We start from the raw sequence: 144,179 nt of genomic DNA, 5'->3' as shown, positions 1-144,179 counted from the left end.
GGGACTGTTCACGTGTAGCAGCCTGCAGGGATAGGGCCACAAGTCCTGATCTGCATGCAGTTACATACAAATAACTTTACACTGATGAGTAGTTTCCTTTATTTTTAGTGCCTCTGAGGCAGAGAGAACTGTCCTCCTTACTTCATTTATGTTTTAAGCGCAAAGTTGCTCATGATCTTCTAGTGTTTGCATCCCGCAACCTACCCAATCAATAAAACAAACAATTAATTTATTTTATGCCGCTGTGTCTTTTTAAAGATTCCAGGCACTTGTGAGCATCTGGTTCAACAGCCCATTTTTTCTTAGTGTGCTCTACCTTTCTATCACCTTGGTTCCAAAGTCCACTTGCTAAACAGAGTCAGCAAGTCACCTTTTTCCATTACCATGTGACATTTAAGTTTTTTAAAAGCTTTCAGAAATATCTGTGCATGGAGAATAAGTACAGGCATTTTTTTCCTGATGAGATACTCCCCTTTACATTTTTTGATATAACATTTTTGACATAACATTTTTTTCCTTCCCAATGGTTCTTTTACTATTTTATCTGAAATAAAGTGTTAATCCTTTTCCCTCCAGCTTTTCCTCATGCCTTTGGGACATAGTAAGGTGCAGAAGTGCTGTGCAATACTGACACCTGCCAATATCTGTCTAGAGAGCACTAAGACCAAAGTTTCGTCATGAACTGAGTGTCCTGCAGGGAGGAAAACCCTCTTGATTTAAGCCATAGTTGGAGAATATGGGCAGAAAAGATGGTGGCTTCTGCCCTCTTCTTTTAAAAATGCTTTTTTTTTCAGTTGGGAAAAGAGTACAGAAATCCTCCAAAATAAAGAGAAATTTAGAGTTATCTAAGCAAAATACATATGAACCTAATCATTCCCTTGATATATTACTTTGCCTAATCATTAACTTAAAATGCCATATACGAATTTGTAATCCACAATAAATCATTTGGTAAGAATGATTTAAATGTACTGCTGCTGACTAATGCAAAACAGTCTAGTTTCCACACTCAGTTGGCTGCCAAACATTGTTTAAGAAAAAGGAGGGGTTGTGATTGAAGTTGACATAACTTATAGCAGATATAACTCTCCAGTATAGTGGTGGTTTGCAGATTATTGGGTTTAAGAGATAGGAAGAAGATGACATATTAAGTACCATGAAGATTGCCAGGCCTCTTTGTGCTTTAATTAGGATGCTTTGCAACTCTATGTTTAATTTTTTTTTCAAAGCCTCCTTGGAAATGTCTTTATGACCATCCTGTTTGCAGTGATACTGGAGAAGTGAGAACCACTTGAACTTCTGGTTAATTTACTGACAAAACAGCAAAATAAAGAGGCTCTTGATATGGTAGATCCACTAGGTTGCTCTTCTTACTATGATGATGGCAGAATTAGTGTTACAAAACAGTTAAGTCAAGCATGCTCTGTGCTAAGGTGCAGATGGAAACAAAAAGCAGTGATACAAGACAGCTCGAGTGGATGCACTATTGAGGAGAGAGGCTGAGACAGGCTAAGTGCCTTGGGCTTAAAGAGCAATGATGACGTTAAATGCAGTGAGCAGTAGTAAGCGGCGAGCTTGAGGAGTCAGCTCTTTTCATTTAGAGTTTGTTTTGAAAGAAAGAAGAAACCAAGGACATACAAATACTGATTTTAACATAGTCACGCATCACCATTCACGATCCTATTCATGGTCTTGTAACAGATGTATTACTTCTGTTGTCACAATAAAAATCCTTCAGAAAGTGATCCAGTCTTGGAGTGAATGGCATGTTGCATGTTTTGTCTTTCCTTAAGCTAAAGTTATATCTATAGGACTGGATGAGCTGTGAGGTTTATAAGGTCTTGTCACCTGACACAAAGTGTACCCTCCATCAGCAGCACAAGCAGGGGGAGAGGTAGGCAAATCCACCCACATCTACTCTGTAGCCGCTGCAATGTCATGCAGCGCAGCTGAAAATCACCTTCGACACTCCTAGTAGTCCAGCTGTAGCACCATGGGTGAATCATCTGAGGGTTTACTCAGCTTTGCAGACAGTCTGTACAGCCCTCCATGCAGCCCCCGCCGGGCAGTTACCAGCAGCTACCAACTACCAGTGCCAGTACCAGCTAGCTCTCCCCTCACTGGTGCTTCTGCCAAAAAGCAGAGCAAGCAGCAGAGGACCCCACCCCGTCTTTGTGGTGTTCACGTGTCCGGTCCGATCCGCTGGTGGATGTGGGTGCCAGTCCTGTTGCGGGGGGAAGCCAGGCACCTTTTCCTCTCTGCTGGGCACTGCACTGCCACCTGATCAGGAGCTGGGCAGTAAATGTCACCTGCAGAGCTCCTGCCTTGTGCACGTGTTATAGCGTGAACAGCGTGAACAGCAGTTCTTGTGCTGCTGCCTCTCTCCCTTCTACCCCCCACAGGTGACAACGTAGCAGAGCTCTGATCTTGGCTAGGCTAAAGCTGTCCACTGACACCTGACATCCTGATGTTGGAAATTGGGCATCGTCTCTGTACGGCACAGAATGGACACGCCAGCTCGCTCTGCAGCAGAAGAGCAGAGGGCCTGTCTGGCGCCCCGGGCACCAGCGCAGCTCCCCCCAGGCAGTCTGGGTCAGTCCTGCAACTGCCTCCCATGCCTTCCCTCCAGTCCCTTTAAATCTTTTTTCTCAACATCTCCTGTCTCCAAATGAAGCTATCCCTGTAGCATAGTTTCAAGGCTCCTCTGCTTGAAATTTGTGCCAGTTCTTTCCCAACGTTTCTTTTTGTCCTGTAGCTGGACCTGTCATGGGCTCTAGCAGTGTCCATGACTGCCATATGAGGGCCTGCTTCCATGCCCCCGTGCCACGCCAGTGCATCTGGCACCTGTGATGTTCCCAAGTGTTTGGCCTGTCACTGTGGTCTGTACCCCCATCGCTGAGGAAGAAAACCCAACCAAAATGGCACCCTGGGTTGCCAGTCTTCTTTGGCTACCTGAAAAAGTCTTGTCTACTTAGATTATAGCCTCATTAACACTGTGACTATGACAAAATTAATACATAAAAGAGTTGTATCTGCATGCATGCGCACACCACTATTTTGTCTAAACAGCGACATCTCCTGACACCGGAGCTGCAGCTGTGTTAGCAGGTTGCTGCATCAATGAAGTTGTTGTTGTTGTTACACGCAGTGAATGGCCTCCCGAGGGCCGCCTGTAATGAGAACAAGAACCACGTATGCTCCTGCGTTTCATTCTGTGCCAAGCATGCTGTCAGCACTTAACAGCTATTAATAATAACACAAGGAATTACAGAGCTTCATGGGACAGAATAAAGTCTGCTTAAAGGCAGTTCTTTGAGCGCTGTCCTACTTTGCTTGTATTCATACATCCAAACTGGGTCTATTTGAGATGATAAAGTTAAACTTACCAATGTAATGTAATACTGAGTTTGAAGCTTTGCCAGACATTAACTGCTAAGACTATTTCTATAAACAAAGTGCATTTTCTAAAGGAACATTCACTTCAGCTTTTAACTGCGATCTCCTGGGGAAAACGGTTGTTGGTGAAAATTCAAATATGCAGTTCTTTCATACATTAATTCCAAGTTGTTTATAAACGCATCAAAGATTTTTGTTTTGGATATTTCCTGAAAGCTATGTGATTAAAAACTGGTTTAAAAACTTCATTGTATTCTTCAGCTCCTATAGTTAGTTGGTAAAGTGGCAGGAAATACCTGATAAGAAGATAGTTGCTTTTCAGATGCATTGAGCCAGTCTGCTGTAACTGGGGGCAACTGCCATTACTTTAAATGGTTGAGGCCAGGAAACCATTGCTGAATTGTTCACGTAATGAACATATTAGAAGTTTTTATGGAAGCCTTAGAAATGTATCTGTGTGTGAAACATGAAAGGCAAACAGTAATTTTCCACTTTGGAAACAGACTGATTTCTTTCAGTTCACTGTGCCAGGTTAGGCAAAAATATTGATTGAAAGATAGGAGAGCAGGGTAACATCAAATTATGTTGTTGAGCGGCATTAAATTAGGATTGGATGGCTCTTTAATAAATGAAAGATGGGAAATTTATACACTAGATACAAATTTTGAAGCATTGTTATTATACAAGGGGTTGTAACTCCTATTATAACTGAATGCTTACAATAATTTAGACTTTGAGAAACAATGAATGATAACACTGATGTCTGAAAAATACCAATTGGATAAATTTTGTCTAATATGCCTATTCTTGTTTGCCACTCCTCAGCTGCTTTATACAGAAGTGAGCTAATAGGTTAAGATAAGATTTGTGTATTTTACACATGCCTGTGTATGCGTATCAACTACATGCTTACACACCCCAGGATACTCTAAATGAGCCCATGAACTGACTCTAATGACACACTCCATTTTCTGTCTTCATTGCCCATATTGTGCATGCATCTTGTCCAGTATAAGTCTCAGTGCAGCAGAGAAGTATATAAGCAGAGCTTGCGCTAAGGATCTTGTTCTCATCACTATGCCTTTGACAGTGAGGTCTTCAGGACTAGACTATTTCTTTTATACTTTCCAAGTTAATTTTCATACACTGTTGAAACGAAAGTAATAAATAATAGCCAAGCAAAAATGGTTAGAGTCAGTTCTGTTCGCTAGATGTACAAAAGCACATGATGAATCTGGCAATGATAAAAAATTTTGTTAGTTTCTGATTTATATTGCTCTGTGACAGTTTAATGCTGTTGCCTGTTATGAAAAATGGAAGGACCTAACGCTCCCAACACCAGTGTAAGCAACTGAGTGCCAGATAAAATGAGCCTGAATTCATTAAGTTTAAGTTAGACCTGCACCAACAATACTCAGGCTGATATTCATTTTGCTAGATCACAAGCCTGGCTCTGATTAAGAAGGCATGTTTATTCACATTAAGGTTTCATTATTTGTTTGGAAGCAGGGACATAGTTTTGCAGCTCATTTGGATTTTTTACTTAACAGATGGAGGAGAGCTTGTTTTTTGTGAAAATAAGGGAAAGGTAACATAAAATACTTGAACACGTAATGTAAAACCAAAACATCTTAGTAATGCTACCCTATGGGTCACCACCTCCTGTTCTGGATGGCTAAGTAAACATTAAACATTAGCACATTTGCTGCTTAATTTTGATTTACTATCAATATTAAGTGCAACATACAGAGCATGGGCTGAGAAGGTGGAGGCATTTAAAACAGATAACAGGTAGCATAATGAGAAAAAGGAGTTATTTTCTTTCCCAAGTTTTTACCTGCTTCTCTCTTTTCTCCCAAGTTGGGTCTTATTCTGTCTTCTTGGCTTTCTCTTACCTTCCAGTCAAAGTAGGCATATACCCTAACTAATTTGAACATGGAGCTTGAACAGTCTATGAAAGGGATTGTACAGTTGCCTACCACAGCAGGAATCCTGCAAATCTTTTCCACTTTGATGCTCTCAGTGCTGCAGTCTCTCATCAGTTGCTGCATTTAGTTCAGTTCTTACTGACACAGCCTTATGGCAGGTGATTTTAAGCAAGTCACTTTACCCTGTGAGTATGTGTATTGGCGTTTGTGTGTATGTATGTTTGTGCGTTCTTGTGCTCTGCCCATCTATCTGCCATTTTTTCTTAATATAATGGAACTGATTTGGAAATGGAGTTCTAGGGGGAAATCTCAGATGTGTTTATTTGGAAGAGCTAAAGAAATAATTTTTAATCATAACTTTGTTTAGAAAAGTGTTCACTTGCATCATTTGGTGAGGACAGGAGAGCTCTGTCCATTTTTTCCTCCCTATCAGTTATTTCTTATGCTTGTTCTTTTTCTCCATCATTCTTTCTCATTACAAGATTATAAGAATACAAGCCATCGTCCAGTGGCATTCTCATTATTCCCTGTTTCTCCGTCCACTCTTTTTTTGCGTGTTTATGCTTTTGCCCTGCCGCTTCCTTGAAGCTGGATGGAATTTGATGTTGCCACAGTCAAGGGAAGGCTCTGCAGATGAGATTTATACCGCAGCTTCCTCCCTTGGTTCTTTTCTAGCACCAAGCTCACCCGAAAATGGATAGGGTTTAAAGGCTGAAAAAATAAAAACACACAGGAAGCTTTAGACATTTCATAATACTGCCTTTATTCATTCTAGCAAGGACTCTATGATCGTGAGCCTTTAAAGATTTGTTATATACTATGTTTGCGCAAATAGAGGCCCCATTCAAGGATTTTAAAATACCAGAGCAAAGTCCATACTTGGTGTGAGTGGTCTGTAATGATAGACTATATGCATGTTTGCACAGCTTTTACAGATAAAACTGTACTCATTCTGTCTGTGAAGAATGCCATCTGGTCAAGAACAAGCCCCATGCAAAGGTGCTCTGTAGCCCCTGTGGTCTGCCTGTAAGTCTACCATCTTCCTGAGCAGGGCGGTCCACATCCAGCCAGTGTGGAGGGCAGGAGGAGGAAGGATCCGCATGTCTGCAACACAGCACAAAGGCATACAAGTCTCTGTAATAAAGCAGAGCGCTGGTACTTCACAAAAAGCTCAAGAAATGTCTGAACCTCTGATTTAGAGGGCAAAATCCAAGGATTGGGAATATGTAAGCCTTATTTGAGCAAATATGGTAAAAAAAATCTTCTTTTCCCCCTAATGCTTTGTCAGGATTAGTAAAACCACACTGTTCATGGATTACACATGTACAAATTTGGAGCTATGATTTTGTCTACTAGCTATGTGATTTCTCTATTTGTAATAAAGTGTTTGTCCTTGTCAGTCCCTTTCCATGGAAGATGTTGCAGGGAACTGCTTTTTTGTGGCAAAAATCGTATTGCACCTTTACAGTTCTGCAGAGATTAATTTCTGCCAAAGTCTTAATGGTTTGGGTTATTTCTCCCATCCCTTAAGATGGCATAAGCAGAGAGAGGACAACCGATTGTTTAAAGAATATATTTTGAAAAAGATAACAAAGCAGTTACCATGATGTATGTGCTGTGGCACCTGCTCTCTTGCTAATATTTCACTTACTATCTACATAAATATGGAGTGGTAACAAGTTCAATGATAAAAAATAAATGATGATAAATCAAAATGAGGAAGAGGTGCAAACTGCAGCCTTCTCAAGCAGATAGCCATTGCCAGTCCTCAGAGTGAGGCAGTGCTGTGTGACTGAATAGCCCTGGGCATCTGTTTGCCCCCTGCACTGGGCTAGTGCTGCAACTCAAGGTTGAGGCAGAGGAGAGGAAAGAAGGAAAAGCCAGAGAAACAGGGAGTGGGGGGATCTATGTATCATTAGGTATGTCTGTGGGAAGGAAGACCCCCATCCTGTAATGGTTTTCTCTATGTGTACTTCTAAGTCCCAGCATACTGCCTGTTTTCTGGTTCAAAACCATGCAGCTGGCCAAAGGGAAGGGAGAGACCACCTGAGAAGGCCTGGTCACAGCGAGGCTGGGTAGGTGTCCAGGGACATGGGCTGCAGGAGTACATACATATTTGATGTGTGGGAGGACAAAGTGCACTCAACCTGGTCAATGTTGCCTTGAAAGCTGCCGTGGCCGGTTGCTGGTTGGGCTTGGATTGCACAGCAATGCTCATCCAGCTCATCCGGATGGGCCTCAGGTGTCCTCGCTGTCCCTGGCAGTTAGCGGGCAGCAAAGGGAAGGGCTGGGGGAGCTTCCGGTGTGATAAATTGCCTGGTTGCTCTCTGCGTGGGGGAGAGCCAGCCCTCACCGCCTGGCGGTGCCCGATGCCCCGGCTGCCCCCGGCTGCCCCCAGCTGCCCTGTTCCCTTGGGGCAGAGGGATGCAAAGGGGTCTCCAGCATGCAGCATGGAGGCAAGGGAATACTACCTGAGCTGTGTACCCTTGTGGGGTATGTGTTAGTGACCAGGGGAGGTCACATGTGGTGTCCTGCGCCACTTCCTGGGGCACTGGCTGCCCAGGGCCACCCGCACTGAGATTCCCTGGGAGATGGACAGCCTGCACAACCCAGGGCACCACCAGCCCCTCAGCTGGGCTGTATAGCCCCACGCCAAAGTGAGGGAGAGGAGACAGAGGAAAGGGAAAAACAAGAAAGACACTCCAAACAGCAGATACCATTAGCATTGAAGTTACCATCAGTTTTTAATTTCATTTTAGTCTTACGGTTAAGAGTTTTAAATGCACAGTTTTTTTTTTTTTTTTTTTTTTTTTTTGCAGTCACCTGCTTGGACTGCATTATTCTTTAATATTTCCTTAGCTACGTTTTAAGGCTGACAAAGCCCTGTGTTTACCTTAAAGCTAAGCTCTTGATACTTACTATCCATTAAATTGTAAGGAAACAGAAAGCTGAAGCTAAGCAAAACATGAAAATATTGGGCAATCTACCTAAGGCTGTTAAATTAGCATGCCATGTTCCGTAAGTAGCAAGCACAGATTTTTACATAGAGATTGATGATTCACTTGCAAAAACAAACCAAAAAATCCACTATCTTTTAAATGAATCTGACACAAATCTGACACAACCAAGCAAAAAAGCGATAATCTCATCCTAGGATTTTTTAAAAGGTATGCAGCAGCTATGCTGCCACAGCATATCCCATGATATTTGCTAAATAGCATGGGTAGTTGCAATCAATTGCTCATTACAGTTGCCACACATGGCATAGATGCAGGCAAACATGGCATTACTGATTCCCCTTGACCCTGTGCTGTGATGACATAGGAGCAGTGAGGGCATGGAGGGCATTTGCTGATGGTTCACATGAACTAAAGAGCCATTTTTGTCTACTCCGTATGGAAATACTTGCCCATCACTTTGCAAATGTTGTTCAGGAAGCCACAAATCTGCTGCATCTCAAAATTAGATTCCAAGTAGTTTGGGAGGTGGTGACACCTCACCCTGAGACCTTTCAAAGGCATCAGTTTCTTGAGAGTAATGGCGATGTCCATCTGTACTGGGAGAGGCTCTCTCAGGAGCTGGTATCAAGCAGCTGAGGCAGTCCTCTTCTGTGGCTCCACATGGGTCTGTCCCACCACGGGGGACTCCTGCAGCTGCTGCAAGTCACCTCATGCCAGCAGGGCAATGGGTGTTTCTAAATCAGCATTTTAGTTTGGATCTGGCACTTTTGAAGAGAATTGCCCTACATCCCCCCACTTACCCTGCACTGCATCACATCACAGGTGGTTTTGAAGCATGTGAGCTGAATAATTTCTACTGGGTGAAAATAAACCAGTATACTCCAGGAGCACAACTAGTGCACTTCAATCAGTAATAGGCATTCAGTCCACAGGACTAAGTCTGATATAAACCTGTTCAACACACTGTGAATGTGGATGCTGCCCCCCCAACCGTCTTTCTCACTTTACAGACCCACTGCCACTGAAGAGCACTGCTTGGCTGATGCGGACACAGCCAGCACCATGGCACCCGGCTGTGCTGCATGCCTCTCCCGGAAACACCGGTGCGCGCTTGGGAACAGAGCAGCAGTAGTGACATGCAGCACGTCCTGCTGCCGTCTGTTCACTCTGACAGCTGAAGTGCAGCCACTAGCGATACTTGCATCATACGCAGATTATCTTGTGCGCTGTATACAAACAGCATGCCCCAGTCCTTCACAAATGACCGACCTGCGGACTCCCCCCTGCTTGCTCACGCAGAGCGCGGTCTGTCCCGCTAGATCGCAGGGTGAGGAGGAGGAGGAGGGTCCGTGCAAGGGCGCCCTGCAGCATCTCTCCCCCAAGCTGAGGTGTGCCCAGATGCTCACTCCTCCGGTCAGCGCTTGGGTATTCAGTTCTGGGTGATTTTACTGGAACTTTCACCATACGTGTTTTTTTCCCTAAACAAGCCAACTATTGGAGACATGTGAGAGCTCAGTGTACTTTTAATGGCATTTCTAGTATTCATAGTAAAGGAGAAAAGCTTGAAGATGTGCACTCTAATGGTTCAAAATCCAGACGACATAACCAAAATAAATTTAGCATTTTATTATTTATCAAATGTTGTGATCTTATAGCCAAAGTATTTTGAGAGCTTAGAAACCGCCATACTACAAAAATGACAAACACGCCTTACTGCAAGTGCCAAGTGCCTAGTACTTGCAACACTGAAGAGGAATAGAGTGTATTTCCGGCGCCCGTTACCCGTCCGAAAGCCCAGTGCGCCTGTCAGGGGACAAGGGGCGCACTCCCGGCCTCCGGCCGATGCGGGGGCACCCTCGGTGCGCTCCGCGGGGCCCTGCGCAGGCACGCTTCAAAACCCTCGCCTGCAGGCAGCACGCCAGCATGTGCCGGTTCTCCTTCCTTTCCACCCGCCAGGCCGGCAGAAATACACTGCCACCGCAAAGCCCCCGATCGTAACCCGGGGGGATACCAGAGAGCCCCGGCAGCGCCTTTAAACGCGGGCAGTTTCCGAAACAGCCTCTGGGTACCGGTACAGCAGCTCGGGGCGACGCCGCGGAGTGGGCGCTGGCGGCGCGGCCAGCTGCCGCCGTTCCCCCGGGCGCGACGAGCCCAAGCGGGTACGTTTTAAAGGCAAAACAGCAGGAAATAACACGCTCTGACGCATACTCTTTCGCGCGCGCTCACTCGCCCCCACGCCAGTGCTATTAACTACGAGCAGACGGACCCTCGAGGCCACCCTGCAGGCGGCGGGGCCTGAGCGCCCCCCGCTGCCGCCCCCGCAGCGGCCGTTACGGCGCCGCCCCGCCCCTCGGCGGCGGGGTGGGGGCCGCTTCCCGCCGCTTCCCGCCGCGCCGCAGCGGCGCCCTCTGGTGGCTGCGGCCGGCGCCCGCCCGGGCCCGGCCGAGGCGGCGGACGCGAGGCGCCGGGGCGGCGCGGCTCGGGAGCCCGGCGCTGAGGTACCGCGGGGGGGCCGGGGCGGGGGCGAGGCGGCGGGACGGGCCCCGGCCCCGGCGCAACGGCTCGGCAACGTGTGGCGGCGCCTGTGCCGCCAGGCAGCCCTGGTTACTTTTATTTATTTATTTATTTATTTACTCAGAGCCCAGTTTTCTAAATCCTGATTCAGTTTCCAAATAATGTTTTTAGGATTTCAGCAGCGCGCCAGGCTGCTCATCCCCCTTGGGGCACCAGTCTGCGCGGGCTGTCTGCCTGCGCGCGCGGGGACGTGCGCAGGAGCAGCGGGGGGGAGGGGAGGGGAGGGGTACAGCCAGCGGCACGAGGGTGTTGTGAGAAAGCCCACGGCAAAGCCAGCCGGGCCCCATTTATTCCCACAGGGCCTCAGATGCGACAGCGCTGCTGTGATGTTGAAGAGCAGACGATAGCCACAGGTTTTACCTGTTAAGAAATTAGCACCCTGCAGCTGCATTTGGCACGTGGCATTTAGTGGTTTGAAATAGCTCCCAGAGTGCCTGTGTTCAGAATTTTTACTATAATAAACAGACACTGCTCAGCTTTAAATCGATAGGCACATCCCTACCAAGTTTCAGAGGTTAACCAGATTTTGGTCAAAATTTTATAAATGGAGTCATTTAAGGAAACATCCCACAACCCAGTCAAAGATGCGTGGTTGAATAATCACATAAAACATTCCATCACTACGGCTAGAATTTAAGGTGCATCTCACTGAAATAACGCATCATTTTGCACATCTGCAATAGCACTGGCAGTTTGGGAGAAGGTAATTTTCTTTACATAGATTCTGACAGCTGTAGTTTAAATAGCAAGCAAACTGAGCAAAATTTCAAAGATGACCTTCCAGGTGCTCTGAGGATTTAAATCAGTATAGTCAATGGAGCTGTGCCAGTTTAGCTGGGTTGAAGATCTGGCTAAATATGTTTATTCTTTCATTCATCGTAGGACAAATAAATGGTCAGAGTGCTCGGAGTTGAATTAATGTGACAGTTATATTGCTGAGCATACAGTAACAAAAGCAAAAAAACCTAAAGATAAAAAAGTGTTAAAATAAAAGATGAAGGTGGAAGGAGGAAGGAAGAGGAGGAAAAAAGTTTTCACAGAATATTGCCATATTCTTAAAAACAATAATCAGCAATCAGAATGGCAAAGAAATGTCATCGGGCTGGAACTTTTCAAATAATTATAGAGCACTAAAGCATTCCTATAGAATCAGCATGGATTTAATCTGGTGGGTCAAGACCATTTTAATATATAATTATTTAAATTTATTTATTCAACTTTCTCTCTAAAAAGAAGCCCAAGGCTCTTTCAGTGAACTTAGTGTCTACAAAAGTAAACTTTAAAACCCATGTGTAATCTGCAGTGCAGCCTTCCGTATTTCTCACATTTACCCTGACAACATGATTTGACATCATAAAAATAAAGCCATGATTACCCCATGAAACATGCCTTTCCATGCATTTGCGAAAAAAGCAGCAAAAAAAGTCTGTGGTTTGTGACTGAAGGCATTTTCTTGTTGCAGGGGAGGGGGATTAGATAGAAATTTTGATCCTGCAATTGGATTCATCAGGCCTGACCTCTGTGCTCCTGCAGTGCTCGCTGCAGTCAGCAAACTACGTGCTAAGTGCAGGGATCTGTCCATGTGGAACTAACTGGGGATTTGGGACCTTCCAGTTTCCTGCTGCAGAGGATGAGTTCACCTCTGTGTAAAGTCTGGAAGAGGAGCAAGAGATTCCATAAGGGAGCCTTGCATTTAGTTTTAGACCTGCTGATCTCTCACTTAATCCCATGGAGATCATGCTGAACACAGAATACCTCCCTTTTTTCAGCTACACATGCTACCCACTGACACCAGGCCTACTGGTGCTGAATTCTTTATGCCCAATATTCCTCTAGTGAGAAAACCTTGCACTTGGTTAATACTCACTGTCTGGTAGATGCTGGTACAGTGGCTAATCCAGCTTTGAGTCAGCTTGAATGCCCTGTCCCAAATATGACCTCTGCTGGTGTCATTTCCGGCACTGGAGAGCACAGCACTTACTCTAGCAGCTTGCTGTCTCTTGTGCCCCTCCAAAAAGGCTTAATTTCTTGACACCCTCTAAATAAGCAGTACAGGGAGGTCAGTGTGCATCTGGAGCTTCACGCAACTGGTGCACAGTCTGAATGCATCTCTCCATCCAGAGCTATGTCTCCTGACCGCTAGTGAGGCTGTTTGGGCACTTAGTGTGTTCCAGCTGTGCAGCCAGGTAGGTCCTCTGTCCGCCTGCCTGCTCTGAGTACCTGGCTCCTCCAGCCCAAAGCACCTGAGCGTTCGCAGGCTGCGTCCAGGTGCGCTGGGCTCTGTGGCGTGTTAGCTCCCAGGGGCTTCTCTGGATGCGGTTTGTTTCTGAGTGCAGGAAGTCCTCAGATTAATGACAACTGGCTGGAACTAAAACAGTTGTGTTGGCAAATAAGAGAAAGTTCACACGTTCAGAAATTGATTGTTGCCTTTAGCTGTGCTATTCAAAGCCAGGAGACTGGCCTGAGTGCACACCAGCAGCACAGCTCCCTTGCTTTGGACTGTGACCATTGCCCCCTAGCAGCGTTTGGCTCGGGCCCTTCAAGGGAGATAGGCAGGAAATACCTGTGGGGCTCCTGCACAGAGTAAGTATTGTCTTGTGCAGCTGTGTCAGGGCACTTCTAGGCACACTCAAAAGCTGAACTTTAGGCATGTGTGGAAATACAAAATAAAAATGAAAAGACTTATGGCATTTTCATTGCCCTGGCATTTAGACCCCCCAAGCAAGGTTTTTCAGAACCACTACTCTGGATTGTAAGATTTTAGAGCTTATGCATATCCATCCTTTGTTGGGTCTAGCTGTAAATCCATTTGTGGATACAATGCCTGAAACCATACTGGTCTTGAAAGGAGAACTTGAGCATGAAAGTTCACTGAAGGATGCAGTTACCTGGATGCTCTAGGGGGACTTACAGCCCTGAGTTTTGTGCCTAGGCCCCACATGCAAAAAAGAAGGGCCCTCTGGAGGACTTGCACCACAGCTGTCACTCTGCAGTGAGGGTGCAGCAGACAGGAGTTGTGACTGTTAAAGCCCTCAAAACTGGTAGGACCACAGACTTCTGTGAAGGCTTCAGGAAGGTGCCATTTAGGGCATTAAGCTATTAAACATTAGGATTCTTGGTGGGAGACAGGGGTTTACATCCCATCAGGCAGAGAACAGAACTGAATTTATTGCACCTGCATTTTGGATGCATGCAGAATCTCGTACATGTCTGTGCAAAAATGGGCAGAGGGCACTATTTCTACCTAATCTCTGTTGTAGGATGCTCTGATTCAAGCAGGGAGCTCTGGGTGTGTGTACTTGACTGGGTCCTGCAGGTGAACCAAGCAGAAGAAGTCTAATCTCTGTACTGGGTTTACTCGTGAGTGAGCTAAACTGAGGAATTAGACAGGATTAAGATGTTGTAGGCACTTTGGCAGATCAAACCTTTGGGCACTTCTGAAGCTTCCCAAGCAATTAAGAGGCAAAATAGCTCAGGAATAAATCAAATGGTTTCTAATGATGAGGAGCAATCATGACCTTCTACAAACCCCTTGTGCATTCACAGCTCACACTGATTTCAATAGGTCTGAAATTCAGGCTTCTTGTTTAGGAATCCTAGTATGGATTTATGTACCTGAGTGTAATAGCTTTGCTATTAAACTGCATAGCAAAGGGCTAGCGAATTCTGAGGGAGAAAAAGAAGGGATTGGTTAAATGCAAGAAGGAGTTGGTTAAATATCTTCAGTGATACTGAACTCTGTATCAGGACCAAGATCTTGTTCACACTTGCTTAGCCTTCAAGTGTTTAGAAAAAAGATATCTGGGAATTAAAAAGCTGGCCTCTCTTAGAAGTGCAGTCTATTGTCTATGCTTATTTTATACTCTTCATGAAGACAGTGGGTATATTTCCTCATAATGGGGAGGTGACAGGTCATCACAGGTATAGTCTTCTAGCAGTTCTTCTGGCTCATCAGAACTGTCTTCTGACCTGAAAATAGAAAGAGGAGCAGAAAGAGAAGGTAACAAACACAAAGCATAGCAGTAACCTCATTGCTGTTTCCTGTCATCCTTATCCAGGCAAAGCACTTCCTGACTTCAGTGAGAGTTTTGCTTAAGCAAATGCTACAAGATGAAGTTTTACTGCAATCTAACCATTTGTTAGACAATGTAGATGAAACAGCCTTATATTGGAAGAAGATGCCATCTAGGACTTTCATAGCTAGAGAGGAGAAGTCAATGCCTGGCTTCAAAGCTTCAAAGGACAGGCTGACAGCAGGAGAACTAGAATTGACAGCAAGAGAACTAGAATTAGAAGTGGAACCTGAAGTTGTGGCTGAATTGCTGCAATCTCATGATAAAACTTTAATGGATGAGGAGTGGCTTCTTATGGATGAATATAGAAAGTGATTTCTTGAGATGGACTCTACCACTGGTGAAGATGCTGTGAACATTGTTGAAATGACAACAAAGGATTTAGAATATGACATAAACTTAGTTGATAAAGCAACAGCAGGGTTTGAGAGGATTGACTCCAATTTTGAAAGAAGTTCTGTTGTGGGTAAAATGCTATCAAATGGCATCGCATGCTGCAGAGAAATCCTTTGTGAAAGGAAGAGTCAGTCGATGCGGCAAACTTCATTGAAGAAATTGCCACAGCCACCCCAGCCTGCAGCAGCCGCCACCCTGACCTGATCAGTCAGCAGACATCGAGGCAAGACCCTCCATCAGCAAAAAGATTACGACTCGCTGAAGGCTCAGATGATAAACAGTAAATAAATAAGCAATAAAGTATTTTTTAATTAGGGTATGTACATTGTTTTTTTAGACATAATGCTCTTGTACACTTAATAGACTGCAGTATAGTGTAAACATAACTTTTATCTGCACTGGGAAATCAAAAAAATGCGTGTGACTCCCTTTATTGCGATATTTGCTTTATTGCGGTGGTCTGGAACTGAACCTGCAATATCTCCGAGGTATGCCTGTAATGTCAAGATGTGACCTGCATTTGCATACTGCCTGTGTATGTCACCCATGGTGCTGAGGACAATGGGTTAGCCAGCAATTTTTCAAATACACTTTGATAAAGGAACTAAATGAGTTATATTCTAGAAAGTATGTAATTAAAAATAACTATATAAATTATTTTATATCTGATTAAAGCAGTTTTACACTGCTCTGTAATATCAGTGATCTGTGTATACCCCAAAAGTAGGAAAAAAATAAAGGTTGGAAGGTTGCTGCAGTGGCAGAGGAGAGTACATAATTAGCAGGAAGAACATCTGGTACTGAACTGATCTTTTGTTGTCACAAAAACACTGTTTGTGCACTGGGTCTTGTACTGTGATTCTTTTTAGGTGAAATCCTCTATCCACACATATAACCTTCTGGTCAAGAGTCGTCAAAAGGTAGTAAGAAAGATAAGCATAAAAAAATCCAGAGACAGGAGCTTATGTAGTAATATCTTTGAAAATAACAAGAGACTTAGTACATTGAAAATTGAAAGGGATTCATAAGTGAGTTTAATTTGGATGAAAATGGTTCCCAGAAAAAGTATGTCTCCATAGTTTTTACTCTAGAAATACTACTAACAAAGCAAAAAAAAAGTCTGAAGAAGGATAACACCCCGCAGTAGCATATGTTTCCTTTGAAATCATACTTAGCACTTAAAAATATTCAGAATTCTCTGTCCAAGTATATTAAGGCATTTCAGAAGACGTACCTCTGAGTCCTCGTGTCCTCTGTGAGATAAGTAGCGTAGCTCTCGTCCTGTGTGAAAGCTGGGTTATCGAGAGGGTAGGCAGGGCAGAACTGAGGAGAGTCTGGGGTAGGAATTGGTGAGGCACCAGAGGAACCAGCACTGCAGCAGCTGAGCACAGGGTGAAGGTAGGTTGGATTCAGAGTAATGCCTTCCTGGGCTGGGTATGGTGGAGGAATATACTGTACCACTGTAGCACCGTGGAAAGTTATAGGCTGGTTAATTCCAGTGAAAACAAAGGACTGTCCACTTGCCGTCTGATCGATGTCTGATGTATTTTCGTCTCTTTCTTTACAGGATTTGCATGTAAGCATGTTGAATTTACAAACAGCAATCAGAATAAAAGTCACCCCAACAGAAAGCAGAATAGGCCCTAGTAACTGAGTCCATTCCAGGTGAGTAATGCCATCGTATTTTTTCCATCCCATCACAGTGAATGTGATCCCCACCAGCCCCAAAAACACACCTGAAAAGAGCAAAGTGGCACCAGCTTTATCACCATCTGACACCAGGACATCAGATCTGTTAGGCTGATAAGGAGTGACAGAAAATACATTCAGGGAGAAATCTTCTACACTGTTGTTGTTCTGCTCCATTACTGAATGTAACGTATCTTCTGCCTCAACAGAAAGAGTGTTTTAAGGGACTCTGCTGAGCATATAAAGTCGAAGGTTCAGGTTAATTATACAAGAACTTTGTGTGTGTATGGTTAACAGAGTCCATCATGTGAAAGAATAAACTTTGCTTAGAAGAATAAAGGTCTGGGAAGTGAGGCTTGAAGTGATCACTTAAGACTTCTTGAATTACCACCAGTGCTTCCGAAACAGCTTCACCCTTGCATGGTTATTGTCCCTTTGTTTATCCTCTTCTTTAATTTGGCACCCACAGATACTTCCTCACTGTGCCCATGCCAGATGGGAGAGAAAGGAAGCTGCAGACACCACAGCTTTTCCTGGGCCCCCTGCCAGCTGATGCATCCAACATATGGACAGCATACATTTAGTCAATAGCACTGCAATGACTCACTCACTCACTCTCTTTGGGCAACCACTCTGACAGCCCAGATCTGCAGAAAAATACATGGTCATCATGGTGAGCACTTCACAGTGTTCTGAAGTGTGACATTTATAGCCACATCTGGACCTGTATTGTAGCTCTTTCTGCAGTCCAGAACTTCTGTGATTGAAAAATATCAAAGTAAGCTTTCTGATATTTTGCCAAGAAGGGCTAGCGGGTTGAGTGGGAGAGTAAGCAGAAACAGGGTGGTGAGTGCTGAACAGCCTGACAGGTTACAGGAAAGAAGTTCTTTCAGGCAAGCCAAAGCTTTTCAGCTGTATGGAGGTAGCATAATTACTCTGCAATTTCCCCTTAATTGTGGTCATTTTTTGTTGTGGGATCTCCACCCCTTCCTTAGAGTTTAGACTGAGCAATGTCTGCCTTCCCTGAATGGTGTACAGTTGCAGGAATGAGAAAGTGTCTCCTGCAATGTTAAAACTGGTAAAGCAAGGAGTCTTGTCCTGTAAGGTAAGTTCTGTGTTCAGAAGTACCCAGAATATTTATTTTTTGTCACAATGAATTGTTCTGTTGAAATTACTTTCTGACAAAAGTGCATGGCTAATAGATTCCCCATTTTCCCTTAATTCCTGGGACTTCATGTTTGAAACTGGCACTGCAATAATAGTAGGATAAATGCAATATCCTGGCAACAGCTAGTTTGTAGTCTGCATAAACCAAACTGTTGGCAGAAGAGTATTTATTCCTACAGGTCTCCTTCTTCTCCTACTGAAGTAAATACCACAGACTTCAGCAGGATCAAGCCCTGAGCGAGGATACACTAGGACTGCTTATCCATATCTCATATAGTAAACAGACTGATTAATTGGATACTGAGATTTTCTGTTTCCCAAAAGTTTCAAACTAAAGTAATTGCTGTCAGAGTGTTCTGATAGAATGTCTTTGTGTAATTCCTTAAGGAGCAAAAATCTTCAACTACTCAATCTGCTTTGATTAGCATAGCAGGGGAGTACAAGCAATACAGAGATTATTTCTCAGGTGGTAGAATGTATAATGCTATTTTCTGCTACTAATAGCTCTGTGGAAGCAAGTTTATCCTGAGATTTCAAAAGTAAAAATAGCCCTAGATCTAGAAAACACACCTTTTTTTCAGACTGCTTATTCAAAATTAGTAAAGGTGCCTTTAGTCTATTCTGCATGCTTATAACTCAGTGTGATAACAGTTCAATTCTGCAGTTGACTGCTTACAGAACTTAGTGTTTTCAGAATTGATGCTGAATGCAATGCCTTTAGTCTATTCTGCATGCTTATCACACAGTGTGATAACAGTTCAATTCTGCAGTTGACTGCTTACAGAATTTAGTGTTTTCGGAATTGATGCTGAATGCAGTTGCAGATGTATCTTTCTCTTCTCATTTGTCAGCAGATGGACCTTGAGGAATATTAGTGCTGGACTCCTTAAAAAGATATCTGGGAAGTTGCCAAAGTCAGTATTACAGCTTTTCCTAAAACTCTTTTGTTACCGAGGGCGCCAACAAATTTTCCTACAAACTTACTCAAGATCAGGCCTTCCCTCAGAACCAGCTCTAGCCAAGGTGCTGTGCACCACTTGATCAAAGCATTAGGGTGCACAATGTGCTGATTTCATATTACTACAACTAAATGAAAAAGCTCTGAACTGTTAGATAAGCTCTCTTTATGGGTAATTATAGCCAAAACGAAGACACCTTTAACTTTATATTTGGTAAACTAAATGGAATGAACGTCTGTTATTGCTCTCTGCAAGTCAGTTTTTTCCATACCATGAATCATTCTTGTGTCTGTGCACTGAATCTTCCAAGTTTTCCAACATCCTTTTTAAAGCAGTATTATATCATTATAGCTGTCTCACTAATGGCATATACAGATGTAATATCACCTTCGTACTCTCATTGATTCAAGAACTGCACAACCACTATTTGCAGCAGCATTGTGTTGGAGCACTTCTTCAGCCCTACACAATGATCCCTAGATGCTTGCTGGAGTCAGTGTTTTCCAAGTTGTGTTGCATTATCTCGTGGCTTATGTTCTTTGTCTCTGGCCTAGGGCATATCTTACTGGTTGTCAAGCAAGTGCACTGTATAACTGGAGAGTACAAGGGATTTCTTCCAACACCGTTTGTCAATTAACTTTGAAAATGGAATGAAAAATATTTCTTAATATTTGGTGCAGTTGGATCTAAATTAAAATTTCACTTTTCCTTATAAACTGCCCCCCTTTGTCTTTAGGATGTAATATACTCTAACCCTTCCCATGTTTCTCCCATTACGTTACCGTACCAGTGCTGTATTCAGGTAGCTGTCAAGGTCTAAGAGATTACCAGATCACATTGATTTTTTTTAAGGCCAATACTTTGCTTTGCTGAGTAAATGGGTGTTCTGGAATTCACTTAAAGATACTGATTTACTAAATGAATCCCTTTCATCTGGAATAACTGCTAAACAAATTGAAGCAGTTTTGTAAAACCTAACAAATTGGACTGAGTTGGTGAGGTTTCTAAAATCTTTCTGATTTAGTTACAATATGATCATCATGTCATGCAGAAGATTGCTATCAGTTTTGTCATGCAGACAAACAGGAGACTACATCCCCACTATCTTCAAGGGGTTCCCTGGTTCATTTCAGGATCTTTTTTCAAAATGGGTGTTGTTTTCAGATACCGCTGCAGTTTTCTTTTGGTCTGCTTCAGGGACCTTGTACCTGAACCCAAGTCTTTCAGTCTGGCACTGCTTTGCTTTCTGTTCCTCAGCATAATTTTCCACCACTAATGCAGTCTTCCCCTGCAGTGCTTGCTGTTGGAAGCAGATTTTCTGTAGTGCTCTGCACTTCCTCAGTTCTCTAACCTGTTTCAAGAGTCATCCTAATATACACTGACAGGCCTTCACTTAATCCTTTTTTCCTCCTCTCCTTCTGCTATTAATTTTTACATAGTTGTTCACATTATAAGCCTGTCTTAGTAAGGCTATATTTTCTTACGTGCCTGTAATACAATCAGGGACCTAGTTACAGAGCATTAAAAAGATGCCATATAAAATAAAACTAAGTTAGATTAGGTATTGCACATTGATCAGCTTTTAAAAGAATAGGTTCAAATTATCACCCCTCCATAATGGGATATTCAGTTATAGGGAGACAGAGGAGCCAATGATTCTATTAAGAGGGACTTTTTCCTAGGGGAAGTATACTGTATTTGGCATCTGTAGTGAAAAATATGAATTATGTGTATTAGATTAGTACCTAAAGAACAACCATGAGTGGGCCCCATACCACAGCAATGCCAGCCTCAAAGAGTGAATATGCTGAAATGGGCAGGTTCAGCCAGCAGCCCAGAACCATATTCAACCTACAAGGTGTTTTTATCTGCTCCTAGGGAATGCTACCTTGTCAGCAGGCCAAGCAAATTGAAGATATTTCCATAAGTAGGCACGCAGATGCATGTGTGTGATAGAGGAAGGAGCACAGATCTAGATGAAGGCTGGCACATTAGCTGCAGAAACATGGAGGTATTGACAAAAGTATCTGCCTGGACACAGAAATGACCCATGAGCATATAGACCATGACCATCCCTGTTCTAAAATATATGATGGAAAAGGGATAGTGGGAGAGACGGAACAGAGCAATGAGTGCGGATAGCAACACCCCCTTTTCCCGTGGAAGACTTTAAGGAAACAGCAAAGGACATGGGATGTTATTTAGAAGTTTGACTAATGGGAAAGCAGGAATCAGAATTTCTCCTGTGCTTCAGGAATCTTTCAGATCTGCCTCCTAAGGACAGATCTACAAACCACAAAGGGCCAGGATGGGTGGGTGCAATGTAACAATGTATATGTGCAGCTGTCCTGATGGTGCAGCATCATTTTAGAGACCTGTGTAATTTCAGTGTTTCAGATGAGTTAGTTTTTATATTTTCTAAGTGGTGGTGATTCAGGAAGAAAGATTTATCTTAGGGAAGAGGCATCTATTTATATATTTGTGAATCCTTTTCATATCCAAATGATTGTAGTGTTCCAAATAGAAGCAGAGCAATGTCAGTGCAGTCAGCAATGAAGATATACCTTAACTTCACCTGCAGAGGATAAGCAGTCCTTACCTCCCACTTTGCCTGTTTAACTAAGTGTGAATCAGTAACCAACTTGATTTGCTCCCTAGCATTTGTATGTCAAGTTAAGCACTTTAGCTAGCCTTAGGGCAGAAAGGGCGTTATAGCACCATTAGTGTGATAGTAAAGTATGTCACTTCCTCAATAAAAATGCTATTCAGTATTATTTTAAGCTACTTTTATAGTTTTACAAGGTGTTGCTTCCTTTCTAATATGGACATTTCACTCCTACTCCCCCAGTCAAAAATTCCTCCCACTAATGCTGTTCATCGAGTGCTAGTTGTCAATGGTGGAGGCAGATCTGCCAGCCTCTTAATCACATTCTCTAACCTTGCTCAAATAGATTTTGACAACACAGTAAGCAAATACTGTTGCCCTGGCTGTGTTAGTTCTCTGTGTTAAGGTGGTTATGGAGATGTACCCAGCACATCCAGTGAGTTTTAAAGAAATGACCCTTCATGTGAAAAAGAAAAGATGCTTACACAGCTGTAAGTTGAACTATTTACTGAGTATCCTCTCAAAATGATATACAGAGAAATTCTGTGTTCAAGCCCCTTTTTTTTCCAGAGATAAGTAACACCTACCCCTCTCTGTAAATTCAGCTGACTGAAGAGTCAAGCCAAAAGCTTTAAAAAGCATGCTTTCCATGAAGGTTGTTTTTTTAGAAAAGAAGTGATCCATGCTGGAGATTCTGCAGTAGAAGGTGAAAACACAGTAACACTGAAGAAAAATAGGAAGATTATGTTTCACTTCCAGAGGACTCAGCTCAGAGTCAACATATTTTACTTGACTTGCCTGGTCTCTTGGGTTCATCTTGTGAACAACTGAATGAGCAAATTGCAGACAGCACAAAAGGTTAATAACATTACAGATAAGAATCAGACATGACTTTTTTTTTTTAAAGAAAAAAGATTACAGCATACTTTAAAATCAAATCTATCTCTGTTTTCATTAAACACTCATTGATTTTTTGGCTTTTCAACAAATGAGTGTTCATCAGTAATGTAAACAACAACAGAACAAAGCCCACATGGATCTTTGTCTGCATATGATTTTTAAGGTAAAATACTGCAGCTTCTGCACTCATATAACAGCACCGGAATCAGAGAAAAGCTCATTTCACAAGTGCAAGGCTTTGTATGCATGAAGCATGCAGGTGCCCTCTCAAGAAACCATGTTAGAAACACAAGCATTAAAAAAAGGGGGGGGGGGAGAAAAAACAAACCATAGCTTTGTTTCAGAACACATTTAAGGAACAGCAACCTTTAAAAAATAACTACTTACAAAAACTTGAGGGAAGGAAGAAGGGGCAGAAAGCATGCTGGCTCTTGTGGACCCCTGTCTTCAAATGTCATTCCATGGACATTTTCCATGACTGAGTCATGCCAGTCTAATCAGCTCCCACATATTAAATCCCTCTCCCTGTTGTGCTTGCTCATTATTCTGCATGCCTCAGCCCCTCAGCTCTGTTGCTGGCTAAATATACCCCCTCACCAGCTTGTCTGGTTTTGTGTGGCCCCACAAAGAGCTGCCCCAGCACAACTGAGGGAACAGTGCAGAGATGGAAGTAAATGGCCAAAGGCAGGAGCTCCTAAGCATCTCTCTAAAGAACTGTGCTGGTGGAAGGCATGTTCACAGATGACATGAGGTACAGAGGGGAACCTGAGTGCTTAATACAAAGCTTATTCTGCTGCAGTCAGGTTCCCCAAAATTCAGCATGGTAAAACACACGTCTTGCTGTAGTTGAGGTCCTAGAGCATGCAGGTGTTCAGGGACTTGGTCGAACAGAGATCACTCTTGTAAGATGTTTTCACCCTGTTAGTTCACCTTGCAGAACCAAGCCCAAATAGTAATTCTGCCAGCTTCTGTTTCTGGGCACAAAACCAGGTGAGTTGTTCTCAAATCAGGCAGTTGCAACAGGATTCAGACCAAGTCATAAAGTGTCAAAGGTTAGCAGCAACTCAGCTCCTACTAATTATTCTCTACTAGCAGCAAATCGTTCAATCCAGGAATGGGTGTAAACATTCACAAAGTGGAACTAGAACCTGTTCTCATTTACTCATTCTGGAGGAAGGGAGCTGCTGCTAACTTAGGGGGTTGCGCACACAGATGCGCTAAAAGAGGGTTGTATTTCTCAAGGGTCTGAGAAGTGCTGTGTCAGTTAAAAATGTGCATTGTCTGCATTTCCATGAAGGAGCCATTTGCTGATAAATAATCTCTGCTCCTGGAAAATACTGTTGTTAAATGGATCTCACTCTCACAAAATAAATCAGTACTGCTTGTATAAACCATGAGTGATGATATATAATAATAGTAAAATCCCCATGAAATCATTCATGACCACAGTTAAACTTTTAGCTTATTAACTACCCTCAATTTTGCATTAGGGCTCTTAGCTGATGGCTAAAACTAATTTTCAGGGGGATTATACTTACGTAATGACCAGAGAGGGTCTAAATTAAGCTGTGTTTGTTACCAGGCAGACCAAAAAGTACCCATTTAAATTCTCCATATTTGCTCCCCATCTTACAGATCCCTATTCATGATGCTCTCAGACTTTATATGTCAGTAGCTTTGCAATCAAGTATTTTCCAGAAAAGTCGTACAAAAATAGAAATAAAAACACTTTCTTATTATTTCCTTTTCATAGCTCCAGCCAGATTTAATTAAAATAAGCAAAAAATTGTCTTAGTGCCTCCATTATATAAAGAACTAAAAATAGAAACTAAAACTGTAACAGAACAAGATGAACATTTAGCATTATTGCAGTGATCTGAATCTCTTCAAACCATTTGCTCAAAGCCCAGCATTATCTAATATTTCTTGAAAACCCAAATTCATCATTTATACTTTTTGATGAAAAATTAGACACAGCCAACATTATTGCTTTTATTAAAAATGTAAATAAAATTAAAAATCTTAAATCTGAGCATACAATTTCATTTAAAAATGAAGTCTAGTTGACAGTTCTCTATGAGCTGGTATCAGATGTGGCTAAGGAAATGGATGAAGAAAATGAAGAGGAGGGAGAATATTCATTATTTGTTATTGATGCTTCTTTTTCTTCATATTTTGGAGGCGATTCAGAGGAGAGATACAGCATTGGTAAAATATCTGAAGGTGAACTGCTGCCAGAAATTGTATATATGGTTTCATAGTCTCTAATAGCGACTGTTCTTTCATCATCTGCAAGTTGTAATCTATAAAACACGAAATTGCATATTAGTATAATTCACTTTTCTACAGGGAGCAAAATTCCACTTATATAAGCATACATGCATACACACACTCCGTAATACACCCCTAAGCAAAGAACTTGCATAAGCATTAGGATTTCATACTATGGGCTCCATTATGACTCATGTAAAAATTACATTATTCAGAGAGGAAGGGCAAACAAGCTCCCTTCTAACCTCTCACATCACCAACGACAGGATGGCTTACGGTATTAGCTGCTTCTGGCAGGGCTATCTCACAGCCTCATTAATTCTTCTTCCGATCCTTTGCTCCTAACGTAGCCTCCTTTTTGTAGTCTACAACATCCATGCTTTCCTCCTTTCTTACAAAATACTGTTTCTAGTCCTAGAACTGCATCACTAAAATCACAATCCTTCGTACTTTGACATCTTAAATGAAAGGTAACTTGAATTTTTCATTAAACTTTACAGCAATCCATGAGAGGCATAAGGAGTAGCATTCCTGCTCAGAACTGGAGAAACAGAAGCAACTAGACACCAACGGACTGCTCAAGCTCACAGTGACAGTCAGGGACAGAAGCTGGGTATTCACTGCCTTCCTCTAACCATCATAACTGGATCCTGATCAACTGCACTGGTGCTTCTTTGGTAGCCTGATCATTTCACCCTGGAGCCAGGTAACAGCTAGACCTCAGTGCCTAAGAGACCTCAGCATATCACCTCAGCTGCTTCCCAAGAAAAGGAAGAAATCTTCTTTCCTCATGACTTGCTCCTAGAGCTGATTCATACCTTTCTGTGTACATCTATGCCCCCACAAATGCTGCTGGAGGAGCAGGAATGCAGCACAGTCACCTCATCTTTAGTGCGTATGTTTAAGGGAGAAAGAACAGAGTCCAGTCAGGGAATCTCAAGAGAACATGCTACAGGACACAGTTCTGAAGCATTATGTAAGAGATTGTAGGAAAAAGGGAACCACTCCTGGGATCAGGCCATGACCCAGCCTCCTGCAAGCTTCAACACAGCCTTCCCTACAGCACTTGCTGACAGTACATGGGGCAATAGATGGAAGAGGCAAATCTCAGTTGCCCTGTAACCACCCAGCTGTGAAACCAGCACTCCTCTCCAGAGACTGGGATCTTCAACCATGGCACTAGGTTAAGAGGAATGAGGCCACTGCTTCTCCTCCAAGGCAGAAGTAGATAGGAGGAAAGAACCAGTTTGCCACAGTCATGAGGCCTTAACTGCTACTAAGTGTTGAGCCGTGGCAGAGTGTGCCTGAGGGGGACACCCAGGGACCCTGGAGAGCAGGAAAGGGTGATAACTGGAGCACCCCAGCCACAGACCACCAAAGCAGGAGCTCCAGGGTCTCCACATCCAAGGTTGAAGTGTTTTGTCCCCACTAGAAATGTGTAAACCACTAGAAATTGCCCCATCATGCTGGGCTGCAAACTACCTCCTTGGGTACATATGCTCATGATCCAGAGAAGTCCAGACAGGTATGACTGAGTTAATGGGGTCATTCATGAGATTTTGAGCATCGACAGAGGATATTCCTGCATTGAGGCAACTGATCCAGCTGCAGGGAGTTATGTAGGGAAAGAGGTGAGGGGAGGAGGTATGGGCACCAGCAGGGAGAAGCTCACAGGAAGTCTGAGGGTCATAAGAGTAGCTTTTTTGCCTCTTGTCTTCCCCACCACCCCCCTTTTGCTTTTCCTTTTTCAGGGCAGGATGTACTGCATGCTTTTTTTTTTCCCCCCTCTCTCTCCTGCTAGCTCTAAGTGTCCTTATATTGCAATAATATACGAGCTATGTTTTACAGCTCAGAGCTGACATATTACACTCAATCTGAAAACAGGCAAAGGCTTTTGTACTTGACAAAATGAAGTATTTTTTCATACAGCAATTCGTGCCTCATCACAGGAGTCACTAGCTTCTGGAAAGTGTTTTTGCTTAATCAGCCCCATCACTCTCACATTCCCATCTGCCCTCATCACCCTGAATTAGCATACGTAGAGAACACCGAGTAGAACCAACAGATTCCCATCGGCTTTCTACAAACAAAATACTCACTGAAACAATTTAAGTGGAAAAATGGTGGACATGAAGTATGTATGTAGTTAGGGTTTAATCAGCACAAGACATCAACCTCAAGCAGAACCTCAGTCAGTAGGAAACAAGCATTCAGTGTCTCCCTTCCCTAGATGTTAGGTGTGTGATCTTTTTCTTTCCTGTTTGGGAGCCATCCCAAACACACTAGGAAAATCTCTCCACTGGTAGCCAGAAAGTGTCTTTTTTTTGCCGGGGGGGGGGGGGGGTCCCCCTCCCAAATCACAGAGGGGATGATGACTCTCCGAGTTCCTGTGATACAGGCAATACTTGAATCTGCAACTCGCACCACCTGGGCTTGGTGGTGGCAGCATCTAGCTTGTCACCTATACTCAATGTATAGAAGAGTGGCTGCAGTGAGGTTGCATAGTGCAGGGGGGCAAGGTATATCTTGATATGCAATGGCATTGCAATCCCCCTTCTCAAGCACCATGGGGCCTCCTGCTCTTCACAGTGTAATGGCATTATTTATCACAACACAGCCCCAGCAGGAACAGGGCAGGCCAGCAAGGACCTTTCCCTAAGGCAGTGAGGCACAGGTCCCAGCAAGAACAGGACATGCTAGAATGGCCTGGGCATAAGTGTCATGCTCAAGCATCCACTGGTTGGGTTGTGCAGAGGCTTCCTAATATCCAGCAGTGTGGGCATCATGCTACTGGGGCACTGCTGTCAGGGACACCTTCTTTTGGTCAGTCCATGGAAGTAATCTAATCTGTGTAGATAAGGCCACTGATTTAAGGCTTTCCTTTCACTTCAGAAGTTCTTCTCAGTTATAATCTAGTAAGAATTTAACCTCCCTGGGGGCAATTTGGTTTTGATTCCCCTTTTGCACAGTATATTTTAATGTCAGTTATAGTAAAGTATCTGAGAAGTCCAGTGATGCATAAGATAACTCTCTCTAGTAGGCACTACAAAGTTAATTCAGTGATTATTTAATAACATTGTTTTAGATACCTTGAGAAAACATCTTGGATTTCCAGAGATGAACAAGAAAAGTCTTACCTATCACTGAAGATGGTGTGGTATGGTGGAGGGTTTTCACTTGCAGGCAAACCACTTGACATAAGACAGCGAGTCACAGTTGGTGACAGAGGGTCAGCAAAATAAGGAGGTGGTGGAGGTGGGAATACCATTACAGCATCACCTGGCAGGGGGAGAAAAAAGCCCCCACCCACTAATTACTATCCTTGGGAAAAAAAAAAGTCAGCACCACTGTTTATTCTAACTGTATCCTAGAAGAAAGTTTCCTGTCTTCGGTATTACAGTACCTGTACTTACCTACCTTTAAGCACAACAATTCCACGTATAGAACTGTTATATTCTGGGCTACGGAAGTACACAGGAAGTGCATTCAGAAACAAAATTATCCCAAAATACAGATGTATCATATTCATAAATGGAAGATTTCATCTAGAAAACACAACTATGGGGCGGGGAGTGTTCCATCTAGCTACAAGATGCTTGTCTCTTCACTGTTGGCTGTCTTCAGAAGCTGGATGTGCAAACCACATCATTTCTGTTAGCTTACTTTAAGGATATGCAAGTATTTAGCTTTCCTCACATATCTAAAATAGGACTTTCATAAAATGTTGTCCGCATCTATTCCAGTGTTATAACAAAAAAAAAATCAAATTCACTAATTTTTCTGAAACTGACATCAAACCTTCACCTTTTCTGCAAATCATCAAGTTACAGGTCTGTACATTGGTTTGACAGGCAGAAAAGGCAAGAATTGTGCATAATGGACTTCAGTTCAAGTCAGTCAGATGACAACTGAGCAATGCTATGAGCGACTCATTACTCTTTCTGAGAGCTAGAAAGCTATCAGAGAAGTCCATACACAGAATGTGTTCATGGGGTATTCAGTGCAGTGTGATATGCAGGGGAGCACTTCCTGCTAACATAATGCGTTCATTCAAGTATTATGCAATTAACAGCAGCATCTTGCAGTTACATTTGACTGTTGGAAGATGTGGCCATTATTCAGGGAAATTTGGTATACTGTATAGGAATTGGATTCTCCTGTTGAAGGGGTCAACAGAACTCAGTAAGTCTTGAATATAGTCACAGAAGTCATTAGACCTGTGATTTACACTGTCAATTACACTCTCTGGAAAAGGAAGTAGGATTGGACTCATTTGTGCTAGACTACATGGTTTCGTTTGCACAGACATTCACATGTTTCTTTTAATGCCAAAGGAGCAGTTTTATCCTTGAGAAAAAGAGAACCAAAGTGACCTTTTGGGAAAACATGCAAGATTGTCTGGTTTGACATGCCAGAATTGAGACATGTAGAGCCAATATAAGTAAAATTCACTGGAGGTAAATTGTTAGTGGGGAAAAAAAATTCAAAGTTCATCCATTATTCACCCACCTACTGTAACTTGAAAAGATTCTGGACTCTGAGGATGTTCTTCATTTTCACAAGATTCTTCGCTGAGATTTAAGTTTTGTTTCTTTTTAACATGAGCTATCACAAAGAAACATAACCCAGTGAGCACAATCAAAGGGCCCATGATTTGCAGAGACAGGAATCCACAGCCCTGCAGGTCCACCTCAGCGCTGCTGGTGTGGTTGTGCTGTGCACCCTGCCAGCCGGGGCTGCAGCCAGGAACCCAAATGCCCAGGATGCTAATTAGCATTCCACTCGTTAAGAACAGGAATCCAAAGATGAGAAACTGGGCAAACTGACAGCTCCCTCGACAAAAAACAAGGCTGTATACCTGCTCATTTTGCAATTGTCTCTGTCTTATATAGAGCCTGGCCCTTGATCGTGCCAATAAAACACAAACTAGTCCAGTTACAGCCAGCAGAGGCCCAGCAGCCTTAAGGACCCCACTGCAGTCACTGAAGGTTCCAGATGGGCATGACTGTAGGATAAAGACTGAAAGCAGAAATCCAGCACAGAGCAGGACAGCTCCAAAAACAAAAAGGAAAAAAATAAGTTTTCCATGATGTTCATTATTTCCTTCACCTCCTGGTACAGGAACAGCCCCTGGATACATTACAAGAGAATCTCAAGTAGATGAGGTTTTTTTCCCCCCGATAGCATTCAGTGACAGAAAACTACAGTAGATCTGCGAACACAAAAAACACAAGTCAAAAGGAGAAAATAGTGGGACTAACTACTTTATAATATTCACTCTTGTAAATAGACTACACAGTCTATTAGAATTAGAATTGGATCTTCTTTGTATATTTTCTGTTTTGCAATATCTGCATTATGGAATAAAGAGCCTAATTAAGTTTGCTGTCATTGCATACAGATGAAGGGACAACATTTGATTTACAGTTAGACTGAAAAACAACTAATATCCCCACAATTACTGTTGGGCAGCTAAATTGTTTCTTTAGATATACAGTCTTACGGTCAAACAGACAGTATTTTCAAAGGCTGGATCTTTGCAACAAGGAGAAACTAGCCTTCCTCTTGAAAAAAAGGAAGCTAGGAGAAGGTACTATAGTGAATTTCCAGAAAGTGACAGCTCTCACTGAAGGAGGATTGCAAAATAATACATGGCTGAGAGAAAGACCCTTAATCCAAATGAGTATTGATGACTACTGGACTCTAACCAAAGAAGTCTTCCAATACGTACCTTTTCAAAGCATATAAATCTTGCTTCTCCTTCACCAGGCAAGACACTTTTCAGCTTCTCTCCCTAAATAGATTCCTGTCCTATTAACTGCAAGAGAAAGGACACAGAAGATTTTTGGTCCTGTTCTGAAAAGATAAAAAAAGAAAGAGCTATGCTAAATAAAGACTGCATACTTCGAGTCTCACTGTTTTTGTAATCAGAGCTGGTAAGCATATTGCTACCACACTTCCTTTGACTTTCGCTGCTCCCAGATCCTTTGTATGGGCTCCAAGAAAACTTTTTAAAAGTAATATAGCAAAGGTGGCTCCCAGAAGGCTTCTAAGCCTATAAGCCCAGGAGAGTCTAGATTCAGAAGCAAGACAAAAGAAAACAGAAACTAGTGCTGAGGCCAAAACAGTTGTGTGTGCAGGGTAACATGCATGAGAAGTCTGCTAGATGTGGACAAACAAGGGCAGGGAAAGCCTGACTGAAAGTTAGAGGAGAGTGCTCTAGCAGAGAGAGCTCTAGCAAAGTTATTTCTGCTGCTGCCCATGAGGAAGTTTGTACTTATCTGATACTCTGGCTTACAGGGATTGGGTGCTTACCTGTACCCCATACTGCAGTGGCTAGCAACCAAGGAGATCTCTCTCCAAGAAGCTACCATCTACAAAAAGCTAACCAGAAACCCAGGAGAATTCCAGGCTATGGAAAATAGCACATCTGGCTGGACCATGAGAAAGCTGCCTCCTGTCCAGAGTAGAAGGGAAAGTAGTTAAGATTGCTTGTATTTAAAAGCCAGCCCATATTGCAGGATTTAAACATGCCTGCCTTCCCCTCACCAGCATCTTTCAGGACAGACTTCTTTGTCTATGACTTAGATATGGAGACTGGAGAAGTGTGTCAGAGATGGAAGTAGGCATTTGGCTTAACTGCTGCTGCTTATTAGTTAACCTTCAGCCTTTCCTTTACTGGCTTCTACTGCCCTACTCCTAACTCAGACAATTGGAAGCTGAAAGTCAAGTCAGACTAGTCACACACACCTCAACAACAATTATTCCACAAGAAAAACAAAGTATTCTGTGATTTCTGGAAGTAAACTCCTGAACATGTGTCAGCTGCAACAAGCTCCATGTTATCCCCAGTAACTGCAATACCCCACAGGGATGTAAACAAAACAAAAACCCCACTATGCTTTAGTCACTCAAATACATAAATATCTGTATGCAACACAAGGCAATCCATCAAGTCACTCCTTTACATAGTCACATTTAAGAGCAGGGCCCCATTTAAAGAAATGCATAGACAGACACACAAATGTTGAAACCATCAGATGTTTTACTGCTAAGCATCAAATTGGACCTCTAACAGCACGAGAGAAAGCAGAGAGCAGCATGCAGGTAAAACACACAGTAAACATAAGACTGGAAGGGCAAGGAAACAGGCTGCTCCACACAACAAGAAAGCTCTTTTGAGGCCACCACTGGAAAGCACAAAGTATCTCAGCCACCCATCTCAGATAGCAAAGGGACCTGCCTTAATGCAGCCCATTATTCTGATCAGTTAATTTGTTAACAGACTAAAGTCTGTTAAGTATTTCTTCACTATTCTGAGTGCAATCATTAAGACTGGTTTGAGAAACTGATAGCTGAAGCTTCACTTTGGAGAAAAGAAAAAAGCACTAGAGAGGACAGCCTGTCAAGAAAGAAAAATTAAAAAGAAATTTTGATAAATTTTAATCTGAAGACCTTTAGCTAAGTTTACTGTTAATACTGCATATTTTTGAGCTCAATTGAAGACTATTCCTGAACACAGAAAATGGATTATGTTGGTCACTCCTCCTTCCTTGATTCTACTGGTCTTTCCCAAGTTATCAGAAGCAATTTTATTAACTATACTGCATACACTCTCTGATGTCCAGGAAGTTATCACCATTTTCATAACTGATCTAATGTGGTTCCAAGCCATTGACCTACCAACATAGGCACAGAAATGAGTAAAGGGCCTCTGAAAAACAAAAATCCCATTTTCAGGCATTGCTGTCTCAAGATATTTTTCTGTTGAGGCACATTAACCATTATAACAGCAATACACTATAATTAGAGAGAAGTCTGAATCCTTTTCTTTGCAATTCCCTCCAGGGAAGAAAACATGGAAATAAGTACAAGTTAATTAGGACAAAAGGAAACAATGTGAAGTGAAAAAACACTCAATGTTTTAGCCCTTAAAAAAAAAAATGTTTTCATTGCTCCAACACAGCGCCTGCTTCTCTTCCACTAATCTTCTTGTTATGAGATTAAGTTAAAACACACATTAGAAATGAAGCATGTGCATATTTTCTTAATTCTTTCATGCCACAAAAGAAGGAACATTGAGAACAGTCTGTTGTGGCTTTGAAGATGAAAGACACAGATTTTATGCTGCAAAGTCTAAAGGAGGACTAATTTCATTTACGCTACCACCAAATTTTAATAGTAAACCCAAGGAAAGATTAAGCTTTATTTCTTGAGTTTCAAGAAAAAGTACTTTAAGAAAGATGTAGGCCCTATATTGACTATATGTTTGAAATGCTTCCATTAGATCGGATGTCTCCACATGCACACATAAGAGAATATTCCCTCCATATTTACATATAGCCTGAGAGCAGGCATGGAAATACCAGGTCAGAAACTGCAAGAACAAAGTTCAGCAGAGTGGAGGCAGTTAAGTGTGAGGGATAAGGAACTGGAAACACAGCTTGTAGAGGAAGTCTGGTTATGAGCTTAACCTGCATGATACAGTGCTTTATGCTTTTGTAATTCTGGCCCATGCCAGGTAGACAGAACAGGAAATAACACCCCAGTTTGTTACTTTTGTGCATAACACTTAATACAACTCTCACATTATGGACAACTCCAAGAATTTAAAAATATTTTTAATTATGCAATTGGGACTTTTTGTTTTCTAGTTTGAGCCTTCAGAGCTCATATTTTCCAAGATTTCCACTGCAACCAGCACGGCTATACATTTGCTCTCCCTTACCCATATGAAATTTGAGATTCTCATGCAGTCATATGAATTCAGGAACTGAGGATTAAAAGAAAAAAAAAGTATTGGAAGAAGTAAAACACTTCTGTCCCTGTTTTATGTTTCCCAGACCAGGCCCCATTCCTGAATGCAAAAAGTACCCAGCTCATTGCTAACAGAAGAATCAGGTCTAATCTGTGTAGTCATATTAGAGAAGAAAAAAAAACTCCCCCCACACACACCCTGCACACAGTCTGTTTTAGTCCACAACGGCAATCCCATCAGAAGCCACAAGCCATTTTTTCCCCATAGTTTTCTATTAAAATGTCATTTCCCCCCACCCCCCCAATATTTCTGATTTTTTTAACTGCTACTGGGAAGTTGCTACTGCCGCCATTCTGCGATTGTTTAATTTTGAACTTGGAGAAAAAAAAAAAAGAATACTGATAGGACAAGCTACCTAGAGGGAGAAGTCCTCTTAACTTCATTCAGTGTAGCTGCCTTGTCAAAACTCTAATGGCTCTCCACTTCCTCCTTTCACTCCCTATTATATCTAATTTCCTCCTCCACTCACACCTCTGTACCCATTCCATTTTCTGTTCTTTATCATATCACACTTTCCCCTGGATCACACTCTTGACACTCAGCAGGAGCTTCTTTCCACAAGCACAGCTGGTCAAATTAAAACAAATTGGAGTTTGCCATCTCCTTCAACACACACCTCCCTTCCTCCAAGATGTTTTTAATCACTTAATGAAAGACTAGGGGGAAATGCCAGCTAGCTTGACAGGATGCACTTCCAATTTTCTACTTTTAAATACCAGGAAGTTTCAAATAAAATTATTAAGAATAGAAGCACTGAGAAGTTTTGGGGTGCCAAATATATTCAATTTATCATCTTGTATAGTCAGTCTCTAATTAGTGCCTGACATTTATCTCATCGCATGCACTATACAACTCTGATATCCCAGGGGGAAGATTTTCAAGATCTAGAAGCTTTGCAGAAAGATTCCTAAGGAGCCAGCAGATGTCACAAAGAAAACTGCTTGAATGGGTTGACAAAATGACTATATTGGCTCAGCATAAGATGGTAACACTACACTGTTATAAATAACAGTTGCAGGTGGGACAGGAATGAATGCCTGGGAAAGCACAGAAAAGCAGCTGCAGTGGAAGTTCCAGAAAGTAGGATGGATCCTGCCAGTCTCCAGACAAATGCGCATCAGGGATCCTTCTCACCACAAACTGGCTAAGCATCAGGGACTCTGACCTGTGCCAGGCATGCAACTACGCTCCTTGAAGGAGCTGCCATCTACTATCCCTGCAGGCCACAAGAGAAAATAGCTAGAATAAAGGCTGGTCCACAAGTGTTCCTCACTCCCTTCTCTGGTGGGGAAGAGGGTCCTGACCCTGATGCCCGTGTTGGACACGAGGACCTACACAAAGGAGTTTGTAAAGCACAGCCTAGTAACTGACTGGTTGGGTGCCATGCAGACAGCCAGGGCAGGACCCAGATTCAGCAACGAGCTCCCAGGGGTTGTGGGTGGGTGGGAACTTCTACATGACATGCTGGCAGCATGCAAGCGAGCAGAACATCTCATTTCATGGAGTACCTGTGAGGAGACTGGGGAGAAGGTAGATGGAGGTGAGGTGCGTGCACATGGTTAAAGCCAAAGCTGACTTTTTTCCCCCTTCAAACAGGTAACATCAGACAGAGCAGCTTCTGGCGACTTCTGGGAGGGTCTGTCCCATGAGGCTGAAGTGCATGGAAGTGGCAAAAGGTACAGGCAAGAAGACTTGGAGATCTTTCAAAGGACATGACTGTGACCATCAGGAGGACATAGGACTAGACATTCCTCAAGTTTTTTTTTCCATTCCAAGTTTTTTTGCAGCTGGCCTAGGGTGCTAAACCACAGCCAATTCACGGACAAGTAGTTAAGCGCTACCTCATTTGGGAGAGGCGCAGTACCACGGAGGACCCATTTTCATGCTCCAGCACACGAGGCATGCTCGCTCCCAAGCCGCTGCAATGACTGCAAAAGAGCAGGTCTCACGCGGCGTGCCGCGCAACGAGCAACGCGGCGGGGGAGCCCGTCCACCGCCCCCCCGGGGAGGCACGAGCCTGCACGGGGGACAGCGCGCCCCCCCCGGCAGCGCCCCAGCCATCGCCCCCAGCAGCGGCTGGGAGCCGCACCAGCAGGCCCCTCCGCTGCGGACAAAGGAGGGACGCGCAAGCGTCGCGGCGGCGAGGAGGGGCAGGGAGGGAGGCTTGCCCAGGCCTCCCGGGAGCGGGAAGAGGCTTTTCTTACTCCAGGGCAGTTACGTCCTAGATAAGCGATACACACTGGCGCAGCCGCGGTCTCCTCTTTCCAGCCACTATTTGGGGAGGATTAAAAACACCGTAAGGGCAGCAAGAGAGCAGACTGCAGCTACCGAGCCCGCGGCGGCTGCTGGGGGCACGGCGCCAGAGAAAAGGCGGGATAACCTCATTTTCCCCGGCCTCCTCACCGAGGTCACCGGCGGACGAGCCCTTCCCCAGCGCGCACCTAGCTCCCGACAGCAGCGGTGCTGCCCGGAGATGCCCCAGTCTCGCCCCGCTCCCGCGACCGCCCGGCTCCGGCGAGCGAGGCGGCCTGGCCCGGGCGGGGGGGCTGGGGCCGGCCCCTAGCCCGCTGCCGCTCCGGAGCAAGTGCGGGGCGAGGAGGCAGCAAGGGCGGGCAGGGGGCGCCAGCCCTCCCCGGCGGCGGTGCCCCAACCCCCGTCCCCGCGGTGGGCCGGGCGCCCCTTACCTGCCCGAGGCGCGGAGCACCGCGGCGGCTCGGCGGCGCCGCTATTTAAGCACCTGCGCCCGGCCGCGCGCACCTGGGCCGGGGCAGGGCGGAGCCGCGGCTGAGCCGTGCGGGGGGCGGCGGTGGCGAGGCGGCTGCAGCACCGCCCCCTCCCCACCCGCCCGCCGCCATCGCCATCGCCCTCCGCCATCGCCCTCCGCCGCCTGCGCCCGCCCGGGCGGCTCCACCCCGCCGCGCGCCGCCCCGCTCCCCCGCCCTCGGGGGCTGCGGCTGGGCCCTGCCCGCTGCCCCGGCGCCTGGGAGGTGGCGCCATGTTGGCGGCGCTCCTCGAGGTTCGGGTGACCCGCCGCCCCCGAGGGCTGGGGCCGGCCGGGGAGATGTAAAGCTGGTTGCAGCCCGCCCCTGAGGCGACGCGAGTGCGTTTGCATCGTGGCTGGGAGATTTCCAAGCTGATGAGCCCGGTCCTGGAGGCGTGCGTGCATGGCCAAGGCCCGGTGTCCCCTGACTTGTCACTGCCCTGCAGGTGAGGCAGATGAGCAGCGCTCTCAGGGATATTGCACTCCTCCTCCTGTGCCATGGTCCCTTTTTGTTTTAGTTGCTTTAGCATTACCCATGGACTCATGTAACTGAATTGTCTTGAACTGACTTGTTGGATTTTGAGCTGTATTGAGGTATTTCCAGGGGTGAGGCTAGGTGAAACAGCGTTTCCCCTTCTCCCCCTCATTTGGGTAGGATTGCTGACCGTTCCTCTGAAGGGTTGTGTCACTGTGCCCTGGAACAGGGGCTCGTAAACCCGATGCCTTTGAGACCAGAAGGTCTCTTGCCATTTTTCTGGAAGGCTAATGTGAACAAGTTATAATATAACCCTTAAACAAACAAACAAACAAAAAATGCTTCAGTACCCTTGGAAACTTGCTAGGCATTACAGCCAGACCAAGTTTATCCAAGTTTATCCAAGTTTTGGATTTCCTTCTGTGGAGAGCCAGCTCAGCCACTGGGAGTGGAAAAAGATGGTTTCCATCTGCCCAGCCTGCTAGGTGCAGGCAGCGGGGAGGAGGACGAGAGCACAGGAGTGAGCAGGAAGCTGAGGTGGAAATGCAAAGAAGAGTGGGAGCAGGTCTTCAAGAAGGTGAGGCACTAGGGTGGGGTGGGGATTGCCCATTTTAAGTGAATGCAGCAGTGACTGGAACTTAATGATAATAAGGCTGAGGCAACTCTGCTGCTGTGGCCCAGACTAGTAACTAGTGTGTTGTGAGGGGGACAGGGAAACCTGGTTTTATGTAAGTCAAAATAGAGGAGCCAGAATAGGAGTGAAAGGTGAAGTGATGTGCAGGAAGCTGCTGGTAGAAGGAAAAAGGAGTGAGTTAAAGACTTGTTTAATAGTGAAACAGTTTGACTAGAGGTTGAAGGAAAGTGGGGTGTGTAGATTTTTAGAGGGGATCTGGATTTGGGTAAAGAACTGAGGAAAGATTGAAACTGGATGAGAAACCAAGGAGTGGGGACTTGTTAAGTATGGGAACAGATGTGGGGTGTGGGCAGGAGCTGGAGCTGGTGTTGAGGTTGGAGGGCCTCCAGGTGTGTAGGTTAGAGTTGAAGATTCCTGGATGTTACTGGTCTTCTGCTGTCTTTAGGGTCTTACCCCCCAGCTCAGTTCAGAGGTGGGGTTCAGGTGCAAAACATTCAGGTGCTATAGTGAAGAGTCTCCCTATAAGGAGAGACTAGAATAACTTGTGTGCTCAGTGAAGAGTGAAGTATTTCAGTGGTGAAAAGGAAGGGGAAAAAAGTGCTTGAAGAGAACAAAAGAAAGTAAGGACTGTTTGTTATGAACATCAGCTGAGGCTGAAGTCTTGCAAAGGGAGAAAGAGCATCAAAATGTATGATCATACTATTTTATGATGTGTGAAAACAGTGACACAAGCAGATTTAATTACATTGTGTGGCCATTTTCTAATATCTAATTCTAGTTCTATTGTTCTTCCAGCATACAGCTTTAATAATAAAACACTTCTGTAGTAAGTATCTTGTGAGACAACCATCTTCAGCTGTCTGTTACGATCCTTAAGTGAGAGGACAATTGCTGTGTTGTGTTACGTTACACTGTGTGTTGTCTGTCTTTACTTTTTATGTAAAATATTTCAGTACCACATTAACCTAACATTTCTCAAAAAAGAGTGTATAAAATTCTTAAAAAGGGGGGGAACAGAAAGTAATTATTCTTGTCAAAAAGTAACAAGTTGTTGTATAGTATCTGCTTGCAAATGATTTCTCTCTAAAGTTTGTCATTGGCTTTTTCTCTTCATCCACAACTTGAGTGTTTTGTGGTGTTGGGCTTCAGGATTTGACCCCAGTGAAGGTAGGAGTGATTTCAAGAATGTTTTATGGCTCATTCTTCAGTTCATGAGATTCAGACTCAACCTGGTTTGAGTTTTCAGTGGCTTAAGTGGATGCTGATTAGTGTCATGTGACTGCAGTCATAAAACTTGTGATCTTGAGCCATATCTTGTGATTTAAGATAAGAATTTTATTTTTTAACTGGACATTACTGTGAGTTATGCATATCTTAATTCTAGACCCTAAGTGGCAAAAAAGGAGCTGAAGTGATTTCCTCTATACAGGAAAGTACTGAGGGTGTTGTCTGTGGAAGGTCTGGACATAGTTTTAAGAAGGTCATATTTTGGATGTTGATGCTAGTGGAGAAAGTAAGGTATTTCAGACTGGCACAGAAAGCATTCCTGGAGGTGTGGAAAGCTACAGTGCACTCTCAGCTAGATCATGAAAGGGAACCCAGAATTACCAGAAAGTCATTGTTCTTGAAATAATTTTTGGTGTTGCTGTCAGTGACACTTGCAAAGACCGTGACAAGACAGATTCCCATCTGGGATGGTAAACAGGGAAATGTAGTTGTTGATATTTTATTGAGTGGGAATTAGTTAAGACTGTTCTGATGGAAGCCATAGCTTAAAGCAACAATATGATTAAATATAAACTAAAATTGCTTAACTAAGTTTGTGTTCCTTATTTAATGATTTTTTTTTTATAGCAAGCATTTATAAATGGCAAAGCCATTTATATGGTTTGGATTATTTGTTCAATGGTGATAGTATCTACAAACTAAGGCACGAGTGCAGTAGGTAAGATTAAGAATATTTGATCTCCAGTAGATGAAATGCTGGTTACTTCTAGAATAAAATTCCACAATGTAGAAGAGAAATAAGTTAATCTGTTATGAGCAGTATGAGACTGGTCAATAAAATTACAGCTGCTGGAGTATTTTTTTTTCTCTTTTTTGAAATTAGACATGCAAAATACTGAATGTACCAGGTTCTGCTTCAGTTCAAAACACTACCTATAATCTGCAGAACCTGTTTACGTGTTTGAAAACACAGAGAATCCAGTTTGTCCTAATCTGCCTTAACAAGAACGTAACCACTAAAGAAATATCTAGCGTTTATAATTCACAGCACACCTGGAAGCTTTTCAGTTCTGTTTTTTCAGAAACCATATAAGATCCTTGAATCAAGGCTGGTAATACTTGCTTTTTTTAGTGAAAGAGTTGCCCTTTTGTTGATATGCTTTGAAGCAACAGCTGTTGAAAAACATGTGGAGGTAATGCATAATAAATTGTAATTTGTAAAAATTGTAACTTGCTTACTGTGAAGTTGTGGACCAAGTGAGGTGACGGCATAAAACTCAAGAGTGATTCAGTTCCTCAGCTCCCACTGAGATCAGTACAACCAGTACACAGCAAGCACTTTGTGTGCATAGTAACTGAAAAGCTTAGTTAAATAGCAAAGAACTGTGTGTTTTGGTTTATTTAAGTCCTCGTAGATTCAAAAGAGCTATACTTAGAAATATGAGTATATAAAAATGTTTGTTTTATTGGACTTGTCAATTCAGAAGCTCAGGAATGACAAAAGCATTGGTGCCAACAGTCAGAAAGCTTTTGAACCAAAGTTAATTAACTCTGAAATAGTTCTTCTTTTACAATTTTTGGCAGATAGTTACAAAAAAACCACAGAAAAGAATGTCACACTGACTGTAGTGGAAAGGAGAATAAACTAGACATAAAAACAACCCCCAAACAGCCCCCTCCCCTCAGCAGCCAAATGAGTTTGTCGCATTACCGTTGCACTCATGCAGTATACCCTAGTGACCCCTGAAGAACCCTCCTCCAGGAGGAACTGAAAAAGACCCAATAAAACCAAGATGACTGGTTTCTTCAGGACCTGGGCATGCTAGAAGCGTTCATGACTTAGCTGACTGTCACTTCCACCTTCATAAATCTTCTTCCCCAACGTTCCCACTGCTCCTCTAGTGTGCAAAAGTGGTATTCTAATTCAGTATTTCTATCAGTAAATGAAGATGTTCAGAGAGAAGTGGTCATGTGGTTAAAAATTACTAAAATTCAAAGAGGTTAAATATTATCCCTAATAAAAGTCAAGTGACTCTTTTAGGCCAGTAGAGGCAATCTCTTATCTCACGTCTGAATCTTAATAATTTGTTGGGTTTGCTTATCACACTTGCATTTGATTTTAAGAAAGTGATGTGACAGATACTCTGCCTCGTGACTTTGGTAACCCTTTACCTCTAACCCTAAATTGTCATGGCGTTAGGATCAAGAAATGAAGGTCAGCCTCCTATGAGTACTCCTAAACTCTGCAGCTGCCCAACCAAAGGTTGTGGTGCCTCTCAGTCAGAAATTGAAGCCTGGAGAATGGCAGCTGGAGAGGCCATGCTAAGTGTAGAAAACTGTGGGATGCACAAATGAAGCTGTATTCTTAATCATTTGGGTTGATTGCTGTGTGCCTGGAACGTTCAGAATAGATGTGAGAGACCTGGATTCTCTAGTTTGTGTGATTCAGAGTCTAAAATGCAGGCATTTCACATCCTGTGCAAGTTCCCTGCCACTGTAGTACAGGGTTGTTTCTGTTCAGCTTTTCAGTTGAACGTTCATAAAAAGTGGACTAACTTCACTTAGAGGTGGTGAGATGCATTGGAACAGCCAGTAGCTGGGTGGTGAGCGCGCTCGCCAGTGCATACGCTGGATTTGGATGCCTGTGCTTCCAAATCACTGAGGAGCAAGAGACTTTCATTCTGTCGCTCTCTGCATCTTCCATTTATTCTGGCCCCCAGTGCACGCAGACACCCAGTCTGGTCTTGAGGAAAACTTTCCCAGTGTAAGTTGTACACTCCTAAGGCAGTCTTAAAAGACCTGTAGTTTTCTGTTCAAGAGCTCGTGATCAATACTCTTATTTAAAGGCAATACAAGGTCTGCAGGTTGGATGTATACTTATCCAGGAGGGAATGCAAGTTGTCGATGTGTCTTTGAGTGTGTTCAGTTAACTTTTAAATGTAAATGAATAAGTGGCCCCCGTCCAGAAGAAAGGACTCCGAGGGTTGTATCTTCCTTTCTAGGCTACAGGGTCAGACTGCTTGCTTTCTGTCATCTGGAATCTTGTATTTTTGATTTCCAAAGGTCTGTCTCCATGTGTTTTTGTCCTCCCATTCTGTTACATTCTCTAGGGCTGAAGGTACAGGTTGTGTATTGCCTCTCAGAGTTACAGTAGAGTTTGTGTAGAAGAGAAACCTTGAACTTCTCAGACTGAGGGCAGTTTCCAGCTGGGAAGTTGTGTGCAGGTGCTTGTAGGTGAGATTGCATTTGGAAGTATATGATGGGATAGGCTGTTTTGAGACTTGAACTGCCTAAAGTCTGCTTGAGTTCAGTGGTCAGTGTGGTATCTAGTATCTCTCTTTAAAAGTTCTGTATTTATAGAGGAGATATGGCAAAGTGTGCTATTGGAGCTAAGGATGTTATACTTGGTCCTCTTGGTTTGACACACGTTGAATAGGAAATAACCTTAAATATTAAGAGATGTTATAGAGCCATACCTTACCAGGTTGTGTGCCAAATATTATTGGCTTGATGAATATTCTGAGCACTCCTTTAATAAATCTTGCTTGGTTAGTATTAACCAAAGTGACCTTCTGAGTACAGTTTTAGAAAATACTTTTTACATTCAAAAGTTGTGTGCATAATTGGTGCTATTCCACTTTGTTTTTTTTATTCTGTCAGTAGAGCTTTGTGGTTAGAACTTTGGACTAGATAAATTCACTTCTGTAACATATGCCTGTACAGTTTTCTGTCTAGAAAACCATTTGAAAAGGTAAGATTTTGTGGGGTGATATGAAAACTGCTGGACTTGCTGTTTGCAATGTATTGGAGGCTTTCTGCACATTTGATGCATTTCCTTAGCTAAGACTAAATCATTTTCTGGGCACAAACATTAGAAGACTTTATTTGATGTCATGATACTGCAACTTCAGAAAAGACAAACTTCCTGGACTGTGAAAATTTTCCTGGAGGAATCACAAGTATTTTTGTCTTTATGGATTGTGTATTAGTCCAGCAGTCTTTTTCCTTAGTTCTTGTAAAGAAATCTCATTTCTTCTTAGACCTAAGTTACCAGATTACTAGTTCATCAGCTTTTATTACTTCTACCATAATTGCCTGTACATTTTCCATCTAGATTCTCACTGTTTTAGCGTCTAAGGAATTCTTTTACTTTCTAAGCAAGTTTTGTGTTCAAGCATTCTAGAGGATATCTAGCTTTGTTTTGGTACTCTTGTTCCTACAGAAAAAAAGTTTATTTGAATTTGGTTTAACTTCTTTTGAAGACTGGGCCTTATATTTATTTGAAAAGATTAAACTGGCCAACACTGAATCTGGATGGATGAGGCAGTCAGGTTGTTATTGCTTTTGAAGCCTCCCCCCCTCCCCCAGGTGAAGTGAAGTGAAGTTTCTCTTAGGAGCCCACCTATCACAGCTGTAGGGGTAGTTCAGAGAAAAGGTTGAACTGCTGCCAGAAATGTAGCATGTGAGCTTATTTGAAGGAGACACTGTCTTTTGACTTATCTTTTGAACAAGTTTTTCTTGAGTTGTTTTCATGACTACTCCTTTTTTTTAATCTAATCCTGAGCATTTTAGAGAGACACTTTTAAGTATGGTTAAACAGAAAATTGAATCTTTGGTTGCAAGTCTCTGCAGTTAATGATTATAGAGGTCTTCATGCTTCCAGCTGTTAGTACTTATGAAGTTCTTAAGAGCACAGACTTTTGAATGCAATTTACTGCTTTATTAACTAACAAAATGGTTAAGTTGATCATGATTACATATGGGTGCACTGTCCTCAAACACAATTTTCTTTTTAACAAGGCTACTTCGTATTTAAAGAGGAGAATTTTTGTAGTGAAATTCAGTTTTCATTATATTTTATTTGAACAAGATTTATTTATCTGTAAAAATCAGTTAAATAAGCTATACAAAGTTCAGTTTACCTGCTGCTGTCACTATGCTGTAAACTGTTCATCACAGTGGGCACGCTTTCATGTAGAGTATTAACAAATTATCTTAATCCTGGCATTGTTTAACGGTGCCATTAATTGGATACATACAGCTGAGGGAAAAGTAAGAATTCTGTAAGTAAAGTGCTGTTTACTTTCATCTAATAATGATCTTGACATACTGTGTCCTCTTCAACAATTTTTTCTAATTAATTTTGATCTGAAGGAGACAGATGTGTGTAGAGCATCTGACCATTTTTTCCATTAAGGTGTTTCTATTGCATAGATAGTTGATCCAGCCTATGATGATGATGGGATGCTTGCCAATACTGTTTATGTTGATTTATGAGTTCTGTTTTTGGGGTAATATTTAAAGGACAGGGGTCTTGAGTTTCAAAATAAGGGTGGATTGCATTATGATGGATCTGTAAGTTTAAAAAAACAAACAAACAAAAAAACTAGACCTACAGGCATTATTTTTCTGGTCCTTTGACAAGGAAGTTATAGACTAGAAAGGATTACTTACCTGAATTGCATTTAAGGTAGTTCTCAAGAAGTTTATTCAGACTTACAGATCATAAACCACTGCAGTTTTCTAGTACAACCTGTAAAATGCAGGCCATAGGACTTTTCTGTATTGATTCCTCCTTAAATTATAATATATATCTTAGAAATTCAGGCAGTCTGTTTAAAGGTCAGGTAGCTGGAGAAGCCACCATAACCCCTGTTGGTCATACCCAGATTCATTTCACCTTTCTCTTAAAGTAAGAGTCTTGTTGCCACATCTGTTTTTTACATATGTTCTTATCAACTGTGATGAAGTCATTCCTTAGACTCTGACAGTCTAAAATAGACTTGCATCATTGGTGTCCTGTTCTAGTAATTTTGGAAGTCCAGTGGCTTTTGTTAATACTCTCCATATTGGCTTTGAAGTTAGTTAAATGGGATAATGTTAAGACCATCTTTAATGTCTGCACCTGTGTATTTTGCATTTTAGTGCATTTTTTTTTAGGAAAAAAACAAAACAGGGAGTGTCAGTTTAATCATGACCAATACTGTCACATGTGATCATAAATGCATGGGGGGGGGTTGTTTTTTTTTTTAGTGATGGTCCTTGAAAAAGATCCTAAGCTGATTTTTTTTTTTTCTTTGGGGGCGGGTGACAGGGAGGGGTTGCTTGCTTATAGGCAACGAGAATTTGCTTCTGTGCAATCTAAAAATTTGTTCTCATGTATTGGGGAATTTATCATCACGGAAGAAACAGAAAATTACTGATTCTTGTGAGTATCGTGTGTGCATGCTTGTGCATGTATGTATTCAGGCACTAAAGCTGAAAGGTTTTCTAACTCTAATGGTACCAATGGGATGCTGTTACTACACAGGTAAGCCACTTGTCTCCCCATGTCACATGTGATTTAAACTGCTGTGCTGCACCACAGGCTATTGTATTCTCTCAAACTCAGTCTTCCCTTGTTTATTCAGAAAACTTCTAGTCAGAGGTAATTTCTGAGATGGAGAGAAGGGGAGAGGGCTGGGGTATGTGCTGTGAGGAAGAATCTCTGCATATTCGTGATGTTTTTCTTCTGAGATACATCCTGTAGGCCTCTTTGTACTGTGGGTGACTCCAAGCAGGGCCTTGGATTATCTGGATACAGATTGCAGAAACATAAGAAAAACGTGACTAGAAGACTGCTCTGCCAAGGGTTGTGTCTTGTCTGCGCAGTACTTAGCTTTACTACAGTGTATAGTATTTAGGTCTACTTTGTGGGCATAGCTCTAAGGGTTAAGAATGTTTGACCTGGGCCCATGTTACCTGCGTTTGAATCATATCAAATGGCTTCCTCATCCCTAAGGGTCTGGCAGCGTCTGACAGAGCCACTAACACAGTGGGAAAAGCTGAGCAGCAATCGCAGGAAGATCCTTCGCTAAAGCAACAGAGATAAATAGAAACATATTCTGTCCAAATAAAAAAGTCTAAGCAGGTTAATATATAGGGTAGACAGTGTTGCTTCTGCTGCAGATGAACAAGACTTAGGAAAGGACGTAGGAGGGTTAGTTTGGACTAAGTGAAACTCAGAAATTACCTTTTGGTAGGAACTTCTGGTCTATTTGAAGTAAACCTTGCCCCCAAAACTCTTTTGTATGGGCAAGTCAGTCACAGTGGCCTAAATTTTCCCCAGTCATTCTAGCTGAAGTAACAAATGCCAGAAATTCAATTTCATGGGGGTGGAAAGGGGTAAATGAAAACAAAAGGCTTAAATTGGTATTCCACTGAAGTCAAGAGAGTAAAGTTAAGGTTTCTCCAGGGAATTGGTTCCTTCATTAGAGGAAGAAATCAAAGGAAGATGCTGAGGAATGGAGCTTCAGTCAGGTGGGTGTGAAGAAAGTGGGGGAAGGAGTAAGATAAAAATTGTAGTTAAATGTACATTCAGTGAACTAATGGAAAGTCTGGAATGCCAATATATTCTTCAGGAGCTCGTGTGGGAGAGCACTTTTTTGGGCTAGGTGTCCGTCTGGAAACTACACTAGGCATATATGAGCTTCTGGTAGAGAGCTTTTCCTGTTGTAAATGAGGACCCTCCATACCAAGGAGGAGCAAGTGTGTTGCAGCCCTGGGAGCCATGAACAGTCCTTGCCATGAGATAACTGCAGTGTTATGCTGAGAGCTTATGCTTAGCAGATGACCGACCACAATTTTAAGTCCTTTTCAGTTGTAATATGTTAGGATGGATTTTTTCATCTTAAAAAATAAGGCTCGTTATGTGTTTGATTGATTGTGTGTTCTTCTGGAGGGGAAAAGAGAGCAAGACGACTGTGTTTTTAAATAGGTAAAACCAGCAAAGAGGCAAATAAACTATTTCCTAAGTAATGAACATTTTTTTTAATTAAATGGAAGTAATTGGACATGAAGAAAAAAAAAGAAAAAAGAGATCATGGTAAGGGTAGGTAAACACTGGGCAGAGTTGCCTGGGGAGGTTGTGGAATCTCCATCCTTGAGTGTATTTGTCTTGACTGGACAAGAAGCAGTGTGACTTGACTTTGAGACAGACCCCGCTTTGAGCGGACTGAAGAATAAAAAGTTTTCTGCTAGTAATGATATAGTTATCCCAAGGCAAGAGGTCATTTTGTCCTTAGTTTGATCCTGAAGTTTCTTCCAGACTACTTTGTGTGATGAGCAAATGCTCCAAACTGTTTGTACGGGCATCTAGTTTGTTTATTTCTTCTCCTCCAGTTTTTTTGTCACCTGCAGACCTTTAATTTTTTTTTTTTTTTTAACTTCCAGGTAATTGGTAAAATATTAAACAGTGAAGCCTGCAGGAATCAACCAGAAATGCACGTGAGGTAGACTCCCTGTTTAGTTACATCTTAAGACTCAGTTTTTAATCTGTCACATTCTTCTATTCTTCTAGTTATAAACCAAAATGTTGTGTACTACTAAATCAAGTATCTTACAGAAGTCGTCTTTCCTTTGACCCTATTACTCTTATGATCCAAATTGTTAACCTCATCATAAGTTCAAATTAGTTTAAGACCTATATTCAGTACATCCATGATTGACATTAGTTACCTTAACTGTAAATAATTTTCTTACCAAGTTTTATATTACAGTTTGGACTGTCACCATTATTTTTTTTGTTTGTAATGATGTGGTCTTAGCTTTCTTCCAATCTTCTAATACTTGCCAGCATTTTAAGACTCACTGAAATAAAAATTAATAGTCTTATAGTATGGTTTATCCAACTTTAACTCTTGGATGTTGTTTATCTGATCTGCTGGTTTAAAAATATTTAGCTTTAGTAGATGATGCTTTAACATCTCTCTTAGATAGTGTTGGAATGCGAAGTATTTTTACTGTGCGACCACATAATCTAAAAGTTCTTTAACAAATGCAAGAAAATATTTATTGAACATTTCTTCCTTTCTTCTTTTTTGTTGTATGATTATTGATTCTGGCATTTCCAACTTGTAAGGGTTCAATAACAGAGTGGAAGTTAGTTTTTTGTTTTGTTTTGCTCCTAACGAACTCCTTTTTATCGCCTGCAATTATATCTACCATGGACTTCCTTACCCCCTGTGTTTATTTGCTTCTCTTATCAATCTTTTACAGTTTATAACTCATGAGTTTATATAACGAAAGACTATTGAAAATGACTATAATGTGAGCTGGCTGCTTTCACCTTCCCTCTCTGGCTGTATTTTTTTATGAAAGGCTGAGCCAGGCTTACAATGTGTTGCTACCAAAAGGGGGACATCTCATTCCCTACCCCTTCTCTGCTCTTAGGGAATTCCTGTGCTTGGTGTTTGCCAGACCTTGCTGCAAGCTGGTTCAGTCGGCTAACCCAGCAAAAATCTTTTTTAATTTTTTTGGGGGGTTAGGTTTATGTCAGGTTGGTGAGTTAAGTTGACTCATAGAAAGATAAAATGCATGGCTGTGCTGGTACAAGGTAAGGCAGGGTGGTGGGGTGAAGAGGAAGAGCGTGACCTCTGCCTTTTGGCAATATTGAGCTGTTCAACTGGTCCATCATGAAGCTATAGCCGAAGCCAGTGTAATTGCTTTTAATTAGTGTAGTCCTCTCAATCATGAGATTGTTGCTTTAAAAGCATCCAGAAAATCTAAGAGTTGACCTTTTGAAGAACCACCTGCCCATACTATTTGCTTGAACCTGGTTATGAACAACAAATGTAATCAACTAATGGTGACTTCATTATCACTGATACTTGGTTCTACAGCACAGCCAGCCATCTTAAGATGCAGTCTAGTTTATGAGTGTTCGATGACTACATCAGAAAGTGTTTCATTTATATATATTATTTACTACAGCCTCTGTGCTGTGAGTTTTGAGCTGAATTTTAGGCACTGTAAATGATGATCTGATCACAGCCAGCAAGTCTGGGGGCTTTGGCAAAGTTTAGGACCCTCCTAGAGGAAAGCAGCTGCTATTCAGGTTTATCAGAGCACGATTTCTGAACTCAGGAACCTGACAGATGGAAGGGAGTCTCCAAGATGAGGTATGGCTGAGAACAGAGGGCTCAAATGTTAATGGTATCTAAGTAAAGATTTAAGCAGACTGCAAGCAGTTGGAATGTGGTCCTTACCAGCAGCCCTGTGCATTTCTGATACAAACACAAAACCTGACTGCCCAAGTTCTGGAAAGATGGTAGTTTATTCAGTTTAAATACCAGTTTATTCAGCTCAGAAACATTACCACATCTGTTTTTAACATATTCTTTGCCTTGCCCTTACTGCTACAGTTATCACACTTGGGTTCCAGAGGTGCCAGTGGAGTGCTCGCAAGATGTTGAGAGTCTTCTCTGCAGAACCAGTGAAGTTTGGGAAGAACACTGAAAGATGTACCTGAAGTGCTCTAACATTCATCTGAATCATTACTGGAGAACTTCTGGTTAGATCTGGTTGTGTATCTATTGTAAATGTATGACTCATGCTTAGTCTTTAAATATAGGTAATAGCAGCAGTAACAACAAAAATCCTGCCTTGCTGGGAGAGTGATGAAGAAAGCATTGCTGAAGATTCACAGTGGAGATCCAAAGGCAAGTATAGAATCCTTTAGCAAGTCTTAGAGAATAGAAGACCCTTTAACTAAGGGAAAATATTCAGAAGAGACTTACCAAGAATTTTAATGCAGATGGATAATCTGTCTTTGAACTGAACAGACTGGCAATGGGCAGATACTGCTGTACACTATGAACACTAACCAAGTTTTCTAAAATATTCTGTTTTCTTAGTTCCAGAAAAAAGAAATAGAAGTAGTCACTGGGGTTTGACTGTTGCAACAGGAGACTACAAATTGTTTCCAGTTAGCTTTTACAAGACTGATACAGAAGTCTGTCTTGTGTTCAAACATGCAAAACATATACTGCATTGGCTCAGCTTCTGTTAAGAGGATGTAATTGGCCAGCTATTGGTACTACTAGACATAGGGACAAGGCCTTAAGATTAGATCCAGACCCTGAAATAATGGCTGATAGACTATGGTGCATAGTTGAAGTAGTGAACACATCTTCTGGATACTACTGCTATCTGTTGGTACAATTGCATATTTACCTTTACTGATGACTTGAATAGGAGGTATAGCTTGAGTTTGTGTTCCCTTGGGTTGGGACTGATCCCTTAAGGGTAAAACTCTGCATGATTTTTGCTCAAAATTGGTGCCAAGGTTAGAGTCACCAAATTAAGAAAGATGTGACATTTTTGGAAAGCTTGTTTGTAACTTGTGACAACTGTTGTTTTTTTGACAACTAGGAGATTGAACTGTTGCTGCCTAAACATTGTGTAAATGAACTGCTTCCTGACACTTTTTGATAAAAACATGTCATAGAATGGTTGGGGTTGGAAAGGACCTCTAGAGATCATCTGGTCCTCCAGTGTCATTGCAAACCTGTTTTAAGTTGGATGATCCCTTGGAGGAAAGGCTGAAGGTGCTGTTTGCCAAACTCTTGATCTGAATTTTAGTACATCTCTGTGGCATCTGTTGGGGATCAGCTGGAGAAGGAGCTGCAACCTTGAGCAATCCAGAAATGTTAACTGGTCAGGGAAATGGGGATACAGGTTCCCTGCTTTTCCCTCAAGGAAACTCATTGTTGCTTGGAAGCAAAGAAGGATGCTTAGGTGAACTGTGCTCCCCACACTTGATCAGCACAGCTCGTGCAGCAATGTTAAGGCCCAGCTCACAGTTACATGGACAGAGCAGCAATTCCTGTGAGGGAAGATACCCTGCTTCTCCCAGTTTATTAAAGATACCAGCTTTTATCTATTGGGAAGGTTGAGGATCTCCTAAGCAAGACAAAAGAATAGCTTTACTGCCTCATCATCTTGCTTTTTTTGAATTTCCAAGTCATTTATGGGAGAGTTGAGTGTTAGATACTTATCCCCCCCCCCCCAAGCTAAAGGGTAAAAACTGCAGGGAACACTGGAGCCCACATTCGTTTTTTCACATAATTTCCCAGTTCTGTCTCCTGGGAGTGTAATGTTTGCTCTCTGTTACTTACAGAAGATATGTCAAGAGTAATATTGTGTTCTTCTGAGGTTGTTTCTTGTCCTAGGTATACAAGATAGGATTCTGAGTAGAGCAATGTTCTGCATGTAGAATCTTAAATAAAACTAAATTCATTCTGTCACTTGGGTTATCACATATTGTTTTCTCCACTAGAAGTGGATATCCAGCCTGTTGAGTGACTCAGACCACTGAAATGTGATTTCAGCAGGAGAAAAGCTGCAGCAGCAGTTGGCCCATAGATGGGAATAGGCTAATGAGACTTTCAAGGGCTAGCTGTGAAGATGACAGATCACAGAACATGACTGTCCTGTGAAGGAGAAATGCAAGTACTTAGTGTGGGGGCTGAGTGCAGGAACTGCTCAGAAGCATGAGGGGACTGGTTCACAGAGGCTGAGGGATTCTGACATGCAGAGGAGAAACATACATTCAGGAACAAGGTCTGGTGCTTAGTCAGGGTCTGGCAGTTGTACCTGTTTGGACTTAAGGTCTCTGTCAAAATCCAGAGCCCTTTAAGGCTCTAAAGGAACAGAGTGCAGCACAAACAAGGTAACTAACAGCTTTCTTTAAAGTTGTGTTCATGCATCTTGCCTGAATGCAATGCGTAACAGCACTAACAACTGGATGTTCAATAACTCTGTATTAGTGATGACTATTCATGCATGCTAGCAAGGACAGCAGCGGAGAATGGGAGGTTGTGGAAGCTGTATATACTATATAGGGACTGTATCTAATTGAAAGGCAGGAGGGGACAGCTAGAGGGGCAAATCAGCAACTGTTGTAGAAATGTGCTGCTTCATTTAACCATGGTGAAGAAAGAACCGAGCAGAAGACTACAAGAGTCATCACCAAACACGTTGCCACTGCTAACTTTCTGCAACAGAAGTGCTCACTTCCTGAGTCATGTTTTCTAGAAGGTGGATTCAAAGGGAGATTGGGGGATGCTAACAGGAAAAAGTTGAATGGTAATCAGGATGGTGAGGTTGTCATGACTTACGGGTGTGGGAGGGAGCATGTTATCCTGTTTTTTTAAATAAACATATTTTAGGAAGGAAAAAAAAGTTCGAGTCATAGAACACAAAGCTTTTAACAAGAAACACAAACTGGGACAATGGCAAATAAAAATCATGTTTTAGGTTATTATAATTAAAATAGCCATCCCAGATTTAAAAATGGAAAGAAACAAATATGCATGGATTCAAAATGAAGTGAAACTAGAGAGGGAAAATGCAGAATTTGTGTATTAAGTGTGTATTAACCCAGAAGAGGCCCCTTGTGTTTCTAAGATTGTTTTATTCTTTGAAGAGTGTGTGGTTTCTATTGGTATTGAATTAACTAAGGGAGAACTTAATCAATATGTCAGTAAATGTGGAGGTCAAATTGAGTTTGAGAAGAAATAATAGTGTAATAACATGCAAAGAGTTGAGGATAAACATTAAGTAAGTAAGTTTTCAGTTAAGAGACCTGGTAATCAGTGCAGTCAAGAGCACCACACAGTTTAATATACTTATTTGCTGCTTTAGTATCTTGAATTGTTTTTGGCTTAGTCTATCCTTGGAGGATTCCTGAGTTACCTTTTTCCTTGCATGCTCTAAAGTAAAATTGCCCTTTCATGACAACTGAAATGCAAACCAATTACCTAAGCAATTCCAAGAAAACAAAAAGTACACAGATATTAAGATGCCTATCTTAAGCCTCTCAAACATGCAAGACTTGAAGTGTAATGCTTTTTGGCATGATGCAAGACTTTCTAGTCAGATGAAAAAACCCACCACATTTGTTACTCCCACGCTGTTGGAGTTGATAATCAAATATTTTAGCTCCTTCAAATACCTTACATAAGTATTATTTGGCAGTGGTAGAGGCAGTTGATTATCCCTGAAAAGGTAACTGATAATCTAGTCAGATAATGACAGACCTGCTGGAGCAGTATGAATCCAGTTTACAGTAGCTGCAAGTAGTGTGCGGGCACTGGCTTACAATAACAAAGGTCAAGTGTTACTTGGGTGCCCGAGCTGTGATCTCTGAGTGAGTATGGCCAATATATGCACTGCAGGCGCTAAGTTAAATGAATACTAGAAGGCCTGAGCACAGCCCTACCCTCTTATATCCCCAACCAGTAACCAAGGATGCTGGGTGAGAGGAGGGAAAAAACGGATTGCGGCGGGTGGTGAGCTCTCCTTGCAGGGTCTTGTCTTCTGCCATTGGTGAGACAGAGCCCTGGGCTAGGGGGACCCCTTCGTCTGACACAGCTGGGCACCTCCCCTGTTCTGCATTCCTGCCTTACAGTAGAAGACGAGAATCAAAGCCTTGGACTACTACTTCCCAGCATGACGAGAATGGTGCTTACTGAAATGATACTCAGCCAGCTGAGAAAGTCAGTTTAATAAGTTTGGCTTATTAAACTGGAGAGTCTGGGATTAGTGGGAAGCAAACTGGTTCAAATATATATTTGTCGAATTTCAACTTTTGTTTCTCTGCTTGCGGCTTTTAAGGAGTATTCTAGGCTGACGCTTTCGGCATAGACTGTTAGTCTAAGTAGTACTTAAGTAATCTGTTCTTTTTGGACTGATGAAACATAAGGAATAAGAAAGAATTACTTTAATATTGCTAATGATTTTTTCCTGTGTGTAAAACAGATATGCTTATAAAATTAGGGAATATATAGCATTTCACAGCATTATGAAATTTAGAGAAAGCAGCTAGAAGCTAGCTAATGTCTACAAAGTCAGGATATTTCAGATAAACAAATCTGCAGTTTTGCCTAATTTAACTTATTAGTTAGGCATACCAGTTTAGTAAAGTTGCAAGTCTTTGCAGAAATCATCTGTGGTAATTTTAAAATATATAAAACAGTTCTTGTCATCTCTACCACCACTTATCACTTGCAAATCAATTAGCACTTTAAAAATAGTCAATACAGGGATATTTTTATTCTATTATCTTATTGCCTGCAAACTCTATGGCACTGATTTCAAAAGTATAAGCAATATAATCAGTATTTAAATTATATATTACATGTTTATTGTGGGTGCAAAATTCTTTAAAATTTACATTTTATGAAAAATCAGAAGTATTTACAATTTTGTAAGATAAACTTGTATGTTCTAATTTACAGTCTGACGTAGTAACAATCCATAAAAATTCAGATCCTTTAGAGTTGTGTTTACAAATTAATTTTCTTAAGAGGAGGCAGCTACAAAGGATATTGCTGTATACACAAGCAAGAGCCAGCTTGCTACATACGTTTTTTCATCAGATAGCTACATGTACTTTTTACATTGTTTTTGAATTTCTTTACAAAAAGTTTATATAAACTTGTATGGCTTCAAAATTGTAACCTGCACCCAATGCAAATGTATGTTTAATCACCTGAATGAAGGCTAGTTCAAAAGTGCTGAAACATAACTACTTCATTTAACTTAGAAATGAAAGTAATACTTGATTAGAAACAATAATATAGTTTTGGGTTTTCAGTAAAAAAATGTTGTCGTGTTAAACTCAGTTTGATTGCAAAGCAGATTACAATTAAGATTCCAGTAAAGACTGTACCATTTTATATGAGTTAGAAACGTTATTTTCACCGTTCAAAAAGATTAGCAAATTAAGAGCTGTACGTACTCTTCCAGTCAGATCTACAGTACAGCATGTGCTTAATGCTAACAATGGAAATCTCGTCTGCCAAAGTGTATACGTTAGGATTTACATAGCCTCTACAAAGCTTATTTTTTGTAAAGCTTCAACAGCCCGATTCATTACTGGTTTTGTATGAATTAGTTCAAGCAAGTTTTGTTGTTTTAATAGAGAATTTGAAATAGATACTGGTACTCAAAATGGTAGTATAAAATTCCCATTTACAGGTTATAAAATTGTTTGCCTCAATACTTTTGATTTCTGCATTGAGAAAACAATAATAGTACAAATACATAAAAGATTTTCTAAATTAGTGACTTGCTTTAAAAAATGTTACCAATGTGTCAATTCCTTGTGCTTAGGCTGTGGAAAGCAGAGAGATGACAATACAAATAATAAAATTGATGGTTATAGATAAAATTTAAATTAATACAAACGGCAGTACTTGTCATCCTGCTGCCAAAAAATACTTTTCTAAAATGCTATTCCTCCCAAAGTACTACATTTACATTCACATCACAACCCCAAAAGCACTTAAGCTCCAAAAACTTAGTCAAAGTGAAGGGAAATGCTGTTTGCCTTTAAAAGTTTCATATTACTATTTTTCTGTGATTTTTCAGGATTCTCATCTTTGGTGACATTAAAGTTACTATACTGAAGTTTCAAAGTCTTGTATGATGCGTCTACCTTTAATATGGCTGCATTTATTGCAATTACCCCATGAGGAAGTAATTCAGTTTTTCAAACCTCTTATGAAACAATCTCCAGTTATTTCCCTTCTAAATCCCAGTCAAAGGAATTTTTATAAAAGTTGTATGTATTATACAAACGCCATGCTTTCTTTATGGAAGAGCCAAACTTTGAAAAAGGAAGTGAGGCACATGAATAACAAACTGGATAGGCACTTTTTTTTTTTTTAAAGGCACAAATGTTATGCAATTCATATAAAAATAAATTAAATCTACAGCATTAATTCAAACAATCACAACGCCCATAAAGTTTACTAACTGCAGAAGTAAATCTATTCTGTCTTTTGCAATTTTGTAACACATTGCACTTAGGGGAAAAAAAAAAAAACTATGTAAAACAACTTACATGTTATTAATATATGATACATGGGCATCAAGTTACTTTTTTTTTTTTTTTACATATCTCTAACTCAACCAGTTTTATGGCACATTAAGTAGATGGAAGAATTTTGTGAGACTTTGCCTTTGTTTTCTTTAAACATTGGCAATTAAAGAATCTGAAAAATGACTGAGTATTACTTATGGAAAGCTCAAATATTTCTTGCTTGCTCTTCTACATTTTTAGGTTTAATGTTTACAGTATGACATACAATTTCATACTTTCATTAGAACTAATGATTACTATTTTGATTTCATCTATATAAATTTACTAAAATTTTAACAGATTTTCCCAAATATTGCAGTTGATCATTTACAGACAGTGTTGAAGTTCACTTCAGTGCTATTATAAAGTAATAAAAAGTTTGCAAAATGACTTTTAAAAGTGCATTTTCTGTTCTGTAGTCAGCCTCAAGGTAAGTTAAAAATTTTAAAAAATTAATGCATGTTAAAATAGTGTTTGAAAAGTAGAGAGGGCAGTGAGCTACTTGCACTCCTTTGATCCAATGACTTTCACAGGTTCATCAGCAGTCTGCCATATACCGTCCTGAAAAATAAAGGTAGTTTTTTTTACAGTCAGTAGATAAACCAGATTTTGTCAGTATTTTCCTGGGAACAGTTTCATTAACTATGGAAAAACAAAAAACTGTGAAACAGTTTTCAGGCATATTTTCAGGAAGAGTAGCTATTTATGTATCACTTACTTCACATTTTCATATTTTATAATCTAGTGCTATAGAATAAATCATATTAATTTGAATATATAAGCATGTCAGTGTCTTACCAGTGGCAAATCTCTTCTTGAGTAGGGAAAGCCGATAGCCGGTGCCTACTAGCTCTACATCTGCTCCTGAAAGGGTGCTTCCTTCACTAATGAATTGCACTGCGAGTGTTGCTGGTTTACTGGGTCCTTCTGAAAGTTCAAATTTTGCCCTGAGGGATCCAGAACCTATAAAAACAACAAAACTGAAAGGCTGGTTGTTTTGCAAGACAGTCTCCCAAAGCTTAAGTAGTAAGAAGTAAAACTAACATGATATCTTTAATATCTGCTGCTACAGGCAGGCCTACATAAATTTCTGTAAGAGATGAGAGCACAATTTTTTTCCCCCGATACTCTGCCTAAGACAAGGACTTATGAAAGATTTAGCGAGAAGTAGTACACTTTTCTACAAGATTATACTCATAGAAGAATATGTATACCAGACAGCCTGGTAGTCTCTTAATTTATTACATGAAATACATGAAATTGGTCCCTATAATTACTGTTTATGCTTGCTGGTCTGCAAGTGTTTAACACCACTTATCTCTTAGGTTGTACTTTTGTTAGTGGATCTGAAAGCCCATCAGAGTATGATCTGTCTGGATGAATCTACATGAACAAAACCAGCTCCATTGGAAGAAATGCATCTAAACAGTAACGCACCCAGTAGAAAGAAATTCTTATTTATTTTTCTGATAAAGACAAGCCTGATTAAACACATTTTTTCAAAACCTTCAGTTGATCTTTTATAAACTGGCAAAGTTCACTTCAGCAACATCATAAAGTAGCAACAGTTCAAAATTACTTTAAATACACTTCTCTAGTTAAAAGAAGGTGAATCTAAATTCTTCCCTTTTTCTAGTTCTAAACAATTGTTTTGTTCTTGCACTATAAGGTGTGAAAAAAATATGAGATTTAAATAATTAGTAATGGAATAGTGAAAGTCAAGCATTTGTACTTCCTTAAAACAACTTGCTATTACCAGTTGATAGGAACTATTAAATGAGGAGGAAATTTAGTAACTGAAATGTTACTGAGGAAAATGCAGGAATTAACGGATTAAAATGTTTTGTGCAGTAGCTTGCTCTTGATAAATCTGGCTTAAGATCAGTTTCATTTCTTCCAATAGGTCAATCAGTTTGGGTAAATCGGAACTTTTTTTGCACTGTAAGTATGTTGGTTTTATATTTTATCTTAGACTGCAATGACAGCTCACATACTGTATTTGACTGTAAGAAAAACATATTTTACCACCCTGTAGACTAGAATAAAGAGGACTTAAAGAGATATATCTCTATATTAACAGTGTTTCTATAACTTGTCCCTTCGCTTCCACAAATGTTAAGACTGGCATAGTATTACTTCCTCTAAACATTGGGTCTTGATTACTAAATATTTATGCTCAAATAAAATGAGGTGAAAGATGGCGAGAAGAGAAGGGAATACAGCAGAAGCAGTGCAATATATGCAAGTCTGCTTGCACATATCTGCTTGCATGGGAGATGTGATCTGCATCACTGGCAGCCTAGTTTATACAGCTCTATTGGTGTGCAGCAGCTCTTCATCTGGCTGCATTCATGTTTTAGTGTATATATGTGTGTGTATATATATATTTTTAAGAGAAGCTCCAGGTTGGAAAAGGAAAAAAGAAAAGGATGTCCCCACACAGTAATAATGGAAGATGGAGGGCAAAGATCTGTGAGGTCAGTGACTGATAAAATGTACCAGACTACAGCAGTAACCTGCCAGATCGAATTCCCCATGGTTTTGTTGGAATGACTAAGCGACTCTCTGCCCCTTTTCCTTACTTGCCAATAGAGTTCTCTAGGCTTTGCCACAGGGTGGGTGGGCTTTGCACATTGGAAGAGGTTTTTTCCTTTCCAGGCTTGTGGTTCCTATATGAAACCCATCATATTTACAAGCAAACCTGTGCTTTCATAATGTCTTTCATTACAGTCATAACAGGGCTAAAGGCCTTTCCCTTACACCACAAGCCCTTTTCTCCACAGAAGATTTGTGGATAAGGTGCCTCCTTTTTAGCCCTGCTTTTCTACTTTAGAAAAACATTGCATCTGCTAAGGCTAGAGGGGCTATGACATCAGCTGGATGTCAGGGAAGGGCAACTGTGCAGAGGATAACTATTGGTACCTTAGAAAATGCTAGGAATTACCACTCTGAGCAGATTTACACAGATCCATTCTTTGGGAGTAGTGTATGGTCAAAACAAAGACCCTCAAAATTTTGGTCAAGCATCACCTACATCTAAGCCTGTCTCAGCACAGTTTTTTTTGTTTGTTTGTTTTGTTTTGTTTTTACAGTTCTGCTCACCCCTTTCTGCTTTATCTATCTCAGTTGTCAGACTGTGTGGAAAACAGGTATTAAATGTATTTTTCTCTGAATAACTGCTTATTTCCAAATGGCATTGATGCAATAATTTCCTTAACTGGTCTAGGTCCTATTTTACAGCTACTAAACAGCTTTCAAGTAGTTTCGCTATTTCTTCTTTTATAATTAATAAACTAATTGTATTTTTTTGATGTCTCACTGTGAATGGAATCTCTCAGGAGGAATTTCATTGAGAAGACGGTGAACTGCCAAACAGGATAGAGCACGGGAAGAAGTGTCAGCAGGCATGAGACAGTGGAGGCTAAAATGATTACATTTTTACTGTTACCATTTTTCTGTATAAGAAAACAAAACAAAGAATGAAACTTGCCCCCATTCTCGGACTTCTCTGAAATGCTAGATATTTTCCAATAAGCTTTCATCTGGTCTGCATTCCTGTAAGAAAGCTAGGTTAGTTATAAATATCAATTTTCAGAATATTAATTCCCTAGACTTACACCAGTACCTTACAGACCATGTATGTGTAAGTTACATCTCTAAATGGAGGTTTATAAAAATACTTTATCATTTTAACTTAACAATTTTTTAAACAATTTTAACTAGTGTGTGGAAAACTAAACAAAGCAAACAGGAGAACATAAGGGTGTGTCTTCTGCATTGCATCTGAGCTTAGAGCAGAGCTCAGATGTACTCACCGCCTCTTTATACAGCTAACATTGTCCTAAGCCTAAGTTAGTGCTCCACAACTCAAAAACCTCTGTGGTCTCACAGGGTAAGGATGCGCCAACACCCTGGAACCAGGCTGAAGGTCGCATCTTCATGAAGGTGGCATGAGGGGAAGCAATGGTGATTGATTGCTCTCATCCATGTGAGACTCCTGGCTGTACCTCCCAGACCTGCGTCTCACTTTCAAGCGCTGCTTTAAGTGGCCTGCAGGCTTAGAAAGTGGTGGCAGGGAGCTGGGAGTCAGCCAGCCAGCATGACTCCTGAATTATGTGCCAGTGCTACCTGGTTTATGAGGAGCTCTTCCGTTACTCAGTTTTCTTATAACACAAGTTCAATTAGAAGCTAGTATTTAAGCTAAAATGATCAAGAAATGTTTTTAAGAACTGCATTTCTTCTGCTTTTTCTGACAATCCATACACACACACACCCCTAACTGTTAAGAGATTTTTGATTTCAAATCATGTTATTAAAAATACCTGCCCTGTCTATTGGCCCAAAGAAAACAAACCTTGAAAACTTCCTAAGGGCTTGTATTATTATACAGGTTGGAATAGGTGCATATAGACTTAGTTTATATGAACTGACTGTATGTGATCTGTTTTGGACCAAAACAATGTCCTAAACATCTGATACTATGTATTTTATCAGGAGAAAAAAATATTAGCTCTTTCTTCTAGCAAGATTTTTCAGGCTGTCTACAATCCTAATAAATACACTAACATGAGTTTGAAGTAATAAAAATAAAAGTATTGATAATACCATTTTGCAGGTGGAAGTGATTGCATGTTTGTTACTCCTCCATCTACTGGTACCACAACCTGTACATTAGACAGCATACTAGGCACAGTCATAGACTCGGGGTTGTATTTATAATCCACTCTCACATCTGTAGTGCTAGCATTACATTTCCAGTAAGTTGCAAGATTCAACGGAGTGGACTGGATGCCATTTGAAGATACCTGTAAAAGAGCAAACCATTGAAAGCAGCTTAATTAAAATCTCTCTACTTTTGGGCAGAATTATGGAATGATGGTGACAAGCACAATCCCAAATACTGACACAAGATCAAGAGAACAATTGGCTTCTGAGCTTCTAATCTCAGAATTCTAAAAATTGCTGTAGGCTAAAGTAATTCCTGCTTTTTTCTTTTTAGTTTTAAATTAAAAAATTAACCTTCCTCTGGCCCATGAAGCTCTTTCCTGTCCTGGCTTTTGTAAATCAAAGTAACTGTGTTTTTGTCTTATGTTCTGCTTCACACAAGAAACATTGCTGGGGCAAAACGACCTTATCCTTAACCGTTGTGTGCCACAGCAATTCAACTGCCCAACCAGCAGAGGGCAATACCTGTCATTTGCTAGGAAGCTAGCAAAACACTTCTTGCCCATTAAAAGCAGTATTTTCCTGCTGCAGGAGGGTTGGATGCTGCTGCTTCTGTAGCTGAGCTCATGCTACTGCCTCCTGCACCTCTACAATCCTGCTAATCTGCCTGAGGAATCTGCTGCAGCCCAGGGCCCCCTTCCTTGCCAGGCCAGAACTGCTTCCATCTGCCAGGGCCTCTCTGCATGCCAATGCCTCATTCTCCCCCACCATTAAAGTTCTCAAATAAACCTCATTCTCTCACAATACTCATTTCTGCAATCCAAGGAAATGTTCTTTGTTCCTTCCACCTTCCTCAGGAATTCTCCATGTACCTAATGCTCTCTTTATATATTCAGTATGCCAAGATTTTATGCTCTGTTGGGAGGATGTGGAAAACTATGATGGCATTAACAGCTCCACTGGCTAGCTTCTTTTGTTTTTTGATTTAGAGATAGTGGATTCAGCAGTAGAACCATCTCAAAGCAGGCCTAGCAAATCCCTGTCCTCCCTTTGGGGTGAGTCTGTCTTTTCCTCAAATAAATGCCTTTAAATTCAGTGTAAAGCTTCACTTTGCTAACAGATACCTAAAGAAGCAATATTAGAAGCTTGCACACATGAACTGGAGTGAAGTGTGAGCAAGCTGAAACAAGTCATGACTCCCAGGGAGTGATGAGAAGGCACAACAAGAAAATACACAAAGCCTGGGCAGACCCTGCGGGCTGGAAACAGTGACATACTCAGAATCACCCAGCTGCAGGATGACAGTTCATCTTCACGCTAGCAAGTAAAGAACAATTTTTATATTTCATTTCTATACGCGAATTATATCAGAGTTCTTATATAACTCCAAAGGGGAAAAAAGTATTTACCTGATACTTTAAAACATCCACATTATAATAGGATGCAGATGGATTCTGCTCTGATAATTTCTTGAGGTAGACAGTTATAGCTTGCATGTTCATCCAGAAATCCTTAGTACTGGAGTCACTTTGTGATTGATCACTACATAGAAAAAGACAGGAATCAGATTGCAACATTGAGTTTCATTATTTTGGATGTCTAAAATTAATCCTAGATCTTTTCCAGTTCTTCACTATTTCAAACAAGAATTTGTTCTAATGCTCTATAACACATAACTGTACCTGCCTAAATATTAAGGCAAATTAACTGCTTATTGTATCTGGTAGAAATTTCCTTCCAGGTCATGGAACAGTCAGCTTCCTCCAGTGATGATCTGCATCACCAGATGCAGTTAATGCTGCATTTGGATTTTACATTCAATAAAACAAATTTTTAATACAAACAGGTGCTGTGAGGATGTGTGGGAGGAGAGGATGAAAGGAGTCTTTGAAAAGGAGTATTATCCAATTTGGAATAAGTTGTAAAATCATAATCAGTTTTGGTTATGGCATAACATCATTAATGCACTGAATTAAGATTTGTGCTGTATGTGCATTTCCATACCTTCGCATACTTGTAAAGTCAAAGCTTTCTACATTTTATCAACTGAAAGCAATTTTCAAATTATTTTCAATAACTATCTCAAACTAGTGATAGATACATTCAATCTTAGTTACAATTTATCATATCATTTCTGTATGTATTTAAGAGTGCACATGAAGAATCCTGGTTTTGAGCTATTGGAGCATGAAAGGATGTTTTGCAGATTGAGAATATTTTCAGCACTGGTTGCATCAGGCTTATTGTAAGGGTGAAGCTTTTAAGAAAAGTGATTCAGAAACAAAGTTCAAATCACTTAAGAACCACAAAGCTCCGCTGAACATCTGCGGATACAGTGAAGACCTACATCCCTAAGGAGGCCTGCAGAGCGTGCGTGCAGAGGGAAGCTGACGACCAGCACCTGGCACACAGTGGATCCAATCTCAGTGGTATGAATGCCCCAGAACAGGGACTTGCATACCAGTAGCCTGTGCAATTACTTAAGAGTTGGTTCTCAATACTGTGTTGTGATTCATGCTGTCTCCATTTGTAGTAAAATACATAGATGAACACTTACTTATCCCTAAGGGGTGTTTCCACAACTTAAATAAATGAAACCAGCAGTAAAATCCTCCTGCTGCTCCACATCCAAGTTCAATCCAAAATAGAAATTGTCATCTCCACACGTATCACTCCCATTAAAACCTTTCATCTCTATGAATGCTAAGCAAATGATAGCCTTTGCAGTATTTGATGAAAAGTCAAATTATTACCATATGTGTTTAACTACTTAAATACCCGTTACATGCATCCTTTCTAATTAAAGGTGAAACATTACAAACACTTGGACAAGAATACTAGACATTTTCACATTCTTCCACAATACACTTTTTCAATATAATTCACACAGATAAGGCTCTGCTAACATTTCAGTTATAAACTCTGTTATGATAAAAAGTGATAAATAATTTTGCATGCTGAAACATTAAGTATGAATGATCAAAATGAAATTAAACAAGAATAGATGCATATGGCTCAGCTATTTCAGCATTTTAGAAATGCAGCACCCAGAAGTTTAACTGGTTTCCAAATGATTTCTCCACTAAATGCAATAGAACCTGCTCAGCTGAAATAGATTTCTGCTAATAATTACAACTTGATTTTATTGTTTTTATTTTTTTGAAAAGGTGTCCAAATGTTGCAATTTAAACAATTACTCTACCAAACCCATGTCTTTGTTTCTTAAGAATTCTCCAAAGCATGCTGCTATACACTTGAGATATATAGTTACACAATGGATCTCATCTACTGTAAAAATGATATGGCTTAAAAAATACACTAGTAAGTGACAAATAAGATTAGGCCTAGCTCTTATTACTTGTCTTCCATTTAAGGCTGCTATTTCATCATTTAATCTTACTATCATTACTCCTGTATAAAGAAATCCATATGACAATGTAAGAGTGTCCTAGTTTTGACATCTAGTTTTTCTCTGTATCTGTAATTATGTTGTTTGTTCCTATAGTTTGTTTGATTAAAAAAAAATGAAATGCATGTAAAAAACACCACTGTATTTGCAAACTATTTTTATGTCTCCTGTTATATTCAAGTACTAGTTTCAAGTCCAGTCATCACTGAGATTTTTAAAAGTGGCAGTGGAGAGAAACTGAGCTAAAAAAGATTAGTTCATGGAATCAAGTTAATAGTTATATATAAGCAATTTGACAAGACTGTAGAGAATTCTGATTTAAGTATACAACAATTCACATTTTAAACTCATGTGGTTTACAATTATATTAAAAAAAAATACAAAACCTGTATACAAGTTGTGCATTTGGAAGAATCTGCTCTAGTTTGCTTGTGTTTTTTACCCTGAAGCACAGTACAGCTGGAGATGGGTTGCTGGTGAAGACTTTAATAATTCCACTTGGGAATGATACTGTCATATCACCAGTGATCTTCACAATACATCTAGAAGAGAATGAGGACATCAGTTTTACTGCAAGGCATTAACTGCCTATTTTTAATACTAATTTTAAAGCAAATCACTGTACTTTCAGAATCTGAGCTGAATTTAAAACACAAAATTAACTTTAAATGAGGGTAATTGGCACTGTGACAATGTACTATCGCTTTCAACTTGGTAATCAGATGAAATTATATGTAAAGAAAAAAGTTGAGTTGGTTAAGCATACAGTAGTTTTGGTGGATATTTTTCAGGCTTTGAAAACATGGCACAGCTATGCTTAGTCAAGGCCTAATTTGCATAGCAAGGGATGTGAGAGAGTGAATGAGGTGCTTTCAGATGCCTGAATTTACATATAGCACCTACCTGAACAATAATAAAATACCTTCTCATTTTCATCAGCAGTTTATTTCTACAAATTGACTATATTCTTGTACAGCAGGGATATACTAACTCCTAGTGGTACGGAGGCCAATAAAGAGCTATGAGCTATTGCTGTCACTTACACAAGGGGGGAAAAAACTGTGAATCCCCCTTCTAATGTATGTATATTTTCTCCCCAAATGTTTTAAGTATAAACAGTGTATTTTCTTATTGTAACTTGTTACATTCAAAACAATTCACTATTTAACTAACTTTGTGGGATCTGCTCCTTTAAAGTAGGCGTTAACAGATTCAGTAAGGGCTACTGCAACAGGCAAGGTGTCCTGGTTTCCAAGGCTGACAGGGCTGGGACCACGTGAAACACCTAGAATACATACAGTTTATAGGTTTAATTTTAAAAACGCTTATCAATAGATTTCAAAATGGTTCACTCTATCTGTCATTTTCACAAGGTTACTACAATCAAATAGAGTCTGAAGCATTACTTGAAAAGTGTGTAGAAAAATATAAACATAGTACAGTACAATCACACCATGAAAACACTGCTCAGCAGCCTAAGAGAACAGGACTATCAGTACGACATTTTGTAAATGGACAGACACAAGGAAATACATATGCGATAGAGGAACACTGCATTAAAATGGCCACTGGCGAAACTGAAGTCAACAGACCCAAAGGAAATTAGACATTAACTGTATTACTTTAAAAAAATAAAATCCCTACTGTATGTTTATTGTATGGACAAATGTATGATAAAATGGTCAGGGAAATACCAAGAATTCAATTATTGTATGAACTTAAATATAAATACATTAATATTACTCCACCTAAGTGAACTATTGAGCATTCTTTAACTATTTCAGCAAACAACAGCGATTAAAATCTCCAAGCAGAAATTGTTGGAAAAATATTTTACAAAGGTTTTTAATGTTTACCTAGTAAAGACTCTGGGTATAGCTCAGAGGCACCTGGGAAATATGCAGCAGTTTACAAGGCAAACAGTTGCCAGGCCTGCGTCAGCCTTCACAGGTGCCTGTGCATACACAGCAGAGTTGCAGTTCAAAGCTTAAAATCAATTCTGACCTCACGTTAAGGCTTTTTGAAGTTTGTGTGTACAGTTGACAAAACTGGCAAGTCATGGGACTTTTTTCATCTTTTTATTAGCAGAGCAGCATAGTGGAGAGCATTACACTAACTTCTTGTACTGCTGCTGAACAGGCCTGTGTCATGTAGTATATTTATCCCAAAGGAGGCAGAATCTTTCCATAAGCAAAATGAGAGAAATTATTCTTTCGTGCCATAAAGGAGAAACAAAATGCTTCCATAAGATATTGCCAATGCCAAACTACTCCTGTTTACTTTAAAATAGCGGCTGTGCCCTCTTCTAAGCTCTTTCAGAAGCACAGAGGAAGCTGAGACTTCGTTCTTCAGTGTCTAATAGGAGACTTTATGCTTAAAATCAGGGATAAGTGGAAGAAGTAACAAAAGGAGGGTAAAAGAAGGGAGCTGGTCTCATTCTGCTACTATCATACCTTAGTCTCCCACCTCATTTCTTGCCTAAGGTAGTAAAATGTTCTGAACCCTTCTCAGCACCATGAAAAAAATCCCTTAGTATAACATTTCGGCCTTCTTAGATCCACAGGACTGCTCTAGTCTCCAACGTTCAAAACCAGAAAATCTTAGATGAAAGAAATATTGTAACACTGGCTACAAAACACTGACTTTAAGTATGAACAGTATGTCATTTTTGTGTGTTCTTTCAAAGTACACATGGGTCATGTTTCCAAAGTCTTCCCTCTTACCCTGAAAACTAGCAGTAAAAGCTGTGATTCTCAGTAGTCTTAGAAATCCAGAAATCAGGATTTCAAAAACCAAAGATGTGATAAAATCATGAGTTAATAACAATCAGATCTATTCATTAAATTCTGTTTAGTGAAGTACTGAACTGCAGACGTATTCTGCACCAAAGTCAAAGCATGCAGGCAAACAAGCTGGTGGCACCACAGCTGCCTTAGTATTTCATTGTCTTTTCCCCCTAGTTTACTAAGGGGCAACAGACAACTGCAGAGCAGATGGTAGGCGATCTTTTACAGAGTTATAAATTATTTTAAAATCTTTTTTCTTCTTATATTCTTGTAGCTAAATTTATATTGATATTTGAAAACCGTGCAGAGTAACACAAATATATAATTACATTGCTAGAGACAAATACCAATTTCTTGGCTGCCTGAAGAGTGCAGTTTACCAGGAATAAGGCTATTTTCACATTCCTCTGAGAACACCAAAACAAATATGCATGTATAAGCATTCCTCTGAGATGCATCCAAGGCACTACAAATGAGACGGCTTCTCTTATTTGCCCTGCCCGCACTCTTCCTTGCCCTTTATGTTTCATAAAGATCTAAGGTTTCTAAAAACCAACAACTTGTAACAAACATAACTATGTTGAAATCAACTCTGGAAGTCATCATTTTGTTGTCCTGCTGCTGAAAATACAAGCCTAACAACGCAGCGCAGCAATATACTGCTTCAGGGCACCCCATTCCTGCTGCGAGTTCTTGGCGGATGGGATGTCACCGGACCGCGGGGAGACGGATTTGCTCCACCTCAGGCTACAGCCCAGCTGCAGGGTCCAAACCTAGGATGTGTCGTCAGCACCAGCAAAGCTGCCTTCGATTCCCTCCCGCCCCAGCCCTGACCTCAGGTAGCAGCCCGTCAGCTGTGCTGGCACAAGAGTTGATGGCATAAGCACATGAAACAGTTGCATTGACACAGTTGAAGAGGTAGCAAAACTGCAGAATAAAACCCTATTATTGGTCATATCAAAGGCAAATAAGGCAGCAAGATTAACTGAATAAATCTGATCAAATGGTTTTAGTTCAGTTTAGGAGCAAAGATTCAGGCAGTGTTAATAATAGCAAAACTGCTGTGCTGAAAATAAAAAAATATAAAAAATATTGTCTGCATCTTCAATTCAGCTTTGCATTAGATGTAAATACAAAAAAGTTTTTACCTACTTGTCTTGTGAGAATAAGGACTGTCACAGTAACCTCAATATACTCCCCTTTTCTTGAATGAAAGAAGTGATACAAAACTAAGGACACAAGACCAAGTTTCACCTTGTTTTGGGGGGATGGAAGATTACATGTGTAAGAGTGCTTATACCAACTTTTGATGATTACAGCAACATATAACTTGTTAAGTAGTTGAGCTTTAAAGCTACTTATATCTGTCAGACACCAGAAATAGCTGGAATAACTGTGTCAAAATAAATACAAATTTATTAGGTGTAGTGCATTAGGATGATTAGTTAACGTGTAAGTCTGCTTCTAGTACAATACCTGGTGATATCTCACAAAGCTTTTCAATTGTAGGAAGTGTTCCAATCAAAAGATCATCCTCTATTATATTTAAATGAAACAAAACATTGCAAGAAAACGAAATATTTCAAGCAATAATAGATGTTAAACAATTTAATATATATAAAAATATTACGCAAATGAAAATAAGAGTAAAGCATAAAGAAATAGATGTTCTATTCATACAAGCCTAAAAGCTCCCTTGGAACAAGATAATTATAGTGAACTCTCCATTATTCAGAACTAATGGGGTAAGGGAAACATTGGATTGTGCAAAAACCCCCATATAATACAGACAATAGTGCAGAGTATGTCCTCACACCCCCACGTCATTCAGCCATCTGCACTGCCCTTCCCAGCTTTCCAGGATTAACTCATACAATCACTGCAGACAGAATTGGCCCTGCATATTTGTGCTAGGCCACGTCACTAACCTTTTCACACCTCCGTGGCAGCACACACCTCTGTCTTACCTCCTTCCTCCCCTCATCATTTCCCCCTATCACTGTTCCCCTCCTAGCCTTTCCTCCCATCCCATCTCCGGACGGCTGCTAGCACAGCTGCCAGGCTCCTCTTAGGGTCTTGTGCACGCACACGCACACCCACACAGGCAGACAGACGGATCTAGAGCTACTAATGCTGCTGGCCACCGACTTCTGGCCACCAGTGCTGAGACCTGAGGAAATGAGCCTGGATGGACTGAAGCTGACTGCATCCAAAAATCAGTTATCTTGATGCATCTACCTGCTGCTTCTCAGGTCTCTTTGGGAAACCGGTTGATACAGAACAGTGGCAGCGCTGAGGCCGCTCAGGCCGGGCAGAGCTCACCTGATCAGGCCTGGCACAGTGCAGAAGCAGCTGCGTGGCTGCCAATGCACAACTCCCTGTGGGAGCCGTGCCCCCGCTTTCCTGAGGTGCTGAGCCAGGGCATGGCATCAATAATGTATTTGCAGATAACTGACTGTTAACTTAGTCTGATTTAACTTAGCACTGAAGTGCTACTAGTGTTCAAGAATAAAACACTGTACTTCCTTCAGTTCTGCTAAAGAAACAAGTTAAAAAGTCTCCTTGAGATTTGATACAGCCAACACTGGTTATCAAACTGAAAGACTTAAATTAAAGTTCCGATCCTGTGAATACATGAGCAAACATTCTGAAATCAGTGGCAGCACATGAAGACTGACTTGCTTTTCATCTTCATCTCTTCCATGTTTTTGCTTTTACTAACCTCTGTTTAGCTCACATACATCACTATTGAAGAAAAAGATTTATCAGTTTCATTTTTTGGAAACAGCAATAACAAAATAACAAAAAAAGCATAAAAATAACTCATTTTTGTAACAAGTATATTCACTCAAACTTATTAGTATCCAAAAACATTTCTAAACCTATACAATAGCATCTTCCAGAAAAATACATGATAACATGTTGTGCTTGATGAATGGATATACGGCACACCAAATATGAATTCATACAGTATTTTAATTTGCAAAATATTTCACCAAAGAACATGCTATAATTAAATCAACAGATTAATGTAATCAAATCCGCTGTTCCGTCTCTCAGGGTCATTTAGAAGCAGGTATTTCAAGGGATGCTTGAAGTACCTAGACTGGACTCACAAATGGAACAACTTACTACAAGAGAATGTTTTTCTTAACAGGTAGAAACTAGTAGTGGATTTATGATGCCCTTTCAGAAATAAGTTAAAATGGTTAACATAACTTACCAACTGTAGGTGTGTTTGCTGCACTTAGGGAAGCAGAAGAGGATATTGAGGAAATGCTCTCTGCACGTGCCAAGGGAGCTGCAGGTGGTGGACTTGAGTTAGAGGTCAGTGGGGGGCTGAATGGCCTAGGCTTAACACAACAGATCACAAGAGCATTAGGCAGGCAGAAACTGATTTTAAAAGGATGAAAAAAGACTGGAAATATATAAAAGACTTCATTTAATTCCCCAATCAATACCACAGTATTTTTGTAGTGTATTTCTTCCAGTGCTTTATCTATCCTAGTTTTCAGTGTAAACCAGGGAATGTACATTTTCCCTGGAAATCAATTCCATGATTTCATAGATTATTATTATTTTTTCAAGTCTAGTATGTTTGATTCCGTAACAGCCTGTAAACGATTGAGCTACATGACAGTAGCAGAACCTAAGCCTACAGCCCTGCGTGTGTGAGCAGCAAATGTGGTTTGACCCAGGTAAAGGAGAGCTGCTAACAAACTGCAAGTGAGGCCGGCAGAGGACAACTAAGAGAGCTGGTGGCTGGAAGAGATGAGATGGGCAGAGGTGGAGAGACCTGGGTTTGTTCAGCCTGCAGATGAGAAGCCTTAGAAGGGATCTACCAGCAGTCTTCCACTACCTAAAAGGGAGCTACAGAGAAGATGGAGTCAGGCTTTTCTCAGAGGTGCAAGAGCTATAGCAAAGGAAATCTCAATTGAACATAATGAAAAAAATCCTCATCATATGAGTGGTTAAGCACTGCGGCAGGTTACCCAAAGAGGTTGTGAGATTTTCCTCTCTGTAGATTTTCAAAACTCAGCATGTCCCCAAGCAATCTGATCCAATTTGGAAGTCAGCCCTTCTTTGAGCAGAAAGTTGGACTAGAGACCAAGTCTAAGTCCCTTCTACCCTAAATCTTTTGACGATTTTATGATTCACTTAACTGTTAGGGTATTAATTTAAACTTTTCTAGATTCATCTAACTAAAAGGTACTGGAATTCCTGAAGCATCTATTTTGGTTAGGTAACTTTTTAAATTTTGTTTCTATCACACTTATCACTGAGTATCTGCCTTTTATAGAGATTGTGGGAACTGGACAGTGAGGTGACATACAACAAAGACAACTCGCAGCCTTCTTGAACAACTTCCCTGCCTATTCTGCCATGTTGAAAATCTAGGTATGCCATTCCTTGAATATGGCTGGAAAGTGACTCCACTGTAACAGTGTAAGTGAATGGTGTATCTGAAATTGAGTTACAATGGAGAATTAATACATACTATTTCATTAATTCCACTAAGTTTCGCTGTAGCCAACTTTGGTCTTGAAGCGGGCCTTGGAGGGGGTACAATTGTGCCTACAGAAAGAGGAGTTGTGGGCCTTGCTGAAAGAAAGCAAATTTAAGGAAATCAACATTAGAAAAGTCACACTGAACATAAATATATACTTACTTGAACAGAATCACTGGAAGCTGTGCTTCTATTAAAGCTCCAATTTTACAAGCCCCATTTTGTAAGATTCACCACTAAATCAAAATAGTTTTTAAAATGGGGCCCTATGATACCCTGAAAAGTGACTCTAAAAGTGGCATCATGGGCTTTCTTGTTGCTCTCAAATGATTCTGTATGAACTATCCTCAGAGGTTTGTACGTAAAAAGATGGTTTTACCTCAGCTGCCTTTTCTGTGTAATCTATACGGATTCAGAATGTAGGACAGTCTTTCACGTCTCACCATAAATGGAAAATTCAGTGGACTATATTTGGTCCTGGTTGACAACGGCATAACTCTGTTTACATCAAATTATGCTCTCTGAAATCCTGTTGCCTTCAATAGGTATGCACCAATGTAACAGAGAATTTAAGAAATGATTCTGTTGATTGCAAGAACACAGTAACTCATTATCTCTTAGCCAGGCTATGAGGGTAAAAGTGTTTAAAAACAAAGAAATTACTGCCCCCATGTCCTTCTAAACCTAATAGAAACAACGAATAGATGGCGAGGTGAGCAGCAGTACAAAGATGCCACTTTTACATAGTCACTTTTCTGAACAGAACTGTACTTCAAAATAAATGTTAGATGCCATCCAATGAGTATGCCAGATCTAAAATTAACTTCAAAATAGACCTAAACCCTAATATATGACTATATAGTTACAGCATATCTCCCTCAAATTATTTGGGATTTTTTTAAATTAAATCAGTTAAAGTTATTTTAAATGCAACTATTAAGTACAGAATTTTCCCAGCCATTCAACATAACTCTGCTCTCACTGAAGTAAGGGAGTTTCATCGCTGACTTGGGAAGAAATAAATTTGGCCAGTACTGACCACATCCCACCTTAGAGTTGCAAACACTAACGCCAAAAATAAATTCAGTTCTGAGATATCAGCCATTCCTTTAAAATTCATCTTGTTATGCCCAAGGTAGACAGTGCATGCTAAACACTGGGTGGAGTATGCTGCAATATCACAGGTATATAGCAAGAATCATGGCACACTTGCCCAAATGTACTTTTCCTTTGGTTTAATAGTATGTGGCATTACTATAGTATCATCTACATTTCAAAATACTGGATGTCAAAAGGTACAGTTTTTAATCCAAATTATGTCATTGTATTTAATCTGAAAATATCTATACAAAGCCATTTAAGAATGCAATTATTTTTGCATATCCAATCATTTAATCCTTGAGATCTCTCACTGCTCTGACATCCCATAAAAATATATTCTATTTCTAGAAAAGCAAAGCTCCATATCGTTAAGAAAAAGCAATGCCTTTAGCTGAAAAATTTGAATTTTCCTTCTTCTTTCAAGCTGAATATTTATTTCAATGTCCTAACTTTCAAGAAAGCCAGCACTAATAAGCAGTTTAGTACAGTATAAATGAAAAGATGAGTTAATTTTAACATCAGGTGAGCAATAATAAGGAAGAGAAAAATCACCAAAGCTTGCTTTTTAGAGTCAGTTATTAGCAAAGAGCAGTACACAATGCATGCTTGCCATACCCTTATTTGTATGAACACAAGAAGACACTAAACTAGAGTCCAGTAGAGTTGAAGATGACGTGGAAGAAATTTCAGCAGCAGTGCCAGTTTCTTCAATGAATAATTTTTCATGGCATATAGTATTACTGAAAAGGTCACTTTGATCCTCAGAAGCACAGCTGTTGGAAGAATTCCCAAGCAAAGCAGAAGAGGCAAGGCAGGCATTTTCAGTTTTTAAATGCAATCTCTGGGGTTCCTTCTTGTCTGCGTTTGTGTGTCTAATTGTAAGTAGTTCATCAGCAAAAGATATCCACTGACTCTGAGACCACGAAACAGAGGACAAAGTATTGGTACTCCCTGATGGTGCTGCTGTAACACCAGATTTGCACAAAGCACTAGTGGTAAAGTCTGGTGATGATGGGCTTCTAGACCCAGACTCTTTCTGGTGTCCAAGCAAAGACTGAGACACTCTACACCCAGGCAAATCAGTGGTAGGTGAGGAGGAGGTCCTATCGTGCTCTTTTAGTGTAGCTGAAGGAAAAGGGAAAAATTGAAACTAGGAGCAGCACTGAAATGATAAAAATTCCAATACAAATCCAGACTTCAAAAACATATTCAACATCCACTGCATAATGCCCACTAGCCATCAAGAAAAATAACTGCTCTACTAGGCTGAAATCACACCACTTAAAATTGAAAGAAAAACACCCAGCCACACATCACATGTACTTCATTCAAACTGTCAACCGTGATACTTTCCATTTCTTAAGTCAAAAAATAACTTACTATATTTCTTCCCTTAAAGCCCTACTTTGTATAACTTTGCTTATTCCTTTAACTTCTTTCCTATTATGGTTTAACTTCCTCTCTTTAGTGTTTTCTCTTTTTCTTCTCCTGTCCTATTGCATTTGTTTCCTCTCCATAGATTTCTGCTTTTCATTTCTTTCAAAATTAAGTTATTTAATCAAACCTACTCTTCTCTGTTCCTTCCGAATACTTTTATCCTCTTACCCTTAATATTTAGTAATAGAAAGATTCAACATAAACAGCTTTCCATTGAATCACAGAGGACAATACAGTCCTGAGATCCTGTTTGATATTTCTACTGTCTGTATCAACTTGAATCTACTGAGTGACTATATATTTGAAGCATCATCTGCCTCAGTTTATTTTCTCTCTTATCCCAAAATCTGCTGGCTGCCGTGAAGACAGCAGTTTCCCACAGGTAGTCCCTGCGCTTGTCTGTTTGCTTGTTGCAGTAGATGATAACAGAAGCAGCAAACACAAGGTTAGTCAACTTTCAACATCTTGCAGTTCGGCAAAGCTAGGAGCAACAGCGCTGTGGAGTGGCACGGAGAATTAAAAAGGGAGCAACACTGATTTAAAAGTTCAGATCAAAAGTGTAGGTGTCTTCTCTACAGCTGCCTTTTTGTGATGAACAAGTAGATTCACCAAGCCTCAAAACCAGAGATTTAACACTACTTTCCCTTATTAACAGAAAATTTAAATATTATTCCAAAGGCTTGCACTGCTACAGATCTGAAACAAAAGCAATGCGGAAGTGTTCTAAAATATCTAAAGACACACTGATGAAAATGAGGAAGTTAAAAAAAAAAAAAAAAAAAAGCACGTTTACAATATCAGTAGCTAGCTAAAAATTTTCTGTTGTTTGTTCAAGATAATAAAGTTAGCTTAAAGTTCTAATAAGGCAGGATTATTCATGGATGACCAAAGTTTTCTATGTTGCATAAAAACCACTGCTCAAATACCATTGCAGCTTGTGTGTTCAAAGATTAATGCAGAGTTACAAAACAGTATCTGAAGAAATGCTTTAGTCAATAGTAAAAAGGAAGAGAGTATCAATGAGACATGCTAGACTATGATATATATATTCTGTATTCAAGATAAATAAATTGTTTATGCAAATAATAAATTACTTGAGTTTTGGGTTGACTTTTTCAAAAGCTTTAAGCAGTTTACCTATATTTGCCTTCAAGCTGAAGATAAAACACTGATTTCAAGGAAAATAGCATCAGGTCAGATTTGAATATTTTTAAAAGTCTTCAGAACTGAGCTGCAGATTATTGAGCATCAGAATCCAACCTGATTTAAACAACACTGTGAAGTACTTCTGATTTAGTAAATATTTTTCCAAAATACGTTATTAATTTGTTAGACCTCAGAACACTCACATTCTACTCAAGTCCATAGATCATTTTACAAACATAGATGGCTTAGTTAAAGTCCTAGAACAACAATCCTTTAAATTATTATTTAGCAGATACAGTTTACAAAAGCACAGATGTCTCATATCCAAAACCACTTATGCCCACAGGGCACTATATTCCACTACTTTCAATGAAATAAAAGGTTCTACGTACATAAGCCACTTCCAGCTATGAGGCACAGGCCACAGACAGCAGACACCCCTAGATCTGACTACAGAGCATGTGACTGATCCCAATTACCTGTCACTGCGCATCGGCTGGAGTAGCATCAGCTACTCGCTCCACAGTTCTCCCAAAAGGAGGGACTGCACGAGCATTTCCTCATCTGCTTTAGCCTCCTCTTCAGGGGGAGCAAGAGACACCTGAATATAGCAACAACCACCAAGTGCAAGAAACTTCTAAGCACCCTCTGCCTGCCTCTTCAGACTCCAACATCAGACCAAATCAATAATACAACTAGCAAAACACAGATTATTTTGAGAATGCACAACTTTTTTTCCAGCATATTCCATTAATAGATATCTAAATATGTTACAAATTTAGACCCACTAGCCAATAATCCAGCTGGCTACCAAAGCGAGGAAGAGATGATCTACTGATTTCAGCAAGCTAGATTTGTTATTATAAAACATAACTTTTAAGGAACATGACTTTGTAATGGAAGAATAACTTTCACTTAAACCCGATGACTGTGTAGCAACGCTGATTGCCGCTAAAAAGATGTTACTATGCTTGAGAAGAATTAATATTTCTTGTGCAGAATTCCCCTATTTTTACATGTACTCTTTCTTACTATTCTTCAATCTGTAAGATCGACTACAGAGGAAAAGAGTTGGAAAGCCATGATCACTAACAAAGAAGTGAGGCTGATTATAATTTTTTGCGACAGGAATATCTAGCTAAAAGAAATTGCAAATACTTCCTTTCTCAGACATATGGGAGAAGTAAAAGTCTCTACATTAAGACTGCAGGACTTGGAAAATAGAGTTGCAGTAGGTAGGTTGAAAGGAACTACAGAAGCAGCATATCTGCTACTGTTAGTAAATAATGCAGTCTATCTTAAGTCCCCCAAGATAATCAATGCAAATAATTTAAGTAAATACTTTTAGTAAAGAAGTCCTAACATAGCAGTAAGATGTGTTTTTGCTTGGGTCTCCTCTTCCTTTTTCCTAACTAGTTTTTCAACCTCCCCTCCTCTTAGCCTCTTCCAAAAAACATACTCCCACCCATACGCTCTCTGGGCTCCCTCTCCCTTGCTGCCTTTTGAGTGTAACAATCAATATTGCCTATTCCATCAATTTTATATATATATATATATATATATTTATTTATTTATTTTTATAAAAAGCAGGTTCCAGGAAAGTCTGCCAGTGTTCTGCCCACACTAATATCCTACAAAATCCTGCAGCCAAGCTTCCCATACAGCATCTTCCTGGCCCCCTCACCCAATTCCTGTACTCCCCCCCGCCCCGGCCAGGAACCTCCCCTTAATTCCAGGGGAAGGTTGTCTCCCACTCCCTTGGATTCTGCCCACACATTTCCCAACAGAATCGAGTTTTCCTACAGGAAATAAATTCCTTGCAGCCAAACTCCATGGCAGCTTCATACTAGACAGCTCATAGCTCAATAGGCTTTCCTGGAAAAAGGAAACACATCCATCCCTGTCCACAGGGTAAGCTCATCTCATCTCACTGTTGCTGAGAGAAGCTCCATTTAAACTCTCAACCCTGCTAATCAAAGCACATCCCCTTGCAACGGCTAAAAAAGCAACAACAGAGCATTCCAAAGAATATGCAGAATACATTTTCTGCTATCGAATATTTTACCTGAGGAGGATGAGGACGCCAAGGAGGCTGAAGAAGAAGATTCAAGAGAACTGCTAAAGAGTGGATCCCATGCCAGTAGGTCACTGTTCCCCTTTCTATAGTAAGAGTTGCAATTGGAATATAAATGAAAGATGTATATATTCATAATAATCAAATTACAACTTTGGTAATTCATCTCCTGTGTTAGTTACAGTCTTTGTATCTAAAAATTAGAACTACTCACAGATTGTAGGTCAAGAAACTGATTTACACATAAATAAACTATCTGAATTGATACCTTCTATTATGGGCGCAAGTTCATGTGTAGACATATTTCATAATGTCCATTTTCATGTCAACAAAACATAGGTATGCAAATTGATTTGTTTCAGTATATACATATGTGACTTGTACACAGTCCTGTCCAAATTTTGGGCTTGTTATCTCAGGAAACACTATACCATTGCTGATAGAAACTATATCTGTTTTATTTAAAAGCTGAGATTTTAAAATAAAACCAATATTTAGTAATCAAGTAATTATAAATATCAATTGAGACAGATGACAATGAAGCAAATACATAAGAAGGGGAAAACAAGTACACAGGAAGAAAAAAAAAAAGGTTGAAGAATAGAATTCTCCACTGTTATATAATTCCTCATTAACTCTTATAAGGCAATAGATACACAAGTACCCAATAAATACCCAACCCAGTCAGCTGATATTTGCAATGAGTTTCTGAGTCTTGGATTAAAATAAGACCAAATTCCCCCCAAAGTACATTTGATATAATTTTAAAAGTTGAACTCACTCATTAGTTGGAGCAGAAAGCTTCAATTTCGTTAACTCTTCACCTAAGCAAAAGATACAGAATTATGACCAAAGCTGAAACACTTGGTTAATAAAAACATTTAGCTTCATTATAAAAAGATACTAGAAGTTAACAGTTGCAGATCAAAATTAATCATGAATTACTAAAATGGAAATGAGGAAATGTGTTATTTGTGATGATACAAATTCAGGTGCTCCTGAAATACCTTCTAAAAGGAGAGGACTACACAAAGCAGTGCATTTTGGGAGGAAATGTTGATCACCTGAAGGTTCTTCCTTAACTTATGTAACTTACACCAATTCTACTCTTCAACAAACCACTGCTTGACCTGGCCTGGTTTTCCACTGGAAAAAAAAAAGGATAGAGACTAATGCTCTATCCTCTATCTCCATGGCAGTATTACAAGCAGGGTTTGACCATAAAATTGAGAGAGAGAGTGAGCAAGTGAGCTTTGCTGGTTTGTGGATCATACTAAACTTGAGAGGATGGAAGGGATTTAAGAACTAACACAAGAATCATTTCCACGCCATCCCCTCTTTGGGTCTGGAATGTGTTCCTCATCACTGTCTCAGAACAGGGAACAGCTGAGTGTACAGAAAATGAAGAGATCTGTGGGTGGCTTCTAATAGCTAATTTGAAATTTTGACCAAATAATTTTTTCCTTTGAATTTACTGTGGGTAGTTCAAAGGCAGGTATTATTAAGGTACCTAGAACTGACAAGAGAAAGTTTTTTTCTATTTAAAATACGAACATTTAATAATGTTATTCTTTAACAGTAAAAAAAAATATTTTTTATGCTAAGTTAAAAAGACTAGAGTAAATAGACTAACAGTTAAAGATTCTCACTTACTGGATGAATTTTGATTCATTTGTGCCTGAAATAGACAAAAGTAGAACAAGATTTTTTACAAACTATCAATTAAAACACTTAATAGCTCCAGAGTTTGTTCCCACTTTAATTTCCCATTAGATATTTTCCTTTCACTACCAGGAAGAACACTCTGGAGCTTGCAGAAGCATGACCAGCACATGAGCCAGGGCAGAGCAAGCACCGCACCCCCCCACGGGTAAGAAAAGGCAGGAACAAAGACTGCCCGGAGCAGACAAAAGGAACAGGAAATGCAACTACTACTGGGTCACTGGAGGCAGGCACTGGACTAAAGAAAATTTTGGGGAAGCAAATAGAAAAACAGCAAATAAAATTGGAAGTGAGTTAGCAGGTGACAGCTGAAAAAAAAAAGAAGAATTGAAAACTGGCTGAGAAGTAACTTCTAGAAAGTTAACCCCTTTTAAGTATAAACAGATCTGTTGCAACATGGTAACTGCGGGTTTGTGCAGGTCACTTCTCAGCCATCAGCCTTGGGCTTCTATATTTTCATACAATAACAGGCTCTGCAGACCTAGTGGCTAGGTACTGCTATACTCCACTGTCAGAAGCATTTTGGACTTTTTTTTCCCCCTGTTGAACCCAAAATGGTTAGCCAAATTTACAGATATCCTGCACTCATTTTTATATGCATCTTAGGTTTCTGCAGATAATGGGGAGTTGACTAACTTTACTTGTATATCTGAGATACCACTATGAAAACAAAGCAACTTAAGTACAGAAAATAGAGACAAAAATGCTACCGAAGCCCTTATGTACTTAGAATTTGACACAATTCTATGCAATGAGGTACCTTTCTACAGTGCCTTCTTGCTGGAATCTTCATGTTCTTTAGAAAGATTAATGTAAAATTGTATAAACAAGGCTTCAGTAAGTATTACTAAATCCCTTTACAGGATAGGTCATTAAAATTCAACAGCTTTCCTACAACACAGTATGTCTGACAGATAGGAACAGAAATATTCCTAAGTTTTTCCCAGTAACTCCCTTACAAACTGCACTTACTCAATTTTAATTTACAAATAACAGTAAAAAGTCATTCTGTACTTACAGGACTGTGTCTCTGCTTTCAAAATGTGGGGAAAAATGGGAAAAATCATCATTAATATTTTAATATACTATATATATTTTCCTTAAAAAACAAAGCCATCCTTATTCTGATCTGAATATTGTACTGACATAATTTGAAACTGTTCATTTATAATATCACTGCTTGGTATAAAGAATCATTCTATGGTTTAGTGGGAGTACATATAATAAAAATGTGCTGTAAAAATCGTATGTATTTGCATATAATCTGTTTTAGAGGTTTTTATATTACTTAATACTAATCAGTAAACTATGTTAAAAGCCACGTTCAGCTAATTCTACATGTATTCAAATCTATTGCAGCGGCAACAGCAGAAAGACAAGGACTTAGCACTGCAAAGACTCAGAAGTTAAAATCTGAAAAGGGAGAATTACTTAACATTACATTGTGATAAAGTATATTGAAGACAGCCTAGTGCACAATAAAAATAATCATCAAACGTGAACCTAGAATAAATTCTGAACAGTAAAATGTACATTTACACTAAAGATTCCTTACCACTTTTCTTCTATACTAATTTAGAAACAAACACAAGAAACAAAATTACTTACAGATACTGCTGGAGAAAGAGCGATGTTCCCTATAGACACTTTTAATTCATCCAAGGAAGCCATTGTGCATTGGGAGCTATGATTTGGCTGTACAGGTTTTATTTCTACATGGAACCTCCTGGGTTCATCATCTTCAGAGTCAGAATCACTGGATGAATAGAAATGGTTCTCTTTGGTATGTTTTTCTCAGTTAAGGTGGAAGTATTCAAATTCATCTCCTTAATCCACTTCTTACATACTCTCTATAAAACCCACATATTAAGAAAACATCACAGACAAATACTGCTGACAAAGGTCTTTGTGTACTTATACAGACACTTCAAATACATCCTCTGGTCAATATTTATACCTCAAAGTTACACTCTGGCCTTTATATTCCATTCATCTTCATAATGGTATTCTTTTATGGAAGGCACTACTACATAACCAAAGGACTGCATATTTGAAGGTAACAGGACAAATGAAAGGTTCTACAGTAACAAAAATTCTGTATTTTAAATTTAAGATTTGTGATATTCAGCTAAGTATTGTAATGAACTTACGGAAAAGGCATGCATTGTAGAAATTTTTTAAATCAAGTGAGGGAGGGGAAGTACCGACCTTTTCAGTTAGACCATGGCAGTTAACAAGCACACAGTAGAGGAAGCAGCAGCAACAGCCACCATTATTTGCCCTTTTTGCAGAATGGCACTGAAAATTTTGCAACAAAAGATGCTAATTACACAGAAGGCTGCACAGTAAACACTATTAGCAGCTTAAAGCACTGTCATCCTTGACTAAAAAAAGAATGACAATTAGAACAACTCAGTGCTCAAAATAAGCAAAAACCTACAGATGAAATTAGCCTTGGTTCTTTATATGCACAGGAATTGCACTGAACAAAGCTCCAAAAGGCCTATGCCAACAGTTTTTAAAGATGTATTTGTTTTGACAAAAAACAAGTTAAAAAATTTCTTCTACTCAAAAGCATAAAAGTTTTTTGTTATCCAGGTGAAGCATATATATTCTACACCTCACTTCTGTTATTTTCACTTGGAAATATGCTAGCTATCTGAATACAATCTCTACAATATATTCCCTGACAAAGCTTAACCCTGAGCCATAAGATAGTTAAAATCCAACTCAACTGAAAGAATCCCTGAGACAGGGGGAAGAAAACTTTTTAAACATTTTCCTGGTTACAGACTACTTGCAAACAGCTCCCATGTGAAAAAGTCAGTTATAAAGATAAGTGATTTTAATTTCACTAAAAGATCTTTCACCTTGGATGTTGTCACTCAGTTTCAAGATAAATTTCTTACAAATCAGGCTGTTACATTCACCTCTTCTAAGGTGGCACAAGCTGATCTTTGAGATACTAGTTCCAGTAAATTGCTACTGGCAAAGACCAGTTTAGACCCCAATGCCATGAATTGCAAGGCAACCAGTGATTTTTAGGATCAGTGTTTTTCCAGCACTGAAGACTGGCCTTCATAAGACTGACTGCAATTACAGCACTCATAAAACAATGTTCTCCAGCAAATCATCTTAAGAGTTCCCATCAACAGAATAAAAATTCAGTCTTGGAGGCTGGTGGGGGGGTGGGGGGTTGGGGAGAGGAAGGGAACTGATGACTTCTGCATCTGGTCAAGATTTCAGAAGCTGAAGTACTACCTGGCTGACAGGGATTGCAGATCACTGAGCTTCTTCATTAGATGTATGGCCTTTTCTATTTCTTCCTGGCAAAAAGGATAATGGAGATAAGGATGCCAGCATGAATCCTTTACAATGAAGGGACGTAGTCACTCCTGCCTCCATTTCATAAATATATACAAAACCATGAAATAATGCCCCTCACAAAGCTGGATAAGTCTTTCACTTTTATACTGATTTTGTAAATAAGAGATAACTTTTTTTTTTTTTTTTTTTTTTAAATCAGCACAGGAATCTCTGCTGGGAGCAATAGAAGCATATTCTTTAAAGCTGATGAAAACAGAGAAACTATGATGATGGACTGATCTCCACTTTTGACTAGTTAAAAAATTTAGCAAGTTAAGATAATTGCAAAGTGTAGGTTTACCTTTTATTTTAGCTGTAGTTCCCCCAAAATAAGGGAGTACATTTCCAAAAAGTAGCTATCTTTCTACCATGGTAGGCTTGCTTAGATCTATAGCAACTATTCCTAACTCTTGAGTAGAGCTTCCCTCTGTTTCTGATGGGAGAAGAGGACAAGAATCTTTTCCTTCAAAGGAAGAGCAGTGAAAACCATGACCCTCCATAAAAAAGACTCATAACAAAAGCCTATTCTACATATCAAATCTATTATTAAAAATACAATAAAAGCACCAATTAGAAACAGCATGTGGTAGAATGACTTCATTAAATAACAGAAATTCTATTTCTAGACTGTTGGAGCTCCCAATCTTTTTAAGGATGTTATGAAAAAAGGGGGAGGGTGCAGGTATACAACAGATAACCCCTCAGCATGCTTAAAAGAGAATTCTATTTTACAAACCCTGTGAAAGCTTTTCATGGAGGAAGATCTGCATGGTCACCTTAAATTTTTTGTTAAAAAATTTCTCTTAAAGTTCAAGACATTTTGCCTAATATTCTTTTCAAAAAGTCCCTCCAGCATTTACACACCCAAACTCACAAAATCTAGGCTAGACAAAACTTTGTACTTTTTCTGGAAGCTACAAACATACAAACACAAAGTTGCAACATCAACATGGATGTCATCTTCCTTTACTTAACACTTTAATCAGTACTTCACCTCTCCAAAGAATTGTAAAAACATCAAATAACTAGACAAAATAAAAATCAAAAGGATATTCTGTGTTGCTTCTGGCTTAATGCTGTATCCTTCATCATCTACATCAGGAATATTCTAGAAACAACAAAAAAATGGTTATTCACTATGAATTATTACACAGTTATCTCAAGTTATGCTCTACAGTTCAGAAGCTGAGTGATGGGTAAGACTCCTCTGGAACAGAAAGTGACAAAACAGCCCCCAAATTCCCACCAAGAACTGACAAGTTCTAATGAGTCTGCATTTACTGGTATTTATCAAAAAGGTCAGAAGCCAACAGAAGCTTTATATTTTATAAAGTATTTAATTAGGACATTACATATTTTATATGTTTATATTTTTATTTACACAATATAAATTATATATATATTTATTCTATATTATATGTAGAATATATATAATAAATATAAATATAAAAATCAAAAAAAATATTGTTCAATATTTTAAAATGTTGTATTTTAGATTTTAAACATTTTAGCTTACTTCTAAGTGTAAATTAAGCCTGTCATTCTCTTGCCCCCAGATATTTTCCTAATTTCTACTTCTAATTCTTTCAGCCAAACCAGTGAAGGCTTTGATGGTGCAGGAGCATAACCTTTCTGAAGTACTAGTTAATACTTTAATACATGCGCAGAAATATTCCAAGTTATACAAGATACAACTTGCTCTCTCCCCCTTGAAAAGGCAGCAAAGCTTGTACTGTTGCTTTAGCAAAGAACATTCAAATTAGTTACAAAAGCACTGAAACTTAGGATCTTACAATAGGAATGCTCAAAATCAAGTTCCCAAGTTTTAATTTACACATGACCAGCACTGTCTTGGGTTTTTAAAGCTAATAAGCATCCAGGAATTTCCATCTAGTTCAGCTGTTCTATTCCTGCAGGCAATTAAAGGCAGACTGAAGATAATTACATTAGAAATCATTTAGCGATTTTAGCTAAGCACTTAGTTTCATAAAGGTGTTTTGGGAGAAAGAAAAACAGTCTCTAAGATGAAAAGCTAATTTGATAATCTAAAAATTAAAAATATGCCCCCCAAAAAATCACACACACATATACTACTTATAAAGGGATAGACATAAATATACAGATAATTTCCCCCATTCAAAACAGAAGCATAAAAGAGTAAAAGCCCACTAATGACTCTGTATCCATAGTCAGTCTATGAGAACTGCTGAGATGCAACAGTAATTACAAAAAACACAAAACCAGTTCTCTTCAAAATGTAGTGATCTTACCAGCTATAAATTTCTCATTAAAAATGGTAAGATTTATGTACAAAGTGATTTATTCTAACATATCAGTATATCCTTACTCTATTAGAAAGTAAGCACTGAGAGGCAGTTTGATTGAAAGAGAAATATACATAACGGCCAAAAGACAGTAAGATAACAGAAAATGACTTATACTGGAGACTTTAGCTAGCAAGCACACCCTTGACTTCACCTAAAATTTGAAGCAAAATTTAAAGAACTATTCACCTTGAATAGCTTTTGAATTACTGACAAAGATAACATATAGTATGCTTGTCCCTCTATTTCTTTTATAGGTATCACAAATGGGATGTCTGATATTTTACTGAGAAAGATTTTCAGCTGTACAGCTCTCTAAATGTAGCACTTCTGAATTAAATGAAAAAAAAACCCTGGAAGACCTAGTCTTCATCTCTGTGTGATAAAAAAAAAAAGCGAACACACAGAAAAGTAATAAGAGTAGGATCACACGGTCCAGTACCTTAGCTTCACTTGAACAAATCACGGTTCTTATCTACGCTTGACCTCAGGCTAACCTTGTTTATATACCAAAAAACACTAATGAAACTTGACATCAAAGTAAACAGAACAAAAACATATAGCTATAGGGTAGGTACGTGTTCCTACAATACTACAGCTTCTGAATTCTGAACCACTTCTAATTGTCACAATATGCAATTTTCAATACATAAGGATCATTCGTGGTTAAGAGGAATTGAAAAAAACAACAAAAATCTTTAAATATACAACATCTACTTTTTCTTCCAGTCAGGCCAGATATGTAAAGGATACTATCAATGAGGACAGGCAGGAAAAATGACAGTAGTTGGCAAATTTCTGAATTTATAGGTACACTATTAGAACTAAAGGGTGGAAAAGATCTTTAATGTACCTTTGTATTGACAAAGCCAAATTGTGTCACGTACCAACAAAATGGTACCTCAAAATCTTTCTTACAAATTAAGCAGTAATTTCAAAATACATTTTTTCTTGATGAACAGTTCTCCTTACTTTCTGAAACATCAGAATTTTATTTACTAATTCATTATGTAACAGCAGTAGAAGACACAGCCATTTGGGTGAGATGTAAGTTCACAAATCTGAACAAAGCCATTTATATTTACTTGACTAAGTCTTCCTTCCTTCTCCACACTCCTGCAAAGACAGAACAACATGTAATGTGGTGGATCATGGTGAGTCTTTTAAGTACCAGGCACACAACAGTCAAGAGGTGATTTGCCTAGCTTGCTGAACTGAGGAAAAAACATAACCTCCACACATACATGTGTTGTTTCTGAACTTTAGCACAGAGGAAGAAGGCTGAAGATCTTCACAAACTTTGGTTTTCTGTAAGCAGAAGTTACTAGTATGATTTGGGGATGAAGGTCTAGCCACCCTAGCCAAACACTTTATTTGTAGTTTTTGGAGAGAAAAGAAAAGCTCAGCATTGACATGACTTGAACTCTGTGGCAGTCACTGGAGAGGTGGACTTCCTTGGATTACTGACAAGGTCTCACATTCTCCCAAGTTCTGCTGAACAATCAAACATACAGCTCTAAAAACAGAGTTTCCCCAGGTCTGCAGATGTAACACAACATAGTCCGGATTAAGGTAATAAATAGCTTTAAAAATACATTTAAAAAATTGGGCTTTATATCTCTGTCTTTGCACCCATATGTTCTAAAAAGTTTCTGGGGTGAACAATTTTTTAAAGAAATAAAACTTAAGGACAAAATAGATAACAAAATAAAATTGCCTATACAAAAAGCCTGAGGACTAAATTCTATTCCCCAAACCTATTTTTAGAATTCCAGTCAATACTTTAGGTCAGATTCTTTGCTTTATCCAGAGGCAACAGAAGCCACACCGTTACCACGCTACTGATTCCTCTGAAGCACACACACAGGGCAAGAGAGGAACATTTGGAGCATACTACAGTCTAGCTACTTCATTTGGCCCTTTATCAGCAATGTTAGCACAGCTCCCAGGTTGGTCACAGGGTCAAGAAGAAAGAAACCTTAACTGGACTTCAGCTTGATTTTTGCCTCTTTTCTCTTCTCCTGGGATATCTACAGTGGTTACAAGACTTCCTTTACGAAGTTTTCCTGAGGGAATGCTTCAAGATACTGCTGAGCTGAACAGCTCACTATTTCTTTTTTCGCAAGATTAACTTTCTACCATTTTACTGAACTGGACTAGACTTCCTGCACAACCAGAGGAGGACTAAAGCCACCGCAAGGTACGCAGATGAAGCTCATGGCCTGGAACAGGAGAAAAGGAGCCTCTCCACTTTTGATATCTTTGGGATGTAAATTTAGCTTAGTATATTCTTAGGCTGAGACAGAGAAGTGACATATTCTTAACCTCCTCTCTTTAGGCTGCATAAACCCAAAAGATGCAGAAGAGAGGAGCCAGTCACTCTCTTCCATTGCCTGGGATGCAGAAAGAAAAAAAAAACAGGTACTCAAAGTGCTCCTGTCTTGTACTGTGACTGCAAAGCCTTGTACCCTGTACCAAGAGCAGCTATTCAAAATATGCCAGAACTAAACATTACAAAATGCAAATAAAGAAAAACACATGAATTCCACTAAGTTTGCACTTGTGTCCCACAAGTTAAGAGTATGATAGTTTCAAATTCAATCAATCATTCCCTAGCAATAAAAGGGTGTCTAATTCTATAATTATTTTATAATTATTAATTATACTATACTTATGTTACATATGTAAATATGTTAATGAAAAGGTTTGGATGCCTCAGTGTATTTGTTTGCATTCCAGTTTTCTGGGGAAAAAGTATCAGCATCACACTCTGTGCGTCAGTGGCTCCCCTTAATTACTTTTGAACTTACCAGACAATTTCAAATGAACAGAGGACTCAAAGATAATTACATTACTACAGTCTTCATGAAAATAGGCAGAAGTAGAGGAGAGGGACAGCAGGTATTTTAACCAAGGGAAAGGCTGCAATCCACACTCAGATCTTACTGGACCACAAGAGAAACATAAATGCCCTCACCAGAGGAAAAACTAGAGCTCATATCCTCCTACAGACAGAAGGTGGCCAATCCCTAGAGACAAAGGAAATCCTTGGGAAACAAGACAATTAGTTCTGCTCATAGAACTACTTGCTAGGTAATAAATGTATACCAAGCCAAACTTCAGTCGCCACCTCTTTCCAGTGTACGCACACTTAGCTTCATATTTTTCTTAATTATCAAGGCTTAATTTAATGAAACAGTTGCATGTGTAGATTGACATATAACAGAGCAGGAGTTTTAAATCTCCTGCCATACTGTAATCTATATTTAAACAGAAATTGCCTATTGAAACTGTCAACCTTTTCAACAGATACCACAGCTGCCTTCCTACTCATGATTATATAAAAACCTCCTATAGCTGTTACAAAATTTCTGAACAGGAATTAACAATTTATTCATACGCATTAAAATTATGTTTTCCAATACATATAACCTGGCAGCTATAAATCAGGATGAGTACAAGCAGACAGTTTCCCACAGATAAATTCAAGAACTTCCACTGTTAAACAAAACACATCTTACGACCATCTCACTGTTTTGCTTGTGAAAACAGAGAAGTAATATAAGTTAGAATACACTGCATTATACATTTGCAACTAGTGAGAAGGCCCTAATGGAACCGGCTACATAGTATATATTCAAAGATCCGCAATATCATATAGGCCTGGCTGATAAAGTATTGAATTCAGTTCTTACTGGAGCCTTAATTTTTAAAGTTTCAATATATTCATCTCAGCCCTTATAAATATAAATGTAGAGTGATTATCTCTTACATTCCTTTCACAGAAGAGAACAACAATAGGATTCTTGACAAATAAACAAAAGCAACCTTTTGGGAAAAACTCAGGTTAATAATATAAAAGACACACTGAGATTTTCAGTGAGTGACCAAAGCTAACCAAAACCATAACTGGGACACCTTAAAGAAGTTGAGTTTTCTGAGGCCTGGCTCTTGGTATTTTCTATCAGTCAAACAAAAATGATAATAGCTTTCTATCTTATATTGTTTTGCTTTTCCAAGTTCAAACACTTTTCCAAGTTCAAATTTCTGAAATGTATAATTATTACAAAGATGTATACAAAGCAAATCATCAGAGAGATACCAACACAGATAGCAATAACTATTTCGATCAAGTTTGAAAAATGAAACAGAAAGGAAATCTTCAAGTAAAAGACAAGGAAAATGAGAAGTATCTGAAATGGGACCTTCCAGAGAAGGCTGCCAGCCTTAGAATATAAGAGTGCTCTGGGGATGAGTTGATCGTAAGGGGTGAATGAATCTCAGCTACGGTACTCTGCACCATTTTCCATGGGAGTGACTTTAATGGCTTCTGTTATTAAAGGATTCTACCATTTGAAATAATACTGTTGCTTGTGGAAATCAAGAAGAAATGATAGACCATATCCTGAAGTCCAATTGCACGCATAAAATGTTGGCCACAAAACAAAAGAGAATACAATACAAGTATCGCTTTTGTTGTTAGGCACTATGAAAGTTAGTTTTTTACCATGTATAAATTACATCTAGACAGAACAATTCACTTATATGTTCATATGGTGTGCCTCATGCAGCCAGAAACAATGTCAGACATGTTTACAGTTGAATCTGTTGAATTAATCATTTAAAAAAAATTAAGGATCAAAACAAGCAAGTAAGAAAACAAACACCGCAAATCAAAGCCAGTTGTGTTTCACTCCAGTGACTCTACCTGAACTGTCAAAAGACATTATTTCCATTAAGGGCTTGATAATTCTAGGGATAATTCTACGGTACTTTACTTTAAATGCACCAAGAAAAGAAATCTGCTTTGAAATTAAGGTGACTCTACAGGATAAAAAGCCTGTCTCAAATTATGTTTACAAGGCTGTTCATATACATATACTTGATTATTTGGTAAATCTTACTCTTCCTTATTTAGAAAAATGGTTCTACTAGATCTTTTTAAACCAAGTTTCTAAAAAAAAATTTTAATATTAGGTACAAAAACTCACAGATATTGAATGCAAAGAAAAAAATCCATGTAACCGGTGAACTTGAAAAATTAAACTGTTTAATATAATTGACATCTAAATAAGCCAACTGAAAAACAAATCAGTCTACAGAAAACCACTTCAATCATTCTGTAAAAATTTCCCTGCTGTAGCCATATGGAGTCACACTCTCTGTACATATAATTCAAGACAACATCTACATTTAAGCAGACAGAAAAGGCTCAATTAGGAAATAAAAAAGCATTAACATATCAATTTAATTTGCGACTGCCTCCTCTTTGAAGTTAATAAATAAAATTGTAAAATGTATCACAGACTAGAAATAGCAATGAAAAATAGACCACGAATAAAGTGTATCTAGAGATTCTTCATTTAAAGCAGTATTTAAGTATGTATATTCCTACACTCTATTGGCAGCAATCAAGCAGAGCTCCATTAATATTAGAAGGATTTTCCAAAGAGACAGTAATAAGGAGAGGAAAATGAGGATGTGAGGTTAGATCCACAAGAAAGTAGTGTGAAAGATTAACGCACTTAGAACCTATTAATTAATTAATTTAAACTCTATGAACCTTCAAAATAAAGTAGCAAATAATTGCAGTAAAAACATGTTATTTAAAACCTAAAACTGTTAGGAAAAAGAAATGTATTACTGACACACTTATACATGCTGCCTAAGATTATGTTCTGAGCAAAATTAACACTTCAGTTATGCCATCAAAATATTAATACCTCTAACACAATAATAATACTTTGTGGGACCTGGATATAAGCCAAGTTTGATTAGACTGAATGGTTGACAACTTTAGCTTATGTATTGTTGTTGGAAATAAGTCTACTTACAACTGAGTCTGCATCTGGACATTCCCTATTAAAAAAAAAAAGAAAAAGAAAATGTACAGTTATAAAATGCACAAATTATTTTACTTAGTTCTGTACTTCCTTTAATAATTTCAATTAATTTGAAACATCACATTTGACCCATTTGCCTCTCAAACTCTTAAAATTTACAGTATATACCTGCATTCAACAGCATGAAATTTAAATAAAAGAAGCTGAAAACACCGTAGAAGAAAAATGCACAATAAATACTGAAAACCCAAAGTTGCAAGATGTCCCTAACTCACATCGGGGCAGGAGGTGGGAGTGGGGTGGGGGGGAAGAATCGAGGGAAGACAGGAGTACCAGGCTGTATTTAAAATTACATTTGTGAACACCCACCATGTTTTGCTTTTTAGGCAAATATAATCAACAATTTTGTGCAGATGAATATAATTTAAGAGTCAAGTCCCTGGATGATGTGTATAATAAATCACAGTCAGCAATCATAATGAAACTGTCCACATGCAATTGCAAATCATCTTCTACAACAACCAGTTCTTAAAGCAATTAAGACTACTCTTACGGTAAATTCAGAGCTTCTCTCTTTGGAATTTCATTCATGTTTGTCAAGGATGGTTGCAGTGTAGAAATGAACAGCAATAAGTACCAGAAAGTGTTGGAAAAATAATAGTGTCGTTCCTAGAATTTTTTTTTTTAGTAGTTGGCAGAAAAACAATGCTTGCAAATAAGTTACTCAAGTGTTAAATTGTTTCCAATATAACTTTTGGATTCAAACAGTAGTATTTTCAAAAATGAATGACATGGATTCTGTCTCACTGATGTACACAGATAGCAGAAGCAATTACACTTAAAGTAAATGGAAATACTTGTGTAACACAGGCCTCTGTAATCTGCACCCTGACATAAAACCATGAGTGCAAGTGTAACTGAACAACAGTCTTTTTACATAGTCTAGCATAACATCCTAAAGATGTATTTACCAAAAAAAGAAAGAAAATTAAAATTTGTAACAAACTAAACTATCTTCTTTGAAAGGCTAAATGGGTTAAATGTACAAACCACCGTGTCTTTAAAAACAGGTATGAAAACTTGCAAACATGGAAACATTAACATGGAACTCAGCACAGTCTGCAAAGGAACTGGCAGTGAGATGAAGGATCCTGCCTCCTCTGAAAGGCACCGCACAGAAGAAAGTGTGTGCTGTACTTGACTTAAGTCTTACCTCCCCCTGCTGGCTCAGAAAAATTCATAGCAAGAGAAACAGCTACTTTAAATCTATTTTACAGCTTGAAGAGACGAAGTGTTAGACTTCTCGTGAAAGATATAAGGAACAGATTTTATGACATCTGGCTTTAAAAAATATCTGCACAACACAAACAAGACAGCCTAAAGTCCATAAAACTTAAGAAATGTGAAAAGATGATGCAAGACAACTACAATGAAAGCAATATAGCTCATACTGAATATTTTCAAAACTAGCTAGCTAATAGGTCTCAAAAAGGAACTGCAAGTATAGTAGCATTCAGAGGAGCATTGAGAGGATCTCACAGGATCCATTCTCAAGATACAAAGGAAAACTAATTGCTGGTGAAGTTTGCAAATGACAAAGGCTGGAGAAGTGGGAAATAAGGACATTGAGTTTTAGATGGGTGTGCTTTTACACAGCTAGATGCATAGTCTTTCTTTCTTTCAAGGTGAAAGAACAAATTCACACTTCCAGTATAAGGTAACTTATCCAGAAAGTGGGGACTCTCTAAGGGAATTTAAGGATTGTAGCTAACAACTAAAACAGAAGTAAGTTTTTTTTTTTCTTTTTCCTCACAGAGGAAGTTTCTGATAATAGACTTCTGTGATCTAAAGCCTATAACAAGATCATCGACTAGAAGAAGAAATTAGAAAAAATTAGACTAGCAGTACAACTTTTTAAAGTGATGATAAATAACTACTAGAATATTTTACTTAGGCATAAAATGGATCGTCCATTATTTGAAAACTCAATGTTAAAATGTGATGTTAAGTTAGAGAAGGATTAATGCAAGAGTCTGTAAAAATCTATAGCCAGTGTTATATAGAAGGTCAGTATCATGCAGTCATACTGCTTTCTTTCTGACCTTAGTATCTATTTGATTCTGTATTGTAAGTATATATAGATACAAATAATATAATATAAATCAAGTTTTAGTCCAAGTCATAGAAAGCAAGGCAACTTTTTTCCCATTTCAGAGTGGCTGCACTGACAACCTCATTGTGCCACGCAAAACAATTTCTCCTAGAAAGAGACTCCCATATTACCTTTTAACATTAAATAAAATGTCTTTGTGAAAAGGCAGTTTTTGGAAAAGTATCCCAATCCAATGGATCGGCATACATAGATATGAAGTGTTTCACATTGTACAGAAGCCAATCTTCAGCCCTCAGTGCCCAAGAAAATTCTTCTGTTACAGGTCAAGGAAAATCGATCTCTGAGACAAGATATGCAACTGATACACCTGGAAAGAGTCAATCTGGAAACTTCCTGGCCTCTATTGGCTCCGGAAAAATGATATTAACAGCCCTAAATCTTTGCTGGGGCCAGATAAAATTTCATCATCTGCCAAAAAATGGATGGAAGGAGATGCCTGGTTTGCAAACAAGTTAATACATGACATAAAATTAGTTTGAGTAATAACCAACATGGAGGCCAAAAAAGGTTTTTTTGTTGGACAAGAAAAGCAGATAGCTTCTTTTCTTAAATATATATTAGTACTCAATGCTATCAAAGAGACTATCTTCCAAGAAAGTAAATGCAAGGATCAAAAGGCTAACAATCGAACAACATACTTTTTGGCTGCTATTTGATATTGCAATGGTTGTGCATCACAAAAAAATTTCTTTACTAAATATGTTTCAAGAGAGAAGGGATTACTTAAAAGAAGTGCACTAAAAGTATTTAAGACACCAAAATCCTCAAATCTTTATACCACTCTAATTTAAATATTTTAACTAAATTATAATCAGAAGAAATAAGTCCTTGTAACATAACTTTATTCTCAGATTACTGCTGTCCAAGATCACACTGTCTACATTTCTCTCTCCATCTACTTGAGCATAATAAAGTATGGAAGGTAGAGAGGGGGGGAGATTAAATCACAGAAAGAACAGAAATATAAAGGAATGATGTTAGTTGGAATATCAATCATGAGTTAAAATAATGTTCTTTCAGAAATGAATGTGCATATGATTTATGGAAAAACATTCGAAGATTTTTCTGCCCTTCTACTACCGCACATAAGAGTTTTTCTAACAAAAGAATAATTAAAACCTCAATTCTGCAAACACACACTTAGATATACAGTACCTTTTCCACATCCAAAGCTCTTATTTGGGTAGGAATACATATGAGAATCACATTATCTACAGTGTTTAAATGTCTGCACAAGGGAGAACTACTTACCTGTGCAGAGGAAACAATGAAACATGTGAGTAAACTAGTAAGAATACATTTATATCGTTTACTTAATATCTTTAGTTACAAAAATCTTAAATATCTATAATGTTTTCACATTGACAGCATTCATTTAAACTTTCATTATAAAAATCACTATTTTTGTTAATTATCAGCTAATGCTTATCTCCACATTTTTATTAGTTTCCATACACGACTGAAAGCTTCAAGCCGGAAATATACTTACACAGATTCAGTATCTTTTTCTTTTTTCATTATTCCTGATAAACCAAAAGGTTTTCTCTTCCGTGGTTTTACCCCTATGGAACAAACATTTTTCATTTAAAGATTAGAGATGAGCATATATTTAGCAACGTCCAACACTAGTGCATACCAATGTCAATACCTTTCAAATGCTGCCATAATGAGTGACACAAAAATCTAACATTGGGGTAGACATGGAGCCCAACTAAGGGAATACAAGATATCTGCAGCATTATTTCAATATGTTGCAAGTAACACACCTATCAAAGAATTAAATTTAAAAAAAAGGTTAAAGTAACACTTTAATAATGTAAGTCATTATAAAGCTGATTTGCATTGTACATGCAACTCTCCAAGTAGGGTATGCTGGACTGCCACTTATTTTATGGAAGGTGGGTGCATTGCCGCTTTTGAGGGAAGGAACTCTGCTCACAGAAACTCAACAGGAGCTACTGCTCCTGCTGAGCCTGAACAGCCAACGCACACGGCTCAGGGACTGAACCCTGCCTCTCTCAGCCGCTGCAGTTCAACATGCTGTTTGTACTTCCCTGAGTGGTCCCAGCAGCTGTGAGCCCCAGCCTCTCATAAGAAGTAGGATCTTGGTCCTATGAAAAAGGGAACGTCTCTAGGCTTTCCAGTTGATGCTGAACTCATTAAATCCCAGTGCTGTAGCTGGCTCTAAGGCTGGCTCCTACTGATTCTGGAACCATGCCTTCTCTCTGAATTTTCTTCCCCATTTTTAGCTCTGGATACATATAGCTATAATACAGAAGAAAAGTTTTCTTTCATACCCATTTAATGTACTGAAAATAAAATATATTTAAAGTCTCCATCAGGCTTACTGTCATGTCCGCTTCTCTCCTGAATTTTTTGCAGAAGCAAGTACACTGCCAAGCTTTATATAAAAGGAACAAACGCAAGCATCTGATCCAAATAGTCTACAATTTTGATCTGATGGAACATACTTCCTGCAGCAAGCCATGTTTTGAGCAAAGCAGTGGAAATCATTCGGATTTCAAAATTTAACAACTGATAACTTTGAGCACATCATTAAAAAAGTATCATTATATTCCCCATTACAGAATTTCATTACACAGCACATATAAGTAGGAATTATTGGAATGTCTCTTAGAAATTTTCTGGATGAAATAACTAAAAACTTCTCAAATCAGGTAGCTGTAAACTCAGCCACATTTTATATTTTAACAGAGACAGAAATCATTGCTCCAAAATTATTTTTAAATGCATAGTCTGGGATTTATTTCCTTTCTGTGCTTTATCCAGCCAAAATCAGTGACAAATGGAGTATGAGAGTAGTTCTGAAGATGGAGCTTCTCTGTTTCAGTCAAAAAAGATTTTAAGCCTCTCAGCTGCAATCTTGGCAACTTTAAGAGTTGTCGGCGGCTATAGCTATACTGTCAATTCCTTTGTCCCAAAGTAAATACATAGCTTATAGAAATAAAACAGTTCTTAACCACTTAAAACAATCCCCTAAGCAAAATAAGCTACATCAATAAAGGAAGGCTTTGTAACGATAACTCTACGTTAGAACTGGTATAATGAACATGGCAACAATGGAAAGAGCCTGAGCCATATTTTGACACTTGTAAATTAAGTTACATAGTCATAAGTGAACCAGATCCAAACTCTGCAATGAGAGGGTCTAAGCCAAGGTATATTTATAAAAACATTAAAATTCTCTGACAACCATACATTAGATTAATAAAGTATTGTAAATCTTATTTTGGTAGAAGTTTAAACAGTACATATTTCAAAGGAACAGTTGCTTATTAGCCTATCAGAATACTTCAAATTCACACAATTTAATGTGCTGAATACCATTCATTCCTCAGTTTCCGATTATATCCACAGCATTTTTATGTAAATAACTATACTACAACAACTTACCTTCAACTGCACTAGATGTGTTACATTCCTCAAATTCAATAGGGCCTTAAAGAAATGACAATGAAGGTAAACATTAGGTTAAATTTAATCTCAAATGAAAGTCAATCACTAAGATGTTTTAAACACTATCAATATTTCCTGAAAAGACTAGATAATCTAATTAAAAATTTAGATAACTGTGAAAACCATAATTGCCCTGTAAGTGGTCAGCTGGCAAAAACATACATGTACAGCAAATTATTAAATGTTTCCATGCTTTCACAACAAAAAATTAAAATACCAGTGCACACTGTCTAAATACAATTTAATTGCCTCTGTTATTTCAACTTCATGAAGCATATCTAATTTGTTTCCTTTTCTCGTTCAAAACTGCATTTATATTACAGTATCAGTAGGAAGTTTTAGATTTATCTTCTTTTAAGGAAAGAAGAACTATGTAAAGAAAAGATCAGAAAGGAAAAGAGCATAGCTACAGGTCTTCTTTTGAAGTTGGAAAAGAGCATAGCTACAGGTCTTATTTGGAAGTTCACACTTTTGCTAACTCTGTATTGTTAGTTCCTCTGTTTCTCATCATAGCCAATTATTTGGACAATTAAAAGTGATGTGCAGAATCTTACACATGGCAATAACAAGAAAAAAAACTTTAAAAAATGTTAAGACTGTAAATATGACAAAACAGCAGAGGACACCGTGTTAAGTGCAGTATCTAAATAAATTCATCACTGTGGCTTCCCACTACTGCTAACACAAGGTAAGAGTCAGTTGTCATTGCAAAGCTTAACTCCCATTCCTCAATCTGGCCAGGTCTCAAATTTGTTTAACCCCACGATGAGTCATTTTAGGGAGCTAAAGCTGCAGGGGAAAAAACAAAACAAATAAAAAAACAGTGATTTTCCGTCAGACCTCCTTTGGGGAGCTAAAATGGCAGACTCGCAGGAGCGCTTGTGCCAGTGCAAAGCAAGCAGAGAGAACGTGCAGCGAGGAACCTCTCCTCCCACTCCCTGCTCTCAGCCGGCCACGTGGCCACTGTTTGAAACAGGAGCTTGCAACAGTCGCTGCTAGCACTGTGACACCGGGGTTATTACCTATCCTCAAGTAACCATTCTGAGGGCATAAACACAAATTTATACACATTACAGTTAAGATAGAAGAAAAAAAAAAGTTCTCAATTTTATACTCTAAGGCAGCCAAACTTTCTTTTCGTTAGACTTAAGCAACTTTGAGTGAAAGATTCGAATCTGGAAAATTTCAATTACAATCAACTGGAAGCAAAGCAATTGTGTAAACCTCAAATACAGAAATTACTTTCATTCCTGCCCCAAACACATTTGCACATAAGTAATCTCTTTTTTTTAATTTTGAAATTATGATCATCATAGAGCATCCACTATAAACACAAGAGCTGTACAATTTGCAGGATGTTTTCACATAAAACAAAACAAAGTGTACTTGAGAGCATTTTCCAGTGTTTTCACTCATATTCTTTTCAAAATGAGGATGCCATAGGCTCAGTCTTAAAATAATTAACCTATAGAAACAGATCTTTACTACAAGAAATGTGGAGACTACAAGGTTCAGTTTGTTTTTAATAGTACAACATAACAAATCATTATGCTGTAATTAGAGATGCCACAATGAAGCTAAAAAATAATTTAGCTGTGAATTAGCATTGTGAATTATGCACCTGGAATTAATTCATATTTAACTCATAGAGTTAAGTACCTCAAACAGTTATATTTACAATGTAATCCCTAAAAAGTATATTTAGCTATTGCAGCCTGAAATTGTGTTTGATCTAGTATAAACACTGCATTCTGGTGGATTTTTCAAAATTGCAAGTGAAAAAATTATACTTAGGTCAAAAAGACAACTAAGAAACTGACAGTATAACTCCATGCTCATTAATGTTAAACAAACTGAATTATTTTCATCATAACGTTACATAAAATCTACACGTATTTCCTGTAAAATTTTGCAGACAACTAATGAATTAAAAAAAATGTGCTCAAAGCAAAATTTGTATTTATTGCAATTAAGACACTGAGTCTGCAAAATTTTCCCTGCAAAGGCAGGGAATATTTTTTTTAATGAAAAAAACCTGGATGCTCGTAAAACCACCAGCAGGATGAGGTCCCAGGACTAGAAACCATTGATATCGTTAGAATAATTTTTCTGTAATTCCCTATGGGAAGTTTAGTGTTGATTCTCATCAAAATTTATCATAAAGTAATTGTTTGGCCTCCAAATGAAGCTCTTGAGAGCAGAATATCACTATTACTTTAACATTCAAATATTAGATAATTTCAAATGTCAGTTTAACTATTCAAAATGGCAAGACCAAATACAAATTCCAAATAGTTCTCTCAGTCTACTATAAATTGTAAATTCATCAACATTTTAGGCAGTCCTTCCAATTTCTTCCCCTTTGCTCTCCATTAAATTCATAGTAAAACAGAGTGAGTGTGCTCCACAAGTCAGCAAATCTGGTCATCTCACAAAACAAAAACACAACAGAAAAAAACCCCAAACACTGGAGAACTGTAGATATCTACATTCCAGCACTGATTTTATCAACAGTTTGTTTTAGGTATTTAAACTCTATTGTTCAAAATATATTGAGCAAGAAATTCAGAAGAATACCATAAAACAGAGGCTGAAGAACAAACCCATTACTTCTTCGGCACTACCCTTCAGACAATACATTTTTCATCACTTTGCTAATGATTCAACTACTTCTGTTTCTTGCTTCTCTACACATTCCCATTTGGCCAGTCAAATCAACCACAAACACTCACCCCAAAACAAAAACAGAAGGAAAAAAACCTGCAAACAACATACAGATTTAAACATATTTTTAGGGAAATGCAATATGCACGTTTTCTCAGAATACCATCTTTTTCTTCACCCTTCGCAGCTACTAAGAATGATCCCCAGACTTTTAGTGTTTTACACTCCTCACTGAAATATATAAATATTTAAGGTTCAGGTAAAACTCACAGTACTCCTTACTTCAGATCAATATCTAACTTTCACTTCTAACACAAGCGGAAAAAGATTCTTCTTTACTAAGATATCAAGGTTTCTACATTTTGCCCATTACACTGGCCTAACGCTTTTCTCTGAAGGTGGTTTTTACAGCTTAGCAAGTTGTTTAGTTCAAGAGACAAACATTCAAGCTAAACACTGAATCACATCAAAATGCACAATGCATAAATTCATATGAAGATCAGGTTAGCATTTCCAATTAGATTTAAGACAAGCCTGCTTACTCTCCCTCACCAAATTTATCTCACTCTTAAAACAACATAATCTTTTCTGATAGGGATGACTATCAAACACCAGCTGAAAAACTTGTAGTTAGTTATGAATTGTGAAAGATAGTAACGTGACGGGAGTTGTGCCACAGATGTCAGTAAGAGACCCCATTTTTCACAGAGATGTGTGTCAGGTTAACTTGGAAATTTTAAACACACGTTCTTCCTAATGATATCTATTAGTTTATTTTATGCTCCCCCAAGACAAGCAGAGTTAATATAGAAGTCACTTCCCTTCCTGTTCACCTGCTAGCCGTTTTACTGTAAAAAAGATAAATAATAATCACAAACACAGCATCTCTTAAAAAAAAAATTATGTGAATCAGTTAATTTTCTAAAGCATATTTCTATCCTAACCTATTTTTTCTAGTTAATTCAAATTTTTATACAGACCTTCATACTTTGGAATCTCAGAAGTTTAAGACACTAACAGCTGTCACTAGTGAATCCATGAAAACAAATGAGTTTTATCATTTTCTTCCAACCCCCAAGGTAAGTTTACTGTTTTTCTAAATTTGTATTTAACCCCTTTGCCCCTGCTCAATACTACATGTTGCATTATTTGCTTGCACTACCAAAGTAAAGGCAAATTCCTACATCTTGCCCTTTTGAGCAGAATAGGGTGAAATTTGTAGCAGTTCTAAATTTTTCAGAGTACTTTATTCTGCAACTTTAGAACAGATCTCCCAACAGCTTTGTTTCCTATGTGCTTGCCATGAAGGGTACCACATTTTGCCTGCGGAGCAGCATTTTTAAACCAAAATAACATTTCACAAACAGACGTTTTATGTGGCACTCTACAGTGGACCAATTTAGCAAACAGGATTGCTTTGATGAGTTTTTGGTAGCCCACATAAGAGCTGGAGTTTCCTGCGAACAGATGGCTTTGTGCCCAAAGAGGTAATAACACCGTAGTGCAGCCAGAAGCATGTTCTGAGACCACATCATCTCCCACCAGAACCAAACACAGCCCCCTAGCCAGCCCACAGGCCTGAAGCACAGCTACTGCTACGGAAGCACAGCAGCTGTGAGCAATCCAGAAGCATTCTTGAAACATTCCCCTGCACTGCCCGCTGCACTTGTGCATCTGGAAACAAAAGCCTCTGCACTATCACTGCAAAAACGCCTCCAAGTGCTTTCTCCTCTGAAGAAGCACAATATCCACCTTTTTGATTTCTGCTTCCTCAATCATTAGATGATCTACTCAAAAACACCTAGAAGGCTGGCAGCATTATTGGAGATTGCCAGATATGGGTAACATACAGATGCATGTCCAAGCATTAGAACTCATGGGCTGGTATCACAATATCACAATAACTTTCATAGCAGCTGCATGGACATTTTAATGTGAATGTATTATCTATTCACTATGAGGCAAATGGGTTTTCTTAACAAGTCACAAACTCACCCAGTGACTAAAGTATAGACAAAGGGTTAACCCCAATGAGGATTTCAGTCCAAGAATCTAGAAGATTATTATATCTCAACTGCACTGATAATTTTGTTTATAGAACCTAATGCTGCACAGGCTGACCTCTGAAATCTCTGAGGCGAGTACTGACCACCATAGATTTACTATCCATTGCAACATCCAAAGAAGAAGAGTTGTTTCATGTTTAAGATGTATTGCTGACGACAGGGACTGAAGTCATTTCCTGAAGCAGACATTCTTGCAGAAGTTGCCAAAGCCCATGCAACATGATAGCCCCAAGCACTGAAAAGGGCCATCTAGATATTGTGACATTGCAACAATAATAATTATAATAGTAATAATTTGCAGTACTACAGTCAAAGCATTGAGATTTCCTTTGTTCTTCCTCCCATAAAAAGACAAGAAAATGTGAATTGAAAAGGAAACAAGCATTCATATGAACATAAAATAAATTTTAAAAATGCATTAAAACTAAAGCAGGATTGTGAACATCAAAAAAAATATATTTTAAAACCTTTACTTGAGTAAGTAAAAAGTAATAACTGAGAGTCCAATTCTTGCAAAAGTCTCTGAATTAATATTCTGTCAGACTAAACATGGACAGTTTCAGGTTCCAGATAATGTTTTTATAATCTGCTTGCCTGTTTTTATATTGAACTATAAAATGGCAATACATTGGCTTAAGCATCTCAAATACCTGCATGTAAACTTGAAAATAGTATATAATACTCTACAGACACAGAATAGCAAAAATATAATGTAGTGCATAAGTGAAGGTTAGCCTTTACAACAGAAGGCAATAAGAAGATCTAGATTTCTATCACTGAAGGATACATATCCTACCTACTAGGATGTTAATGACAATTTGGTTAAGTATTCTACAAAGGGAAAGGGTCTCAAAATCAGTAAACCCCTCTAATTGTATATAAACATTTCCACCAAGCAACATCCTAAAACATTTTCCAAGACAAGTTGCTCTAGCTTACAGCATTCCACCAGCAGCGATAGATACAGATTATGGCAGAAAAGGCAAAGGGCTGATGCTACGGACACATGGAAACAGACAGCTGCTATCTGACTACAGACCAAAGCGAACAATTCAGGAGTGGGTCATTTCTGAAGATTTTGAAACTGAGGAAACTTTAATTTGCTAGAATAGAAAAGGGGGAAAATAATTTGAATAAATGGAAAGTCTGACTATAATTAATCTAACCATTTCCAATGAATGGCACTGACATAAGTTAAACAAGAGGGAGTCTGCAGCTCATGAGCTATCTCCTAGAACGTTCAGATGATATACACACCATCTTTTGGTTGTAGGAGGTATGTGAACATGCAGACTTTTACAACACTGAAAGGCAAAGTGGGTGACTAACAATAAGGAGATATTGATCTTATTCAAAGATTAGTGAAAAAAACAATGTAATTATACTGATGTAATGGCGGTGTTAAATATAAAACAGTATCCAGTAGATTATTAGCCCCTGTCTATGGAAGAGTATTTTTAGAAGACACACAGAGAATGAAAAAAAGACGGTTTATAAATAACAACCTTACGCATGCTACTTAATTTATCTACAAAGTGACAGCAATTGTCTTGAAAACAGTCGAGTGCTTTGTTGATAACCTTTGTTGAAAAACAGTTACAAAACCAACTTTTAGAGTTTACTGTGAGGGAGAGACTCTGAAAACAATTTTAGCTAAGATCAGAAGAATAAAATCATTTGCACTTCTCTTAATAGAGGGGGGGAAAAAAGGTTTATTGTTTGGATTTTAAAACAAAGAAGGAAGGCAAACGCAAAAGACAGTTACTATTACTAGGAAGGAAAACATAATATTATGTCATACTCTGAAAAGCAGCCCCCAGTAAGTGTATCAATAAACTGGAAAATCCTGCCTAGCTAAAAAGGTAAACAAATCAAGAATTCAACAAATTAACTTCATACTACAATCTGTTTTACATTTCTATCTGCTTTTATAAACTGTCTCCTTTCTAGCTTAAGGGAAGTATGTACGACAGAAAAAGAAATGTTATCCTTTCCAAGCATATCTTTTTATTAACTATGTTTCACTTTCAGGAACTGGAAATACTCAGGCACTCAAAAAAAAAAAAAAAAAAAAGTCTGCCCTCCCCTCTACATTGCAAGGAATCAGTTTACACACACACATGCACGCATATAAACATTAACATATCTGTTTCAACCAAAAGCTTAAAAAAGAAGAAAAAAAAAGCAAATATGTACTTGGAGTTACAAATAAGATAACAAACAATATTCTTGTTTTTAATAAAACAAAAGTTTTTCTCTTTTATAGCAAATCATGCATGAAAGGAGGACAAATTTTTTTAAGCTGCACATGCTTCACATGCTGCTTCAAATGGCAAAGCTTTGCATGCCTGGCTCAGTGCCAGTTGACCGCTCAGCCGGATATCAATGCACATGCTGACCCCCCTTGCAGCGTGTCACTTCTCAATTGTTTCCGCAGTAGAAAGTTTATTCAACCTCTCTCTCAAATGCAGTGGACCGACCATCATTCTGCTATTTAATCATAGCAGAACAGGTTATTTTTCTGACAGCGCTAAAGCCAGAGAGCAATTCCTAATGAACAGCTTGATACAAATGGAATTTCGAATGGTTTAGCCTCAATTAATTCTGCTGTCAGAACAAATGACTGCTCTTAGTGTTTAGATGTTAAGCTGCATCACAAAGGTCAATTTTGTGTTTACACAAACATAAAAGCAATCTTTTTCTTGCTATCATATGATCCTGTTTCATGTTTATCAAAAATTTTTGAATTTTCAGATTCAGAAACCAGGAAACCAAAATGCATTTTTTCAACAGTAGTTCTTCTAACAGCAACTTCTCATTTTCACTACCTCTCCAATAAAGAAGAGTACTTTTTTCAAAAGATATAGAAAAAAATTTTTCTTCCAGAACAATTTTTATTCTAGAATAGATTAAAAAAAAAGTATAACTTCAAATCCAAGCACTGCTTTTTTGTAGGAATGTAGTATAAAGATGAATGGCTATTACCACCTTAGAGATAAATAACACGTATTTGCAATCTATTTATCATGTTAGTACCAGACTGCCTCAAGCAAATGTTAATTTGTGGATTCAGTCAGCTCTACTTCGCCACAAAGAGGATGAGGGAGAGGAAATAATAAAAAATTAGCCTGATAACAGGCCAATTTGAGGGAAAATATTGAAATAATACTGATAAAATTACATCCTTACATCTAATTCTATAAAAAGAACTTTTACATGGTTCTGCTATAACAATCAGTGAATTTGACCACTCTTTGTTACATCCTCATGCTTATATATGCAGCCTACCAGAGATACTGAAGACTTAATTGAATCCTTTTTTCAATTCATGTTGAAAAATAATAACTACAGTATTGCCTTTTCTGTCAAAAAGAAAAGATAGAGGGGATAATGGCAGCATAAATAATGACAATCATCAGTAGCAACATGCAGCACTTCAGAGAGAAGTCTTTTTTGGATGAAAAAATTAACATACATGGAGATTGTACTTTGCCTGCATTCACTAAAGAAGTCATAAAATCTAACTCTGTTTTTCTTACTAAGCTTCCAGTCCTGCACTTAGCTGAGCAGGTAAAGGGAAACACACTGTAGATCCAAGTGCCATGAATGCAGTAAGCACACTGCTCTCTAGGGGCAGCACTTCCCTACGGCTTGCAGAGCCCCAACAAAGCAGGAAAGAATCATAACCTGAATAGTTTGAATCTGAAGATTTAATTAATTATGATCTATTAGGATGCTTATCAGCAGCAAGGAGGCAGCAGATTCATTTCTCTAAACTAAAAGGAAAAGGTGACAAGCATCTTCAGTTACAATGAAAATCATTTTTATCGCTCAGATAAGAAAATCTTCAACAAAACCTTTAACACATACACAAGGCAAAGTTTAAAAGACAGAGATCCAACTATCCTGCAACACAAGATTATACAGCAAACGGTGGAAGCTTCAGCAGTAATTTATGAAAGCACAAGGTCTGTGAACAACAAAATTAATGTAAACTAGGGCAGTCTGCAGAACACTATGCTCCCAAGTCCCTCTCTCCACAGCACTCCCACTCTCTTTCAGTGTTCCTCATTCCTGTCTCTTCTTCTCCTGCCTTACACTTAAACTTCATCCTCTGTTTCCTTTGTGGCTGGATACACAACAGCATGGGAGACATTGCTGATTTTAAACCATCCACAGGCTGAGGGGCTGGCCAAATACACACGCACATACACAGACTCAGCTGTCTGCTGACTCTGAAAACTCACAGCTGCCTTTCCCTTAAATGGCAGGAGTAATTTGTGTCCCTCATCTCTACCTTTCTCATTTTTTATAAAAATCTTTGCAACCTTTACTTCTGCATCAAATTGGGTTGCAAGTGGACAATTCATGTGAAATCTGTCTGGGAAGGTGGGGGAAGGGAAACACTGAGAAATGGCAGGACAGCGTAAACCTAGTCTATAAATAAAAGTATCTGTAACAGTTCTGCCTGACTGCATGACGTGTGACTCACCTGCTGAAGGCAGAACATGCAAGAAATGTAGTGAGGAAAGAAATACACAGAGACATTCAGGTACTTTTCTTCTCAAAGAATACTCAGTTAAGTTTTTGGAAAACTACATTATAAATACATTAAATTATATCCCTGTTTGGAAACACATCCTTGCAACAATCACACATTGCCACTGTAAACCGAGAAAGAAGTCTTTCTTTCTGAACCCTCTTACTGAAGTCTTGAATAAAACCCAGGAAATCTTAGGAGGTTAAAACCATGATGGGATCCCTCCCTCCTGCCCTCACCCCCCCCCCCCCCAAAAAAAGAAGGCTTAATACTTTTTTTCTGATAGACACAAAGTCCTCTTTAGGGGAATTTTAAAATGCTACAAAGCAGGAAAATTTAAAAGTGCTTTCCTATTTACCTGTACAGAAGAGTTCACATGTGGGGAAAGGAAGAGAAGAATACATGGTTAACTACCTCTTCACCCCAACTACAAAACAGCAAGTATTGCTTAGCATATGACAGTTTTCAAACATGCATCACCAATAAGCACAAAAAAAGTCAAAGGGAAATTCTTCCTGGTGTACCACTACTGCAGCTTTTTGCTGTACTTTTTTTCTGCAGCATGGAGTACATGGGAAGCTTCTTTGACAAAAAAGCTGAATGCACAGGAATAACAATGAGTAAAACGTGTATTCTGGAGTTCTACAAAGCCTCCCTCTCCTCCTCCATTTATGACCAAAGAGCTACTTAGAATCCAAGGCAATATAGATTTGATCTTGAAATAAGTCCTGCCATTTAAAGACTTACACAAAACACACATAATATTAGTTTTTTTGAACCTTGCATTGGACTTTGAAATGTCTAAACAGTACCAGGGAAATGTGTCAGTAGCTGTAAAAGGGATAAGTATATGGGACAAGATCCAGATTTTCCATTTTGTCTAATCTTCCTGAACCAAACAAAGGCTATCAAAAATGATACAGAGTTTAACTACACAGTACTCTGAAGGATTGTACCAGCTAGGACACGAAAACAGAGAGGCATCCTGAAACTAAACTCCCAAGGCTTAGGAAGAAGTTTAATGCTAGTAACAACTATTTCAAGAACATGTAGAGCCACCATCACTGTGTTCTCATACACAGGGCACTTGAACTCACTATGTTCAATGCACCTAAATTCAATAAAACTTCAGATTAAACTTGGAAAAATTTTGGTTTAAAATGTAACAAGTTTTCCCAAAGAGTATTTACAGTTTAAAACCAAAGGAATTCTTGAAATGCAGGAGGATGTAAAGTCTTTCAATATTCAAAAATTTATTATACTCTTATGCTAAAAACCTCTCTCTCCCAAAGGCAAAAAAAATAGAAAAAAATTCTTCAAAACAAATCCCATTTTAACACTAAATAAAAAATTTAAATGACAAATCTATTAATAAAAGATAATAATTTGAAATTTCATTATTATGTTTGAACATGGGCTTAGGGACAAAGAATGTAAGTCTAAAAATCATTTAAGTCAAACTCCAGATGGGAGAGTACTCGTGTTAAACACATAGACCTGTAAGAAAGCATCAAGAAATTTTCATTCCAGGCATTTCTGTAATATTTAACACTTAATTTCTCACATAAATTAGCTTGATAGCAAAAGAAGAGGGAAAATGTCCATGCAGCTAGCTCATTATGCTATTGCTTAGACATTTCCTTCTTTTCCTGCCCTCATACAACTCAGGCATTAGGTCAAGGGGTACCCCACTGCACCTTCACTTGCCAAAAGGCTGAAAAATCAATATCCATCATTTAAAATGGAATTACTGATGCAGAAGGCCACTGTATGCAGAAGGCCACCCAGCTGATCTGTGACAATTACGAAGACAACAAAAAGATACTGAAGAGAAAGCTGATGAGAGTCTGCACTTTGAGAACCACCACGGATGCACAAAGACAAATTAAGTCCAGTGAGAATTCATTTTCAAATGCCAGAGTAGATATTCTTGTTCAAGAGAAGGGGAGAAAACCAAACAATAACAACAAAGAGAATGACATGCAGATCTGGTTTTACCCAGTGCTCAATTCACTGCAGAAATTGTCCAATGGTAGTTTGTCCTGGTATAAAGTACTACCATATTGCAGTGTTACAGTCAATGAAATTATGAGTTAATTAGAAGTGCAACTCAGTGCAGTACAACTTATTGACAAGTGCAAGAATACTATATGCACAGTTTAGAATTTATTTCAATTTTATTAGAAAGGGAGAACATACAACAAGATACAGGGTTTGGAGTTTAAGTTCTCTAGTTTAAAACAACATTTTTCTTAAAAAGCTTTCATGTTAAAAGATTCAACCTGCTGCTCTACTCTGACTCCAACAATGTAAGTCTACTAACAAAGAACTACAGTACACATGCTTAAAAAATAAGTTTCCACATCTTTACGGATGGACTACTATAGAGACAATTTCTCTGAATCCCTTGGGCACTGCCAGTGTTGATGAACTAAACATCCTTCCTCGGCTGGCCTTCCACATAGACTGTTCATTAAGTGTGGAAATGGGCCTTGAGAAACTGAGACACTTCTGGCTATTTAAGCACCTATTCATAAGTGATGGCAGCATTAAAATATTCAAAATATTTATAGAAAATATAAAGAAAATTATTTATAAGAACATAAAATACTTGCTTTGTTATACTTCCTTGAGGAAAAGAAGCTCAAAGATGTCATGCAGAGCTGTTCAAAAATTAGTACTAACTGTTTTCAGTGTTTATTTCCAACTACTTTGTTGCTGTTTAGCTTCTTAGAAAAGCATTTTCATAAACCCTATAAACTAGCATGTTATCAAACTAACCCATGGAAAAAAATGCCCCGCCCAGCTCTGTTTCAAGTCTTTCTCTCAAAGCACAGTTTATTATTCAAGTACATAAAAAGCTAGCAGCTTTAATCAAAGCAAGTTGCAATATTCTATGGCCCTTATTTTGTTTCTCAAGCCCTGGGAAAAGGACAAACTTGCTTCTAAAATTCCTTATGAGTAACACAATGGTTCTTAACCCTTTTTGTTTCTTTTATCCTGTTCAAGTCACCTTGTAAGTTTCTTCATCAGACAGAAGATGCACTGTTTAACCCAATATACTAATTTAAATAGGGACAGGAACCCGGAGTAAGCACAACTGTGAATTTACTGCATGCCAGGTACTTTGCTCTAGCTTCCCAACAGTGGTGCAGCTCACTTCAGTGCTCTTGCATTCACTCTGGAAAAATACATAAGCAGTCCTCCACAGGCATTCAGGACAGACTAAAATGCTCATGTAAACAGCTTGAGAATGCCTGATAGCATGCCATAAATTCACACCTGAACTTTGCGCTAACACCCCCTACAACAGACGAGCACATAAAACATTATCCTAATGAAATAAACAATAATTCAGTTGAATTAAATGAATGAAGAAATCAGTTGCATTAAAGCCTAGATAGAATTTGTTTTTTAAACACTTACTACTTTATGACTTTGGCTACAGGCAATGCTGGCAGCATTAACAAACTTGTAAATTAATCTAGATTAGATCGTTTTGATTGCCATCCAAATGGTAAACATAATGGTTTATCAACAGTTTTGAGGCTTGTGAAAACTGGACATTGCTTTCAGCATGAATGCCATGACTAAATTAACCACTATTTGGTAAGACCTAAAAATATGAATTGGGCTAAGACTCCAGAAACAGAGCTCCCAAATGTGTTCCCTCAGAACAAACAAGGATCTCTAGCACAGTGACAAAGATGCCAGGATGTATTTTTCTGATATGACCTCTCTTGTGAGGCACTGAAGATCTTGACATTAGCTGTCCTAAGTCACAGATTAATTTCTCAACCCTAGAATACTAAATAGTCTTCCCAAGAGAAGAATTTCAGAATGATTAAAAAAAAAAATTTTTTTTTGAGTCAGTATCTCCATTTGACACCCACGACCTTAAACTTTCCCATGACTGGAGTTACAGGAGCTTTGAGCCAATTTTTCTGCATGGGCAAATGACGCAAAGAGGTTTCAGCAGTTCCAAAAAGCCACAGACAAAACATTTATTTACCAGCACTGATGGTCAATTACTGCTCAAATTACCAATTACTGGCTTTGGCAGAGGGTGGAAAAGGAGTAGAGACAATAAATCTGTCCTGTTCTGAATCCTGCCTATTATCTGTGGAAGGATACAAGCATCCTGGCACCGTTTGATTGAAAGGACTTATACTGTTATTTCTAGCATCTGAAAGGACAAGGGGGACAAAATGTTTTACTACATGCAAGAGCCGGTGCTGGCTGATCAACAGCAATCATAAATGACAAACACTGTCAACTACTTCTATTATCGTTTAATCCAAAGAGCTGATGGGTTTGCAGGCATTAATTTTACAATGCTTTAACAAACCCAAACAACTTCTTGCTCCTTCATAAAGTTCAAGTTTATTGGATGAAGAGCAAAAAGAGACAAGTAGTACTTTCACAGGCTTGCATCTTACTCTCCCATCTTGAATAATGTCTTTGTTTTCTCCTTCAGGACTCTCTGGATTCTAGCCACAGTCCCAATTCTAAATGCATGTACTGGCACAGCTAGAAGAGAACTTGCATGCAACTCATTCTTCTTTGCCAGATTTTCACTACCTACTTATATGATGAAAAAGGCAGAGTTGCAGAGCAAAACATGCTCTGGATGATTCTGACTGTGAAAGATGGATCCAGACAGCACAAAACCAATGAAAAAGAATTATATATATATATATATATGTATAGTGAAAAGATGACCCAGTGCCTCTCTTACACTGAATAATGGCACAGCACATGTAATAATTGACATCTGCAGATAATTGTTTTATTGGAAACTTAAGGAGCCACCAAGGAATCTGGCTTTCCATTGTTGTCTGTATTACAATAAAGTTTTTGTTTTCCCCGTCTTCATTAATTTTTCAAGAAAAAAAGCAAAAATAATATCAACAATTTAATAAATTACCAACAACCACTAACAATGACATCAGAACAAATTCATGAAAACAAATCCTGTAGATTTGGCTTTTGTTCTTTTTTTTTTTTTTGGTTAGACAACAGAAATAATGCAGCACAGCTGAGGCATCTCATTTGGCCTTCAAAGCTAGCTTCTGGGTAAACTGTGGTGGGCAAAAACTAAGATAGGGACAAACAAGCACAGCTGATTCACACATGAGAGAATAGAGCACAGTAACCCAGTAGCTAAAAATGGAAAATCATTCATGACTATACCACAGCTATACGTGTATTTGAGAATACCGCTAAATGCATGATATAATATCCTGCCTACTTCAGACAGAAGACCTTGGAAGAACATGAGATTACACTTCCTAGCAGTTTCTGTTTAATGCAGAATCAACTTTTCATACTGTAACAAAGGGGAAACCAAATTCTTCACGGATGATTAGAAGATTAAGTAAATAAGGCTAGAAGACATCAGTATGTCACTAATCTGGACATTCAGCATCTCTGCCATTGATATAACATACACGCTGGGTGCAAGAAATAGACATTTTGCACCAAACTATTGGTGAATGTTCTGAGGAGCATGGAGCAGTAACTCAACACAAACAGAAAACTGATTAATCTGTAATAGGTCAATATATATACACGGCTAATTGTTTGCTGGCAACTTGGTAGCACCCTATCAGTGATAAAAACATCTTCCAACTGATGGCATCAAACCTGCTAGTAGACCAAAAAGCAGGAACATTTGATTTTTACAAACCATCCAGAGAACATATTAAATTCTGATCCAATGCCTGACTTGAAGGTGTAACACACTAATAGATTAAAGGTAAAGGTATTACTCTTCCAATAATTATTCAGGCCTTGCCACTTCTCTTTCCATTTTTCAAATACACTGTTTCACACTTGTAAGTGATTTTTTTATAGTTAAAAGATTTGCAACTGCATTTATGTTGCTATTCTTTACGCTGAATATAATTGAGAAAATAAGTGAATACAACTTCTTCAAATACTGTATTAATATTAAAAAATTTAAAGAATGTATAAAGTAAATTTAGTAGGAATTAGCTGGTAAAGCTAACTAGATAAGTAACTTAGGTAGCAGTTAGAAAAGAGCCATTGGAAAGAAGTCCATAAATGAATTTTTAAAACCTGCAAAGCATTAGTAGTTGAAAGAACTTTATTTGTACTAGAAAAATAGTGTACTAAACTCTGAAAGTCCCTGTTTGTTAGGAGTCTTAAGGTAACAAATTAGCCACCAGAGGGAGCCCATATAATATTTTATAAAGAGCAAAGAATAGAAAGCATAGAGATAGACAGGGAAGTTTCAAATATGCAGATGAGAGCTTAAGAGATGAGAGCTGCCTATATTCAGAAAGCTTTGCTGTTAATTGTTCATAATCCACACAGTAAAACAGCCCTCCTACAGTGCTTTCTCTCAGATTCATTCTTATTTTTACAGATGTAAATAAAAGTAAATGAACTCTGGTTTAAAATATTATAAATACAGCTAAAATGTATTCAAACAAACTAAAATATACTTTGTTGTTCATTATTCTTTTAGTTTATTAATTTGTTCTCCAAATTCAGTATTTCAGAATACCACTCACCAACTGATTTAGTATTTTAGCTCACAAATAATATGGTAGGAAAAAAAGGGTCTAGGAACTGAAGGAAGAAAGCCTGTATAGTCCTGGGGATTTTTAAAGTATTTCCTTCCAAAAGATTCAAGACTGGAATTTTAAGTAACTGTGACAGCCATGAGATATTTTTTCTACTTTTTTTTCCCCTATAGCAAATCAGCTATACTTTTCATTTTTACACTGAATACTTTAAGATTTAACTGAGAAGCCTCTTCCTTCTCCACCCTAGTGAGTTAATTCACATCCCAGAAAGTCTTCTAGTGTGTTTGCTTCATGAGTTAGAATAACTTGCTATTAAGAACAGTTGTTGATTGCAAAATAGTATTTTTTGAATCAAAAAAAGGCAGTCTCTCCAACACTGCATGTTTCTGTTTCATTCTTAGAGAACCAGTATCTCACTTTGCCTTCTAATTCTTTGTAATTGTCAAAGCTGTAGATCTGATTTTAAGTTAATAAAGTGAACACAATAGAAGTGGTAACCAAAATTAACATCACAGTGTTTCTACCTCCTATCTCTGAACCTTCACAACTTCTTGTTAATTCATATTCTTTTGCTGCAGAATTTGCCCATATTTTCCCTCTGTACCATGGCTACTTGACAATGTTTATATAAATACAATAATGACACTTTACAGAAAAAAATTCAAAGTGTATACATTTCCACACTAAAAATGCAATCTTTCCTTAAAATTCTTTGCAGTCAAAATAGTTGCAGGATTGAAGAAATTAAATTTGGTATGAGCAAAGCTTAATCTGACCCCAGAGAATACAAATGGGATTTGATAAACTCTGTGAAGAAGCAAACAAGTACACAGCCATGACATCTTGGTAACAGCTAGTCCAAAAGGTGTGAATATTGAATTTTCACATCTGTCCTGTCTTTGGTCCAACTGAGCTTGAATCCCTGAACCTCATGCTGTTTCCTTCTTACTCTTCACTGAAAAATTGCAAAATTTACAGGAAACATTAAAAAATAGTTCCATATACAATCTTACCTCAGCCTACTCGTGCATTGGCATTATCAGATCAGAGAATAAAAGCAATGCCAGATTAAAGAACCTAACAGAGGCATAATAAGATACCCACTAACCTTATTTAACAATTCAGTATTAATGCTCAAGATCCATCTTATTATGTTAACCTTGCTCTGAAAAAACTATGAGCTTCTGTATTTAAACAGCAGAGATGCTAGCCAGGACTCCCAGCTTTAAAAGAAAAGCGGTACTCCCTAATTCCTGTAATCGCATATCTAAGTGACCATATAGTCATGTCCAAATATTAAAGCAAATCATGTAATTTTTCTGTAATGATAGATACACATACTATTAGATTCTCTTCTTATGCCAATCCAGGGAAGTCTTATACAGCATACCAACAAGCAGTGCTTTCAGAAAGTACTATAAGTTTACTTCTTAGTAAAGAGAAAACAAATAACCTACAAATAATCTATTAAAATGCATGATTTTGTATATTAACCAAATAAACTGATGCAACTGTTACAACAGTTCTGTAAGCAGCTTTATAGTCATCTGGTTCTGAATATATCCATAAACTTCTTAAATAAAATTTGGAGATAAGTTTTATGCATAAGCACATAGCAGAGTAAGCCTGTGAAAGGAACTTAAGTTCACTGACAAATTTCACTGATGAACTAAGCAACACTACAGTTTAAGAGTTTCTCTGAAGGTCTATATACAGGGACTCAGCTCTATAAACTACTATGCTTAACAAACACACAAACTACACATATACAGTAAATTATGTGTTAAATTTTTATGAATCATTTAATATCAAAGCTAACAAATTATGGGAACTCCAGCTAGCAAATACATTGCAAACGTAACACACACGAACAAATGGGGTTTGACCTTGTATTAGGAGTGGAAACTGACACAGTTTTAAAATTAACATTTCCTGTTCTTTTATGTTAATCTCTTACCAGGTCGTTCCTTGCCAGTTCCTTTTGACTCAACAAATTTCTGTATTAAACTCTCAACTGTAGTATTTGTCATGTTATTAATAAACTCTTCATGCACCTTCAAAAAAAAACCCAAAAAACAAAGGAAGGTAAAACCCAGCATTTGAAAGAATGTGATTAGCTTTAAAAAGTGATTTTCTCTAGGGTTAATCTTCAAAGTATTGCCCTCTAAAACATATTAAAGGGCTTACAGAAATCAACAGGCATTTTATCAAGAAAATCCCTTCATTACTTTAACGTTAATAAGTGTGTGTACCAGAACATATACAAATGAGGAATGAAACAATATATCTTGATGGCTGGTCTAGGATTTACTTCCATTTCTTCTGTCTAAACCACTTTTGTATATATAGTTTTCTGAATTTCTGATAGTAGCATGTCCCACTACAATGTTAGAAAGACAGGCAGTCTCTTAAGCAAGCACCAGTAAGGGTGTGAACATTTACCACTGCATTATCACAGGTCCCACCTGCTTGAGTAAAAGCATTACTGTTGTAATGTTTTGATCTGGCAAAGAAGAAAACACATGCTATTACTAAAAAGTCTTTCCAACAGTGTGGTATAGATATGCTTTAGAAATAAACAGCAGGACTCTTGTGATCATCACACACTAGCAGAAAACCTCAAAACTAAGTGAGGAGCAGAGTGACTCAAATTCGAAGTGTTCACAAATAAAACTACATTTTAACACATCAAAAAATTAAGGACTATTTATAAGGATTATTACTTAAAAAAACCCAAACCGCTGCATCAAAAGAAACAGTACAAAGCTTTTTTTAATACTGTTACTGAAGACCTTTTCCTCACAAAAAACAAAATGTATCTGAAGTTCTGAAACTTTTCAGATTGATGTGATTTTAAGTTTTGGTTAAAGAAAAGCACAAGCATCCCAGTTGTGTGCGAAATGAGTGCTAATTTAATACCTAGAGAACAGATTTTCAGATAAACTAAAAATTCTTTAAACTGTCAAAATATTATTTTCTGTTTAACACTAAGTTTAATAATTACTCAACCTTACTTATTCAGTAAAATTTGTGATATTAAACTTATAAATGTAACAGGAAGCAGTAAAAATTTCAGCTCACGTTGAATTTAGATATTGAAAAAAATTTCCACTACAATGAACAATATAAGATGATGATCCATTTAATAAGAATTTTCAGAAACTGGTTTGAATAGTGAAAGAGAATTAATACACATACAAGCATCATTGTTAATATGCTATTTAAATAAAAGATTAAAATGGAAGTTTAGCAGATATTGAAAGCTCCTTCAAATATCTTATAAACAAGTTCAGTACTCATATAATGTTTGATATTTGTGGTGAAAAGACCCAAACCAGCTTGAAAATCTTGCTTGAATCCCTGAACCATTTCTCTTTATCTCCTCCTACTCCCTCTGGTTTAAAAAGTTACTACCATTTGAAAGATGTGATCTTGTAATTATCACCAAGACAGTAAGAAATGTTCCATTAAATAGTTCAGAAAAATGCATATTATAATCCAAATAAATATTCATATAAAAATTACCTCTCCTATGTGTAAATGAATTTCTTTTATGGTATTTGACAATGATTCTATAATCTCTTTCATATGAAGAAGGTGTGTTTCTTCAATGTCTTGAAATTTCTGTAAACCAGATACAAGTAATTATTCATAATGAAAACAATCCTTGAAATACTAACTCTTAAATTTTAATTATGAAATATACTAAGCAAAAAAGGCAATTACTTTTTCAGATCTTGGTCATGGTAAGTAGTGTTTAGGAAAGGAAGGTTTGGATTCACAAAGTTACTAAATAAGGTACTTAGAAACATAACATCCATTTAGAACTATTCAACTATTGGGGTTTTAAAGAATAATTCAAATTCTGTTGTGCTTAAAAATCATAAATATCAGCAAATAGCTAATTCAACACTATTAAAAACAAGGATTTCTAATGCCTCACATATACAACATTGTGTTATAGAACATTTTATTTCCAAGGAAAAGTGTTTCTGCTTGCATGTAGCAGAGGATACTGTAAACAATCATAGCTGTATTTTTACCACTTGACTTATTCTTTAAACTTTTACCTATCTTGTTTTTTCTCCTTATACAAAATCTCACCTGTTTCTTCCAAGAGAAAATAGGGATGAAGGGTGTTTAAAAAACTCCTTTCCCCATTACTGAAGATTTTCATCTCCTTTTCTCATCTAATCCCCCAAATCCTATTTCTAGATCTCCTTTGCACCTCCTCCTTAACACTTCCTCCTCCCACTCACAATGCACACATGCTCTCTCTTTTTCTAGTAATCTACATCATTTGCATCTTTAAATATGATTCATCTGTTTGATCTTTAAACTTGCTGTAAACTGTCTTTGCAGTTACTGTCTGGAATTTGTCCTTCAGCTCCATCTTTCCCAGGCTTCCATTTGACACCTGTTGTAAAAATCGATTCCAGTCTCTGATGATCCCTTCCTAGACAAAGATCATACTCTCCTCACCCTCCTTAACAGTCAACCATAATCTTCTTGAAATCTTGCTCTATATTTATTCCTGCCCTCTCCTAGTTTTCTTCCTACTTGAGTAAATGCCCTTCAAGTGTGTCCTTCAGAACACCGCTTAATCCTCTCTTCCATTTTTATAGGGTTCTCTGAGGATCTTCTCTCTACATTTCTCACCTCCTGGTACTCTGATCCACAAACACAAGAACAACTCCAGACAAACAAGTCAAATGCCTCTATCTCATGCCTATCTCCTAAACTCAGTTTCTTTTTCCTTGCCCTACTTATATGCCTCTCTAGTCATCAATCAAGTAGATCAAAATTCTTCTCCAGAAGCCTTTTCTTGATTACAGAGCTTATGATCATCCTCATAATTTTGTAGCCTCTTCTTTGACCTTCCTGCTTTTACTAGCTGCCTGATTATATAAACTACATTATTTTGCTTTCAAAGCTATCTATGGGCCATCTCTATAAAATCTTCTCTCGTTCACTATCAATGTGTCAACACCTGTATGCAAGTGACCTTCCAGATTGTTTGCATTACCTAATTTTTAAACTCAGAGTGAACTTTTGAGATTATGCCAATGCTGCTTCCTTTATGTTTGGTTCAAGCTCCCTGTAAAAGCCTGCAAAACTGATGCACCATCCTCCTTCAAGCTCTTCTCTATAATGCATATCAAAACGGCTAAGTGGCTGTCCATTCAGAGATTTTGTCTAATATGTCAGTGGATATTACCACCCCCGCTACCCCATTATTTTCTTATTTCTTGTTTTATGCTTAATATTCAAAGTCTTTGAAATAGAAGCCATCTGGCCTCGTACAGTGCATAACACAAAAGGGTTCTGATCAAAGACTAAGGCTATCTAGGAACTATAATACTAACATTATTCATACCATAGATATAATCCATTAAATGAATTGTTTATTTGAACATATGAACAACATATTTGAGATTAAATTTTTGAAAGATCAGTCCATGTTGAAAAGATGTACTGAAATGAATCTTGGTATTAATGACCCAACACAAATGCAAGTCACTTCTTAGCATTTTAAGCTACAATAAAAATGAAAAAATTGTCATCAACAGTATCCTTAGCTGTCCAACTCAGCACACACAATTAAAGCAAGCATGCTATTTTTTTAAACACATTTTCCTGTAAGTTTTAAAATGCATACTGTAAAGAGTTCTTACTTTCTTGAACCTTTATTTATATGCAGACTGCTCAACAGCAAAGAATTCCAGTCAACTCTCCTCAGTTCCAGTTAACACAGAAGACTTTCAAAGGATATTTTAACACTTTCAACTATTTGATCCTTTCCAGTGACTGACTGTATGTGATTAAAAAAAAAAAAAAAAAAAGCTTCTAGCCAGGTGGGATAACTGGCATAATGAGATGTTATATTTTCTTAACAATTATATAACCACTGCATAGAAGAACTATAGCTTTTCTCACAAAATTTTTCAACATGAAGAATGTCACATCAATTTCTGAACAACAGAAAATGAACTATGCTTTTACACTTTATCAAACTGAAACATCTCATGTTTATTGCAGCATAACCTATGATTTTTGCAACTCAAGATTAGCAAGATCATGCTTCACAATTCAACTTCTCAAGTTCACGTATCACAAGTCATTTCCCTTTTGATAACTGCAAGCAAGATAGTTAATGACAAAAAAAGAAAAAAAAATAAGCAAAAGTAATGCAGAGGAGCTGAAGAGTTAAACTAAGAAAAGAGGACAGCTAAGCGAGGACATTACTACATGTTTACTCAGAATATAGCCACAGCAGCTCAAGATGTTAGTGTCCTCAGAACAATTTTATCCGAACAGCTAAGAGAGATTTAAGTTCAGCCAACTGAGTTTGCACTGAAACACCTAAGAATGCTCACATTCATTTATTTTGTTTTCAGAGCTACTAATTTCAAGTGAAATATACCCTAAATTAAGACAATCTACAGTATGTTTGATTTTAAAAGGGGAGGGGAGAGGGGACTTCCACATTTTCAGGAGTTTTGCTATTTTTCCTATGACATAAAGTGGCAATCCTTCCAGCAAACTGTAAATGCAGCTACACCCTGATACTGCAAACAAGTCCCATAGGTAGGACTTTCACTGGCATAATTCTAATTTTATTTTCCAATATGAGTAGCTGTGGAAGATAAAGTCTCCAGTTGTCCATTAACTTAAGTGGATATTTTAAATTTAGAGTAAAAAGGTTGTTGCAGATAAGGAACTAAGCACATAAGACAAATGTGGTTTGCAATGAGAGGTAATTTTGTACTGTTTCTGTAAAAAAAAGAAAAAAAAGCCTAAAAGCATGGTCAGGTTTTCCCAGCCTTAACACAGCCTTTTGGTATAGTAAAAAGATACCATCTTTCTCTCTACATCTCAGTCAGGTTTATATACCTAATATCTAATACCTACCTAATAACACAAATAAGAAAACTGAGCAAAAAGTATCTTCATATTCGGTCTCTAAGTACAAAACAAGCTGAATCACTTCTCATTCTTTTGTGGTAGTGGATTGTTCAAATGGATTTTTTTTAGCATGCAATGAAAAGCCCAGCTAGTTTGCTTGCTGAAAGCCCCTGTATTTTCCTTCAGTAATTCATTGACAATGAAACCCATTTCAAACACTCTTCATGTTTATCTTACACCCGTTCTAAACAAGAACTCCTTTACACATTACTCACAGCTTTCTCCCTCACTGGAGACAAGTTTACAGTGCAGTTTAGCAAGGCCAGTTTATTAAAGTTGTATTAGTTAAACATTTTCTTATTGTTTCAGAGAGCAATAAATTAACTGCTACAAAGAGAGTCTCTTTCTTGCAATGCAGGGAGCGGACAGCAGACAGCTTTTGTGAGACTAAAAGATTAGAGCAACCTGACTGAACTTGCACTGAAATGGATCAGAAGCCTTTACAGGATCTATTTCAATGGGGATTTGGTAACTTCCAGAACAAGCAAAATAACAAACAGGGCAAGAACTTAAATTATTCTAGCTCAATCCATAAGAGCACAGCTGCATATGATCTGAAAAAAACATCAAAACAGTTCAGTATTTTTCTGGTTCTACTTTATTTCTTAGTATTAAAAGGGGGGCCTACAGCAAAAGTCAGGCTGCACTGTAATTTATACATACTACACAGTGGTGAGGTACTGGAACGTTTATTGAGCAATTACAATAGTTACGTTATCAGGAACACTACAAAAAAGTTCCCATTCTGGATAACAGCAGTATGTGTTCACATGTCAGCGCGCTTCCACCTATTCTTATTGAGGAAACTTTCCAGGAGGAATGTTACACTTCAGTGGTAAAGATTCTTTTGTTAACGTAATATTATGCTTGTTTCCAACAATTAAGATTTTAAAATACATTCAAGTATTTTTAGTTATTTAAAAATGCAGTCTAGTCTCAAAATTCTCAAATGATCACAACCACACATGCCAACGCCAACCCCTATCAAATTGGCTAGCACAACTGATCCACAAATATTTCACCTTACACACACAATCCTAAAGCAACAGATGTAAATATATAGTGTTGACACCTATTCAGGTGAGTACAGGACACAACGTCACACACTTTAAGCCAGCACTAATGCTTAAAGATGCAAGTCCCCACCCTTGGCTCCACATTGCTGCCTCCTTTGTGTCACCATAAATGCTTGTGTGACCTCTTAATAAACTGGATCTGGGAACTGTTCTGGGTTAAAACCAACTCTTCTTACTACATTAGGTTTATCTGGATTAGTTCTCCAGTGCAGCTCCTCATACTTGACAAAGACAGAGGCATGGCAGGAGGTCAACTGCTGCTTTTGACAGTAATACTAACTTAAAATATATATTGGAAAAAAAAACAGTCTCACACATTAGAGATGAGAGAGAGAAGTACAACAAACCATATAACCTAGCCCACCATGGTAACTATGAATTTTTCTTGGTGAATTTTTCTCTATAAAGCCTTTCTATACCAGTGAAGAACTGCAATCAACATTGTCTTACCCAAAGAAGGCACAGCTACATACTACACACACACACACACACACACACACAGAGCATTTAAAATGACAAATATTTTTAAAATGAGAGAAAAATAATGTACTTAACCGAATTTAACTCAAATGGAAAATGGAAGCATAGGGGGTATAACTCTTCCAAACAGAACCTAGTGAGAATACTGGAAAAAAGATGCCTATTGACACCTTTACATTAAAGGGTTTACAAGACTCCTAATATAAGTCATGTAAAGGAAGAATTTTGCAGCAGTATGCTTGAACTCTTTTTCAGCACAAATGCCTGGGGTGGGGGGTTGGTATGTAATACATTTGGTATCCTTTCTGTAACAGCTGTGTTCAAAGTCTATTCAGAGATGAACTAGATTTAGTTCTAGTGAGATTTTGGAAGTAGGAAAGCAGTTTACAGTTTACAACAGGGTGGCTTTTCACATGTCAGCTTACACAATCCCCATGCTGTAAAATCTTCATTCCCACAGAGTTATGAAAAACTGTAACACTTTTCCACTTCTACTTTAGTAATACAAATATGACTAAATCTCCCTAATAATTTTTCCATACCTAAAAATAATCCTTTGAAACTAAGGAAAAGCACAAAGAACTTTCAACCAAAAGAAAATTCTCACCTTGTAAAAGCTTTATTACAAAGAAATAGATACAAAGAAATATGCCAAGCAGTCCTCAACTAAACCATTACCGCTAAAAAAAAAGGTGTGTTTTACTTTTTTAAATCTTGAAAGTGAAAAAAAGCTTGCTATTAACAGATTTGGAAAAAAAAAAAAAGCTTTAAAATATACAATGAAGCAGCATATAAAAATCATACAGAGAACTTGATATCCTCTGGAATACAGATTAAAACATCTTTTTAAAGTAAGGAAAAAAATACACAGAAATCTGAACAGATATAAGGGCTTTTGACCACCTCAAATAAACCTTGGGAAGGCACTTTAACAAGCTGTTACTGAAGTGTTTTGCTGGAATAATAATGAAAAAGCACAACGGATCCCAATACTAAAACTCCTATCTGAATTCTGCCCCACCGGCAATCCACAGGATTTCCCACATTATCACAACACATCTACAATACTTCCAGAAGTTCATTTTGCTTTCTTCCTAAAAATTTTTTCAAGAAGACTTTCCAGAGTGCTAATACTTAAATGGATTATATAGTGACACCATCATTACAATATACATGGTCAGTCAATGTTTGCCTTTCAGGCCCCTACTACTTTTGACACTGTAGTTCACGTCAGTTTTCAAAGGACATTCTATCTTGAACTGATTTTCCAAAAGCTTTGATTTCAGATCAAATCTGAATGAGAGACAATGAAATCTACTGATCTATTTTAAAAGCTAACTGAATTAATGTAACACTTACCTGTGCAGTTTCTGTCATTTTCTGTTCAAAATCAGATTTAACCGCAGCATATTTCTCCACATAGAGTTTATAGGTATCTGTAGCTTTTTTCAATTTAACTGCTGCCTATAGAAATTAAAAAAAGCTGTCAAATGTTACACACCCAGTCTGTTCCAATGCTTTTAAAGTCATTAGTAGTAATAAGCCTATGATGACTTATATAAAAAAAATTCAGGTGCATATCAAAACAGTGAAATGTCATAACAAAATTTCACAACCAAATAATTCAGATTCAAGCCTTTAGAGATGTCTATTCGAAGTTGTACATAAACCATATAACCATTTCAAAAGATAACAAAGTGATGCATAATAAGTAGTTATCCCATTTAAATCCCTGTTGTTTTTCAGCAATGACTAATTTATAAAGTACTACTTTTGATATCAACATTTTAACATTTTTAGCGCTGAAGTTAACCAAATAGCTCTTTTGTCAAAGATGCAGAAAAAACAGGAAGAAAGCAGGGCTGGGATACAGTGCAAACAGAGAATTAGTACAATTTGGAAAGAGTCAACAGTAAAAAAAGAGGCACTTTTTTTTTTCTTTAGAACAGAAAGAAGAAAAATAAGGAAAAAGACATTCAAGGGAAAAGCACAGGCCGTACATCAATGGAAACTAAGAGGAGATATTTGAAACAAAGAGTTATGAAGACCACACTGATGGGCAGATTTATGCAGCTCAGATTTGTTTACAATGGTCCTTTTTGGCTTTATAATTTATTAATCTGTTTCATTATTTGTTCCCATTAACCAAAATTATCTTTTTGTGGGCTTAACATTCTTAAAAGACAAAAAGAAATACAGGAGAATCCCAAAATTACATCAAAAGCAAAACTGATTTAAGTGATTATTTTTAGTAGAGAAAATTATTTTCAAAGTTTATAGCATGACACATAGGACATGAAGTTTTTGGAATCTCTGATAATATTGCTATCTCATCTTCAAATTTAAAAATCAATTAAAATATATTTTATTTCTCTTGAACATCAACGTTTTATGGCTTCTTTGCTCAACATGCCAAGTTTATCTCCTTCAAATTTCCCATCAGTTAAAATTGAAAAATATTTCTGAATTGTTAAAGACATCACTAAAGATAGTTGTATAATATATATTTTCTATTTGTTCTGCTTCTAAATAGCTCTCCTCCCTTCTTTCAAATGAATGCCATCAGTCCCACAGTAAAAATGGCAACTACTTCTCATTTGCAATGAGTAAATTATTACTTGGAAAGCTGAACACTATCTATGACTTTCAAAGAAATGAAAATAAAGATGCCCTCTGGAAAGAGGAAGTTTTATTTTGGGTTTTAAAGAGAAAAATAACTGAAAATCATGAATAATAGTACAGTGTTAACACACATTTGGCTAGGAAAACAGCAACCAGTATTTCAAAGGAAGAAAATTTGAAGCTGCAGTTCCACAAGCATTTTTCCAGTTACAGAGACAACTTAAGCAGATTTTGCTCACATAGTCCTCTAAATCCAGCACAACAGAGGCAACTTGAAAATACTACACTATATAAAGAATGTGTATATGGATCCTTTAGGCATTAAGGATGGCATGACAGGATGTATCAAACATCAATTACTTCCCCCGAACTTTACTTCATTATTCTCACTCTTGCAGCTCCACATAGGGGAATTCCCAGGAAGAAAACAGTGTTTCCCAAATGCCACTTACTATACCAAATGTACAAAGTGCTTTATAAACACTCAGTTTCAAAAAAAGTTAAGGTTGATTTGCAGATGATTCCAAATTTAATCATTGAAAAGAAAGGAAATGCAAAGTTACAAGACTTTTAAAATCATATTTTTTTGTGAAGCATTATGTAACTGAAACCATGTATGCATGGGATTTTGACACAAAACTGAAACATTCTCTGCCTCTTGTAACCATGTCTAAGTATGAGCAGAATCAGCAGTGTATGTGTTGAAGAGCATTTATGGAAAGTGATTATTCAGCAAGATAGACAAAATGGTTAAATGTGAACGCTACAGGATTAACCAATAATCTCTTCTGAAAACAGGATGTGTGTATTCTCAGGTGTAGCGATTGCTAGAACTCTATTTAGCAGACTTACAGTAACTGAAAGCATGAGGATCAGTCAACACTTTTTTGGCAAGTCATTATAAATAGAGAAGTTGACATGCCAGGGAACAACAGGAAATTATTACGCAAGTTAACACTAACTTTCGGCTTCAGTCAGTTTAATGAAATTACATATCTCACCATAAGATTCCTCCTCAGATTCTTCAATAAAGCATTTCTCCAAATATTTGGCCTTACAATAAGCTCTTAGCAGACATTTGCTTCTTTATCATGTTATTTCATGCTTTGTGATAAAGTAGCTGTCTTGTGATTTTGATACAAACATTTTTCATGTTCTGCTGAAAGTAATAAACCTATTCTCTGCCAAACAACCTTTGCTACCGGCTTTCTGAAATGATAAGCGTGAATTTGAATAAAGACATAACTGGAAAGAATGTGATGGCCACAGTCAACAGCCTTCGTTGGAAACATTATTTTTGAAGTATTAGCTGAGCATTCAACTATGGCCTAATTGTTCTGACAAAAGTATTGAGGGAATATGCACAAAATAGTAGATGAAAGCCTTCATGTATGTCATCCTATGGTGCTTCCTCTTTCTTCCTTCAGTAGGTAGACAGTCTAGATTGAACAGTTTTTGTTTTCTGCTGGACAAGGGATTACAATATTGTTTCTTAAAAGCAAGCCTTCCATAAATTCAACCTTTCCTACTGAAAAGTTTTAATCTTTTTACAAGAATTCTGAAAAATTACATTTTGAATAGTCTACCGGGAAATAACCTGTCATCCTACACATTTCTGATTCATTCCTAGAACCCAACACTGCCTGTCAGTTGAGACAGAAGGTAGGAAAAAAGCTAGGTTTACATTAAAGACAAAACAATTAGAACAAGCTCAGAAGGGTCACTTTGGTATGAGTGAAAAGATGATAATCAACTCTCCCATCCACTTATCCAACATGGCAGTAAAAAAGGCACTAAACCATTCTAACAAGGGCAGAGTCCCAGACAGATCAGACAAATCAAACAAAAATAGGCAGAGGCACCAAGTTTTAAAACGATAAGTCATAGTCAGAGACAAGGAAACATGGCCACTTTCCTCTACTACCTATGTTTCTTGAATGGATCAAACTTGCCCAATGAACCAAGAACAATACTAAATACAACATCAGGATACTCATCCTTTGGGATTTTGGTGCATATAATTGGAACCTCTTAAATTAGCACAGAAAGTAACATTAACTCGTTTTTCTTCTCAATGGAACAGACTTCAAATACTCTAATTAGCTACTTTGTTTCAGCTGAAGGGACAGAACTTTCTACTCCTTAATTCAAAAACAAGGGCATTGAATGTTTGCATATTTACCTACAAAATTTTTTTCCAAAAACATAATAGATGCTGAAACAATTATAGACAATATCTGTAAAAGCCATCAAACGGAATTACTGCATGAGCAGATGATCACAAAAAAACTCCTATCTTAAACAAAAACAAAACAAAAACTTCCTTGTAATCTAAACAAAACAAACAAAACTACCTTATCAACTTCTCTCTGTGTTGCGCCTTCCTTTTTCAGTCGTTCTTGTTCGACACACTTCGTATTGTAGTTTTCCTTTGACTTCTGTAAGGCCTGAGTGATACTTTGAATATTTTGCACTGCTTCCAATGTTCCTGAAACTTCTTCTTTAGTCTGTCAAATATCACACAGTTGTCAAAAACAAACCATTTTAATTTTAATGTTAACAAGTGACTGAACATGCATATGAAGAATTAATAACCTTTTTATAAGCTTTGATTTGTTCATCTCCATACTTGTGAACTTCTTTTATTAGCTCTTGTAATCTTCGTACAAGATCCAAGTGACAGCTTGCTAGTTTTTCTGTTGAGGTTTTGAAAACATCCCAAACAGGTGCAAATGTCCTAGAGGAAAAAAATATATATTTAATGCTGATCTGGATTTTCTCCCTTTGATCAGCTACAATTTTTTATAGTGCTACAGTATCAGCAATACATTTACAAAAGTTCAGCTCTGTTCCTAAAACTGAAACAAACAAAATAGCTCCAAACTGCTATAAATTACATTGTTAAATACGTTCCAACTGTACTTGGAATAGTATCTACTAAATTTTCAGTGTGCTGTTTTTCACTCATTAGTCACGTAGGGTCAATACAAGTGAAACGTGGAAGTTCACTCAATCTTCCCTGTCTTCAATACACATGAATGATAAGTGCTATTCCTAAAGATGATGCAAGATCAGCTCAAAAAGAAAAATCTAAAAAACTTTTAACATGGAAAAATATTTCTATGTATATACTTGAATAGCACAAAGAAAAAAAAATTATTTGGCTAGTTGATTTTCCAGTTGTTTTAAATCATCACAGCAGTAAGATGCAGAAAAATATATTGGCAAAGATGGTCTGTGTCTAGAAGTGATTTACTTATCAACAGAGATTAACCATATGGTAAAGGACAGTGGGGTCAGGTCATGCCTCAAATCCGAATTTCTATACTGAATGGACTACTTCAGCTATTCTACAGATATGCTCCTACCACAGTTTCTTGATCAGTGCTGCTGAAAAATCAATACCATAGACAGCCTTTAGATCACTGATGTTCAAGGTTACATGCGGATAATGAACTTCTGAAGAGAAGCAACAACTGGTATCAAACTATCCACTGATGAAAGCTCTCCAAATTTCCAGCTGGGATTATCACAAATTTAAAAAAAAAATCTTTAGCATCATCTAAGAAGTTTGAGCTGCTGGCATTATCTTTCTAATGAAAAAACATCCATTAATCATTCTAACTTTTAAATTCATACCCTGTGTATAAAATTTTAATTAAACTATGGAATAGGCCTATTATTGAAAAGTCTCATTCTTAACACCTCTGAGGACTGCATTAACACTTGAAAAAATAGAAATAATGGAAATAAATTTACTGTCACATTTGCAGACCATATGTTCTCTCCTCACAGGCTTGGGCACACAGAATAGCAAATCATGTTCTTTATCACATCTGAAATGAACTCAACTTTAACCACGGTGGAACGTACAGTTCGTCCGTGTTTTTTTTAACCAGGAGTACTGTTAGAGCTGTACTGTCCCTTCTTTTTCTTTTTTCTGGTCATAGTTGCATGGTAGCTTAAGAACCAATGCTTTTAAAGTGGCAAAGTTACAGCAGCCACTGATCCTTCAACATCATGAATAAAACAGTCAGAATCAAACTTGATTCCTAACACTTATGTAATTAATTATTTCACTTTTATACACACTTACTTACCCAAGTTGTGTGTAATTGCTTGCTGATTTGGCTAGTTTTGTCATTGACCTTGAATACGCCTCCTCTATTGTAGCTCTGTCAACAAAAGCAATCAAAAGCATAATCAATGGAGTTTTGAAGACGGATGAATATGCATTCTAAAAGTGCAGAGCACAGGACTTTTACTTTAGCTGAAAACAGCTACATATTAATGAATCCTCAAAAGGTATATGCAAAAGCACATAAGTATGTTAAAAATCTGACTGAGAACACTACGGCAGAATATTGCTTGGAAATATAAATAAATAAAATCCAAGAGCTCAAGATTTGCATAAGATGATTCCTCTCTTCCCTGTTGTTTTCCCTCTATCTTTAACAGTCCTTAGCAACAATCAGGACAAAGTGACATAACGATCACCTGCATAACATTGTCTAAATACTACAGATTTAGAAAGCAACATCATCAAATATATTTGTAGCAAAAACATTGAAACAAAAAGCTGAACACTTACTAAGCAAGCACATTTGTCCACATCAAATAAAATGGGATTTTGTCTTCACTTTTTGTAGATCTAGGTTGGGGGGGTTAGTATTGTATTTTTTTAACTCTGCTGTTTGAGTTTGGAAAACACTACAGTACAGTGTTCTGTTGTTTGTATTTATTTCTAAAGAAGGTTCTCTCTGCACATACCGATTTCTCTTGGATGTCCTTTTCCCTAAATAAAGTTTAATTACACTTTCCTGAATTCAAAACCACATGTTTACTTGTCTTTTGGAGAGTCAAAATCCAAGGGTCACCATAGATTTCCTTATTAGAGCCTGTGCTGGGGCAACTGCCATGGAATAACAAACACAATGTATCAGACCAGTGACTCCCTGCAAGTCCTTCCTCCACCATAAATGAGATGCATCTTCTTCCCCTCCTTTTACTAAGCTAACGATAGATGCTATTTTAACTTTCTGCCCTAAATCAATACTCAATATGTAGTGTCAGCCTAGATTTGGAATCATCCTGGATTTCAGGAAATACTGTAATTGCCTCTTCTTGAAATTGCAAAAGCTTGAAGTAATTTTCCTACCTGTAATACCTTTATTTGTGGATAGTAGGGGAGAAAAAAAAAAAAAAGGAAGATTAAGAATTTACTTTTCTCTCAATTTACCATGCCTATAATCACTTATTGTTGAGGTATATGTCATTATTTCTCCTTTTCACAGTAACACTTCTCAAGCACAAAGAATTTCCTTTCGAAACAGGAAACAAAGTCGCAGTTGTCACCTGAAACTTTGACAGAGGAGCACATATCTAAATCTACTGAACTTCCAACATAACAGGACAGTCAGCTTTTGGAGAAGGGGATTAAGCATGTTACTTTTAAATGTTTACCAAAGAAAGCTGTATAATACAATAACTTAATTACATTTTAAATCTCACAAACAATTTATAAAATTCTTCACCATGTGCAAATAACTTTCTCCCTTCTTAACCCAAAGGTATCATTTTTAAAGATTTTACTAGCAGTTGTTAATACTCTAATTCTATATCTCTGGTCAAAAACATTGAAAGACTGATATAATTTTTACTACTTAAGAAATTATTCCTTTTCTTCCAAACATGAAGAAAAACTGGGATCAATTTAAATAAACAGCTCAACACTTAATCTGACATTTCTAGCTTTCTACTTTTATTGTTTAAATCAACCTTCAAATTAGAAGTTGGTTATTAATTGATGGTTAACAGTCACTATTCAGTTATAAGTGAATGGAACAAGCCTAGATATTCTTGTAGGATATGAGATACTTTATACTGCTCTTTTTAATATATATATATTGCATGTTACTACAACACATAACAATAAACTTTTAAATAGAAACCACAAATAGTATGTTAGAGCCAGGATTAACAAAGATAAATACTTACCTTTCTCTAATAAAGTCTGCTAATTCTTTTGTTGACAAATGTCCATGTTTCATGTTGTGATACAGGACGTCAAAGCCATTGTTCCTTTCCCCCTAAAGATTAATAAAAAGAAAGTAGAACCATCAAATGCAACATGTTACAGCAATTACAGAACAAAGTATAAAATGTATGCCTTTTAACAACTGATCAAGTTTCATGCTTCATGAACAGAATGGTTATTTCTAATTCCTCAACCTTTCCTGCACCCCCAATAGCTCCATTAGTCCCTACAATCCCTTACATAAAAACACTGGAACCAAAAATTACCTCAGTAGCCAGTACTACCCTCTTTGCCAAACCTAATGGCAACTCTTCTGTTATATATTTCTAGGCTATATTCAAAGCCATTTCTTTTCCGGATTTCTTCAGCTCTCGTATTCTTTTACTCCCTATCTTACTGAAAACATTTAATATTGCCTTCCCCTTCCATTCGCTCATATCTTTCATTATTCCCAATAAAGTGAAATTCAAATTTCAGAATCATCTGATATCCTACCTCCCCAAGTCTTCACACTTCACAGACCTTCTTCTATTTTTTATAAAATTGGTAAAACCACTAATCTCTTCCTTTCTACAGGTAACTTTGCTTGTTCTTAAATTTGGTTTTAAAACTTAAAATACTTTCCAACCAGCTAGGCAAATCTCACCATTAAAACTGGAACACTGTCCTAAACACTAGTTAATAAGCTCAGCCAGCTTATCACTTTGGCACCATGTTGAACTTCCCCCAGAAAGGAGAAAGCAACAATGGGGATTAAAGGAAGGCAAGGCAAGGCATGGCATAACAGCACTGCTGCTGTCCATCTATCCATTCCCCTCCTCCCTTACAAAAGGATCTTCAGATCCGTAATGCCACTGTTACAAATGACACAGTAGTACTGCCCTCAGGAAAGCTGCACGTATGTTCAGAGTGGAACAGAAGGAAAGATGGGAAGTAGGATCGTGGACTTCTCACAATGGCAGCTCTACATTTCCAGCGAGAGGAGCCTGAGGATATGGTCATACATCCCGCCAATCATTTCTGTCTCTTTTGTTCTGAAACAACTTGTTTGGGCACCCACAAGGTACATAGGATCAGGGAACTTATACAGCTGAAAAATAAAGCTGGCAAATAAAATTCAGTGATCCAGATCACTATGAGGACACAAACAGCTGCACTGCTACAGCAGAAGAAGTGGGAGCAGAAAGCTTGGGGCAGGCAGCGATTTGCCAACCTAAGTAAGTGGAAGCAGCTACAGGTGAATGAAGAACTTTGCAGCAGCCACAGGAGTAGCCCCACATGTTAAATGTGAAGAATATTAGGTAATACAGCAGTCTTATCATTAACATAAGAAGCTCACTTAGAGGATACCACACATATACACAAATAAATTCACAAGTAACAGATGAATGAAGGCAATTGGATTCAGACTGCTATCCAGAATTATTAGCTTTGTTTCAAGCATTTAAAAAATATAAAATGAATGTTCCTAAGGTTGCAGTAAGTTGTAACCTGAAAAAGTTAATCAAAATGCAGATCAGTTCAGCATAACTGCAATTACAGAAAGGTCTGTGAAAACTACTAGCAGAGCTAAACTGAATATACTAAAATATAGCAAAGAGAACTATCTACAGAATATGGATTTTACAAGTTTGACAAAAAAGGATAAGAACACAACTTAGTAGGAAATATGTAAATTGTGCTTTTATTTTTGTGATGTCTTACTATTTCAAGTACTAGTCTAACTGTAAAAGTTCAATAAGCTGTTTGGAGCAATTAATGATACCAAATACAGTGCTCTACAAACAAGTTTTTAAATACTCCGCATGTGGGGAATACAACTAAGAACTAATAACTAACAAATTATGTTTGAGGAAGCCAGATCTAATTTTATTACAAGTAAGATCTCTGCAAAAATAAAACAGTTTCAACACCCTTTCTGTGATATCTAACCACCTTTCCTCACAGTTTGAGGCACAGAATAATTTTCATTACTGGTGCAGCTATAGGTACCTTATTAACTTTCTGTATTTACTCTATATAAAGCCTGATGAACGCTATCACATTACTGAAATGCCAGAATGACTCTATAAGACCTCACTGATATTTTCAATTATGATATACAACTAAATTCTTCTTTAACCACTCTGAAGTTATTATTGCATCCAAATCCAGAGAAAAACATTTACCCGTAAGTTAAGCACTTCTTCCAGAAAAATTAATAAAATGCTCCCTTACGAACTGTTCTCTCTTTCCCTGGCTTTAATGCGTTTCTTCTACATAAGCCAATACATTGCACACAATGTGCTGAACACAGACTGCTTATAAACTTTTAAAGTGTCTTTTCATAATGAGGTAGCTTTTAATCTCCTCTATACTGGAGCTCCATAAATTTCCTGCCTGTTTAGAAATACAGGAAGGGTAGCGTAGCCATGACCCAGCATCTGGCTGCAGTCTTCCTGAGGACTGATAATCTATCACAAAAGTAACTTTGCATAGCTTTACAAAATGGCACGATTCAGAACAACCAAATCCCATCATCTTCTTGTTCCCTAACTGTAAGTGAAATTTACTGCAAAGAAACTAACTTTTCCACTTAAGTGAAGTTTTCTTGTCAGTCCTACTTGTTCTTGACCTGATGTCAACAACAGAAAGCACAGCAGAGAAACAGAACAGATATTTTCCAAATTAAAAAAATCCCCTGAAAGCCACATCTTTTCTATGTTATCAATAGTTATTAATCCAAGAAATTACGTGAAAGATACATTAAGGTTTAAACAAAGCAGCAAGACTCCCAGAACTGAGAGACTATGTGGTTTAAATTTGGCACAGCTCTAAAACCTGTTTTCACTTACTAATACAATGCCAAGTGTCAGACTACCTTACCAATATCAGGCTCTGCCTACAAACACACACGTCTAGACTTCAAAACTGCACATTAACTGTTCAATTATTTACAGATTACATGATCAAGAGTTCTGATAATTAACCTGATAACAATTCTATAAATTATGCATTTTCCACTCATCTCTGGAGACATATACCTAACTATGTCAAATATGGTATGATATCTCACTGCAGAGAGCAGACTTTTTTTGCATAGGAAAAGCTATACAGTCCATCCACAACTACTTTATTTAGTAGTTATTTTTATGAAGACTGACTCAAATATTCATATACTGATCAGAATTAAGATTTTGTATTTAGGATAAAGACAGAGATATATGCTGTGACTAAGCAGAAAAAAGGTGGCTGAATTTAAGAAAAACAAATACATATACTGTGTATGCATACATATGGCAACAAGCCTTTTTTTGGTTGTTTTTCCTCAGCATGCCCCCAATATGTTGTGCAAAATTCTGTAGATGGAAGCTGTATATCAAGCTAATTTTTCTTCATTAAGCGTTTTTATCCCCTAACTCCTGACACCAACAGCAATAGCTGGGGTCACTGAAAGTCCAGTACTAGCCTACTTAAAAATAAATAAATGCAGCAGACCACTGAGGGAACGGAGACCTTCCACTCCCATTCAGAAGCAATTACCATTGACTGCTATGACAGAAAGCCAGTGAAGTCAGATGCAGATTTCTCTAGCAGTTGCCTAGATCTTGGAGAAAGGAGAGCCTCTTTCATCATGGATAATACCCTATGCGGTTATATGCAACGTACTTCCAGATCAGTTTGACAGACCATTCTGTGAATATCATTTGGGGGGTAAAATGTCATCTGTTGAGGATGACGCTGTCATAACTTTGCAAAAACAACTGTAAAACTGTGTATGAGAATGTACAATTTAAGTGGTCCTCTCTCCATGTAGTCTCTGTTTAATTATTTAGAATTTTATTAGCAGTTTTCTCCTTTTTCCCTAGAACTAACAAAATTCCTTTCAGAAGCTGGTGTTCTTTTTGAGGTTTACCATTTGGCAATGCCGTAAAAGAGTAGATGTAACATATATGCCTCCTGACAGCAAGCCATAGGAGGAAAGACTTCTAATATAAGTAAACACCTCATTTAAATAAGCCTACAATAAGACACTACTGACCACTTTATATACAAAATAAATTAGAATCACAGAAAGAGAGGGCAGAGAGTCCTTCCATTTCCCTTCATCAAAAACTAACTGCTATGATTTTCTCATGGAAATGAAAGTAACCCTGTCAGCAACTGTCAAGTCAGAATTCAGTATTTCCATGACTTGTGCATAACAGGAAACAGATTACAGGAACTCCCTGTTTTGCTAAACTATTTTTATTAGACTTTAAAATTTTTTAAGAATACATTTTTGTTTCTACATATAAAGATAATTCTGAATTTAAAACCTACATTTGGTATAGTAAACAGAAATTTGGGTGAATCTGTAGCAGTATTTATTTCCTGTTTCTGATCAATTTGTATATGTACAGGCTCTCTCTGCTTTGGACTAAAACCTTTCAACAGTAATGCATATTAGTGCAAAAAGCTAATATTCTCTATCTAGCATGCTCTTTTTACCTAATGTAAACAAATGTTTCTCAATTATTAAGGTTATTCTAAAGTCTCCATGACCGGTCAGATATTTATTACTCATTTAGTCAGTGGGAGAAGAAAGAAGAGGACAGCTGCAAACACTGTTTTGACAGCAAAACTTAGCAGGTGAGACATTAAAAGGCACGTGTACTTAAACACCTTTTGATTTTGGTCAAACTTCAGAAGACTGACCAGAGAAGTTCAGATAAAGATAGTTTTTTCCTAACCAAGTTCAGCAAAGTAAGAAACATTCAACAATAGGTGAATTGCCATCATTTTAACCCATGCTTTTATAACCTATGTTAGTAGTGGCTCAGTATGCATGATCATCCTTCACCACTATTCAGCCTTCCAAACATGATCACATTACCACATTGCATTGAAGGAACAGAACAGAATGAGAAAACTATACTTTTTATTATAAATCACTTAAGTCATAGCCTTTAATCCTTTTTTAAAATAGCCTCTCAAGCCCACAAATTATTCTCTAGGAATGGGCAAGCAAGCACTTGAGCTGCAACATTCAGAAATGTTGTTTCAACTTAATTACAAAGATTTTTTTTCAACCATAAAAAGTGTTGATCTATCTAGATCTCATTTTATGAGCATTTGAAGTAAATTAATCTCCAAAATTTAATATTCAAATCCTAGTTTTGATGTACCATTATAGCCTTACTGAACAGGAGGCTAATAAAAAAAATTGAAGTAGTAAGCAAAACAAAAATAATCTTCTAGGAGGTATGCATACTTTAATGAATTCTTGTTCTTACGGTTTTGGTCATTACTCCATTTATTAAAAACAACAATCCCATACAGATCAGGAGAACCCCAGCCAGGCTGTCCTAAAATGGCTTTCTACACTTGTGTTGAAAGCACAACTATAAAGTAACCTTTTTATCCAAAAAGGAGCCTAGCACCCAAATTACTCATCCATATTTCCCTATATTCCACCAGAATGAATGAATACACAGCATCTAATGGTTTGTTAAGCACAAACTAATTCTTAAACTTCTTGCTAGGTTTTAGGCCACAGATAGCTATTGGTCATACTAAAAACCCACAGGTAATTTTGAAAATCTTTTCAAGCTGAGTAAAATTGCTGAACCCAAAATATTAAATGCTGTCACTTGAGTTAAACAAATCATATTTAGCCTCTGTTATTCATGTTTTCAACCTTACAACTGCATATGGCAAACATGATATATTAGTGAAATATGACCAAAAAAGAGCCCCTCGTTTGATGAATGCTAAACTTTACATGTATACAAAAAGGAAAAGCCTAGAAGAGAATGAATATGGGCAATAAAGTTACTTGCTTCAAGAAAAATGTCTATCTTTTGCCTCTTGTTTTGCTCAGTTCCTGAGAGGCTGTCCTACAGCTAGTTTTACACTTAAAAGTACCGCCCACACTACAATGTCAGTTGGGGTATGAAAAAACCCACACCCCTAATCAACATACTATGCATGCAAGAATCCAAATAAAGATAATTCTTCTAGCATAAAAGTCCTTTCAATCGCAAAACGTTGTCTGTTTCAAGAAAGTTCCAGAGCTGAACCAATATGCCAACTAATAACTGCAGACAACCAATCCGTTGGGGGGGGGGGGGGGGAGGGGGAGGAGCACAACCCCCTTTTATTAGCAAGGCACAAGATTAAACACTCCACAACAAAATCAGGAGATTCTGAAAGTTAAAACAGCCATGCAATACCTGGTTGTATTGCAAAACAACATTTAACAGCATTGTATTCTTCGTGACATAAAATATGAGAGGAATAGAGGATATCTGTGACTAAATAACCTTCCTGAGAAAAAAACGACCGCAAGAATTGCATTCAAAACTAAAAAAGTTCAAATTAGGTATTTTCTGAAACTATATGCAGCTTTTCAACAACTGTAAGATTTGATTAACACAGCTTACAAAATACCTTATTTGACTATTAATTTACAAATATTAATGTAACAGAACAATAGACTGTATGTTCATACCCTGTTTAACTATTAATTTACAAATATTAGTGTAACAGAATGATAGATTGGGAGTTCATTCCTGTACTTCTAAAATGAAAGTTACAAATAATAACAATAAAAATCCTCTTTACCTACACGCTTTGGAAGACATATACTATTCGTTATGGTTTATTCATTCATACTGTTGACTTGTTTTCATTCACTCCTAAAGGAGTAAGACTTTAATGAAATAAAGCAATGGAACTTCACCTAACCCCAAGTAAACTTAAAATAAACTCATTTTAGATGCTCTGATAAACACTGCTGTCATGTTGTTTAAACTATTACTGCTTCCTACTGTTTAAAATGAGTTTATTTAATTTACCATGGACACTGTATACGTGAAAATATTCTTCTGATAAATATTACAGTGTTATGTTTTTCAAAGTTAGCTATCAGTAGTTAATTTTCAATTACACTGTCTCTGAAAGACCTATAAAAATTGAGAGCATCTGTCACGCTATGAAGGTTTGATAGTTTGATAGATGCTCATCAGCATCTAAAAGTATAAAAAAGTAGTTGCCTGATGACCCAGGCAACACAAACATCATCTTCAGTTTGAAAAGTTTTGAGCAAGTCTAAAAACAAAAGGGATCTGACAATTTCAATTTCTTTCTTCCAGTTTCAATAAATTAAAGGTCAGTTCCAGAGAAGCTCTATGCACTTGGAGGAGGACATATATATTTTTTCTGAATATGTAGATAATTAAAAATATTTACATGAAAAAGAGGGAAAGTTTCCAGCCATGTGAAATGCACAAACACAGAGGGAGAAAACTCAACAAATATTGTACAACAGCTCTCCTGAAATTGAGCATCCAACTAAATGCCAAACAGATGAGTAGCCATGCCTAAACATATGAATGAAAATCCAAATGGAAGCATGACAAGTCTCCATGTCAAGCATATTACATAAGCGCATAAGAGAATGTGTCTTATATTTATTAGAATAAGTCTCTTCACAAAGTTGTTGGACAATTAACTCTGGATATGGCCAGTTCTTACATGTTACAAAAGCTCCTGGAAAGAAAGGAATCTTCCTCACAACCATATTCTCAAAAGCTACAGGTAACATTAAGTAATTAACAAATAAGGGGAATAAGTCAAAGCTAATTTAAACACACATTTTTAGATCACAAAATTCCCAGAGCTGACATACACAGCATTAGGAAGAGACCAGTTTTCAGCTACACATAGAACTTCTAACAATTTTATCAAATTAATTTAAAAAAATAGGAAATATATATTGGCTTAGAAGTGACTTATTTTGGTTAACTTAATACAGTTTAATAGATTTTCAATAACAAGAGTATCACCTGCACCGTTCAACCAATCAATTCAAAATCAAACTTACGTCAAAGCTTGTGCAATACTTCCCAAGTAGTGCTAAGAAAGCAGTAAGCCAATGATAATAAATGCTTTTTATTCTACTGTACTGGTATCAGTGTACTCAAAGTGACAAAACCTAATTATGTATAATGGAAATAACTTATGAAAGTCATCCCTTTAAATTACATCATTGCTTTGATATAGCACATACATAGCAGCAAGCACCCAATGTTTTATGACAACAACCTAATTAGGAGTTGGGAATGTTTGGTCATGTGACTTGAATGCCTGAAACTCAGTCATAAGAATCAAAGCCAAAGAATCAAAGCCATTTATAGTCTGTACTATTTGTTCATAATTTTTGATACCACAAAAAAAGTCCTACTGACTTTGAAAACCGCTGCTCTAAAGTACTGAACTATATTGCGTATTTGCAGACCCCTATATTTTTCAAGTTGCAGAAAAGCCTGTGTACTTCAGCTTTACATGTCCTGAAAATAGCTTTGTTTATCTTTCAATGACCTCTTAGAAGCAGTTGACAGGTCCAAAACCATCTTGGAAAAAGCACGTTTTTCTTACAATCCCTACAAAAATAACTGCAACTACTCAAATAACCTGTAAAAGCAATACAATGTGAAAATCTGTAATGATAAACTACAAGACTATTACTATAAAGAAACTAAGATTTGTTTTGTTTACATGAGAGTATTTTTCAGGAAGTTCTTAAAAGAGAACAGTGCGTAAGAAACAGATATACATTCATGTATATGTCACTCTGCTCTTCTCAAGAAGTCAGATAAGCCCCTCAAGTTTCTGATCTCTTTTCCTACCAATTACAGAAAGTTATCGAATCAGTAAAGGACCTTCTAAAGCAGAAGGTCCAGAGTTCAATTTCCAATGCACAATTTCAGGGGAAAATTAATGACAGCATGTACATGTATAATTAAACATTAATTATACTGTGTAGATTCATTTTCATGTCAATACTTCATAGAGCATAAGTACCCCATTTCATAGATGAGGGAACTGATATAAGAAAGCAGAAGGTTTTGCCCAGTGCTACCCAGAAGGCCAAGGCAAAAGCGAGAAACAGGACACAATTCTTCTGAAGTTCTATGCAATACTGCAATGAAATATTGATTTCTTTTATTTTCTAGTCATTACACATTCAGTGTATTTCCACAGCAAACTTCTAAGTTTCACCTTAATTCTGTCACCATATTTCAAAGCATATAAAGGGCTTGTATTCCGTATCTTACAAAGTACTACAGTAACAGTTCTGAACAATAAACCATTCTGAAAAGTTGACCAAAATGGACAAACCTAATGACTCAAAATGCACAAATCTGTATTTATGTCTGGTTCCCAGGACCTGTAAAAACTCATTACTTTCAGACATAAAACCCATCATATTTAGACACCACAGTTATTCTTAGAAGATATTTACCCACATCAACAGGGAAGCAGCAATCCTTTACTTTTTATTTTACTTCTAAACAAAAGAAAACCCTGTCCATGGTATTGCAGATGCTTCTTTGTCAAATTTTCAAGTTTCAGAGCTTGTCTAGTGTCTTTGTCATAACTGCAAGGCAAGCAAGAAGAGTATGCTTGTCTTCCTACTTTAAGACATTTTTGGAGGTAGATGAACTGTGCTAACAGAAGAAAACCTCCTTCTCTTGGCACTCATTGCTGAACCCACACTAGGAGTCTTGCCAACCTAGCTATAAGGCAGGTTTGTAGACCAGTAAGGGAGAATGGGAGGGGGGGTTGAGTACATGTCTACTATCTCATATTTGCTGGTAGCATTTATGAAGACACAGACAGGGCAACAGAATGTGTGGGAATGGCCCACTACCTTTACTGATCTAACAGTATTACTGACTTACTACCAGCATAAAACACAGTTGACCCCACAAACAGCTAAAAGAACATACCAAAGTTTTGTTAAACAACACATTTAAATTGAAAAATGTTTGATTTCACTTGAGATAGCTGAATAAAAACTACTACTTTATTCCTAGTAGAAAATATTAATTTTTAGAATGAAAGTGTGAATTTTTATATTAAAATAATTTATTGTCTTAGATAAAGAAAATATTCACGCTAGTTTAATAACCCTCTCCAACAGAGAAGCTTCAAACTAAACAGATTCATATGAGATAGCAAATCTAATATTTTGTTTCATTGAATTTTAATATTCTGTCTAAAAGAAGAGTTAGAATAAAAAGTCAAAGTTAAATGTAAGGCTTCCAACAAAGGACAAAACCAGGCTTGTGCTACGCTTTATTTTTAAGAATAATATATTGTATTTGTGAAATTAGTTTCCTCTAAACACTGAAAATGTGCTATTTATGTAGAAAAAGCAGACAGATCTAAAGTATTTTCTCCTCTTCCTATTTCTGTATTGTCAAATATTTACATTTACATTTTCCTTGCTAGTTGGTAGAGACGCATATTAAAAACTAACCATACAGTAAAGCAGCAGAGCTGTAAACTGCCTGATGATTACAAGAACACTTATTTTAATGTTTCAGTCCAGAGGCATCTGCAATGAACACAAGTTTTAATTCATGTGAGGCTGAATAAGAATTCAAATTCGTATTTTAAGCTTTTCTCCATAGAAATGTATCTACTCATTTAAAAAATGCCTATCTACAAAGACGACTGACAAACTATGTTTCTAAAGCAGGCTGGAAGATCTGTTGTTTCTCTGGCTGGCTGCTGCTCAGGCTGTACCTTCTGACACGCAGACAGCAATGAGTTTTCGGTACAGAGGAATCAAGCTCGGAAGCGCAGTTTTGCGCGTGCATGCTGCGAACGCAGAACAGCACAGGCAGTGCTGCTTCCCCCAAACAGCTGCATTGTTTGGGAAGCTTAAGGGAAAGAGGCCAGACTTCAGCCGAAGCCACGCTGAACGAGACCCCCCAGCCAAGGGTCGCCGGTTCGTGGCCGGCACGTCCCTCGACACCGGCGTCCAGCCACCCCCCGCGGACCCCCGCACAGCGGCGCCGGGCGAGGCGGGGGCACGGCGCGACAGTCCCCGCGCCCCGCCGCAGGCTGCGCCGCTGCCGGCCGAGCGGCCGCTCCGCTGGCGCCGCCGCCGCCGCCGCCCCCCGGGAGCGCGCAGCGGCGGCGCGCGCAGGCACCCCGCGTCTCCCCGGCCCGCCGCCGCCGCCGCCGCCAGCCGCGCCGCCGCAAGGCCCCAGACCAGTCGCCGGGGTGGCGGAAGGGCCGAGGCGGTTTCTCCGGAGAGACCCCGGCTGCCCCGTGTCCTGCTCTGCCCCGTCCCGCCCCCGCCCCGTGCCACCCCGTCCCTACCCAGAAGCTCTCCACGAAGTACGCCATCATCATCCCGCCGCCGCCCCGGCCCCCGCTGAGCGCGGCCCGGCCCCGACCGCCTCAGCCGCCGGAGGAAACAGGCGCCGCCGCGCCGCACCGCCCTTCCCGTTACGCTGCGACCGCCCCCTTCCACACGGCTTCGCCGCCCCCGGCCCCCGCGCCAGCGCGCATGCGCCGCCGCTCCTGCGCAGGCGCCTCGCATTCCTCCCCCGCCCGGGCGGAGGAGCGGCGCGCGCATGCCCGCAGCGCGCGGTGCCGGCGCCACACCTGGCGCGCGGCCGTGGCGCGGCCGTTGGGCTGCTCACCTGGCGGGGGGGGGCGGTTGCGGGCCCCGCGCCGGAGCCGTTGGTGCCGCTCCGCAGCGCCGAAACCACTGCGGTTTGTTAGGTGCAACGGGGAGACACGAATTCAGGTCCGCCGTGCCGGCATCCCAAGCTCGAGAACAGACACGAACAGAAGACTGAAGCGCAGCTTGGATATTTGCCCAAGGTTGCAACTCCACAGCACAAGGACGCTTGTGAGACAACTGGATCCTATAGTTTCTGTACACTCAATACATAAGGCCTATGTGTAGTTTCTAGGTATTAAAAGAATAACTACTGTGGCTTCATCATATCTAGAGAAACCTCCTCTTCCGAATGTCCTCTGTTCTCCCTTTTGCCAAAGGGCTCCGAGTTGTGAAAGGAGCAGCCAGCGTATGGTGTGTGTGTGCGGGGGGGTGGGGGGTGGGGGTAAAACACTTCTCCAAAAGCGCACACACAAGCTGGTAATTGCAGTCCACAATGACTTCACTTCTCAGAAGTGAATAAACCCTAATCCATAAAAACAGAAATATACTTACAGAAGACAGCTTTAGGAGAAAACAATTAACCTGTACAAAAGAGGAATGTTTTTCTGTTGAACTGTTCTCCCAGTTCTCCAGTCCTGTCAGTAAAATAGGAAATAGCATTTCACTGCCTCACACAGTTGTTGCAAAGGGGAAGGGAAAAGAAACCCCAAACACCTAACAGCTTAGGAATGCTAAAATTTAATATTGTTGGGCTACTTAAGTCCTCTAGATCCACATGGACCTAAAGGTCTTCAGGCAATTCACCTTGCCTACCTATCTTGCCTCCTAGTCCAGCAACTCAAATCTGGCAGAAAGGCCTAAAGCAATGAGAATGTCCACATGCTTACTACCTACCAATGTTCATTAGGCATTTCTACTGAAACTATTCAGAGTCCTGTAGCAGAGCCTATATCCTTACACTCCTTTGTCACAGATATAACTAGCCAGACTATCTGCAGTCAAACAGAAAGCTTGCTCAAGAGCCAACATATCTGGAATAGGCTTCTCCCCGCAACATTGGACTATTGCACATTTGCAGAAAAATAAATAACTTCTATTTAATAAAAATGACTACCTTAAATATGGTTGGCATCAATAGTTCATCACTATTTCACTATTAGGATAGGAACAGGCAGACTCAAAAATCTTGAGTAAAATCTCCTCTAAAGAATTCAGTAAATCACTGAAGACTGAATATACTGAATTCTAGAATACATACAATTTTTGTTTGTCACATAGAACAGATTTATGCTCTTTTGAAGTAACCGCAACAGTAGCAAGCATCTTTCCAGCAAAGCAGCAGAAGATCCATTAGTGCATTTGATGCCTAGGTTTGTTCTAAACCACTAGGCATCTCAGTGTAGATCACCATCCCAAGTACTTACTTTCACAGGATTTGACCGTTTCAGTGACAGGCTCCTAAAAAGTTTTGTTTCATCCATAATATGTTCTTACCAAGAGTCTAGAGAAACTATTTCAAGCCTTCATTTTATTCAATAATAGCTGAGTTTCCAGCCCCTTCTTCTCCTTCCTCGACATTATTAGCCAGTAGAGAGACTGTTGATTTTTGAACCAGAGTACAGTAGCAATTCACCAAATCTTCAGCTCTCAGTCTATACCTGGAGTGCTGCTTTTCAGTAAGAGTATTTTAAGATTCTTCAGGCCAGACTCAGCACCACTGGTATCTGGGACTCAGAAGAGTTTGATTCTACCTTAATGAGAAGATTCATTGTCCAAAACAGGAGTTAGGTTTTCAGTATTGACTACAGACAGAAAACCAGATCTCAGCAATGATGTGAGGGGCTACAGCTCTGGCAGTTCTATGCAAACAAGTGGTAAATGCTTTATCCAAACTTCTATACCTATGATCTTGTCAGCATAAAGCTTTATCCAAGGTACAGAGTAAGCAGCTGATAATTGATGCCTGGTGGTCAAGGTTCTCCCTTTGCCCTCAGAGAAACCCTACCAATTCTGATGTGAAAATCTCCCCCCCCCCCGCACCTCCTGCCTGAGAGCATGAAGGCCAAAGGACATCAGCATTAAGATATTATGTAAGGCATACAGCAAGACATTCAAGTCAGATCTTGTCATTTATCTCAACTTTAAAAGAGTACATATGAAAAAATCCCAACTGAGGACAGTCCCATTATACACACTTCTCCTTTGGAGACTGGACTAGGTAACAAAACCCTGGTTTACTCATTACCTTGCTTTATATGCTGCTGGATATTATGTAATGAGTATGACTGAAAAATTAGTCCACATGCTATGGCAGTGCCATGTCAATATCCAGTCAGTTTAGTAAAGGTTCTCCTACAGTTTTTTTAGTTATGCTCCTTACTTAATAGCAGATACTAGCAGGTATCAGAGCTCACTATCTTGCATTTGAAGTTAAAATTCAACATAAAGAAGCACATACTGAGGAGGGATTCTATGTGCCATGGTAACATGCAGTAAGTTTATGAAGGTCCTTCTATAAGATAGCAGACACAGCTCATGTGAGCTGACACCCACATGAGATCTTGAGTTTATAATAGTGACCAGCTAAATACAATAAAGGCAGTGATTGATGTTCAGTAACATTTCATACACAAATTGTTAGAAATATTAGGAAAGGAACAAAGAAACTAATTAATCCAGCATGTAAAACCTGTGTGCACCTGTACTGTGAATACTGTGCACATTATTGGTATCCCCTTATCTTCCTCTTCCAAAAAAAAATAAAAAAGATTCAGATAAAAAGGAAGAAAAATAATCCAAGATATGGGACAGCTCCCATACAAAGAATCACCAAATAGACTATAATTCTTCAGGCTATAAAAGAGATGACTGTAAAAGAATACAATACTCTATAAAGAGATCTCATGAGTAGGAATAGAGAAGGTAAATTATACATAAATCTTAATAAAAGCACAAGCAGGGAATTCAGTCAAGCTGGAGGGGAAAACGAGACATATTTTCTAGGTTTCTATAGATAGAGAAATCCATAATGTGTTATTAAATACAAAGGCAACATCACTTATTCTGGAAGACCCTAATCTGCAAATTAGTGAAATGTGTGAGAATACTCTGCAAACATATAATTGACAGTACTTTCATCTGTTCTTGTCCTCTTCCTTTGGCAGTTGCCAAGGACAGGCTCCCAGGTTAGGTAGACTCTTGGTTTGTCTCAGCACTATTGTTCTTTTTTTCCTTATAGTGTAATGGGGTGGACAGAGAGGAATGTTATTTTGACAGCCACAACTACACAGTGAGTCCTGTATAATCAACAAACATTCCCATTGCATATTAATAGCAACTTTCATGCAAGAACCAAGTAATTTTCTGGATTACTAACCCTTCTAGTAGAGAATTAAAAGACAATTCCTCTCCCATTTTTGCCATCTACATGAGTATAAGATTAAAGAACCAAGACGATACACCTCATAGTAAGTGTATGAAAACTGAAGAGACTTCTAGTCAAGAATAGTTACATTTCATGAATGCAATTCACATTTTTGAAAAATGCTATCTGGCATTAATGTAGGTCATATGCACGTGAAAGGGGGTGTTTAGCTCAGAGTTCCCCTCTCTGAAAAGCATCCCTGATTCTGCAGTTTGCTCTTCCCATCTCAGGTTACTCTCCTCCACCCCCCACCATTTCCAGCTTCTAATTTTGTACAGATTAGTTAACACTAACTTATTTTCAACAATCAGTCCTTTTAAAGGGTGCAGATTATCTGAGATATGGAGTTATATACCCTGAACTGTTAGTTAAGAGAACTTGTTGAACAGGAAACTAAAGGTACAGTGTATATAGACTACAGACATTAATATGATTGAAAAAAATAAAGATCATAGATTGTCCTTTACCTATGGAAACTAAGTTAATTTGCCCTATGCCTAAAGCCATTCCATTTAAAAATGGATTATGGCCTTTAGGTAAAATAATTGCATAAAATTGCAACACATGAATCTACAGCTTGACACATGAATCTACAATTGAACATACTAACATTTTAAGATAATGAAAAAGAATAAAGATAAAAAAGAATCCAAATAATCTGAATTATATTTGGTAATTACTGTATTTAGTATCATAAAGAACTGTCAACTAGCCAGTAGACAGTTAAAGCTCTTTATACATTAAGAATGGC

The 144,179-nt window shown here is 38.3% G+C and overlaps 3 protein-coding genes and 1 long non-coding RNA gene across 10 annotated transcripts; 1 reads left to right on the top strand and 3 right to left on the bottom strand.

Annotated features, from left to right (window-relative positions):
* Window positions 1-10,709: 10,709 nt before the first annotated feature.
* Window positions 10,710-26,777, top strand: LOC136995391 (uncharacterized). Its single transcript, XR_010886968.1, has 4 exons — window positions 10,710-10,782; window positions 14,917-15,643; window positions 16,895-16,992; window positions 25,419-26,777. It is a non-coding gene; the product is annotated as an uncharacterized lncRNA (long non-coding RNA).
* Window positions 14,725-17,193, bottom strand: TMEM174 (transmembrane protein 174). Its single transcript, XM_013959752.2, has 2 exons — window positions 16,562-17,193; window positions 14,725-14,827 (listed from the first exon to the last, which is right to left on the bottom strand). Exons 1-2 carry the CDS (start codon window positions 17,191-17,193, stop codon window positions 14,725-14,727), a joined length of 735 nt encoding a protein of 244 aa, XP_013815206.2.
* On the bottom strand, window positions 24,626-36,519 carry TMEM171 (transmembrane protein 171). 5 transcript variants are annotated; one of them, XM_067316184.1, is made up of 4 exons: window positions 36,421-36,519; window positions 29,428-30,736; window positions 28,056-28,197; window positions 24,626-24,950 (listed from the first exon to the last, which is right to left on the bottom strand). In XM_067316184.1, exons 2-4 carry the CDS (start codon window positions 30,056-30,058, stop codon window positions 24,722-24,724), a joined length of 1,002 nt encoding a protein of 333 aa, XP_067172285.1. In that variant the 5' UTR covers window positions 30,059-30,736; window positions 36,421-36,519; the 3' UTR covers window positions 24,626-24,721. The 5 variants fall into 5 exon arrangements, with proteins under 5 accessions (XP_067172285.1, XP_067172284.1, XP_067172286.1 ...); XM_067316183.1 differs by having other exon boundaries at window positions 29,428-30,774; window positions 36,421-36,517; XM_067316185.1 differs by lacking the exon at window positions 36,421-36,519 and adding an exon at window positions 33,647-33,662.
* A 17,256-nt stretch (window positions 36,520-53,775) lies between these two features.
* Window positions 53,776-139,794, bottom strand: FCHO2 (FCH and mu domain containing endocytic adaptor 2). 3 transcript variants are annotated; one of them, XM_067316195.1, is made up of 27 exons: window positions 139,695-139,794; window positions 128,516-128,607; window positions 126,619-126,693; window positions 125,114-125,255; window positions 124,873-125,025; window positions 121,256-121,360; window positions 114,900-114,998; window positions 113,332-113,428; window positions 95,488-95,532; window positions 93,563-93,635; window positions 89,892-89,916; window positions 82,787-82,841; window positions 79,976-80,154; window positions 79,386-79,400; window positions 78,299-78,323; window positions 77,427-77,469; window positions 76,637-76,731; window positions 72,604-73,113; window positions 70,879-70,982; window positions 69,604-69,733; window positions 64,768-64,879; window positions 63,981-64,136; window positions 61,595-61,727; window positions 60,126-60,325; window positions 59,011-59,075; window positions 56,319-56,483; window positions 53,776-56,081 (listed from the first exon to the last, which is right to left on the bottom strand). In XM_067316195.1, exons 1-27 carry the CDS (start codon window positions 139,725-139,727, stop codon window positions 56,059-56,061), a joined length of 2,949 nt encoding a protein of 982 aa, XP_067172296.1. In that variant the 5' UTR covers window positions 139,728-139,794; the 3' UTR covers window positions 53,776-56,058. The 3 variants fall into 3 exon arrangements, with proteins under 3 accessions (XP_067172296.1, XP_067172297.1, XP_067172298.1); XM_067316196.1 differs by lacking the exon at window positions 72,604-73,113; XM_067316197.1 differs by lacking the exon at window positions 72,604-73,113 and having other exon boundaries at window positions 79,386-79,397.
* Window positions 139,795-144,179: the final 4,385 nt, after the last annotated feature.

This window comes from Apteryx mantelli, chromosome Z, assembly GCF_036417845.1.
Source record: "Apteryx mantelli isolate bAptMan1 chromosome Z, bAptMan1.hap1, whole genome shotgun sequence".
Lineage (NCBI taxonomy): Eukaryota > Metazoa > Chordata > Aves > Apterygiformes > Apterygidae > Apteryx > Apteryx mantelli.
This window is presented reverse-complemented; position numbering and strand designations above follow the sequence as displayed.

What these genes read in the sequence shown, in the direction of transcription:
- TMEM174 (XM_013959752.2), bottom strand. Translation starts at nt 17,193, where the DNA reads ATGGAGCAGAACAACAACAGTGTAGAAGATTTCTCCCTGAATGTATTT. An exon ending in GAGGACACGAGGACTCAGAG is followed by an intron (nt 14,828 to 16,561) that starts GTACGTCTTCTG and finishes TTCTATTTTCAG; the next exon opens with GTCAGAAGACAGTTCTGATG.
- TMEM171 (XM_067316184.1), bottom strand. Translation starts at nt 30,058, where the DNA reads ATGTATCCAGGGGCTGTTCCTGTACCAGGAGGTGAAGGAAATAATGAA. An exon ending in ATCTTTTCAAGTTACAGTAG is followed by an intron (nt 28,198 to 29,427) that starts GTGGGTGAATAA and finishes TCCCCCTGCCAG; the next exon opens with GTGATGCTGTAATGGTATTC. An exon ending in CACACCATCTTCAGTGATAG is followed by an intron (nt 24,951 to 28,055) that starts GTAAGACTTTTC and finishes CGTGTTTTATAG; the next exon opens with ATTACAACTTGCAGATGATG.
- FCHO2 (XM_067316195.1), bottom strand. Translation starts at nt 139,727, where the DNA reads ATGATGATGGCGTACTTCGTGGAGAGCTTCTGG. An exon ending in AATGCACAACTTGTATACAG is followed by an intron (nt 61,728 to 63,980) that starts GTTTTGTATTTT and finishes TTTTCTATGTAG; the next exon opens with TGATCAATCACAAAGTGACT. An exon ending in AGAGAAGTCCGAGAATGGGG is followed by an intron (nt 56,484 to 59,010) that starts GCAAGTTTCATT and finishes TTGTTTTTATAG; the next exon opens with GTTCTGGATCCCTCAGGGCA.